Source organism: Hemicordylus capensis, chromosome 7, assembly GCF_027244095.1.
Source record: "Hemicordylus capensis ecotype Gifberg chromosome 7, rHemCap1.1.pri, whole genome shotgun sequence".
Taxonomy (NCBI): domain Eukaryota; kingdom Metazoa; phylum Chordata; class Lepidosauria; order Squamata; family Cordylidae; genus Hemicordylus; species Hemicordylus capensis.
Window position 1 is genome coordinate 697127 of NC_069663.1, and position 123459 is coordinate 820585.

The 123459-nt window shown below is 48.6% G+C and overlaps 1 protein-coding gene, 1 long non-coding RNA gene and 1 other non-coding gene across 3 annotated transcripts; 1 reads left to right on the forward strand and 2 right to left on the reverse strand.

Annotated features, from left to right (window-relative positions):
• Positions 1–12823: 12823 nt before the first annotated feature.
• LOC128332774 (uncharacterized) lies at positions 12824–79440 on the reverse strand. Its single transcript, XM_053267494.1, has 14 exons — positions 79360–79440; positions 76769–76842; positions 75211–75274; positions 74141–74229; positions 71958–72021; positions 71000–71085; positions 70605–70677; positions 69561–69646; positions 69134–69212; positions 15202–15293; positions 14610–14679; positions 14140–14309; positions 13654–13771; positions 12824–12838 (listed from the first exon to the last, which is right to left on the reverse strand). Exons 1-14 carry the CDS (start codon positions 79381–79383, stop codon positions 12824–12826), a joined length of 1104 nt encoding a protein of 367 aa, XP_053123469.1. The 5' UTR covers positions 79384–79440.
• Positions 44481–44551, reverse strand: TRNAA-AGC (transfer RNA alanine (anticodon AGC)). The gene has a single exon. It is a non-coding gene; the product is annotated as a tRNA-Ala (tRNA).
• An 8477-nt stretch (positions 79441–87917) lies between the features above and the next one.
• Positions 87918–88805, forward strand: LOC128332713 (uncharacterized). The gene is made up of 3 exons (XR_008310729.1): positions 87918–88017; positions 88296–88521; positions 88766–88805. It is a non-coding gene; the product is annotated as an uncharacterized LOC128332713 (long non-coding RNA).
• The last annotated feature ends 34654 nt before the right edge of the window (positions 88806–123459 follow it).

Sequence of the window (123459 nt, forward strand, 5' to 3'; positions counted from 1 at the left end):
GTCTTGGTGATGTCTGATTTTCCACTTATATTGTGTAAATATTGACCATGCAGGGGCTTATTTCTCCATTTTTCTGCTCGGTTCTTGACTTGTTCTTTCTTGTAGGCCTGTTTTGTTTCATTGGTGTTGAATAGTTGTGCGTTCTTGACCATTTGAAGTACATCTTCTTCACTGTCCCTTATATATTCTTCAAGGTCTCTTTTCTCCTCCTCTACTGTTTGATGGACTTGCAGCATTCCTCTTCCACTTGAGCTGCGAGGGAGGTAGAGCCTATCTACATCACTGTGGGGGTGCAGAGCACGATTGATGGTCATGATTTTCCTGGTCTTACGATCTAGCGTCTCTAGCTCTGCCTGGGTCCAGTCTATCATTCCTGCAGTGTATCTAATAACAGGTATAACCCAGGTGTTTATGGCTTGTATGATGTTCCCGCCATTGAGTTTGGACCTGAGGATTTTTCTGACTCTCCTGATGTATTCACTTCCCATTTTTCTTTTAACTTCAACGTGTGCGATGTTATCAGCCTGGAGAATGCCCAAGTATTTGTAAGGTTCTTTCTCTTCCAGCTTCTTGATCTTGCTTCTATTGGGCAGTTCTATTCCTTCTGTTTTTCTTATTTTCCCTCTGTTCATTATTAATGCAGCACACTTGTCTAGTCCAAACTCCATTGCTATATCGCTACTGAATATACGGACAGTGTTTAGCAGTGATTCGATTTCTGACTGGGACTTTCCATACAGCTTCAGATCGTCCATGTACAGCAGATGGTTGATTTGACTGGATGTTTTAGATGTTTGGTATCTGAGGCTTGTTTTGTTTAGTATTTGTGAAAGTGGGGTCATGGCGATTACAAACAATAGAGGGGATAGTGAGTCCCCTTGGAAAATGCCTCTTCTAATGCTAACCTGTCCAAGTGCCTCACCATTGATTGTTAACTGTGTACTCCACATGCTCATTGCTTTTTAAATAAATATCTGAATGTTTTTGCTGACACCAGTTGTTTCTAAACATTTTAGTATCCATGTGTGAGGCAATGAATCGAAGGCTTTCTTGTAGTCAATCCATGCAACACTTAGATAGGTTTTTCTTCTCTTGCAGTTTTCTAAAATCATTTTGTTAATCAGCAGCTGGTCTTTTGTGCTTCTGGTGTTCGGGCAATTTCCTTTCTGTTCAACTGGAAGCTGTTTGTTAGTTAATAAGTGTTGCATCACTTCATCTGCTATTATTCCAGTTAATAATTTGAACATGGTTGGCAGGCAGGTTATCGGTCTATAATTACTTGGAACTGCACCTTTTGCTGGGTCTTTCATGATGAGATGAGTTTTCCCAGTTGTTAGCCATTGTTCAATATCACCTCCTTGCAAAATGTGATTGAACTGTTTTGATAGTTGTTTATGAAGGCTTGTTAGGTGTTTAAGCCTGAAGCCATGCAGTTCATCGTCGCCTGGCGCAGTCCAATTTTTAATTTTCTTTGCTCTTTCACTGATTAATTCTGGTGTTATTATTAGATCTTGCATTTGTTGGTTACATTTTTGACTTCTTTCATCCAGCCTGCTTTTTTATTATAATCTATTGGATTGTCCCATAATTTCCGCCAGAATTGCACTGTTTCTTCTTTATTTGGCGTTTCTACGTTTCTTGCAGTTTCTCCTTCTATGCTTTGGTAGAAACGTCTCTGATTCGACTGGAATTGGAGATTCTGCCTGTGTTGTGTAATTCTGGCTTCATATCTGCTAATCTTCTTTGATACTGCTGTTATTTGCTGCTTTATTATTTCCAGGACTTCTCTCATTTTCCTTGAATCTAGGTGGTATTTTTGGATCAGATACTGTTTGGTGTTTTCTTTCTTCAGCTTCTTGTCTGTCATATCTTTCAATTTACTAGCATCTGATCTAAGCCTGGAGATTTTATTTTCTAATCAAATCTTCCATTTAGGTGATGTACTGCTTTCTTTTTTGACAGGTCCACTGATCTTCTATCCGAGCTCTTGTGTTGTTATTGTTGCTGCACTGTACATGAGTTGGTTTGTTTCTTGCAAATTCTTGGTTGTTATTTCTGCAAGTGCAGCATTGACATCTTTTAATGCCTGAGCAAGTTGTTTTTTGGCAACTGTTTTTAGAGCGGGAAGTCGAACCCTGGTGGTTGTTTGCTTCATGTGCTCAGTTATTTTTTGCTTTAGTTCTTCTTGCTTTTCTGTTAAACGGCATTTGGGTTTTTGAGGTGAAGGCAAAGGGGAGGTAGCCTGGTTTTGATTTTGAAACAGTTCAGCAACGGTGGTATCCTCTATTTCCAACACCTCCTCCATCTGCGCCTGAGCAACTGCTTCAGTTGGTGGTAATTCTTCTTCCATATCTTGAGCCTGTGTTGCTCTTTGCAGTTCTTCCAGCTCAACTCCTGTGAATACTTTATTTCTTATTCTGAATCTTCTCTGGTCTGCTAGCCTTTGTTCTGTTATTTCTGTATCTGGATGCTTCTCTTTCCAAATTTGGTACATTCTTTTTAAATAACCTCTTCAAGTTGGACTAGACTTGTAATAGCAGATCATTATTTCCTTGTCGGCATTTTTTGTATATTTTTTTCGGTTAAGCGACGTTTCTTCCAGTAGCTTTGCTGTCTCCAGCCCTGGTTGCTCAACTGAAGATCCTGTGTCCTGTAGCCCACTTGCCACCAGATGTCCAGGGACTATAGCACCTGGCGCGGTCCTTGTTGACCCGGGCGACGACCAATCCGGTATAAATTTATTAAAATTACGTCTCGCCATATTGTTGACGGGAGAGGCACTCTTTGTCTGGCTCCTCTGGTGAGACCTGTCTTGTAATAATAATAATAATAAATAATAATGATGATGATGATGATGATGACGATTAACATTTATACCCTTCTCTTCCTCCAAGGAGCCCAAAGCAGTGTACTACATACTTAAGTTTCTCTTCGCAACAACCCTGTGAAGTAAGTTAGGCTGAGGGAGAAGCGACTGTCCCAGAGTCACCCAGCTAGTCTCCTGGCTGAATGGGGATTTGAACTCAAGTCTCCCCGGTCCTAGTCCAGCACTCTAACCACTACACCACGCTGGCTCTTCCGATAGCCTTTGAAGTACCCCTAGGGGTACTAGTACCCCCTCTTGGGAACCCCAATCTATCTCAATATTGTCTGTTCTGTCTGGCAGTGGCACTCCAGAGTTTCAGGCAAGAGCTTTCCCCAGCTCTCCCTGTAGATGCCAGGGATTGAACCTGGGACCTTCAGCATCTTTAAGCAGATACTCTACCACTGAAATACAGCCCCATCCCTAACACAGTCCAAGGGACAATAAAATGCTCCTTTAGGGAATAATGTTTGAAAACTGCATGCAGAAGGTTCCACATTCCCTCCCTGGCAGCATCTCCAAGACAGGACAAGATTTTTTTTTATTTTTAGGACAAGATTTTAAGACAAGATTTTTTATTTTATTTTTTAGGACAAGATTTTTTTATTGAACCAACAAACTACCAAAGCATACGAAACCCTTGCCTGTAACCTTGGAAAAGCTGCTGCCAGTCTGTGTAGACAATACTGAGCTAGATGGACCAAGGGCCTGACTCAATATAGAGCAGCTTCCGATGTTCCTAAGTTCCTATATTCACAGTGAAGTCCTAAGTGTTTTGAAACGGAGGGGGGAAATGTTTAAAACTGAAAACCTGGACATTTTTGATGAAACTGTGAGTCTGGATTTGCTTAAAATGGCAAGAGGGTGGTGGACATTAGGAAGGCAGGAAGGCAGTCTAAATAAATATCATAGGATTTGTCTTACACATAGTCTTACACAATGCTTGCTTGTGGTAAAACTTGTTTTTGTTTTTTAAAAAGCATGTGGTTTCTGCATAGAATAAATGTGTGGTTTTTTCCCCTGGGGAAGAGCATGAGCAATACCCTGCTAACTAGGCAAAGAGGCACCTTTTAACGTGGTGATTCTCTTTATTTAGCAGTGGGAGAGTAAATGGCCCTCTCCATCCCCAGCACAGCATCCCTCCAGTGACTTTTGCTGGTGTCTATCTTATGTTTCTTTTTAGATTGTGAGCCCTTCGGGGACAGGGATCCATCTTATTTAGTTATTTATTATTCCTCTGTGTAAACCACCCTGAGCCATTTTTGGAAGGGTGGTATAAAAATCAAATGAATGAATGAATGAATGAAATCTTACCTGCAATCTGAAGAGGGGGAGGCGGCCCACAATACCGAAAATGATGCTAATACACCAAACTGTCCACGTGGGAAGTTTCAGGGCAGAGAGCGTCCAAGTTAGGTGCGTTCTTAAATTCTTCTTAAATTTGGATTCCCAGAAGTTGTTTGAGAAGGAGACCTGGTCTTGCGGTACTAAGCATCATCATCATCATCATCATCATCATCATCATCATCATCATCATCATTTATTCAACTAGCACTTGGCAGAGTTGTAATAAAGGCCTTGGGAAAGATATTTAGATGCCATGACGTGTCTATACCTACAGAGATTAGAATAGTTTGGACAATTGTTTTCCCCGTGACACTCTGTGGATGCAAAAGCTGGATTTTTAAGAAGCAAGATAGAAAAAGTATTGACACTTTTGAACTTTTGTGCTGGAGAAGACTTTTGAGGATACCATGGACAGCCAGGAAAATAAACAAATGGATCACAGAACAAACCAATCCAGAATTTTCACTCAAGGCAGAAATGACCAGGCTCAAACTATCATACTTTGGACACATTATGCGAAAACCCAGCTCCCTTGAGAAGTCCATAATGCTGGGGAAAGCTGAAGGCAAGAGAAGAAAATGGCCAGCAGCAAGGTGGATGGACCTGATCACGACAGCAATGGATGCACCACTGAGAGACCTTAAAGGCCAAGTTGAAGACAGATCATCCTGGAGAGAATCTATCTATGTGGTCGCTAAGAGTCGACACAGACTTGACAGCACTTAATCAATCAATCAATCAATCAATCAATCAATCAATCAATCAGGGAGAGAGAGGGGGATATGTCTCCATCATCTCTCTAGGAGGAAACAAAGAAGATTGACTCAACACAGGAGGTACCTGAGGAGTCAAAGCAGGGTTCATAGAGTAGAGGCAAGCAGAGACTGGTGAGGAGACCCTGACTAGCTCCCTCTGATCCCAATGCCCCTAGTTGCCATTAGGTTAGTTGTTGCAAAAGGTCGATGCACTGGAACTCCATCTCCAACACGTATAGACAATAGTGAGCTAAGCAGACCAATGGTCCGGCTTGGTATAAGACAGCTTCCTATGTTCCTATGTACAACTCCCATGGAATCACAGGATCATAGAATGTCAGAGCTGGAAGGTACCTTAGAGTTCTTCATTCCCCTACTCCGTGCAGGAAACTGCTACAGCAGCTCGGACAGATGCCTGTCCAGCCTCTGTTTGAAAACCTCCAGCAAAGGAAAGCCTACCACTGCATGAGGGAGACTGCTTCGCTGTCGAACAGCTCTTACAATTATTTATTTGTTTATTGATTGATTTGATTTGATTTGATTTGATTTTTATACCGCCCTTCCGAAATGGCTCAGGGCGGTTTACAATTAAAACAGAAAACATTAAAAACAATTAAAACAGAGATACAAATATAATTACCAATTTAAAACAACTTTAAAAACAATTAAACTATCAAAACAATTAAAACCCTGAAAACCAGGTTAACATTAAAACAATTAAAAGCTGATTAAAATCCCTGAAAGGCCAGGCAAAACAGATGGGTTTTAAGGGCTCTCTTGAAGGTCAGCAAAGAATCAAGATTACCAATTTCTGCTGGGAGTGTATTCCACAGTCCAGGAGCAGCTACAGAGAAGGCCCGCCTCTGAGTCGTCACCAAACGAACCGGTGACAACTGGAGACGGACCTCCCCAGATGACCTTAACGTGCCGGGCGGATCATGTAAAAGAAGGCGCTCTCTAAGATATCTTGGACCCAAGCCGTTCAGGGCTTTCAAGGTAATAACCAGCACTTTGTATTTTGCCCGGAAACATATTGGCAGCCAATGTAACTGTTTCAAAACAGGCATCATATGGTCTCTCCGGGTTGCCCCAGAGACCAATCTGGCAGCCGCATTCTGAACTAACTGAAGTTTCCGGACTACATACAAAGGCAGAATGAAGAAATTCTTCCTAATGCCTAGCCTAAATCTGCTTCCTTGCCATTTCAACCCATGGATTGTAGTAGCCAAGCCCTCAGGAGCAACAGAGAACCAGTCTGTTCCTTCTTCTATAAGGCCATGGTGGCCAGGGATGTTGTAGTTCAGTATCATCTGGAGACCCAAATATGAGGACCCCTGACCTTAGAATGATGAGTTAGTGTTCTAGCATACAGTCGAGATGTGCAACGAAACCAGACCACACCCTTGTGCAGCAACTATAATGTGCCAAGGGAAGGCAGGTAGTTTGCGTAAGAGAAAACACACTCAGAATTGATCATTTCTACAGTCCTTTTTAGTGCTTCACAATGGATATAACATTGCTCCTCTTCCGTTTCTGTTGTGAAATGTCATGATGCATCTCTTGAACTCCTCCCTCCTCCTTCCATGATCTTCTGGGTATTTGAAGACCATCCTTCCAGGCCTTCACAACTCTGGTCCTGCCCCCAGTAGAAACATAGGAAGTTGCCTTATACCAAGTTAGACCCTGGGTCCGCCTGGCTCAGAGCTTTCTGGCACAATATTGTCTATTCTGACTGGAAGCAGCTCTCCAAGGTCACAGGCAGCTTTTCTCTGTTGCCCCCGAGGATTGGATTAGAAATTGGATTAGAAATTCCATGGGTTGAAATTGCAAGGAAGGAGATTTAGGAGACAACAGGGATCAAACCTGGGACCTTCTGCGAGCAAAGCAGATGCAATTCCAGCTCCGTGATTTCCAGCTCTCTGCTCTTAATTGATCATGGTGGGGGTGGGGGCCAGTTTTCTCATGCATCTGCTTCCCTCTTCACTGTTCTAGCTATGTTTCTCAGGAAGACGGTTCCCAGAAGCAGTTTAACCCAGGCTGCTCATCTGCAGCGCAGGCATCCCTATGGCTCACGGTGCTGCTGGCCCGCCTAACCCCACTTTGAAGCCCGGCCTTTAGACAAAGTTTAGGGTTCGAGCGTGCCCTTTACCCTGGCACTGGGATCAGATGGGTGCTCGGGCTGCTTGTTGCCTGAGTGCACACAGAGATGGGTGCCTAGAGCGCCCGTCTCAGAGGAGAGGAGAGCTGGTCTTGTGGTAGCAAGCGTGACTTGTCCCCTTAGCTGAGCAGTGTCTGCCTTGGTTTCATTTGAATGGGAGATTAGATGTGTGAGCACTATAAGAGATTCCCCATCAGGGGATGGAGCCGCTCTGGGAAGAGCATCGAGGTTCCAGGTTCCCCCCCTGGCAGCATCTCCAAGATAGGACTGAGAGAGATTCCTGCCTGCAACCTTGGAGAAGCTGCTGCCAGTCTGTGTAGGCAATACTGAGCTAGATGGACCAATGGTCTGACTGGCAGCTTCATATGTTCCTATCCCCCAATGCACCATGCTCGACACACTATGCATTGTGGGATATCCAAAGGTTGGGATGTGTCATCCCAGCCTCCAAAGATCCACACTGCTGGGAGCAGTGAGGATCATGTGAGCGCATGGTAGTATACCTGAAAAAAAGCAGAAGAATCATCTGGGGGGAAGATGAGTTGGACTCTGCCTACCCCACTGCCCGCCCTCCGCATCCCAGGACTATCATGTGAATAGCCTCAGGGTCTTACTCCGAGTCAGCTCTAATTCCAGCTTTAGCGCCAACTTTAAACTCTTCCTCCAGCTTGCACTAACTTTCTGCTGCAGGTGAGCCTCCTTTTATTCTCTTCCCCCCCTCCAATTTTCCAAAACTAACCGATTTAAAATTGACTGCATGTTATGCTTTAAAAGAAAATTATTACAAAATGATGTATAGATGGTATCTGACACCCAAAAAATTGGCATTAATGTATAAAAATGTATCAAACAAATGTTGGAAGTGTGGACAGTCTGAAGGCACTTTTTTTCCTATGTGGTGGAGCTGTGGGAAGGCTAAAGCATATTGGGAGATGACATATAATGAGTTAAAGAAAATATTTAAAATGACATTTCCTAAGAGGCCAGAATCCTTCCTGCTGGGAATAATAGAAGGTGCAATTTCTACAAGTAATTCAACACTTTTTATGTACGCTTCGGCGGCGGCTAGAATTATATATGCACAGAAATGGAAGAGTAATGAAGTGCCTTCAAAAGAAGATTGGCTGATAAAATTTTTGGAATATGCGGAGATGGCAAAACTTAGAACATTAATAAGAGAACAAAATTTGGAAAGCTTCAAAGAAGGTTGGAAACCATTCTTGTTGTATCTAAAGAACTATTTTTCTATTATGGACTTTACAGTAGGGTTCGAAATTTAGTAAAAAAACCTGCAGGTTGGGTAGATTAGCTGTGTTTGTAAGGATTTAAATTTATGTTTTGAACTATTATTATAGCAAGGGTAAACTTTATAGCTGATGATTCACGAAGAGATGTGTGCGGGAAGTCCACTTTGTCTATTCGTAATCAATGACATATTAATATTGTTAAAAATAATAAAAATTGAATTTGAAAAAAAAAACCCAAACCAACCAATCAAAATAAATGCGAGCTCCCCGCATTAAAAAAAAAAACCAAACCAATCCAATCCAACCCTCTCCTCCCTCCGAAAACCAAACAGCAGGACTCTTTCCCCAACCAGACCAAACTGTCAAACGGGAGCTGTGAACTCTTGATCCCTGCCAGCTTCTTATTACAGAGCACAGGAAGGAAGCAAATACGCATTCAAAACAGAAATGTGAAGAGCACAAGAGGAGGTCAAGGCCTTGTTCCTCCACAAATGGCATTTCATACTTGGCAGGACTTTTTAATCACTGGAATGGAATCACATTTCATATTTGGCTGTATTGGAGGCAGTCAGTGTTGGTTTTTAAGCTTGAAGTGATGTGCATGGTCCGGAGCAGTTGTGGTAGCAAGCATGACTTGTCCCCTTAGCTAAGCAGGGTCTGCCTTGGTTTCATTTGAATTGAATTTTGGCCTTGGTTTGTAAGCTTGCCAGGCCTTGCCAAGGCTGTGCTTTCCGGGCACTCGATTGGAAGGTGCAGCTTGCTCCCAGGATCCTGTGCTCAGCAAACCTCATTGGCGGCAAACCTCAAGTGGGCTCCTCTGGAGTGATCCAAGCCAATTGTCTGAGTGAGTGCTTCCAAGCAAGAGGCATTTGCATGGACCTGTAGCAGTGTAGCAGTGTCTCCCTCAGCCAAGAGGTGAGCTTGGGAGTCTGTGGGCACAAACGCTCCAAGGGAGACGAGAAGAAAAGAAGATCTCAGAAAGGACTGGCTGTTAACAAAGTGGCAACTTTATTAATATACTTAAATAGGTTACAAGTCGTCACTTAACTTTCTAACTAAAGGAAACAAAACAGGACAGAATGGAGTAGGCAAAAAAACTTTCCATCTCGGCCAATCTGTTGGTAAGCCAAAAATTCCTACTCGGCCCCCAACAGGACGACCAGCAAAGCCCATTCTGCCCCTGGGAGGGAGAAGGAGGGAGGGAGGGAAGAAGGGAAGGGAGGAAGCCCAGGGTCACACAGAAGAAGGGAATGGCAGGGCAAACAAAATTGGGGGGAGTCCCAGCCAGCCCCCAACCCCACCCCACCCCCGCTCCTTGCAGGCACGTTCACTTGGTCTCCTCTTCTGGGGCGGATCGACTCCTCCAGCCACCCAGCAACAGCACAAGCCTGCAAGAAGCACAAAGCAGCGTCAGTGGGGTTGCCCTGCTCCTCCTCCCTTTCCACTCCGGCAGCCCAGCAAGCGGGGATCGGGCAGTGGGGTGGGGGTTGATGGGGGGGCAAGCCAGAGAATTCGGGCTCCCCACTGTGCAGCCACAGCATGGAGCAGGAGGGAGAGGAGGATTCTCTGGCCTGCCACCGGGCAGCACCAGGGGGCGCTACTGGGGCTGCAGGGGGGCCCCAGAGTCTCCCAGGCTCCTCTGCTGCTGCACCGGTTTGGGAGGAAGGAGGAGGGAGCGGAGGGGGGAGTGAGGCGTGGCTGCGGGAGTGGAGGGGGGGAGGAGCACACCCTCGGCAGGGGAGGGGGCGGATGCCTGGATGGGGCTTCCCCTGCCAGGGGAAGCCAGGCCGCTGGGGAAGGGGAGAAAGGTGGAAGGAGGAGGGGGCGCTCCTTGGCCAGCTGGTGGGAATGGAGGGAGGCGGTGACCTTGCCCTCCTGCTGGGGCCACACAGCCTCCCCGGACCCAAGGGAAGCCCAAGAATGGTTCCAAAGGGCCACTTGGGGGCAGGGTGGTCCTGTAGCCTCCTCCCACAGCCTGCCAGCAGAAGCAAGGGGAGGGGCTTCTGCACCCCAGAGGCGGGGCTTCCTTGGGCCAGGGGAGTGGAGCCTGCTTCCCCCTCACTCCTCAGACAGAACTGCACTTCCCTGCTGGATGTCTTCTTGTGGACAGATCTTGTGTCCACGCGGTTGGAGGAGGTCTTCTGGGAGGCCCCTGCGCTGCACGGTCTTTCCTGAACCTCCCTTCAGCTGCTGATCTTCAAGGGGAGAGCACGGGGCTGTTGTTCCTGGAAAGAGAGAAGGACATTGGTTCAGAGATGGGGGGTCTTCTCACACTCTCCCCCATGACACCACCAAGCAACAGAGACTCCTGGCAGAATATCCGTGTCCTCATTTCCCAGAGGGAAGAGATATCTTTCCTCTTTCCCTTGGGCTATTTGTACAACCAGCCACAAGGGCCGAAGTTGGCATTCCAACACGAGGGAGGGTTGCCCAGATTCCTGCCCACCCTTCCTGCAGCCCCAGCCCCCTCCCTAACCATCGGGGCCCCTTCAAGTGAAGCCCTGCCTTGGTCTGCTCACCAGTTGGTCAGGTGGAGAGATCACCGTACTCTGGCGGGTGTCTCTTCTTCTTACAGCCTGCCCACAAGCGCCGAACGGCAGCCCGCAGCCCATGCCGGGAGTGGAGGGAAAAGGCCTTCTTCACGATCTTCTCTGTCTTGCAGGCAACTCTCCCGACCTCGGGGTCATGGTCGCCAAGCAAGCTCTCCAGCGCTGGAGGGATGAAGGAGAAGGTTCAGAAATGGCATGAAGAGATCACCCCACCCTTGGCCAAGCCCCACCATTTCCACACCAAGAGGGCGCAAGTCCTGACTCTTTCTCCCCTGCACTCTGGGAAACCCTACTGCTGAGCATCCCTGAGGATGCAAGCGGGACCTTCCATTTGAGGGGACAGGTGGCCCATTCCAGCTCTGTGGTCCCTAAATCTAGGCCTCTCCCCTCACAGAAACTTCCCCTTCCCACCCAGAAACCGGCACTTACCAGCATGGAAGGTCTCTATCTTCCCTTCAGTGAGGATGCTGCCCTTTTTGTGGACCAGGTGACCTAAAAATAAGGGTGGAAGGAAATGGGACCACAGTTCAGGACCCTGCGCATGGACAGCCCACTTCCGATCATTCAGGAGAGGAAGTCCTCCCCTCTCTGCTCCCTCTGGGACTGACAATTTGAGCCATTCCTCCAGGGACTCTTACGTCACCTTGGAAGGAAATTAAGCCAAGAGACCTCGCTAACGCTCACTGGGCCAGTCCTCCTGGGGAGGGAACAGCTCCTGCCCCTCCACACCCTTCTGGCAGTGCCTTCCAAGAGAATGAACCTTTGCCCACCAAGACGACCCACTAAGGGAGACCCAAAAGTCTTGTTTTGCTTACCGATCAGCAGGGCAGCCGTTCTCCTCACTGAAGGCTGCTCGCTGCGGAAGAAGCCCAGGATCTTGGTGGCCTCCATCTCCACGGCGATCTCTGTGCCGAGCTGCCGAATCTGGGATCAAGAGCAAAGACAAATCCCGAGTGAGCAAAGCATCGCCCAAAGGTCCTTGAGCCATTTGAGCCGAGGGATGGACAGGGAGGGGCTGCCCTTACCAGACGCTTGGCGATCTTGTGGAGCAGCTCCTGCAGGCTGTAAGAATCCCGCGCCAGCAGCTTGCCCTCCAGGTGCCATAGGAGGGCTTCCGCCAGGAGGCTCAGATTGTCCTTCGCAGCCTGCCAAAAGAAAGACCGGAATGGGAGTGAAAAAGGCTGCCAAGGGATTCCAAGAAACCTCTTAGGGGGCTTCAAGGAGTAGGGCCTGGATAGGCCAAACCACAGCGGGACAGCTCGTGAATTCACCACCCTGTGAGGCTAACTCTGGGGCCTGCCTCTGGGTGGCTGGACTTGTGGAAGCCTAAACACCTTTGTAGGGGTGGCAGGAAGAAGTGGGCCCTCACCTGTGCTACCTCCAGGTCTTCATCCTCCACATGCATCAGCACCGCGATGAGGGTCGTGATGTTCTCCTCTGTACCCTTGTGGTGGTGGTGGCGGTGCTGCAGGAGATCCAGGTGGGTCCTCATGGCTGCCCTTCGGATCTTAGCCTCCTCCTACAAAGAAGAACAGGGCTTGTTATTAGGGAGGAATTCCTCACCTCCATAATTGATGAAGAGCTTGCATGGGTCTCTAGGGGGTGTCTGGTTTCCCTTCTCCAACCCAGTCGGAACCTGCAGGTTGGCCGGCCCTCATAGAGCCGGGGCGGAGGGCTGGCGTGCAAGTACTCACGTGGTGGAAGAGAGGGCGGCACAGGGCAGCCAGGACAGCATTCACCGTGGCCTGGTGTTCAGATGGACAGTGCTTCAGCCGCTCAATGAAGGCCAGGACCCCCAAAGTGGCTTCCAGACTGGAGGTCCTGAGCTCTCCCAGGATCCCGGCACTAAAATCCTGGGGTTTCTTGGCCTAGGGTGGGAAAAGGTGGCTCCTTGAAAACACATGCTAGTCCACCCGCTGCTAAACGCACCACAGAGCTGTCCGTGTTTGATGCTGCTTGGCCACCATCCACTGCCTTGGGGAGGAGATGACTCAAGCCATCCCAGAGGCACAAAGAGCGGGGAGAATGCGGCATTGGAGCACGTGGTTAATCAGGCTCCTACTGAGAGATGCTTTCCTGTGCCTTCCCTTAAGGATTTCTCCTTCGTCCTGTGGCAAGGGTTCCCCAGACTGAATCCACCCAACTGGAGAAATCTCCCGATCACACCTCGGGATGCCTAGTAGCACCAGCCTCAGGAAGGGCTCCCCAAAGAGAGGAGTCTCCATGCCTAGGGATGCTCCATGCCCAGGGATGTCACTCACCGCCTTCAGGGTGCCATAAATTTGGAGAAGTCCCCTTTCGCTCAGGTAGCGGATGTTCTGGCTGGGGTGGACTAGCCACGCTACCAGGAGCGTCCAGGTCTTCTCTAACGCAGCAAAGTCTTGGTCTTTCAGGAGCAGCTAAAAGAGGGAAAGGAGGAAAACATCCATCAGCCTCTGGGGCCAGACCCTCCTCTCAGGGAAGCCCACCCTGAGGAACACGCTGCTCACCTCCACAAAGAAGGCCACCTCTGCGAGGGAATGCTCTTCTGGATCTTTGTCCAGGCTGAAGAGGGAAGCCAGGTATGCCTTCAGCCTGGCCACTGTGGAGGACCGTGTCTGGAGGAGAGCCCTGCAAAACACCAAAAGACCCTGCTGAGTCCTGGGCCGAAGGCCCAGAAAGAGCAGACCTGACCCAAACCACACCAGCCCCCAGGCCTCCTGAGAGATCTCCTATTCACTCCTACTTACCTCACCAAGAGGGCCACACCCTGGAGGCAGCTCTGCGTAGAGCACAGGGATTGCCAGCAGGTCTTCTCCTGGGTCACCTGTGCCACCCTCTCCAGCAGGGTCCGGACAATCTGCGCGGTCTCCCTGCAGAGAAGAGAAGGTTGCTGTCACCAAAGTGTGTGTCTCCTTGCGGGGTGGTGTAGTGTCAAGGGTGGATGGACTGTGTTGGACCATGGGAGGGAGACCACAGGGGTGAAGTGACTTTCCCCACAGCTGGTTTTTTAACACTGCAGACGCATTTTAAGGCTCTCTGCAGAGCCAAGAGGGCTGCAAATTCTGGGATCTCCCCTGTGGAGCTGAGGGAAGGGACCACCGTGCCAGAGTCACCCCAACAGGCCAGAAATGCTCCTCACCCATCAGAGTGGGACATGGGAGAAATGACCCTAGCCTGTCCTCCCAGAGTTCTGGAAGGAGGACTTGCTGGCCCCGCTTTCCCCACCGCCATGACTTACTCAGGAGGCAGGTCTTGGCTGTCTCGGTTCCCGACTCCCTCGGTGGTGTTCTGCAGGCCGGTGAGGATCTTGTTGACCAGGCCCACCAGGAGTTCGGGGAACCTCTCCTCCACCTCACTGGCATACTCCACACACCGGACGACGTCCCCGATCTTCTTTGTTGCTCTCCCCTGCGAAGAAGAGGAGGGTCAGGCCTCAGCACTCAGTCCGAGGGACGGTTATGGGTCAGGAGAATCCCCAGGGCCGGGCCAGTGCCATGGGTGTCTGCACCCACATGTTGGCCTGAAGGGTGCTGCCTCTGGCTCAGGGTGCATGAGGTCAACTGGAAGGGAAAGACATCCACAAGGGGAAAGGGCAAGTCCCCACCTCCCGTCTGAACAGTGACTGCCATCCAAGCCGCCATCCTGTGTAGTGCAAGAAAGGTGGGGCAGAGGGGTGGAGTCAAGTCACCCTTGGTTTGCACCCCTTACCTCTCCCAGATGGACCGAGGAGAACCAATCTGGGGCCAGCTGTCCTCTTCTTTCCTCTTCGCCGATGTTCCTGAGAGAGGAGAGGAGAGAGAAAAGCTTCTCAAAGAACTGTCCTGTTGGAGATGGCAGCCAGCTGAAGAAGAACACGGGCACCCAAAGAGATGCTAAGCAAAGATCTCGCCTCCCTTGGGAGGTGGCTGGCAGGGGAACTTCATCAGGCCAGAGATCTCCCAAGTCCAGCCTTTCGTTCCCCACTGAGAAGCCCTGGGAAGTGTTCAAAGGGGGCATCGAGACAGGAGCCCTCCCCTGCTCCTTCTCCCCAACACCCGCTCATGCCAACAGCATGGGGGTCTCAGAGCTCCCTCTGCTAACAGCCAGCAATAGACTTGCTGGTGTCTGTCTTGCACCTGCTGCCAATCGGCCTCCTTGGGTGAACTTCCCCTCCAGATTTCTCAGGGAGCAGGTAGGAGGAAACATCCCTCTATGGGGCTCAGACATGGGGAGCTGCCCCTGTCCCCTGCAGCCATCTGCTGGCTACGCTAAAAGCCCCCCAGCTCCCTACTGGCTCCTCAGCTGAGACGAGGGTACCTACCTGGCCGAACTGGGGGTCAGCGGAGAGTCCCACACCTCATCCTCGATGCTGCTGATGTCATGCATCGTGTCGTCCTCGTCCGTCGAAGAGCACTGGGGAGGAGAGAGAAGAGAAACGGGAGTGTTCCGGGGCTTGCATTGACCTTGCGAGGCTTCTGAGAGGAACCAAGCCCAAGGGACGGTTGGGAAGATATCCTGCTCTAAAATAAGACCTGCCTCTTGGTAGAAAAGGCATTTGGCATCTCAGCCCAGAAGAGCCTTTCACCACATTTTTGCCCCCTTTCCAATGCCTCAGATGCATTTCCTCCCATCCCACCAATCACAATCCCTCCCATCCTGCAGTATCTAGAACTAGAACCATTCCATGTTCTGTCTCCTGCTGGGGAACAGGGCACACACACACACACACACACACACACACACACACACAACCTAGAACCCGTTCACATGAAAAAATGGATGATGAAATGGATCAGTTCTGACCTCCGCGGAGGACGAGTCTTCCACTGTGTAGGTGTTCTTCATCATCTTCTTGATGAGCCACTTCTTTGGCTTCTGGACTCTGAGATGAGAAAGGAGAGACATGGCATAAGAACAGCAATGCATGCCCTGTGGATCAATTGAAAGACACGTGTAGCCCAGAACCCAACAGTGGACAGCCAGATGCCTATTTAGTTGTTTGTGAACCACTTGAGACCTGGTTACATGTGGCATTAAAGTGTGTTTATTCAGAGAGAGAGAGAGAGAGAGAGAGAGAGAGAGAGAGAGAGAGAGAGAGAGAGAGAGAGATCTCGAGATTCGGAGGTTCCTTGGCTGTCATGGGTAATAGTCTTCAACTGGCTTCTCCTCCATGAACATGTCTAATCAACCAAGGCTCCCAGGGAAGGTGATCCGCCTCTATGATCCCTGGAGTGGCCCTTCAGCTGAGAAAGGTACCTGGGGGAACTGGTGGCATAGTCCTCTTCCGACCCCTCTTCCTCCACGCTGGCATGTGGAGTCTCGGCCCCCGGGAAGGAAGAACTCTGTGAAGGAGAGAAGGGGGAGAAATGGTTGCTCTGGCCCTCGCATTGAGCTTCCTAGGCTTCAGCAGGGAAAAGGCCAGCCTGGCACCTTCCAGCGGTCATCACCGGGTGAGCTGAACGCAGGAAGTGGGCCGGAAGGGGATCGTCCCGTTCTGGACACAACTCTTCCCACTTTCCTGATTTTCAACTTTCTTAAAAACCACTTTGGAGCCCAGGCATGTTGGCTGGAGGCGGGCGGGAGAGATGGCAAAAGAGCTCCTCTCTCGTGCCCGCCTTCCTCGCAATGAAGTCGGTCGGGCTGATTTCAGGCCTTCGCGCACTCATGCAAATGGCAGAGGGGAAAGGCATCAACTCCCCCCACCCCAAGACATGCTGCGCTCCCTCACTCAGCTGGGGCCCCGATGGCTCTGGTGACTGGAAAAGACCACTTCCAGTCCACTTCATGCTTTCAGTCGGCTCCATAGTCGCCTCCATACTAAAGGCACGTGCAAAAACATGCCAAAACTGGGTCTCCTTTCCTCTTTCTTTCCCATTTCTTTCTCCTTTTTCATTTAGTTCATTTCTCATTGGTTTGGTTGAGTTTGCTTATTGTTTTGTATTTTTATTCTTTCTTCATTTATTTGTCACTGTTTTTCAATGCTTGCCATTAAAGCAACAGGATGCTCCACCTTTAACTGTGAGATCTCGACCAGAAGTCAAGGCCATAGCCACCATCTCCTTGCGGCCATCTTCTTTAATCCTATCACCCCCACCGTGCCACCATTGTGATGCAGTGTTGTTAAGGGCATGGCTGTCCCTTTACCATAGCTTTAAGCAAACAACTGTCAGAAGATGGCCGCCCACCCGGCAGCATCAAAAACTGGGGCCATTCCACATGCTCTCTACTCCTGGGCAACACGGGGGACCCACACGCCCAACCCACAGTTCTTCCAAGGGAGTTACTGGATGTTGAGGCTTCCTGACCTCTCCAAGGGATGGCTCTTGGTCAGCGGCGGTGTTTTGGAGCCTCCTCAACACGGTGCTTGGCCTCTGGACGCTAAGAAAAGAAAGAAAGAAGACACATGAGATCAGAACACGAGTGCTTAGAAAGAGCTCTGCTTGATGAGATGAATGAGGCATGCAGCCCAACACCCTGTTTCCAGGAGTGGACAGCCAGATGCCTGAAGGAAGCCCACGGGCTGGGCATGGAGACACCTTTCTCCATGGAAATAACCCTCCATGCTGCTCGGAGCTTCTCTCCACCCTTGGCTTCTTGCTAAACTAACCACCTCCCCCCCAAAAAACTTGCATGGGCTCCTAAGGAAGGTCCTCTACTTCCATGAGCCATGGAGCTGCCCCTCCAGGTGAGAAAAGAGTACCTCGGGGAACTGACAAAGCTCTCCACGTCCAGCTCCTGATCCCTAGTGTTGACATCTGGGATCTTGGCCTCTTGGATGTCAGGACTCTGCAAATGAGACAAAGGTTTCCAATGTGTGTACTCACTCTGATCTTCCTAGGGCCTAGGATTCGTAGCGAGTTTTTCCCCTGACATTTTCTTTGAGTTCATTTTTATTTCTTTAAATTATTTTGATTTTTTTTTAAAGACAAAAAAACCTTATTAAAAAGCAACCATGTGTTCTAATTCTAACTGGTTGGGAGTGCCAGGGCACAGCCACCACATGCTTGTGGCCATTTGGTTTCATCCTATGTCCAACAATGAACCTCCATTGTGATATGATCTACTGTGTCATTTCTTGTCATTTTTTCTGCATTCCTTTCATGGGGAATGGAAACAAAGAGGAACGGGACCCACTGGCATCAATAGTTTGGCCCAGAGAGTCTTCTTGATCCCACCCCTTCATGTCCTCTTCTCTCCTCTCCGCAGGAAACAGGGTTAGCTCAGCCTTTTCAAAGGGAGAGACAAGGTGGGCCCCTGAGTCCGGAGTGAGGGCCATCCCTCCTGCTGTGGGCTGTTTTTACCTGAGGGGACCATGATTGTCTCTACAGAAATGCCTCTTCAGTCAAGAGACCTGGAGGATCTCTGCCAGGAAGACCCTCTCCTCTCCTGACCCGTCTCAGGGTCTTGGGAGCCGTTTGATGCCTCCAATCCAAAGCACACAAACCCAGAAAGGTGGCCATTGGAAGGAGAGGCAGAGGGTTGCAGAATCCTTCCCTAGCCACGACGTTCCCACGCTAATCCTCTGGCCAACATGCAGCAGCTGGATTTCCTCCCCTTTCAGGATCTGACCCCGCTCTGCCTCCTGATGGTGGAGATGCAATCTCCCCTCACCCCTCAACCAGCCCATCCACAGAAGCGACTGGAATCGTTTCCTCACCTCACAAGACCATTCGGTGTCCACGGTCTGGAGAAACCATCCATCCTCCTCAACCGTGAAGACACTGCAGGAAGAAATACAATGGCCTGAGTACCTCGGAAGAGCCTTGCTGGATCAGACCAAAGATGCATCTGGCCCAGCACTCTGCTTCCAATAGGGGACAGCCATCCGGCAGGCCTCCAGGAAGCTATCCTCTGTGCCCTTCAAGCTAGCGGACATCACCACCACATCTTGGAAGAGTGAATGCTTCTACGCAGGGGCGTAACTACCATGAGGCCGGGGGAGGCCGTCGCCTCGGGGCCCCACTGCCTTGAGGGGCCCCCCAGAGACACCTCCCATGACTCCCCATTGCCCCCTGCCCAGCCCCAAGACCCTTCAGCCACTTGCCCTGTTTGCCCTCCCTCCTGCTGGTCCTCCTGGTCGGCCATCCAAGCAGCAGGCAAGCTGCTTTTCTCCCGGGCGCCTCTCAGCTGATCGGCGGCTGGGCGGGGCTTCCAGGGAGGCCTCCGTGTAGGCCTCCGTGAAGCCTGAATTCGAGTAGGCTGGCCAGCCCCAGGAAGAAGGCTGGCAGTCAGAGTGGCCACTCCAGTTCTCTGCAGCAGACCCTCTTCTTCCCAGGCCAGACAGCTCAGCCGTGGCCAGGTAGAATGTGGATTCCTTTTGGTGGTCACACCCCGCCCCCCGCCCCCTATATCCAGGTAGGGATCTGCTTGCCATAGGGCTTGGATGGGGGGTGGGGAGACTGAGAAGTCTCTGAATATTTCATGGAAGACTGATGGGAAAATTTGCTGGCTTAAAAAAACCCTCTAAAAAGTCCTAGAAGTGGCTTGTTTCATGGCAGGAAATTACAAAAACTTCTGGAACAAATTTATTTATGTATTAATTAATTAATTAATTAATTAATTAATTAATTAATTAATACACTTCTGTTCAAGTTGTTTTGCAACCCAAGTCTGAGTGAGAACAGACATGAGTGAGAACTGTGACGCATGTGTTGTGCTTTTATATTTTCCCCCCTTAGGGTCAATCTGGCCAACATGTGAATGCAGCACCTCCATTCCAGAGGAGATGTGTGTTAAAGGGCTTTCAAAGCCTCTTGTGAAAAACCTCCTGGAATCAAACTGGACTGAATTTGTTCAGAATTCTGAGAAAACAAACATAGGCTCACCCTGCATGGTTGAAAGTCTCCTTTGCTAATCTGCAGCAAGGGGCCCATCTTAATAATTAGTGTTTCTAGTGTGTTCTAGGCATTAAAAGTAGCACAAAGATATAGTATTCAATGTATATCACTATATATTGTGAAGTGTGTGTTTATTCAATGAAATGTATTTCTTGGCAGCATACATATTTTGAAATATCAGACTTAAATCCTTGGAAGCCTGGGGTGTGTGGAAGCCCTGGACTTGGGGGGGGGGCATTTTAAAATCTCTTCTCAGGGCCCACTCCAACCTTGCTACGCCCCTGAGCGCATTTGGCTCCGTTCTTAGAGCTCTACTTCGAAAACGGAGCACAATGCAGAGAGCTTCACGATTGAAAAGGGAGCTGCATCTGCTGTCCACAGAGCCACCACTGGGTATTACTTGCTGGCAGACTGGAAGTCACTTAGATGAACTTCAAGCTCAAATCCTTGGTTTTGCAAATACACCACATGAAAAAGGAATTTTTGACTTGGAAATAGTTGTGCCTGAAAGGTATCCATTTGAGCCTCCAAAGATGCACTTCCTGACTCCTTTTAAAAATGGTTTTACTCCCATATAATTCTTCTCTTCTCATTTGCTCAATTTTGTACATCTGTTTTTTGTATGTTTTGAATGAGGACAGAAATGTGAGAATAAAAGCCCCCTGCTTACGGGGCAAAGAGGCACCTTTTTCTCTTTGTAAACTGCCCTGGGACATTTTTGGAAGGGTGGTATAGAAATTGAATTATTATTATTATTATTATTATTATTATTATTATTATTATTATTAAAAAATTTCTCGGCGGGGGGGCCCATTTAAGAATCTCGTCTCAGGGCCCACTCCAACCTAGTTACGCCCCTGCTTCTCCACAATGTATGAAGACGTCGTTTTTGTCTGCCCTGCACCTCTTGCCAGTCAGCGGCACTGGATCCATCCCAGATCCAGGCTGGCAGGGGGACAGAAAACCTTCCCTACACAAAAGTTCAAGAAGAAACTCTACCTCCTCGGGGAACTGATGGCATGTGCGTCTTCCAGGATCTCGTTCCCAGTGTTGACCGTCTGAATCCTGGAGCCATCCGAGAATGACTTCTGTGGATGAGAATGGAGAGAGGAATGGGTGCTCTGGTGCCCACTTGACCTTTCCAGGGCAGTTGGGGTCCAAACGTCAACCCTCCTTCAAGAGGTCCTTCTTAACAGAGGAGCTTAAAGCAGGAGGTGGCTCCTTAGCACCTCAAAACCGTGTCTACCAACGTGTAACTGGGCTCAGAGAGGAAACCAAACCCAAAAATCTACTGAACCTCAGAAACCAGCTTTCCGCTTATTCCTGGGCAGTCGGGTGAGATCATGGGTATTACACAACATTTGGAGTGGCAGGATCCCGAAGAAGAGTCAGGCCTCCTGCTACATGGGACACTATGGTTTCTTTAATGGTACCTTTAATTAAGGAAAGCCTAGCTAAGTTCTTCTCTTTGCTGGGCAGAGCTATTGGCCACTTGATGCTGCAGACCCGTGTTTTGAGGCCCTTTTCAATGACACCAGAAAGGGGGCCATGAGGAGCCAAGAAGTGGCAGTGGGGGAAGAATGCACCATCTACCCCAAAGAAGACTTTCCCACTCTAGTTCCCCTCCAGACTGCTCCCTTCCTGGACGTGTTTTCTGCTTGGTAGTCCAGAACAAAATCAAAGTCTAGAACCCTGGGGGAGGGAGTGATTTGGGGCAGGAGAACGGAATGAAGAAGCGAGGTTGGAAGATAGGTAGACACACCCCTCTTCCCTCTCAGCACTTCCCATCCCAAAAGTTCCCATGATGCTTCCTCCATAGCGAGGGTCTCCAACCTTTGCCTGAGTCATTTATAGTTGAGCCCGGATTGTCACTCATCCCACCCACCCAATTCACTGCTACTACCACTGCAAAGATCGATGCATATGGCTTTTCCAGACAAGTTCTCAAAGCATCCCTTCAACTTGCTAAGACAGGATCTCTACCACACGCCCTCTATTCTAGCTCGAAATGGGGTCTCTCCCACCCCCTCCCAGCCCTGACATGTACAGACTGGGTTTTCATCTCTTACCAGTGACCATTTGCTCGTTTTGGCTACGGAGCACTCTTCTAAAATCTCCTGTGGCTGGAAGTCACTGAGAGGGAAAAAGGACAAAAGACACAAGTGAATGAGTGAGTGAGTGAGTGTGTCAAAGGAACCCAGAGTAGCCAGTTTCCAGCAGTGGGCAGGGGTGAAGGCAAGAACCCTCCAAGCTCCTTGCAACATAAAGGTTACTTTCTTTATTTTATTTTATTTTATTTTTTTATTTATATACCCTCCCCGCTCTCCACAACAAAAAGGGCTTTCTTTCTTTCTTTCTTTCTTTCTTTCTTTCTTTCTTTCTTTCTTTCTTTCTTTCTTTCTTTCTTTCTTTCTTTCCTGATTCATTCATTCATTGGATTTATATATATTTATATACTGCCTAATTTAAAAACCTCTAAAACAGCTCAGCTCCCTTGGTTGGGGTTTGGAGAGCGGCTACTGGTCAGAGTAGAGCAATGGTCTGACTCAGCATCACCTGTTCCGAGGGGCTGCCACGACCCCCTCCTCTGCCCCCCAGAGGGGCTTCCACTGCTCCCCATCCCAGTTGCTCCCTTTGCCCTGCAACCACTCAAGGAGGCACCAGCAGATCCAGCCCTGAAGGAGCAGCCAGCCACACCCTGGCTCCGGTCTCCCTCTGGGTGGCTGCAGGGCTCACTTGCAATCCAGGGCCTGAGAAATAGTGGGCCAGGCACACCAGCCCATGGAGCCCCACAGCCCTTCAGTCCTCAGAGAGCAGACTAGGGGACCGATCCCCCCCACCCCACCCATCCTCATTTGAAACCATAGGGAGCAAAATGTGCACGAGAACCCTCCCTGGCCTCCTGTGCCTGAACCCCTGGATCCTCTCCCAGAACCCAGCCAGCTCAGACGGATCGGCTCTTCTCCTTTGGAACTCCCTTTGCCTGCCCCTGCTCTCATTCCTTTCTGTCTTTCCCACATTCCAATAGTCAGAACTTAGACTGGGTGCCCCTTGCAAACTGGGACATCTTGCGGGGTTGGGCTTATTAATGTTGGGGGGTCATGACTTCTATGGCAGAGTATTCAGGAGCTAATTTTCTCCCATTACAGCAGAAGTCAACAGGGTCTCCGGGGCAACAGCTTGTCCATGATAAGCAGGGAGATTCACACAAGGTTAAACTAATCTGCTTTATTCAGAAGAAGATGCTGAGAGGAAAAGACCTCTATCTGACTTCTGGCTACGTGTTGGTCAGAGAGAGACCTGTCGTGGTCATCAGGGTTACTGGTGCCAAAGGCCGATGGCATCTGGAGCTGGATCTCCAACAATGAAACCCTGGCAGGGGCCATGTTTCTTGAGAGGATCCCAAGTGGTCCTGAAATCCAAGGTGCCATAAATCAAGAATGGGCCCAGATAACCCAGGAGGAGCAGGAGGACGTACCTGAGAGGAGCCACAGGAGTTGCCTCATCAAGGCTGCCCACGCCGCGGAGTGAGGGGCATCCTTCTCCCATGTCCTGTCAAGGAGAGAGGAGAGCAGGAGTGAGGATGGGCTGGGCCAGTTCACACCCACCGGGGTCATTCCTAAGCAGCCAGTGGGGACTCCCACCCTAGATTTCTCATCAAACCGCTTTGAGAACTTTGGTGTTCTTTCCCCACATTGGACCTCTTTGGGGCAGGGTGGCGAACCCTCCCTCTAAACCCCCTGCCGGAGGCCATGTTCAGCGCTCCCACATGGCCCCAAATGGACAAAATTTGGCGTGAGCCGCAGGGGAGACAGGTTGCTCTCCCCCTGCTAAATATCAGAGGATGACCACTTTGAAGGGGTCTCTTGGCTCTGTTAGCTGAACTCCCTGGGCCCCGTGGTTGGCATGGGGCACCACCAGCAGGCAGGGTTGCCAACTCTCTCACTAATCCTGCTCCTGTGACTTCAGCAGAAGGCTGGCATGCAGATATCAAGCTGGTGATGCATTTCCCATCTCTTTGGGCTAAGCTGGTCAAGCTTTTGCTCAGAGCAGAGGAGCCAGGCCACAGCAAGAGGGGGCAATTCCCATCTTCCATAGAACCTGCGACTCCCCCTTGGCAGAAATGGCCCTTTCGGACCTCCCTCCATCCCCCTCCTCAACATTTCATTTCTTTTACCCAAGAATGACCAGTGTTGTTTTCTTCACTCCCTCATATGGCCATCCTGCCCCTCTGAAGGGGGAAGCTGCAGGGAGCTCAGAGAGACCAGGAACCCCTTCCCTTCCTCTGTGCAGGTGGCTCCACTCTGCAGTTCCTCACTGGGTGAGGTCCTGGAGGAGGGAGGGGGCTGATGGGGCTCTGACCAATCAATGGGGGGCTGCTACTCCATGAAGACCCCGTGAAGATGGTCTGGGCCAGTCCCTTCCTGCCCTACAAGGTCAGCCCAGAGGGGCCAGGACAGTCTCACTTCTTAAATGTCTCCACCTTGACCCAAATCCAACCCCTGGGTGTCTCCCCACCCCCACCTCCTTCATCGAGAGGGGGCAATTCCCATCCTCCACATAAGTGCCACTTGGCAGATCTTGCCATTTCTATCTTTCCTCCATCCTCCTCCACAACATTTCATTTCTTTTATATCCTACTTTTAGTTTAAAAATATCAAAGAGGCTTACAAGCAATAAAACTTGTATTATTTCATTCTAAGCTACTGAGGAAGAAGCCTTTCAAAACAAGGTCATCATCACCATCAATCCAAAGAGGGAGGGAGGGAGGGATCTAGGGAGGGAGAGCGCCTCTCTGCAGGGGTGTTGCTGGAGACTTAAAATGTTCCCGAGCCTGACCTCTTTTATTTATTTATTTATTTATTTATTTATTTATTTATTTATTTATTTATTTATTTCATTTATATACCGCCCTTCCGAAATGGCTCAGGGCGGTTTACAATTAAAACAGAAAACATTAAAAACAATTAAAACAGAGATACAAATATAAATACCAATTTAAAACTACTTAAAAAACAATTAAACTATCAAAACAATTAAAACCCTGAAAACCAGGTATTAAAACAATTAAAACTGAGTAAAAACCCTGAAAGGCCAGGCTCTCTTGAAGGACAGTAAAGAATCAAGATTACGAATTTCCGCTGGGAGTGCATTCCACAGTCCAGGAGCAGCTACAGAGAAGGCCCGCCTTTGAGTCGTCACCAAACGAACCGGTGACAACTGGAGATGGACCTCCCCAGATGACCTTAATGTGCGGTGGGGATCATATAAAAGAAGGTGCTCTCTAAAAGATCTTGGATCCAAGCCGTTCAGAGCTTTAAAGGTAATAACCAGAACTTTGTATTTTGCCCGGAAAAAAATTGGCAGCCAGTGTAACTGTTTTAAAATAGGCTTTTGAGCATCCAATCCAGGCATCTCCAGCTCCCAAGAATGACGAATATTTTTTTTAAAGCCACCTAATGGCTAAGCAGGGAAGCAACTTGCCTAGAGAGCAAGAGGCTATTGGTTCGAATCCCTTCTGGTGTGTTTCCCAAACAATGGTAAACTGCTATATCGTGCAGCAGCAATCAAGGAAGGTGCTGAAAGGCCTCATCTCAGAGTGCACAGGAGATGGCAATGGTCAACCCCTCCTGTATTCTAGCAAAGATAACTCTGTGGGCACCAGGAGTCGACACTGACCAACAGCACAATCTTTCCTCTCCTTTAATATGGCCATCCTGCCCCACTGAAGGGGGAAGCTGCAGAGATCTCGGAGAGGCCAGGAGCTCCTTCCCTTCCTCTGTGCAGGTGGCTCCACTCTGCACTTCCTCGCTGGATGAGGTCCTGGAGGAGGGAGGGGGCTGACGGAGCTCTGACCCATCGATGGGGGGCTGCTGCTCCATAAAGACCCTGTGAAGATGGGCTGGGCCAGTCCCTTCCTGCCCACCAGGGTCAGCCCAAAGGGGCTAGGACAGTCTCACTTCCTAAATGTCTCCACCTTGACCCAAATCCAACCCCTGGGGGTCTCCCCCCACCCCCTTCAACAAGAGGGGGCAATTCCCATCCTCCACAGAACCTGCAACTCCCACTGGGCAGAATTCGCCATTTCTATCCTCCTTCCTCCCCCCCCCCACATTCCATTAAATTGATATCTTCCTTTTAATTTAAAAATAATGAAGTGGCTAACAAACAATAGAACTCATATAATCCCATGCAAAGCTACAGAGGAAGAAGCCTTCCAAAAAATGGAGGTCATCACCATCTATCCAAAGAGGAAGAGAGAGGGGGAGCCTCGCTGCAGGGGTGTTGCTGGATGCTGAAAGTGCTCCCGAGTTTGGGCTCTTTTCACCATCCATTCCAGTCATGTTCAAATACCAAGAATGACCAGTGTTATTTTCTTCAAGTCCCTCATATGGCCATCCTGCCCCTCTGAAGGGGGAAGCTGCAGGGAGCACGGAGAGGCCAGGAACTCTTTCCCCTGTTCTGTGCGGGTGGCTCCACTTTGTGCTTTCTCGCTGGAAGAGGTCCCGGAGGAGGGAGGGGGCTGGCGGAGCTCTGAGCCATCCATGGGGGGGCTGGTGCTCCATGAAGACCTTGTGAAGGTGCGCTGGGCCAGTTCATTCACGCCCACCTTGGTCAGCCCAAAGGGGCCAGAACAGTGTTGCTTCCTAAATGTCTCCACCGGGAACCAAATCCAACCCCTCTGGGTCTCACCTGCCCCCACCAAACACTGAACCTATTTGGGGCAGGACGGTGGACACTCACTCTGGACTCCTTGCCCGAGGCCATTTTCTGCACTCCCTCACGGCCAAAATGGGACGGAAATTGGCCGTGAGCAGCAGGAGAGGCCAGAAAGTCTTCCTTTCAACGGTCGAGTCCAGAGAGGCAACAGTGGAACCTCCAGCCCCATCAGGATCCGTTGCGACCGGTAAACACACCCAGCCGGGGACTCCCCCCTCCAGCAACCGCCATGTTTGAATGTACACAAGGATGGTGGAACTCCCAGGCCCAGTGGTGGGCACGAGGCACCAGTAGGCTGGGTTGCCAACTCTTTACCTGCTCCTGCTCCTGTGACTTCAGCAGACGCCTGACATGCAGATCGTAAGCTGGTGAAGCAGTTTCCCATTTCTTTAGGATAGGAATGGCTTCACCTGCTCAATCTGCTCAAGCTTTTGCTCAAAGCAGAGGAGCCAGGCTACATCAAGAGGGGGCAATTCTCATCCTCCACATAAATGCCATTTGGCAGATCCTGCCATTTCTATCTTCCCTCCATCCCCCCCCCCCACCTCAACATTTCATTTCTTTTAGCCAAGAAAGACCAGTGTTGTTTTCTTCACTCCCTAATATGGCCATCCTGCCCCTCTGAAGGGGGGAACTGCAGAGAGCTCAGAGAGGCCAGGAACCCCTTCCCTTCCACTGTGCAGGTGGCTCCACTCTGCACGTTCCTCGCTGGATGAGGTCCTGGAGGAGGGAGGGGGCTGATGGAGCTCTGAGCCATCCATGGAGGGCTGCTGCTCCATGAGGACCCCGTGAAGCTGCACTGGGCCACTCCCTTCCTGCCCTACAAGGTCAGCCCAGAGGGGCCAGGACAGTGTCGCTTCCTAAATGTCTCCACCTGGACCCAAATCCAACCCCTGGGGGTCTCCCCCGCCCAAAAAACATTGAAACCATTTGGGGCAGGGCGGTGGACACTCACTCTGGACTCCTTGCCTGAGGCCATGTTCTGCGCTCCCTTCACGATCCAAATTGGATGGAAATTTGCTGTTAGCAGCAGGAGAGGCCAGAAAGTCTTCCTGCCAACGGTCGAGTCCAGAGAGACTGAAGGCAGCAGCGGAACCTCCAGCTCCATCAGGATCCGTCGCGACCGGTAAACACTCCCGGCTGGGGACCCCCCTCCCAGCAACCGCCATGTTTGAATGTACACAAGGATGGCGGAACTCCCATGCCCAATGCTGGGCACGAGGCACAAGGAGGCAGGGTTGCCAACTCTCTACCTGCTCCTGCTCTTATGCTTTTAGAAGAAAGCTGGCATATAGAAATTAAACCAATGAAGATTTCCCCATCTCTTCATTTCCATTGCAGCAAAAGCTTCATCTGCTTAATTTTGGACTGTCAAGCTCTTTTTCAAGGCACAGGAGCCAGGCTAGCAAAAAGGTTGGCAACCCTGCAGGATAAAGACTGAAGTCCATCCCTGATCACACATGGAGGGAGACAACAGTGTTGTGAATTCGGTTCGTCCCTGGGTCCGCCTTTTAGCCAATCAAACAGACACAGTGGGAATCTCTTTTGAGGCGTTTATTGCTACTGCAGATTAGCAGTGGGCTTTGGCTCTGCACTGAATACAAATTGGTTATAGGTGCATCTTACATTTATACAAACAATCTGAATGATGCTGACACCCTAGACATAGTATATATGGCAATAAAATGGTGGGCTAAGTATCTAGTACGCATGCGAATGATTCATTGTTCATCTGGTGATTACTCCTTATTTGGTTACATCCTATTTTCTTAATTGTCGGCAAAGAACAGTGAGAATCCTGTGAGAACCAAGTTTCCTTAGATACAATTTAGTGGAGAGAGATAACGACGTTGATCATGAGAGGCGTGATGGGCCTGAGCTGGGCTGGGGTTACTTTAAGTCAGACTGAGGTTTTCTAAGTAAAATGGAGTTACTTTGGTTTTCTAAAACACATCAATTCCCCCCGAAACACTGGATCATCCTGAATCTTCAGGATATATGGGCTTGTAAAGGTACAGCTGTATGTATGGGTCTTACATTATGGCAAGGTTGAAAGGTTCTCATAAACATTTGGATTCAAGCTAGAATGCATTATAAGCAGCAACATGTGATTATCAATAAAAGGAAAATACATACTATAATTAGAATTATCTTCTTTGCCCATAAATCAATAGGCTCTCCATATTAGTTAAATGAAAGTCCTAACTGTTTGGAAATATTAATAATAGCTCTTTCTAACACATAAACTCCTAATCTTGGAAATATAGTTCTGTGTTTTGTGTAGCTAAAGGATTTGGGACATATAGGTGCTGAATGGGCTGTACATATGGCAATAAAACTAGATACATAGCATATAATATCCTAGAGCTACAAACATAATTAGTATAATTCTGATTTGTTATAGATAAAAAGTTTTACACATAGCAGCAAGGTTTACATATAGAGATCATATAACTTATAGCAAGCAACATTGTTTTTATCCCAATTAAAGTATCAATAACAGTCTTGCATTGTGGAACCAGGTGCTTCTAGTGATTAATGGATTATCAGCTTGTGGAAAGCGATAGCAATGACAAGTCATGAACAATCACTTTGCTTAAATACAAGTGTCTACAAACTTAGCAGGTAAATCTTGGGCTAGCACATAGGGACCAGTAACTTGGGGATAGGTGCAGACTTGCAGGTAAATGCTCTGGGAAATGACCGGAGAGCAAGCATGTGAGGTCCATGTCCTTATAGCACAGGAGATAGCATGGTTTTCAACATAATGATAGCACATAGTCACTACAAGAAAGTAATATAAGAAAGTGGTCTAATCATCAACTCCCACCCCCCTTAGTGTCCTCTAGAGTCTGTCATGGCCAAAAAGGAAGCCATGGAGAGCTTTAGAATTAAAATTTTAAAAACCCTATGAGTCCTTGGTAAAAAAAAAATTTTAGTCTTTCAGTTGAGAACCAAATGCTCTTGTACAACGTTGCAGGATTTTGGCTATCCTGGATGTTCTCTGATCCGTGTTGTTTTGGCTTGTTTGGCTAGTGTCCATAGACAAGCTCGAATGTTCAAGTGTTTGGGAGCCTTGACTCCCCCCCTTGTGGGCAATCTGAAATAGTGTCTTTGGCAGAATTTGAAATAGTGTCTTTGGCAAGGTATCTTACCCAGGTAGGATGGTTCCAGGGCTTTACAGCTTGGGGAGATGCTGTTGCATGTATGACTCCAGAGAAAAGTGACAGTCTTCAGGCAGTTGTTGTCTATCCCTCTCCTATAGCACTTAGGAGCAGGAAGATGAACTTTGCATTAGGCCTTCTTCTTCAAACACAGGACAGGGTAGCAGATGGACGTTCTGTCACCATTGGGTTGGATTGGAAGTGCAGATAGGGACTGCCCTCGGGTAGCTGCTGCTGCTGCTGGTTAGTTTTCCTGGGTCAGTGTTGATGTCCTCTGGAGACTCCCTTGGGATCACGTTCTGGCGCTGGATCCAGGTATTCCTTCAATCTGGGGAGGACCAATCCTTCTTGGAAAGACAATTCAAGGCACTGTTGGTTGCAAACCTGTTTACTTGAGAGAAAGACAGGCAAGTGAGTTGCCAATTCCCTCCCCCCATGTAGGGACAGCGTCCTGATACTAAGTCTCTGGGTGCCAACCATCAACACAAAAGGAAAAGTCAAGTTTTTCAAGGCAAATAATACAAAGGATGGATAAAACCCGAGGCTATTTTCAATTTGGTCTTTTGGCATTTTTTCTTTTGTTCCTATGTTCATGGAGCCGCTCTGGGAAGAGCATCTGAAGGTTCCAAGTTCCCTCCTTGGCTTCCCCAAGATAGGGCTGAGAGAGATTCCTGTCTGCAGCCCTGGAGAAGCCGCTGCCAGCCTGTAAAGACAATACTGAGCTAGATAGATCAGTGGTCTGACTCAGTATATGGCAGATTCCTAGGTTCCTATGTTCAAATGATCTGGCTGCTCACAGTTACAGTGGCAATTTTCTGCACAAGGAAACACCGTCCCCATGATGGCCAGCACTTCTGTGATCAGCAGTATGTATGACCCCCTGAATATAAATATTTGTAGTAGTTGTAGCAGCAGCAGCAGCAGTATAGTATATAAATGTGATAAAATAAATAAATAAATATGTAATATTTATATTAAACATATGAAAATAACAAAATATGAAATATGAGAAAGAAAGAAAGAAAGAAAGAAAGAAAGAAAGAAAGAAAGAAAGAAAGAAAGAAAGAAAGAAAGAAAGAAAGAAAGAAAGAAAGAATTAGTTTGTGAGGAGATACAGTGATGAGGAAGCCACTTAACTGTGCAGCAGAGAAATGACTTGATTATCAAGCCAGAGGTTGGCGGTTCAAATCCCCGCAGGTATGTTTTCCCAATATAGGAAGATGCTGAAAGGCATCATCTCATGCTTCAGAGGAGGCAATGGTCAACCCCTCCTGTATTCTACCCAAGACAACCACAGGGCTCTGTGGTCACCGGGTGTCAAAACCGACTTCACGGCACACTTTGCCTTTACAGTGATGAGGACAAGTTTCCAGAGGATAGAAAGCAGGGGTGTGAGAGCTGGCTGGGTTCAAGCCGGCTTGGCTTGACAGGTCCAGGGTCAAACTTGGCTGGTCTTGTGTGTTCAAATGGGCACAAAACGGGCGGGATGGGTCCACTCAAATCCAGTTCAAATTTGAACCAAGCCTGCATAACTCATTTTGTGTACATCCCTAGTAGAAAGTTTGAAAACAACAGTTTATGGAGAGGAAAGGCATAGACAGGAGATGATTCAGCACTTTAATCAGATTCCCTCCTCCTAGTTCTTACGTGACTGTGTGAGAGTGAGACCTGCATGTAGAGAGACTGATCTGCCACTGCCATGTCTAGTTTGGCTCCCAGTCAGTCCATTGGTCCAGCTAGCCCAGAACTCCCTGCTCTGACTGGCAGTGGCTCTCCAAGATCCCAGAGCATGGGGCTGTAGCTCAGTGCTACAGTATCTGCTTTGCATGCAGAAGGTCCCAAGTTCTGTCCCTGGCAGCATCTCCAGAGAGAGCTGAGAAAGACTCCTGCCTGCAACCTTGAAGAGCCGCTGCCAGTCATTGTATTTAGATGGACCAGTGGTCTCACCTGGTGTAAGGCAGCTTCCTATGTTCCCAGTCCACTAGGCGGTCACCATGCATCTCATCATGTAGCATCTAGGGCAGTGGTTCCCCAACCAGGGTTCCTCCAGATGTTGCTGAACTACAACTCCCACCACCCCCCAGCCACAATAAATTGTAGCTGGGAATGTCCACTGGTCTAGGGAAGGTACTAAAACAAATGACAGGGAATGCCCACTGAAACGCACTGGTTCCCTCCAAATGGCCATGGGAATGCATGGGATTTCCGAATGGCCGTTGGGAACCACTGCATTCCAGAGGGCATTCCCTGTCATTTGTTTTAGGATGCCCTGACAGTAGCTCACCATAGGACTTGCACACTGACGGTCCCAGGTTCAATCCCTGGCAACAGCTTCCTGTTGGAGTTCCAGTACAACGACCTTCTGCACTGACTATACTAATGACCATTAGGGGAATTGGGAGTAGAGGTAGCTAGTGAGGGTCTCCTTACCTGTCCCTGCTTGCCTCTACTCTATGGCCCCTGCCTTGACTCCTCAGGTACTTCCTGTGCTGCATCAGCACCCTTCCTTTCCTCCTAGAGAGAAGATGCAAACATCTCTCCCTCCCTCCCTCCCTCTTCATTACGTGGCTGATAGATAGGATAGGTCTTTCCTATCTCAAAAGTACCTAACCAATAAACCCATTTAGTTTGGATTGCATGACAATCTCCATGTGTATTCTTAAGGTAACTGCAACAGCGAAACTCTGCCCTACTCTGGAGTAACTGGAGTGGGCAGCTTCCTCGTGGTGCTTTGCTAAATAATTAGAAACTCTTAACACTCCCAGCATGGCTGGGAAAGGATCGTGCCTGAATCCTGGGAGAGCCACTGCCGGTGGAGTGAGCCAGAGACCTTCTCCACGCAAAGCCTGTGCTCGTCCGCTGAGCAAAGGGCTTGCTGACTCGCTGGATCAGGATGCGGCTCAGAGGCAGGTGAGGACGCTGAGGTGGACATGAGTCAGTCAAAGGCCGGGGCTGGGTCCAAAGGTAACAGCCGCTTCCTCGAGTGACCCAGAAAGCCAGCTGAGTGCAAGAGAGCAAGAATTCGTCATGTGAGGTCATGGCAGTGATGAAACCAAGCACAGAGCAAGATTAAGGAGGGTGTGGGGCCTGAGCTAATCCATCAGCCAGGCCCACCCATTTTGGCCATCAGCCTGGCTCTGTGGTTGCCAGGAGTCAACTCTGACTTGACGAGGGCGCAACCAAAGATTTGCTACCCCAGGGACAAGGGTAAGGGGGCTTGGTGGGGAGGAAAGCTTCATTCCGTTTTTTACCTTTAAAAAATATTGCTGTGCAGAGGCAGAGGCTCCGTCCACCTCCTAAACCATCACAGGAGGTGAGGTCGGGCACTGGAGGATGGCGGGGAGAGAGCTCTATATTCAAGCCCCCTTGCAAATGACACAGAGTGGGTGATGAAATTGCTGGTCTTGTAGGAGGAGAGCTGGTCTGGTGGTAGCAAGCATGACGTGTCCCCTGAGCTAAGCAGGGTCTGCCCTGGTTGCATATGAATGGGAGACTCGAAGTGTGAGCACTGGAAGAGATTCCCCTCAGGGGATGGAGCTGCTCTGGGAAGAGCATCTAGGTTCCAAGTTCCCTCTCTGGCTTCTTCAAGATAGGGCTGAGAAAGATTCCTGCCTGCAACCTTGGAGAAGCCACTGCCAGTCTGTGAAGACAATACTGAGATAGATGGACCAGTAGTCTGACTCAGTAGAAGGCAACTTTCTATGTTTCTGTGTTCAGTGTTTCTCTTCCATAGGATCCTATGGGGTTTGGGTTGTACCCTTGTACTTGTACCCTTAGCTAAGCAGGAGTGTGAGCATTGTAAGATATTCCCCTCAGAGGATAGAGCCGCTCTGGGAAGAGTATCTAGGTTCCAAGTTCCCTCCCTGGCAGCATCTCCAAGATAGGGCTGAGAGAGATTTCTGCCTGCAACCTTGGAGAAGCTGCTGCCAATCTCCTGTGATAGTTTAGGAGGCGGGTGAAGCCTCTGCTGCTACACAGCATCATTTTTAAAGGTTGGGGGGGGGGGGAGAGAATTAAGTTCCCCTCCAAGATGCTTCTCCCCAAGATTTGGTGCCATAGGCAGTTGGCCTATACTGCCTATGCGGTAACCCACCATTGGGCACAACTTTACTTCACCATCTCAGGGGACAAATGCTCCTAGTGATCCCCCTGAGATGAAGAATGGGTGATGGTATTGCTGCACTGACAGCTTTCTCTGTCTCAGCATCACCCTGCTTCTTTATCCCTACCCCCAAACCCTCAGGGTAAAATTGCACTCATTTCTGCACGGAGCAAAGGGTCAAGGTAACAATGAACAACGTGTTGTCCTCTCTCCATGGAGTGGACTTTGGAGGACAGTCCTGCCCATTTCCATTTCCATTCCTCTAAGAACATTGAAGAAATTTTGAATGAGCTTTTGTGTTTTTAAAAAACTTCTAAAAACTTTCAGAACTCCATTGCAAATGTGGCCACAGCAGGCTCAATGGTCAGGACAATCAAAGCATGAGCACATACTGGTGGAGAGCTGGTCTTGTGGTAGCAATCATGATTTGTCCCCTTTGCTAAGCAGGGTCTATCCTGGTTTTCATTTGGATGGGAGACTACATGTGAGCATTGTAGGATTTGGGGGCCGCTCTGGGAAGAGCATCTGCATGCTTGCATGCAAAAGGTTCCAAGTTCCCTCTGTAGCTTCTCCAAGACAGGACTGAGAGAGACTCCTGCCTGCAATCTTGGGGAAGCCACTGCCAATCTGGGTAGACAATACTGAGCTAGATGGACCAATGATCTGACTCGGTAGAAAGCAGCTTCCTATGTCCCTATGAAAGCTAAAGTCATGCAATGCTATTACCTATTTTCCTTCTCTAGACCTTGTCCAAAATCTCAATGAGCATTCGCCCCCGCCCCTAGATATTCAGTGGGCAAACATGGTCCTCCAGCTGCTATTGAACTACAACTCCCATCATTCCCAGCCACAATGTATTGTAGCTGGTGGAGCTGGGAGTTGTAGTTCAACAACAGCTGGAGGACCGAGTCTGCTTAGCCCAATCCCAGACGGTACCAATCACCCCAGCCAGCTCATGTACTAATACAGGAGATTGGTGATCATCAGAACTCTCAATGGTTTATTTTTATTTTTATTTTTAAGCAGCTCTGAGAGCTCCAATTTTGATCAAAAGGCAGCATTGGGTGTTGTGCATTCTGCTGTCCCACTCTTTTGAACCAGGAGGTGGTGCTCTTAGATCCAGCTTTCTTGTGTAGGGTTAGGCAGTGGCCGTAGCCAGGGTGCTTTCCAGATTAGGCCCTGCAATGGGGTCACATCGTATCGCAGAAGTTGGTTGCCACACTTCCTGTGTTGTGATACCACCGTCCCTACGTGGACAGCAGGGTGCCATTCACATTTCCAATGCCTTGTTTCAAATTTAATCACTATGCTATAGTGCTATGGAGTTGCATATCCAGTGTTAAAAAGTTGCTGTTTTTTCGGGTTGTTAGTTTCCGTGAGCCTGCTCCCCCTGCTGTTTACATTTTGAATGCGACTTGCCTGAACGGAGGCATTTTGCTGCTGTTGAGCAGCTAGCCTGGAAAGCGCCCAGGAGTGCCTTTGGGTTGCCAGCTGCAGCCTTTCTTGGAAAAAGAAGATCCAACCACAATTGTTAGATATGATTGAATTGTGTAGTGACTCTGTAGATAGGTTTCACTCTAATGGGGTATGTTGAATCTGCCAAACTGTTGTATCTGCTATCTTTACTTGGTATGTTTGTTGCTCCAGGAAAATGCTTTGTTAAGAGCTCTGTGTCTGCCTGGAGTTGTGAATACTACACAATGAGGTGATTCACACAATCAAAAACTGTGTCCTACCCAGGCTTAGGAGCTGTGTGTGCTCCCAATTTTCGGTTGTGTGGAAGCAGGGGAAGAGGAAAACTTGGGTAGCTATTCCTCCAACCTTGATTCCACACAATCACTTCTATCCAGGTTTTCCCTGCTACTTTGCTTCCACACAACCGAAAACTGGGAGCACACACAGAGCTCCCAAAACGGGGTAGAACACAGTTTTTGATTGTGTAAATGACCTCAAGATCTTGCAACCATGAGGCAGGTCTCACGATCAGTGAGACCCACTTTGTCCAGTGTAGCAGGGAGAGCAGGCTAAGCCCGCTCTCCCCACAGATGAGCAGGGCGGCAGCCCTGGGCAGCCGGATCGGCCGCCCACATGACTGCCAGCTCTGTGATGGAGCCGGGGGGACACGACTGGGATGATTGGGGGCCGTGCGGCCGCTGGAAGCTCCAGTATGCCCTGTGCGGGCATGCAGGGCATACTGGAGAGACCCCCGAGCCGGGAGGCTGCTTTTGAGCCTCCCGGTTGGGGGTCTCCTCATGAGTAGCCATGGTGCGGAGCTGCACCCTGGCTACTCATGATTTTAAAAACCGGGTTTGCGGAGCGCTGGCTACTTAAGCCGGCTAACCGGCTAACCGCTTGTAAGCCACCAGGCTCGCCTGCGAGCTCGGTGGTTTACACGAGCAGCAAAAATCGGGCTAGGCTCTCCTCGCCCGATTTTTACTGCTCGTGGAAATAGCCCCCATCTTGTTTTATAGCTGCTCCCCTCATAAATACAAAGTCACCGTATGTTTGTTTAACTAAGCCTTTATTCCAGAAACAACTCCATTTTCGCTTCTCCTTCCTTCCCCTTTTCTTTCTCACCTCTTTTCTTTTTCACTCTCTACAGCATCTCCACTGGGACAAACGTCTGATCAACAAAAACACAATGGACTGCTAGATAGAATGTAACAAGCTTCTTCTGCCCTGGTCACAATCCTGCTAGACAACTGCAATGTATTCTACATGAGGTTACCTGCAACGGCTGCAATCAGATTGGTGTCCTGCATTTTTAAATTAAGATGCCAAAATATCCATGGCTGTATTAGCACACAATGAAATGCGCTCATTACAGTTGATATGAGTTCTGATATAAAAGCACTGCATTTTTCAATTAAGATGCCAAAATATCCATGGCTGTATTAGCACACAATGAAATGCGCTCATTACAGTTGATATGAGTTCTGATCAAACTGGTTTTATGCCACATAGGCACGTGAGGGAGTCGGTCAGAAGAGTACTTAAGGAAGTATGCCGTTGTAATTCCTTTAGCCCTATTCACTGGATGTAAGCAAACCTCTTCATACATTAGAATAAATTACTCAAATAAACAGTCTCATTGCAATTGATGGGACAGGTTTACTTGTGGGGCAGGTTTACAGAGAAAGTCTCCTTCCTGCAACCTTGGAGAAGCCACTGCCAGTCTGTGTGGACAGTACTGAGCTAGATGGACCAATGTTCTGATAGGCAGCTTCCTACCTTCCTAATTTCAATGGGAGTATCCAGTGCTAATTTTCTGGAGCCTGTCAGTCAGGCTGAGGGGAGGGATTTTCATTCATTCATTCATTCATTCATCTATCTCTATGTAAACCGCTTTGGAAACTTCAGTTGCAAAACAGTATATAAGTATCCGTTGTATTGTATTGTATTGAATAAGCTGAGCTCCAGCTCATAGCCAGCCAGTCAGGAGCAGAGGAGAAGGGTCTTCACCCTCCTCCTTCCCCTTCTGCAGCAGACACATCGCTGAGGATGTGTTGGGTTCAAGCCGACGATCCTCAGATGGGGATCAATAGTGCAGTTGCACCATAGGGGGGCAGGAGGGCTGTGAGTACCCCACCTTCAAGTGCCACTGGGATTCTAGTACCCTCGTTGGGAAGGAACCCCTGCTAGGGATGTGCACGGAACCGGGCAGGGGTGGTTCGAAGGCAGGGGGTGCACCTTTAAGGGTGGAGGAGGGTGCACTTACCCCTCCCTCCGCTTTCCCCCCCACCAGCGGTCCATTTTTTAAAAAGTGCATCGGGGTGGCAGCATACCTCTCCACTGCCCCATTGCCCCCTTTACCGGAAGTAACCAGAATGATCCAACATGCCTGTGCATGCCAGGCATGAGCGCGTGCACATGCATGCCCGATGCACGCCCGTGCCCAACGCATGCAGGTGCATCGGATACTTCCGGTTACTTCTGGTAAAGGGGGCAACCGGGTGGCAGGAAGGTACGCTGCCAGCCCGATGGACTTTTTAAAAATGGAATGCCGGTGGGGGGAAAGTGGAGGGAGGGGTAAGTGCACCCTCCCTTGCCCTTGAAGATGCACCCCCCCCCGCCAGCGAACCGGCGAACCACTCGCAGTTCGAACCGGTTCGGAGGCTCGTAAAGGGCCTCCGAACCAGTTCCGTGCACATCCCTAACCCTTGCTCTGTTCTGACCTTCAGATGAGTGAAGGTGAGACTGAAGGCAAAATCAGACCACGGTGATCCCACTCCTTTCCTGCTCATGGAAACAATGTGTGGAAGGGATTAATCAGTTCAGTTCAGTTTCATTTATTATAATCACTGATCAGATCTACACATTTCAATCCAAACCCAAATAAAAAGAAGAACCTTAGGAGTAAATATTGGTACATAGACTGTGTAAACACCATTACATAAAAATAAAACAAAACAGAATGAAATGAAACAAACTAAAAAACCTAAATTAACCATTTCTAGCACACCATGTGCAGAACTTAATCCCAGCCATACACAAAATGGACACCTGATACGAGACATCATCGGTGTGTTTATCAGAGTGAAGTATATAAAACTCAACAGAATTGTTTGGGTATCAAGAAACAAGAGGAGTAAAATATCAAAAATGTAAATTGCAGTAAAAAGAACAACAGGGGGGGAGAAATGCTACACGTTTACAATGCTGCCTTGAGGTACGTTTCACGAGCAGTTTCTCAGAAAGCACAGTTTTACTGCCAGCGCATAACACAAGTCAGAACTTGCCTGGGAGACTTCAGAGAGGAGCATTGACCAATCAGCAATGCAGGAAATGTAGTTGATGCTTAATCCAACCTGGGACTTTTACACACAGCAGGCTTTACCACGGGTTTACGGGGAGACTTTACTGCGAACTCGAAGTTTTCCAAAAAACCTGCCGCAAATAGTGGGGTTTATAAAACCCTGGATATAAATTGGGCTACACTCTAATGTGCAGTGAAAAACCTGAATTGTGTGTGAACTGCTCCCTGATAACTCACAGGGACTTCGGGGTAAATCTAGCCGATATATGAATGCATCCCCTCTATTCCAGAGGAGATGCAAGTTAGAGGGCTTCAAAAGCCCCGTGTGAAAAGCTTCCTGGTGACTCAAAGCCCAATCATGGCCCTGTCTAGTTTCAGGGGAGGAACATGAATAGAGGCCTTGGATGATTCATAAAAAGGTCATACAATGAAAATGCTAGAAGGGATCCAGTGAGAATCAGCCAGGCCTGGCTCTCTCCTGAGACAGAGTAAGTCCATTTGGGGCAGCAGCAGTAGTGGCCTTTCCTAACAAGCCAGGGGGCACCAAAGGAGACAGCTCGGGTCGTTCTTCTCTCTCTCCTCCCCCACCCGGGATCTGTGCTACTGCAGGCTGGTCAACCACGCATCTCTACCTGATGAATGGCCAGCCTGCAGGCAGCTGCCTCCTTTGGTGCCCCCTCTGGGCGCTTTCCAGATTAGCCCCGGCAACAGGGTCACAACGTACCTGCGAAGTGTACTTCCACACTTCCTGTGTTGCGACACCGCAGTCCCTACGCTGTCAGTAGGGTGCCGCTCACATTTCTGATGCCTTATTCTGGATTTTATCACTGTAATTTAATGCAATAACGTTGTATGTCCTTTGCAAAAAAAAAGTAGCTGTAATTTTTCCATTTTAAGAGGGTCACAATTCTGTTTCGGCATTGTAAGTGGTGTGGTGAGGATGGTTACATCTGCGTGGATGGTGATTTATCAATATAAATCTCCTTTCCGTTTTAGAAATTTATTTCTTTTCTTTTTTTCGATGGGGTTGTGAAGAACTTTACACCTTGATTTTTTTCTTCAAGCGGTCTGCAAAAGAAAGCCAACGTTCTGGCAAGGCTGGAAATGTGCTCCCTACAGCAGCAGAAACGTGGAGACCGCTGGGGGCTGCCCTCCTCCTGCTTGGCCGTCCCATTGTTCCTGAAGGCAGCAGCCACAATAAGAAGGTTTGTGCACAGAAGTCCCCCCCCACACACACTGTGAGCTTGCAAGCAAGTTCTGTGGCACAGCCTTCCCCGCCCCCCCTCCCCGAGTGCATTTGCATCCCTTTTTCTCGCCCGTTTTTGCGCACAGTTCTAATAAAGCTAATAACAATAATAATGCTGGGGGGGGGGGCCTCTTGCTTTACATGTGCCACAGCCAGAGAGAGAGAGAGAGAGGAAACGACGCATCCTTGGGGGCGAAGTTGAACCATGTGTGTGCTTGAACGTGTGAGTGTGTGCACGTGCGTCTCTCTTTCAGAAAGCAAAAAGGAGATGCAAACTCCTCAACAGCGGATTGCAACTCTGCAGCTGCCAGTGCAGTTTCTTTTGGGGTGGGTGGGTTGCAGCACACAGTATGAACGGTTCCACCGGGGGGGGGGGGGGCATTGTTCCATGGACTATGCAACAAACAGCTTACACCCTTTCTTTACATTTCCAATGCGATCGTGCCAAGCCGAAGCATTTCACACCACCCCAACCACTGTAGAGCGTGTAATCTGGAAAGCACCCTGGTTCATTCGGACAAGCCACTACTGGACAGCAGAGAGTGACTGGCCCAAACTCACCCTGTGCCATGGACCAGGACCTATTGCCACACCAGGTTGGGCCAGGGAGGGAGAGCTCTGAGGACAAGGTTCCTGGTTTCCAGGAGATACCTGCACAACCTGGGCGCTTTCCAGGTTAGCCGCTCAACAGTGGCACAATGCTTCCCTTCAGGCAAATCCCATTCAAAAGGTAAATAGCAAAGCACCCAGCAGGGGGAGCAGTCTCATGCAAACGAACAACCCAAAAAACCAGCAACTTTTTTACGCTGGATATATAACATCACAGCACTAAATCGCATCGATTCAATTCTAAACAAGGCATTGGAAATGTGAACGGCACCCTGCTGTCAGCGTAGGGACTGCGGTGTCGCAACACAGGAAGTGGGGAAGCACACTTCATAGATACGCCGTGTCCCCATTGCAGGGTATAATCTGGAAAGCGCCCTGGCCCCAAAGCTACCCTCGAGGAACCTTCTGTATCCCCAGCCATATCTGGACCTATTGCTGAGAGTTCTGAGGATGAGGAAACTGAAGCGTCACCTTGCTCTGAGGACACCTCATTGCCCCTTTACTACAGTTCGGAGGAGGACGTTGACCCTCCTCCAGAGACTGATCCGTAGGAGTCTGCGATTAAGAAATAGGGCTCGGCCCTTTAACTAGCCATTGGGGCTATTCTCACAATCGGCAAGAATCAGGCTAGGAAAGCCTAGCCCAATTTTTCCCGATCGTAAGAACCACCGGCCTCGGCTGCGAGCCTGGTGGTTCTCCAGCGGGTAACCCGCTTTGGTGGCCCTCCTCTTAGCCCGGGTTAGCGGAGTGAGTGCTCTGCAAACCTGGGCTATCTGGCCGTGAGTAGCCGCAGCGCTGCTCCACGCTGTGGCTACTCACGAGGAGACCCCCAGAGGGGAGGCGAAAAGCCTCCTCCCGGCTCCGGGGTTCTCACCAGCATGCCCTGTGCGCTCACGCAGGGCATGCTGGAGCTTGCAGGGAGCGATCAGTCCCTGCTCCCCCCAGCCCCCACCAGCTCCATCACGGAGCCGGCAATTGTGTGGGTGGCCGATCCGGCCGCCCAGGGCTGCTGCCCCGATCGTCTGTGGGGAGAGTGGGCTTAGCCCGCTCTCCCCGCAGTATAATCTAAAACGGGTCTCACTGATCATGAGACCCGCCTCATTGTCTCCGGGATTGTGGGTGGAGTCTAGGCTTATACCCAGCAGCAGGGCTATATAAGAGCTCAGTTTGCAGTATGAGTTGCTGAAGCAACCTGGTTGTACTTTGCTTGTCTTGACTCCAGGAGATTTATCAGACTTTACCGTGACTTAACTTTGGGAGGATGTGAGTGTGCATTCACATGTTGGCCAGATTACCCCTAAGTCCATGAAATATTTCAGAGAACACTTCACACATGATTCGGGTTTCCCCCTCAATATTGGAACCTAGCCAGATTTTTTAATCTGGGGTTAAAAAATAATAATTTCTTTTTGCGTTGGAGTATCGGTTATGCCCTGAACTCACAGTAAAGCCTCGTGGTAAAGCCACGGAAAAGCCTGCTGTCTGAAAAGCCTCCTGGTTCCTGATCCTCAGCTCCCCTGACTATGCCCTCTGCTTGCTCCTAAGAAGTGCTGTGTATTGACGACAGGCCTTTGACCTCCTGCTCTGTTGACTGTGCTATACGTCTCCTCCTGAACTACAGGACCTGTGGTTCTTCTGAACTACAGAACCTCGCCCTGTGCAGAACACGATCCATGTCTGAAGATCAACCTAGACAAGATGATGTACATTTTCCACAACAGAGCAAGTAGCAGCCGTTTCCATTGGGAAGATGGCATGGAGGGGTCAGTCAAGCTTCTTTTCCAGTGTTGGTGATCTGAATTCCTCTACAGCTGATTTCTTTAAATATGTAGAGACACCAGCCCTATTCAGTCATTATAAAAATGGTTAGAGATTGTAACTGGGGGGCGGGGGCAGAAGTGGGGTGTTCTGGATCAATCTGAGTGAGTAGCTTTATTACGATCATAGATCAGACATAAATACAACATATTATACAGCACTCAGATAAGAAATCTGCCATACAATACACCAACAAAGTAAACGTTTTATGGTAAGCTCTAAAGGGTAGAAATTAAATGTTGGCAGATCGTAACAGCGTCTGCACAGAATTTAGCAACCTTTTGTGTGATAGAAGATTTCTTGTCTGGAAGGAGAAGTGTGACGTAAAATTCATCCGTTCGGTGACTAATAAAAAGGCAGTAATAAGACTACGTCGACTGACATTATAAAAGGAACAAATAGCAGCACGTGGTGGACAGATTTAATTTCACCCGAACCACAAGGACAGATCTGACTGGCCTGGGGAGTTTTCAGAAATTTCCCATTTAAAACTGCCAATGGTAAGGCATCATCTCTTGCTCTGAAGAACTCTCTCTGGTGGCTGGGTAGAGAGAGTAACAACAAATCACTGGCTGGTTCCTGGCTGTGATTGCCAAGACGCCCTCTTGTGGTCTGCAGGATGATACCCAGGTCATTTTGATGCTCAGTGTCCAAGATCCTCTGTTTGAGAATCTTCTTGGCCTGATTCTATCCTAATAGTGACAGATATTTCTTTAGAATTCTTTAGAATTTAGATGCCAAGTGATGAGAGTTTTGCTAGCAGTGCTTGTATCCAGGAAGACTGAAACCTGGCGGCCAGTACAAGGGGAATCAGCCCCCAAGGGGAAAGTTGATCTTGAGACAGTAGTTGAAAATTGAAACTCATGCTTGGGATTCCACCCTTTGAAAACCCATTTCTACCTTACTGCAGCATTAGAAATACATCTGGGAGCCCAGAATACAGCCCTTATAAACTTAGATTGGACAATCTGCAGTGTTCTGTAGTTGGAATAGTGGCCCAGTTGTTCACCCTACAGACATTGAGCCAGTGGTTTGGCAATGAACAGCTTTAGTGCGGCAGAAATAACTTCTCCTTTGGAGCAGAAAAATATCAGAATGGCTGATGTACCTGTTGGGCAGTGTAATCCACATGGGCCTTCCATGACCCTGTGGCATGAAAAACCACACCCAAATATTTAAAACTGTTAACCTGTTCAATCCGATGGCCCTTGATTGACCAATTAAAATTCTTAGGCTTCTTGGCAAGGACCATCACCTTAGATTTCTGAAAATTAATAACCAGGTGGTTATCCTTACAGTAATTGGCCAGGAGCTTAAGAGCCCTCCTAAGATCTACTGGGGTTTGAGAGATAATAGCATCAGCATCCGCTTACAGCAAAATTGGGATTTTTACCCCCGCGATGTCTGGCAGATGTAACCCTGGATCTGAGAGATTTTTGGCTAAGGTGTTTATATGCAGGTTAAACAGAGAGGGTGTCAACCTGCACCCTTGTTTGACTCCTTTGCTGGAAGTTATTGGGTGTGAAAGTGAGCCTCGGGTTTACCTCTCACCCTGACGTTGGTGTTCTCATAAAGCTTTTGAATGAGAAGAAGTAATTGCCTGTCAATGTTCATATCCCTGAGTTTTCGCCACAACCTTGGCCTCGAAATTGTATCTAGCGCTGATTTGAAATCTACAAAGGCTACATACAAAGAGCACTTGGGCTTACTGCTATACTGGATGGCTTTAAGAGGGGTTTGGATAACTTCATGGAAGAGAGGTCTATCAACGGCTACTAGCTGGATGGCTATACTATAGGCCACCTCCAGCCTCAGAGGCAGGATGCCTCTGAATACCAGTTGCAGTGGAGTAACAGCAGGAGGGAGGGCATGTCCTCAACTGCTGCCTGTAGGCTTCCAGCGGCATCTGATGGGCCACTGTGTGAATCAGGATGCTGGACTAGATGGGCCTTGGTCCTGATCCTGCAGGGCTGTTCTTATGTTCTCAATAAGATGGCGTAGCACTAAGGAATGATCCATAGTTGAGCGCCCCATTCTAAAACCAGCCTGTTCATCCCCCAAGATGTCTTCTTGGTGGCACCACTGTGGCAAACCCGCCTAAGTAGCCACCCTTTAAAACAAGGTTAAGGGAGCGAGTGTTCCCTTAACCCTGTTTTTTAAATCGTCTGGCAGCTGCTGATGCTTCCAGCTGCAGATGCCAGACTGCGGGGAGCCCGGAGAGGCCTCATCCCCTAAGAAGCTGCTGTCTACTGAGTCAGACTATTGCCCGCCCCAGCTCAATATTGTCTACACTGCTTGGCAGCATCTCTCCAGGGTTTCATGTTGGGGTCTTTCCCAACCCTGCCTGGAGATGCTGCCAGGGATTGAACCAGGACCTCCTGCATGCTAAGCAGATGCTCTACCACTAAGCTACAGCAGCACCATTTCCAAGGAAGTTGCCTTCTACCAAATCAGGCCATTGGCCCATCTAGCTCAACACTGGCCGGCAGCAGTTCTCCAGGGTTTCAGGCAGAAGTCTTTCCCAGCGTTACCTGAAGATGCCGTGGGTTGAACCTGGGACCTTCTGCATGTAAATCCAATGCTCTACCGCTGAGCTACAGCAATTGCCCCAACAATCTGCTCCCTGAGATGACTACGTCACCTTGCTTCATGGTAGGACCGCCCCGTCCAAGCCACTAAGCCACACAGACTCTCCAATATTTTCAGCAGCGTGGTGAGTGACCCTTTGGATTTCTATACACTCCTGGCTTGATTCTTTAAAAGGGATTCATGGTCCCAAGTTCCAATTGCAGGATTCAGGCTGGTTCATCTTGATGTACCCCCCGTGCTCGCTTACATACATACATACATACTGGCAAGAACTAAGAGGACGCCCAGCAGCAAGGTGGATGGACTCGATTACGCAGAGGCATAGCAAGGTTGGAGTGGGCCCAGAGACAAGATTTTTAAATGCCCCCCACTCACTGAAGCTCAGCTCATGAAGTAAAGAAATCTTAAATGAAGCTGAACAGTGGTAACAAAAAGCATCTCTCTCTCTCTCTCTCTCTCTCCCTCTCTCCTATGTGCCACTATAGAACATCATCCTAAATTATATTTTAAAAGGTTTTGTAAATTGTGGATGATGCACCCCGCCCCCCTGCTGCTGGCACAAAACAGCTACAATACAGGAGAAGGAGGAGAGCTGGTTTTGTGGTAGCAAGCACAAATTGTTCCCTCTGATAAGCAGGGTCCACCCTGGTTTGCATTTGGAAGGAAGAGTACATGTAGTCTCTCCCAGACTACATGTGATCGGGCTGGGAAAGACTCCTGCCTGCAACCTTGGAGAAGCTGCTGCCAGTCTGTGTAGGCAATACTGACCTAGAGGGACCAAGGGTCTGACTCGGTAGAAGGCAGCTTCCTCTGTTCCTATCTCCCAGCCTTATGTTGTCTAGATGAGAGCATTGCGACAGTTTTAACCCCACCACAAAGTCTTAGCAAAGACACACAGCAAAGCCACCACAGGAGAAGAGGCTGGCCTTATTTCTTAGCAGACCTAGTTTATGCACGAGGCAGAGAGAAGCAGATGTGCGGGCGACTTCCTTGCCCTGGCTTGCAAAGAGTCTTCAGTTCTTGCAGCCAGAAGGAAACTGCAAGTCGAGAGGATGAGACAGAGCCGAGGCTGCCCACAGTAGCAGGGGATGTGGCAAGGAGGGTTTCCAGCAAGCCTGTTCCAGGAGAAGATGGGACATTTCTGCTGAGGAGTGGCTGAACTTTGGCCAGTCACAGGGTGATGGTAGACTGACTTTGGACTAGACTGGTAGACTGACTTTGGTAGACTGACTTTGGCCAGTCACAGGGTGATGGTAGCCCTAGCAGAGCCAATAAGGATGAGAAACCCGTTCCCCAGTGCCCAGTTCCTCAAGGAGGGCAGAAACCCCTGCAGCAGAAAGGAGAGCAGCTAGAAAGCAACCGGAGTCTGGCATTCCATCCAAAAAGGAGGAGAGAGGCTTGATGATTTGCTATTCAAAAGCTTTTCCAGCTTCCCTGGGGGAAAAAGGTATCTTCATCATGAAAGCCCCATATTGATCTACCTTTATTTGCACACATTATTTATGCTGAAATTTTGCCTTGCCAGGTGGAAAGGCGTTCATACAGATTCATCGTGTTGCTCTTGCCTGCCTCTTTTCTTCCTTCCCTCCTTCCCTCTGCTGTTTTTCTCTGCTAAAAATCGAGATTGCATGCTCCCTGGGACAGGGACCTGTCATTTGGCTCTGTGTAAATCCATCAATGGTACTTTATCAGTTGTTTGATTGTTCAGAGAGCGCTTCAGCTGTGTACTTCACACCATGATTGCAAAGTAATGCATGAAGCAGTGTTTAACATGTTGTTGGGAGTGTGTGTGTGTGTGTGTGTGTGAGAGAGAGAGAGAGAGAGAGAGAGAGAGAGAGAGGTGGTGCAACTGTGGGGAGTCCAGCCAGATTTAATTATGGAACAGAGAGGTGATAAAGCAGGTCAAGCCTTTCTGGAAGTCCTGTTGGAGACGGAACCATAGCTTAGCACAGAGAACATAGCTACCTTTTGAGGGGAAGGAGGTGTGAAGGATCCAGAGGTTTGAGAGAGAGCATCTGCTTTGTATGCAGACAGTCCAAAGTTCCATCCCTGGCAGCATCTCCAGGTAGGGCTGGGAGAGACTCTTGCCTGCAACCTCAAAGAGCCACCGCCAGTCAGTGTTGACAGTACTGAGCTAGATGGACCAAGGGTCTGACTCAGGATAAAGCAGCTTTCTATGTTCCATGGTCTGCCCCTAGGTGCATGGGGCATTCTGCCCCAAAGCATGCCTTTTATACTACTACTACTACTACTAGCAGTAGTAGTAGTAGTAGTAATAGTAATAATGTGCTCCAGGACAGAGCTTTTACAATTAAAACAGTTTCTTGGCTCACATTAAATCCTTTACCCTGTGTAGGACACTCTCTTCTGCATCCCCTATGCCCCTTCCTCTCACAAAACCAAAAACCAGACGCGCACTCTTGCAATGTCCTTCTGCGTGGCGCTTTCCAAACTAGCTGCTCATCAGCAGCAAAACGCCTCCGTTCAGGCAAGTTGCATTTGGAATGTAAACAGCAGGGGGAGCAGTCTCGCGGAAACAAACCACCCAAAAAAGCAGCAACCGTTTGACACCATATATACAATGTCCTAGCTCTATATCGCAGCAATTAAATTAGCAACAAGGCATTGGAAATGTGAACGGCACCCTACTGTCCACGGAGGGATAGCAAGAGTGGCTATCTGGCTGGCTGGCTAGTTGTCTGGCTAGTTGTCTGGCAGCTGGATTTTTAATTTTAAGCCTCCTAGCCGCAGTGGAAGAGAAAGTACTTAGGGGTCCAACAAATACTGCAAAAGAGAGGAATATTAAATGCAATTTGCTTGTATTTCAAGACCGAATGCAACTTCTGGCTTGTGTTGGGTTTGTCTCCTCAAAAGACAGCTCTGCATACCGTGCATCACAATGGTCTCCTCAGTGTGGATAGCAGTGGTCAGGTTCGTTGCTGGCCCTGTTCCTAGTCTACACAGTCTAAGCAATCGGGTTGGGTTTTGTTGTTGTTGTTTTGCTCTTCTGCTTTGGTTTTTCCTGCTGTTACATAAGAACACAGGAAGCCGTCTTTGACTGAGTCAGACCTTTGGTCCACCTAGTTTACTATTGTCTACACTGACTGGCAGCAGCTCTCCAAGGTTTCAGGCAGGAGTCTCCCCCAGCTCTACCCCGAGATGCTGCCAAGGATTAAACCTAGGATCTTCAGCATGCCAAGCGGATGTCCTGCCACTGAGCTAAATCCCCATCCTCCTAGGATTTCTTACAGCTGACAGTGCTCACATCAGGGGTGTAGGTATGATGGATGGTTCAAAGGACCCAGCCCCCCCCAGCTCCTGAAGGCCCCCCAGCTCCACCCCTCCCTCTTTTCTTCATTCTTCCCCTCATTCCAAGGCACCGTCAGAGAGAGGGCCAACCACGGGCCCACCTCCTTAGCTACGCCCCAGGCTCACATGTCGTCACCCATCCAAATGCAAACCAAGATGGACCCTGCTTAGCAAAGGGGATGACTCACGCCCTGTGACGTGAAATGTGTCCCGGGTTCCAAACAGTTGACCTTCAAACAAACTTTAGGAAGACAATACAGCCTGTCGGTGAGTTAGGGACTTCCTGTAGTTACTTGTCTTAACAGAATAGTCAACAGAGAGTCGACATGTAATTCCCCCTTCCGCCAGTTCCCTTTCTCTAGGCCAACTTCTGCCTTCCCACCACCCTGAAAGAAGCGAAGGCTCAACAATAAATCAGGAGCAGCTCGTCCTAATGAGTCAGGGGGACACCCAAGGAGGCGGCTCAGGTTTCTCCTCTCTCTCCCACCCTGCCTGCTGCCTGTAGGCTGGACATCCATCAGGTAGAGTGATGTGGTTAGGAAATGCTTGGAAATGCTGGAACACAACGTGGACACCAGCAGCAGCCGTCAGGAGGGGTGCCGTGCTGGGGTTGGATAGGGCCAGTTGCTCTGTCCAGGAGAGACGCCGGACCCATCCGTTGGGGCCAGCATCTTTAAGAAACTGCGAGGCACGCCTGCTCAGAGGAGATCATCGCAAGCCCGTGACGTTTAGGCTTGCAACGATCTCTAAACTGCACGGGCGCGTCTGGCAGTTTCTTAAAGATGCTGGCCCCAACAGATGGGTCCAGCATCTCTCTTGGCTGCCGCCGGAGGAGGGGGGAGGGAGGACTGCTCCACTCCCCCCCCCAGCCACAAGTATTTTTTTAAGCGGAGCTTTGGAGGGGCGGCCCCCCCAATGAGATTGGGGGGCCTCATACAGGGCGGGGGGAGGGGTGTCTCATGGCTGGGTGGTCCAGGCACCTGAATTACTTTGGTGCACCCCTGGGAGGGGCTGCTGAGCTCTTGGAGGCATAAAAAGGAGGGAGGTGCACCAGAGGGCTGGCAGACCGCCTCTAGGCGGCCACCAAAGCTGGCCACCAAAGGGGGCCAGCTTTTGGTGCCGGGCCTTCTGGGTGGGACTGAGGTCTGGGAGAAGGTTATATTAGGGTGAGGCTGGAGGTCTGGGCTAGAGTCTGCAGGAGGCTTTACACACAGGGCTTCTACCCCGAATCTCCTTCAGTAGAGAGTGAGGTCATTCACACAATCGAAAACTGTGTTCTACCTGGGTTTGGGAACTATGTGTACTTCCAGTTTTTGATTGTGTGGAAGCAAGGTTAGAGGAAAACCTGGGTAGCTTTTTCTCCTACCTTGCTTCCACACAATCACTTCTACCCAGGTTTTCCTCTAACCTTGCTTCCACACAATCAAAAACTGGGAGTACACACAGTTCCCAAACCTGGGTAGAACACAGTTTTCGATTGTGTGAATGACCTCAGTGTGTACATTCACTCACTGGAGCAGTTCCAAGGACCCACGGAGCCTAGCCTTGCTCCTCTGCAATGCCAGGTCAGTTCAGAAGAAGACCGAAATCATCCACGACTTGATCATGGCTGAGGCAGGGAGCTGACCTGGCTTGTATAAGTCTATGACTGAGACTTGGTTAGGGGAGGAAAGTGGTCCAGTTTGGGCCCAGCTCAGGGGCGTAACTACAATTAGGCAAGGGGAGGCAGCTGCCTGGGGGCCCCCACGCCTCGAGGGCCCCCCGAGGCAAGTCACATGTGAAGTGAGTGTGTGTGTGTGTATCAGCGAGGGGCCTGTTTTTAAAATTTTGTCTCTGGGCCCACTCCAGCCTTGTTACACCCCTGGCCCAGATTCTCCAATCAGATTACTCTGATGGGGAGCAGGTATGGGGAAGTGGGTGTGATGGGGTGGGTTGGGGTGGGGTGGGGTGGCTGTGGTCCATAAGAATACCATCTCCCTTACCAGACCCTCTGTGAGACAGGTGACTTATACCAAGTGTATATTTTTGAGCCTGGGAACTAGGGATAAACTGTTGGTGTACCGTCCACCCCGCTGCCCAATAGACTCCTTAACTGAGCTGATGGAACCAGTCACAGAGTTGGTGTTGGAGTCTCCCAGACTTTTGATGTTAGGCGACATCAGTATCCACTTTGGGGCTGGCTTGTCTGGTGCAGCTTGGGAGTTCATAGAGGCCATGAAATCGATGGGCCTATCGCAATTAATTTCAGGACCAACTCATGGTGCCGGAAACACACTCAATTTGGTCTTCTGTTGGGCTCCATCGTCAGGAGATCCTGTGGTTTCCCCATTGTTATGGACGGACCACTGCCTGCTTCACAGACACAACCCACCCCTGCAGGGGTGGTGGACCTATTAGGATGGCCCACCCGAGAAGGCTGCTGGATCCAGTAGGATTCCAAAAAAGCCTTGGAGGGTTTTAATGTTGGTGCTGCCAGTGAGTCTGTCGAGGCCCTGGTGGGAACCTGGAATATGGAACTCACCAGGGCAAGAGACACGATTGCTCCTAAGCATCCCTTCCAACCTGCTTCAAAAATGGCCCCTTGGTATACAGAGGAGTTGCGGGGGCTGAAGCATCAGAGTAGGTGTGACTGGAACACAAGTGGAGGAAAACCTGGCTCAAATTTGACAGGTCACAGCACTGGATCCATTTGAAGGTTTATGTGGCATGCGGCAAAAAACCAATGTTGGTCTGCATGAATTGTGCCTGCAAATTTGCGTTCAGCAGAGCTATCCCGGGTTGTGAAGAGTTTAATTTCTGCTCTTTCTGTTTGGAATCAGTCCCCGGAGAATTTGTTCTGCTGTAAAGCTTTTAATGGGTTTTTCTGCGGATAAAATCTCCTGTATTCTGGGCTGACTTGGACTCCACTATTTCTGCAAGGGTTATGAAGGGGGTGTTCAGCAATCCCTCTTGCAGTATTATGTTGGATCAGTTTCAATCTGTGATTTCTGAGGATGTGGACGAGCTGCTTCGGGCGGTGCGTCCTACCACCTGTTAGCAATAGCAATAGAAATAGCACTTACATTTATATACCGCTCTATAGCCGAAAATCTCTAAGCAGTTTACAATGATTTAGCATATTCCCCCCAACATTCTGGGTACTCATTTTACCGACCTCAGAAGGATGGAAGGCTGAGTCAACCTTGAGCCCCTGGTCAGGATCGAACTTGGAACCTTCTGGTTACAGGGCGGCAGTTTTACCACTGAGCCACCAGGGGCTGTTCTCTGGATCCTTGCCCGACTAACAGGAGGAGAGCTAGTCTTGTGGTAGCAAGCATGACTTGTCCCCTTAGCTAAGCAGGGTCCACCCTGGTTGCATATGAATGGGAGACTAGAAGTGTGAGCACTGTAAGATATTCCCCATAGGAGATGGGGCTGCTCTGGGAAGAGCATCTAGGTTCCAAGTTCCTTCCCTGGCATCTCCAAGATAGGGCTGAGAGATTCCTGACTACAACCTTGGAGATGCCGCTGCCAGTCTGTGTAGACAGTACTGAGCTGGATGGGCCAATGGTCTGACTCATTATATGGCAGCTTCCTGTGTTCCTACAACTTGGCTGCTTCTATCTAGCAAGGAGATTGTTGGAGGTGTCCTCGTTAATATCATTCATGCATCGCTGAGGGGGTACCCCCTGTTTGAAGGAGGGGCAATAGATAGACCACTTCTTAAGAAACCTTCCCTGGATCCCTTAGCGATGGCTAGTTACAGGCCAGTCTCCAATCTCCCATGGTTGGGCAAGGTGACTGAGAGAGTGGTGGCCTACCAACTCCAGACAGTTTTGGAGAAAACGGATTATCTAGACCCATTTCAAACTGGCTTTAGAGCTGGCTATGGAGTTGAGAGGGCTCCATTCTGTCACCAATGCTTTTTAATATCGACATGAAACCGCTGGGTGAGATCATCAGATTTGGTGCAGGGTGTTATCAGGATGCTTGTCATCTATTTCTCCTTGTCATCACCACCACCACCACCATCATCAGGAAATGGCATTCATTCCCTAAATGCCTGCCTACAGGCAGTAATGGGGGGAGGTGCTCATTGTAGGCACTCAGAATCTGAAGGATGAGTTAGATCTTCCTGTCCTGGGTGAGGGTTACACTCCCCCAAAAGGAACAGGTATGCAGCTTGGGAGTACCCTTGGACCCAAGCCTCACCCTGGTATCTCAGGTGGAGGCTATGGCCAGGAGTGCCTTCCAACAGCTTGGGTTGATTCACCAGCTGCGTCCATTCCTTGAAGAGAACAATCTCAAAACAGTGGTGCATCAGCTGGTAACCTCCAGGCTTGACTATTGCAATGCGCTCTACGTGGGGCTGCCTTTGTACGCAGTTTGGAAACTTAAGTTAGTTCAAAAACCAGCAGCCAATCTCTCAAAAACCATTGCTTCTCTCCAACCATCAATTTTCTGCTAAACAAGCCTCAAGCTAAACCTGCCTGCCTCTGGACCTAAGAGGGAGGGAGAGAGAAAGAGCATCCGAAGGCTGCCTGTTTGCTTAAGGAATCAAGTGGCCAGCTGGATCTTCGACTTTGAAAGCTCTTTGATGGCAAGAGGGAAGACTTCCTGGATACAATTGGGACAGATGGGTGCTGACCCCCCCCAACGCCCCCCCACGCTCCCAGCAAACGTGATGGTTGTTGGTCCCTACATTAAACAGCATTCTGTGCAATGCCCGCTCCATTTGTGAGAGCCCTCTTTGACATTTCTTTCCCTGTCTCCAAGGAAGTAGCTTCGATAGCCTATAGAAGACCAGCTAAATGACCCACCCCCCCAACACACACACAGCTCTGGCGCTTGGGGGAGACTATCTGCGTAGATGGATGGACAGACAGACAGACAGACAGATAGATAGATAGATAGATAGATAGATAGATAGATAGATAGATAGATAGATAGATAGATAGATAGAACAAGGCTGCATAATCAACCAGAAACAAATCTGGAACTTCACCATTAGTTCCCTGAGATCATAGTTCTGGCAGTGAACTATGTAACTATATAAATTTAGTTATATTTGTAACTATATATAGTTATAGATATAAATATAACTATATAGTAATAGATATAAATATAACTTTATAAATATTCACCATATTCATATTATTATTTATTTGATTTATATACCGCCCTTCCAAAATGGCTCAGGGCGGTTAGGGGATGTGATACATATTGGCGATGTGAGTGTGAGTGCACTATATATTGTGAAATGTGTCAATCAACCAACCAACCAATCAATCAGCGAGGGGCCCATTGTAAATCCTTGTATCTGGGCCCACTCCAACCTTGTTATGCTCCTGCTTTTGCAGTGGCCACTTTGACGGAGCTGCTCCATTCCTTCCCATCCTGCCACCTGCGTTCTCACCAGAGTAGCTGCTTTCACTCCGTAGAAGGGAAAATATTATTATTATTATTATTTCTTGTTTACACAGTCAGACAGGTGTTATTGACTGGTTTGTTTTATCCAGACATCGAGTCCTTCCCAAGGACCAGGGATGCCAGAATTTTACTGTTAATCGTTATAGATATCGTCACAGAATATAGGCTGTTCCCATTAAAGCTACTTTTTGTAATTGGCTGATGGTGAATTCTGTGGCCCCTATGGTGTTGAGGTGCTCTTCAAGGTCTTTTGGAACTGCACCCAGGGCGCCAATTACCTCTGGGATTATTTTGGTCTTTTTCTGCCACAGCCTTTCAATTTCAGTTTGTAGATCTTTGTATTTTATTATTTTTTCTATTTCTTTTTCTTCTATTCTGCTATCCCCTGGTATTGCTATGTCGATTATTTTCACTTGTTTTTCTTTCTTCTCGACTACAGTGATATGTATTGTGTATTGTGTGGCAGATGTTTGTCTGTTTGTAGTCGGAAGTCCCATAATATTTTTACATCTTCATTTTCTTCAACTTTTTCAATTTGATGGTCCCACCAATCTTTGGCTACAGGTAGCTTGTATTTTTTGCAGATGTTCCAGTGTATCATCCCTGCTACCTTGTCATGCCTTTGTTTGTAGTCAGTCTGTGCGATCTTCTTACAACAGCTGATCAGGTGGTCCACTGTTTCATCTGCTTCTTTACAAAAGCGGTACTTGCTGTTTGTTGTGGATTTTTCGACTTTTGCTCATTGCATTTGTTCTTAGTGCCTGTTCTTGTGCAGCCAGTATTAAACCCTCTGTTTCTTTCTTCACGTTGCCATTCTTAAGCCATTGCCAGGTCTTGGTGATGTCTGATTTTCCACTTATATTGTGTAAATATTGACCATGCAGGGGCTTATTTCTCCATTTTTCTGCTCGGTTCTTGACTTGTTCTTTCTTGTAGGCCTGTTTTGTTTCATTGGTGTTGAACAGTTGTGCGTTCTTGACCATTTGAAGTGCATCTTCTTCACTGTCCCTTATATATTCTTCAAGGTCTCTTTTCTCCTCCTCTACTGTTTGATGGACTTGCAGCATTCCTCTTCCACCTGAGCTGCGAGGGAGGTAGAGCCTATCTACATCACTGTGGGGGTGCAGAGCACGATTGATGGTCATGATTTTCCTGGTCTTACGATCTAGCGTCTCTAGCTCTGCCTGGGTCCAGTCTATCATTCCTGCAGTGTATCTCATAACAGGTATAGCCCAGGTGTTTATGGCTTGTATGATGTTCCCGCCATTGAGTTTGGACTTGAGGATTTTTCTGACTCTCCTGATGTATTCACTTCCCCTTTTTCTTTTAACTTCAGTGTGTGCGATGTTATCAGCCTGGAGAATGCCCAAGTATTTGTAAGGTTCTTTCTCTTCCAGGTTCTTGATCTTGCTTCTATTGGGCAGTTCTATTCCTTCTGTTTTTCTTATTTTCCCTCTGTTCATTATTAATGCAGCACACTTGTCTAGTCCAAACTCCATTGCTATATCGCTACTGAATATACGGACAGTGTTTAGCAGTGATTTGATTTCTGACTGGGACTTTCCATACAGCTTCAGATCGTCCATGTACAGCAGATGGTTGATTTTACTGGATGTTTTAGATGTTTGGTATCTGAGGCTTGTTTTGTTTAGTATTTGTGAAAGTGGGTCATGGCGATTACAAACAATAGAGGGGATAGTGAGTCCCCTTGGAAAATGCCTCTTCTAACGCTAACCTGTCCAAGTGTCTCGCCGTTGATTGTTAACTGTGTACTCCACATGCTCATTGCTTTTTAAATAAATATCTGAATGTTTTGGCTGACACCAGTTGTTTCTAAACATTTTAGTATCCATGTGTGAGGCAATGAATCGAAGGCTTTCTTGTAGTCAATCCATGCAACACTTAGATTGGTTTTTCTTCTCTTGCAGTTTTCTAAAATCATTTTGTTAATCAGCAGCTGGTCTTTTGTGCTTCTGGTGTTCGGGCAATTTCCTTTCTGTTCAACTGGAAGCTGTTTGTTAGTTAATAAGTATTGCATCACTTCATCTGCTATTATTACAGTTAATAATGTGAACATGGTTGGCAGGCAGGTTATCGGTCTATAATTACTTGGAACTGCACCTTTTGCTGGGTCTTTCATGATGAGATGAGTTTTCCCAGTTGTTAGCCATTGTTCAATATCACCTCCTTGCAAAATGTGATTGAACTGTTTTGATAGTTGTTTATGAAGGCTTGTTAGGTGTTTAAGCCAGAAGCCATGCAGTTCATCGTCGCCTGGCGCAGTCCAATTTTTAATTTTCTTTGCTCTTTCACTGATTAATTCTGGTGTTATTATTAGATCTTGCATTTGTTGGTTACATTTTTTGACTTCTTTCATCCAGCCTGCTTTTTTATTATAATCTATTGGATTGTCCCATAATTTCCGCCAGAATTGCACTGTTTCTTCTTTATTTGGCGTTTCTACGTTTCTTGCAGTTTCTCCTTCTATGCTTTGGTAAAAACGTCTCTGACTCGACTGGAATTGGAGATTCTGCCTGTGTTGTGTAATTCTGGCTTCATATCTGCTAATCTTCTTTGACACTGCTGTTATTTGCTGCTTTATTATTTCCAGGACTTCTCTCATTTTCCTTGAATCTAGGTGGTATTTTTGGATCAGATACTGTTTGGTGTTTTCATTCTTCAGCTTCTTGTCTGGCATATCTTTCAATTTACTAGCATCTGATCTAAGCCTGGAGATTTTATTTTCTAATCAAATCTTCCATTTAGGTGATGTACTGCTTTCTTTTTTGACAGGTCCACTGATCTTCTATCCGAGCTCTTGTGTTGTTGTTGTTGCTGCACTGCACATGAGTTGGTTTATTTCTTGCAAATTATTGGTTGTTATTTCTGCAAGTGCAGCAGTGACATCTTTTAATGCCTGAGCAAGTTGTTTTTTGGCAACTGTTTTTAGAGCGGGAAGTCGAACCCTTGTGGTTGTTTGCTTCATGTGCTCAGTTATTTTTTGCTTTAGTTCTTGTTGCTTTCCTGTAAAACGGCATTTGGGTTATTGAGGTGAAGGCAAAGGGGAGGTTGCCCGGTTTTGATTTTGAAATACTTCAGCAACGGTGGTATCCTCTATTTCCAACACCTCCTCCATCTGCGCCTGAGCAACTGCTTCAGTTGGTGGTAATTCTTCTTCCATATCTTGAGCCTGTGTTGCTCTTTGCAGTTCTTCCAGCTCAACTTCTGTGAATACTTTATTTCTTATTATGAATCTTCTCTGGTCTGCAAGCCTTTGTTCTGTTATTTCTGTATCTGGATGCTTCTCTTTCCAAATGTGGTACATTCTTTTTAAATAACCTCTTCTAGTTGGACTAGACTTGTAATAGCAGATCATTATTTCCTTCTTGGCATTTTTTGTATATTTTTTTTCGGTTAAGCGACGTTTCTTCCAGTAGCTTTGCTGTCTCCAGCCCTGGTTGCTCAACTGAAGATCCTGAGTCCTGTAGCCCACTTGCCTCCAGATGTCCAGGGACTATAGCACCTGGCGCGGTACTTGTTGACCTGGGCGAAGACCAATCCGGTATAGATTTATTAAAGTTACGTCTCACCATATTGTTGATGGGAGAGGCACTCTTTGTCTGGATCCTCTGGTGAGACCTGTCTTGTAATAATAATAAATATTATTATTATTATTATTATTATTATTATTATTATTATTATTATTAACATTTATATCCTGCTCTTCCTCCAAGGAGCCCAACGCAGTGTACTACATACTTAAGTTTCTCTTCACAACAAACCTTTGAAGTAGGTTAGGCTGAGGGAGAAGCGACTGGCCCAGAGTCACCCAGCTAGTATCATGGCTGAATGGGGATTTGAACTCGAGTCTCCCTGGTCCTAGTCCAGCACTCTAACCACTACACCACGCTGGCTCTTCCAATAGCCTTTGAAGTACCCCTAGGGGTACTTGTACCCCCTGTTGGGAACCCCAATCTATCTCAATATTGTCTATTCTGTCTGGCAGTGGCACTCCAGAGTTTCAGGCAAGAGTTCTCCCCAGCTCTCCCTGTAGATGCCAGGGATTGTACCTGGGACCTTCAGCATCTTTAAGCAGATACTCTACCACTGAAATACAGCCCCATCCCTAACGCAGTCCAAGGGACAATAAAATGCTCCTTTAGGGAATAATGTTTGAAAACTGCATGCAGAAGGTTCCATATTCCCTCCCTGGCAGCATTTCCAAGACAGGACAAGATTATTATATTTTTTTTATAGGACAAAATTTTAGGGCTGAGAGAAACCCTTGCCTGTAACCTTGGAAAAGCTGCTGCCAGTCTGTGTAGACAATACTGAGCTAGATGGACCAAGGGCCTGACTCAATATAGAGCAGCTTCCGATGTTCCAAAGTTCCTATATTCACAGTGAAGTCCTAAGTGTTTTGAAACGGAGTGGGGAAATGTTTAAAACTTTAAACCTGGACATTTTTGATGAAACTGTGAGTCTGGATTTGCTTAAAATGGCAAGAGGGTGGTGGACAGTAGGAAGGCAGAAAGGCAGTCTAAATAAATATCATATGATTTGTCTTACACATAGTCTTACACAATGCTTGCTTGTGGTAAAACTTGTTTTTGTTTTTTAAAAAGCATGTGGTTTCTGCATAGAATAAATGTGTGGTTTTTTTCCCTGGGGAAGAGCATGAGCAATACCCTGCTAACTAGGCAAAGAGGCACCTTTTAATGTGGTGATTCTCTTTATTTAGCAGGGGGAGAGTAACTGGCCCTCTCCATCCCCAGCACAGTACCTCTAGTGACTTTTGCTGGTGTCTATCTTATGTTTCTTTTTAGATTGTGAGCCCTTCGGGGACAGGGATCCATCTTATTTAGTTATTTATTATTCCTCTGTGTAAACTGCCCTGAGCCATTTTTGGAAGGGTGGTATAAAAATCAAATGAATGAATGAATGAATGAATGAATGAATGAAATCTTACCTGCAATCTGAAGAGGGGGAGGCGGCCCACAATACCGAAAATGATGCTAATACACCAAACTGTCCACGTGGGAAGTTTCAGGGCAGAGAGCGTCCAAGTTAGGCGCGTTCTTAAATTCTTCTTAAATTTGGATTCCCAGAAGTTGTTTGAGAAGGAGACCTGGTCTTGCGGTACTAAGCATCATCATCATCATCATCATCATCATCATCATCATCATCATTTATTCAACTAGCACTTTGCAGAGTCGTAATGAAGGCCTTGGGAAAGATATTTAGATGCCATGACGTGTCTATACCTACAGAGATTAGAATAGTTTGGACAATTGTTTTCCCCGTGACACTCTGTGGATGCAAAAGCTGGATTTTTAAGAAGCAAGATAGAAAAAGTATTGACACTTTTGAACTTTGGTGCTGGAGAAGACTTTTGAGGATACCATCGACAGCCAGGAAAACAAACAAATGGATCACAGAACAAACCAATCCAGAATTTTCACTCAAGGCACAAATGACCAGGCTCAAACTATCATACTTTGGACACATTATGCGAAAACCCAGCTCCCTTGAGAAGTCCATAATGCTGGGGAAAGCTGAAGGCAAGAGAAGAAAATGGCCAGCAGCAAGGTGGATGGACTTGATCACGACAGCAATGGATGCACCACTGAGAGACCTTAAAGGCCAAGTTGAAGACAGATCATCCTGGAGAGAATCTATCTATGTGGTCGCTAAGAGTCGACACTGACTTGACAGCACTTAATCAATCAATCAATCAATCAATCAATCAATCAGGGAGAGAGAGGGGGATATGTCTCCATCATCTCTCTAGGAGGAAAGAAAGAACGTTGACTCACCACAGGAGGTACCTGAGGAGTCAAAGCAGGGTTCATAGAGTAGAGGCAAGCAGGGACAGGTGAGGAGACCCTGACTAGCTCCCTCTGATCCCAATGCCCCTAGTTGCCATTAGGTTAGTTGGTGCAAAAGGTCGATGCACTGGAACTCCATCTCCAACACGTATAGACAATAGTGAGCTAAGCAGACCAAGGGCTTGGTATAAGACAGCTTCCTATGTTCCTATGTACAACTCCCATAGAATCACAGGATCATAGAATGTCAGAGTTGGAAGGTACCTTAGAGTTCTTCAGTCCCCTACTCCGTGCAGGAAACTGCTACAGCAGCTCTGACAGATGCCTGTCCAGCCTCTGTTTGAAAACCTCCAGCAAAGGAAAGCCTACCACTGCATGAGGGAGACTGCTTCGCTGTTGAACAGCTCTTACAATTAAGAAATTCTTCCTAATGCCTAGCCTAAATCTGCTTCCTTGCCATTTCAACCCATGGATTCTAGTAGCCCCGCCCTCAGGAGCAACAGAGAACCAGTCTGTCCTTCTTCTATAAGGCCATGGTGGCCAGGGATGTTGTAGTTCAGTATCATCTGGAGACCCAAATATGAGGACCCCTGACCTTAGAATGATGAGTTAGTGTTCTAGCATACAGTCGAGATGTGCAACGAAACCAGACCACACCCTTGTGCAGCAACTATAATGTGCCAAGGGAAGGCAAGTAGTTTGCGTAAGAGAAAACACACTCAGAATTGATCATTTCTACAGTCCTTTTTAGTGCTTCACAATGGATATCACATTGCTCCTCTTCCGTTTCTGTTGTGAAATGTCATGATGCATCTCTTGAACTCCTCCCTCCTCCTTCCATGATCTTCTGGGTATTTGAAGACCATCTTTCCAGGCCTTCACAACTCTGGTCCTGCCCCCAGTAGAAACATAGGAAGTTGCCTTATACCAAGTCAGACCCTGGGTCCGCCTGGCTCAGAGCTTTCTGGCACAATATTGTCTATTCTGACTGGAAGCAGCTCTCCAAGGTCACAGGCAGCTTTTCTCTGTTGCCCCCGAGGACTGGATTAGAAATTGGATTAAAAATTCCATGGGGTGAAATTGCAAGGAAGCAGATTTAGGAGACGACAGGGATCAAACCTGGGACCTTCTGCGAGCAAAGCAGATGCAATTCCAGCTCCGTGATTTCCAGCTCTCTGCTCTTAACTGATCGGGGTGGGGGTGGGGGCCTGTTTTCTCCTGCGTCTGCTTCCCTCTTCACTGTTCTAGCTATGTTTCTCAGGAAGACGGTTCCCAGAAGCAGTTTAACCCAGGCTGCTCGTCTGCAGCGCAGGCATCCCTATGGATCACAGTGCTGCTGGCCCGCCTAACCCCACTTTGAAGCCTGGCCTTTAGACAAAGTTTAGGGTGCGAGCGTGCCCTTTACCCTGGCACTGGGATCAGATGGGTGCTCAGGCTGCTTGTTGCCTGAGTGCACACAGAGATGGGTGCCTAGAGCGCCCGTCTCAGAGGAGAGGAGAGCTGGTCTTGTGGTAGCAAGCGTGTCTTCCCCCCTTAGCTGAGCAGTGTCTGCCTTGGTTTCATTTGAATGGGAGATTAGACGTGTGAGCACTGTAAGAGATTCCCCATCAGGGGATGGAGCCGCTCTGGGAAGAGCATCGAGGTTCCAGGTTCCCCCCCTGGCAGCATCTCCAAGATAGGACTGAGAGAGATTCCTGCCTGCAACCTTGGAGAAGCTGCTGCCAGTCTGTGTAGGCAATACTGAGCTAGATGGACCAATGGTCTGACTGGCAGCTTCATATGTTCCTATCCCCCAATGCACCACGCTCGGCACACTATGCATTGTGGGATATCCAAAGGTTGGGATGTGTCATCCCAGCCTCCAAAGATCCACACTGCTGGGAGCAGTGAGGATCATGTGAGCGCATGGTAGTATACCTGAAGAAAAGCAGAAGAATCATCTGGGGGGAAGATGAGTTGGACTCTGCCTACCCCACTGCCCGCCCTCCGCATCCCAGGACTATCATGTGAATAGCCTCAGGGTCTTACTCCTAGTCAGCTCTAATTCCAGCTTTAGCGCCAACTTTAAACTCTTCCTCCAGCTTTCACTAACTTTCTGCTGCAGGCGAGCCTCCTTTTAATTCTCTTCCCCCCCTCCAATTTTCCGAAACTAACCGATTTAAAATTGACTGCATGTTATGCTTTAAAAGAAAATTATTACAAAATAATGTATAGATGGTATCTGACACCCCAAAAATTGGCATTAATGTATAAAAATGTATCAAACAAATGTTGGAAGTGTGGACAGTCTGAAGGCACTTTTTTTCCTATGTGGTGGAGCTGTGGGAAGGCTAAAGCATATTGGGAGATGATATATAATGAGTTAAAGAAAATATTTAAAATGACATTTCCTAAGAGGCCAGAATCCTTCCTGCTGGGAATAATAGAAGGTGCAATTTCTACAACTAACTCAACGCTTTTTATGTACGCTTCGACGGTGGCTAGAATGATATATGCACAGAAATTGAAGAGTAATGAAGTGCCTTCAAAAGAAGATTGGCTGATAAAATTTTTGGAATATGCGGAGATGGCAAAACTTACAACACTAATAAGAGACCAAAATTTGGAATGCTTCAAAGAAGGTTGGAAACCATTCTTGTAGTATCTAAAGAACTATTTTTCTACTATGGACTTTACAGTAGGGTTCGAAATTTAGTAAAAAAAACCTGCAGGTTGGGTAGATTAGCTGTGTTTGTAAGGATTTAAATTTATGTTTTGAACTATTATTATAGCAAGGGTAAACTTTATAGCTGATGATTCACGAAGAGATGTGTGCAGGAAGTCCACTTTTGTCTATTTGTAATCAATGACATATTAATATTGTTAAAAATAATAAAAATTGAATTTGAAAAAAAAACCAAACCAACCAATCAAAATAAATGCTAGCTCCCCCAATTTAAAAAAAAAACCAATCCAATCCAATCCAAACCTCTCCTCCCTCCAAAAACCAAACAGCAGGACTCTTTCCCCAACCAGACCACACTGTCAAAGGGGAGCTGTGACCGCTTGATCCCTGCCAGCTTCTTATTACAGAGCACAGGAAGGAAGCAAATACGCATTCAAAACAGAAATGTGAAGAGCACAAGAGGAGGTCAAGGCCTTGTTCCTGCACAAATGGCATTTCATACTTGGCAGGACTTTTTAATCACTGGAATGGAATCACATTTCATATTTGGCTGTATTGGAGGGAGTCAATGTTGGTTTGTAAGCTTGCCAGGCCTTGCCAAGGCTGTGCTTTCCGGGCACTCGATTGGAAGGTGCAGCTTGCTCCCAGGATCCTGTGCTCAGCAAACCTCATTGGCGGCAAACCTCAAGTGGGCTCCTCTGGAGTGATCCAAGGAAATTGTCTGAGTGAGTGCTTCCAAGCAAGAGGCATTTGCATGGACCTGTAGCAGTGTAGCAGCGTCTCCCTCAGCCAAGAGGTGAGCTTGGGAGTCTGTGGGCACAAATGCTCCAAGGGAGACGAGAAGAAAAGAGGAACTCAGAAACGATGGGATGGTTTTTAACAAAAGGGGCAACTTTATTCATATACTTAATTAGGATACAAGTCATCACTTAACTTTCTAACTAAAGGAAACAAAACAGGACAGAATGGAGTAGGCAAAAAAACTTTCCATCTCGGCCAATCTGTTGGAAAGCCAAAAATTCCTACTCGGCCCCCAACAGGGCGACCAGCAAAGCCCATTCTGTCCCTGGGAGGGAGGGGGAGGGAGGAAGGGAAGGAGGGAAGGGAGGAAGCCCAGGGTCACACAGAAGAAGGGAATGGCAGGGCAAACAAAATTGGGGGGAGTCCCAGCCAGCCCCCAACCCCACCCCACCCCCGCTCCTTGCAGGCACGTTCACTTGGTCTCCTCTTCTGGGGCGGATCGACTCCTCCAGCCTCCCAGCAGCAGCACAAGCCTGCAAGAAGCACAAAGCAGCGTCAGTGGGGTTGCCCTGCTCCTCCTCCCTTTCCACTCCGGCAGCCCAGCAAGTGGGGATTGGGCAGGGGACTGGGGGTTGAGGGGGGGGGCAAGCCAGAGAATTCTGCTTGACCTCGGGCTCCCCACTGTGCAGCCACAGCATGGAGCAGGAGGGAGAGGAGGATTCTCTGGCCTGCCACCGGGCAGCACCAGGGGGCGCTACTGGGGACGCAGGGGGCCCCCAGAGTCTCCCAGGCTCCTCTGCTGCTGCACCGGTTTGGGAGGAAGGAGGAGGGAGCGGAGGGGGGAGTGAGGCGTGGCTGCGGGATTGGAGGGGGGGAGGAGCACACCCTCGGCAGGGGAGGGGGCGGATGCCTGGATGGGGCTTCCCCTGCCAGGGGAAGCCAGGCCGCTGGGGAAGGGGAGAAAGGTGGAAGGAGGAGGGGGTGCTCCCTGGCCAGCTGGTGGGAATGGAGGGAGGCGGTGACCTTGCCCTCCTGCTGGGGCCACACAGCCTCCCCGGACCCAAGGGAAGCCCAAGACTGGTTCCAAAGGGCCACTTGGGGGCAGGGTGGTCCTGTAGCCTCCTCCCACAGCCTGCCAGCAGAAGCAAGGGGAGGGGCTTCCGCACCCCAGAGGCGGGGCTTCCTTGGGCCAGGGGAGTGGAGCCTGCTTCCCCCTCACTCCTCAGACAGAACTGCACTTCCCTGCTGGATGTCTTCTTGTGGACAGATCTTGTGTCCACGCGGTTGGAGGAGGTCTTCTGGGAGGCCCCTGCGCTGCACGGTCTTTCCTGAACCTCCCTTCAGCTGCTGATCTTCAAGGGGAGAGCACGGGGCTGTTGTTCCTGGAAAGAGAGAAGGACATTGGTTCAGAGATGGGGGGTCTTCTCACACTCTCCCCCATGACACCACCAAGCACCAGGGACTCCTGGCAGAATATCCGTGTCCTCATTTCCCAGAGGGAAGAGAGAGATTTCCTCTTTCCCTTGGGCTACTGGTACAACCAGCCACATGGGCCGAAGTTGGCATTCCAACACGAGGGAGGGTTGCCCAGATTCCTGCCCACCCTTCCTGCAGCCCCAGCCCCCTCTCTAACCATCGGGGCCCCTTCAAGTGAAGCCCTGTCTTGGTCTACTCACCAGTCGGTCAGGTGGAGAGATCACCGTACTCTGGCGGGTGTCTCTTCTTCTTACAGCCCGCCCACAAGCGCCGAACGGCAGCCCGCAGCCCGTGCCGGGAGTGGAGGGAAAAGGCCTTCTTCACGATCTTCTCTGTCTTGCAGGCAACTCTCCCGACCTCGGGGTCATGGTCGCCAAGCAAGCTCTCCAGCGCTGGAGGGATGAAGGAGAAGGTTCAGAAATGGCATGAAGAGATCACCCCACCCTTGGCCAAGCCCCACCATTTCCACACCAAGAGGGCGCAAGTCCTGACTCTTTCTCCCCTGCACTCTGGGAAACCCTACTGCTGAGCATCCCTGAGGATGCAAGCAGGACCTTCCATTTGAGGGGACAGGTGGCCCATTCCAGCTGTGTGGTCCCTAAATCTAGGCCTCTCCCCTCACAGAAACCTCCCCTTCCCACCCAGAAACCGGCACTTACCAGCATGGAAGGTCTCTATGTTCCCTTCAGTGAGGATGCTGCCCTTTTTGTGGACCAGGTGACCTAAAAACAAGGGTGGAAGGAAATGGGACCACAGTTCAGGACCCTGCGCATGGACAGCCCACTTCCCATCATTCAGGAGAGGAAGTCCTCCCCTCTCTGCTCCCTCTGGGACTGACAGATTGAGCCATTCCTCCAGGGACTCTTACGTCACCTTGGAAGGAAATTAAACCAAGAGACCTCGCTAACGCTCACTAGGCCAGTCCTCCTGGGGAGGGAACAGCTCCTGCCCCTCCACACCCTTCTGGCTGTGCCTTCCAAGAGAATGAACCTTTGCCCACCAAGACGACCCACTAAGGGAGACCCCAAAGTCTTGTTTCGCTTACCGATCAGCAGGGCAGCCGTTCTCCTCACTGAAGGCTGCTCGCTGCGGAAGAAGCCCAGGATCTTGGTGGCCTCCATCTCCACGGCGATCTCTGTGCCGAGCTGCCGAATCTGGGATCAAGAGCAAAGACAAATCCCGAGTGAGCAAAGCATCGCCCAAAGGTCCTTGAGCCATTTGAGCCGAGGGATGGACAGGGAGGGGCTGCCCTTACCAGACGCTTGGCGATCTTGTGGAGCAGCTCCTGCAGGCTGTAAGTGTCCCGCGCCAGCAGCTTGCCCTCCAGGTGCCATAGGAGGGCTTCCGCCAGGAGGCTCAGATTGTCCTTCGCAGCCTGCCAAAAGAAAGACCGGAATGGGAGTGAAAAAGGCTGCCAAGGGATTCCAAGAAACCTCTTAGGGGGCTTCAAGGAGTAGGGCCTGGATGGGCCAAACCACAGCAGGACAGCTCATGGATTTACCACCCCATGAGGCTAACTCTGGGGCCTGCCACTGGGTGGCTGGACTTGGGGAAGCCTAAACACCTTTGTAGGGGTGGCAGGAAGAAGGGGGCCCTCACCTGTGCTACCTCCAGGTCTTCATCCTCCACATGCATCAGCACCGCGATGAGGGTCGTGATGTTCTCCTCTGTACCCTTGTGGTGGTGGTGGCGGTGCTGCAAGAGATCCAGGTGGGTCCTCATGGCTGCCCTTCGGATCTTAGCCTCCTCCTACAAAGAAGAACAGGGCTTGTTATTAGGGAGGAATTCCTCACCTCCATAATTGATGAAGAGCTTGCATGGGTCTCTAGGGGGTGTCTGGTTTCCCTTCTCCAACCCAGTCAGAACCTGCAGGTTGGCCGGCCCTCATAGAGCCAGGGCGGAGGGCTGGCGTGCAAGTACTCACGTGGTGGAAGAGAGGGCGGCACAGGGCAGCCAGGACAGCATTCACCGTGGCCTGGTGTTCTGATGGACAGTGCCTCAGCCGCTCCATGAAGGCCAGGACCCCCAAAGTGGCTTCCAGACTGGAGGTCCTGAGCCCTCCCAGGATCCCGGCACTAAAATCCTGGAGTTTCTTCGCCTAGGGAGGGAAAAGGTGGATCCTTGAAAACACATGCTAGTCCACCCACTGCTAAACGGACCACAGAGCTGTCCGTGTTTGATGCTGCTTGGCCACCATCCACTGCCTTGGGGAGGAGATGACTCAAGCCATCCCAGAGGCACAAAGAGCGGGGAGAATGCGGCATTGGAGCACGTGGGGAATCAGGCTCCTACTGAGAGATGCATTCCTGTGCCTTCCCTTAAGGATTTCTCCTTCGTCCTGTGGCAAGGGTTCCCCAGACTGAATGCACCCAACTGGAGAAATCTCCCGATCACACCTGGGGATGCCTAGGAACACCAGCCTCAGGAAGGGCTCCCCAAAGAGAGGAGTCTCCATGCCTAGGGATGCTCCATGCCCAGGGATGTCACTCACCGCCTTCAGGGTGCCATAAATTTGGAGAAGTCCCCTTTCGCTCAGGTAGCGGATGTTCTGGCTGGGGTGGACTAGCCACGCTACCAGGAGCGTCCAGGTCTTCTCTAAGGCAGCAAAGTCTTGGTCTTTCAGGAGCAGCTAAAAGAGGGAAAGGAGGAAAACATCCATCAGCCTCTGGGGCCAGACCCTCCTCTCAGAGAAGCCCACCCTGAGGAAGACGCTGCTCACCTCCACAAAGAAGGCCACCTCTGCGAGGGAATGCTCTTCTGGATCTTTGTCCAGGCTGAAGAGGGAAGCCAGGTATGCCTTCAGCCTGGCCACTGTGGAGGACCGTGTCTGGAGGAGAGCCCTGCAAAACACCAAAAGACCCTGCTGAGTCCTGGGCCGAAGGCCCAGAAAGAGCAAACCCGACCCAAACCACACCAGCCCCCAGGCCTCCGGAGAGATCTCCTATTCACTCCTACTTACCTCACCAAGAGGGCCACACCCTGGAGGCAGCTCTGCGTAGAGCACAGGGATTCCCAGCAGGTCTTCTCCGGGGTCACCTGTGCCACCCTCTCCAGCAGGGTCCGGACAATCTGTGTGGTCTCCCTGCAGAGAAGAGAAGGTTGCTGTCACCAAAGTGTGTGTCTCCTTGCGGGGTGGTCTAGTGTCAAGGGTGGATGGACTGTGTTGGACCATGGGAGGGAGACCACAGGGGTGAAGTGACTTTCCCCACAGCTGGTTTTTTAACACTGCAGACGCATTTTAAGGCTCTCTGCAGAGCCAAGAGGGCTGCAAATTCTGGGATCTCCCCTGTGGAGCTGAGGTAAGGGACCACCGTGCCAGAGTCACCCCAACAGGCCAGAAATGCTCCTCACCCATCAGAGTGGGACATGGGAGAAATGACCCTAGCCTGTCCTCCCAGAGTTCTGGAAGGAGGACTTGCTGGCCCCGCTTTCCCCACCGCCATGACTTACTCAGGAGGCAGGTCTTGGCTGTCTCGGTTCCCGACTCCCTCGGTGGTGTTCTGCAGGCCGGTGAGGATCTTGTTGACCAGGCCCACCAGGAGTTCGGGGAACCTCTCCTCCACCTCACTGGCATACTCCACACACCGGACGACGTCCCCGATCTTCTTTGTTGCTCTCCCCTGCGAAGAAGAGGAGGGTCAGGCCTCAGCACACAGTCCGAGGGACGGTTATGGGTCAGGAGAATCCCCAGGGCCAGGCCAGTGCCATGGGTGTCTGCACCCACATGTTGGCCTGAAGGGTGCTGCCTCTGGCTCAGGGTGCATGAGGTCAACTGGAAGGGAAAGACATCCACAAGGGGAAAGGGCAAGTCCCCACCTCCCGTGTGAACAGTGACTGCCATCCAAGCCGCCATCCTGTGTAGTGCAAGAAAGGTGGGGCAGAGGGGTGGAGTCAAGTCACCCTTGGTTTGCACCCCTTACCTCTCCCAGATGGACCGAGGAGAACCAATCTGGGGCCAGCTGTCCTCTTCTTTCCTCTTCGCCGATGTTCCTGAGAGAGGAGAGGAGAGAGAAAAGCTTCTCAAAGAACTGTCCTGTTGGAGATGGCAGCCAGCTGAAGAAGAACACGGGCACCCAAAGAGATGCTAAGCAAAGATCTCGCCTCCCTTGGGAGGTGGCTGGCAGGGGAACTTCATCAGGCCAGAGATCTCTCAAGTCCAGCCTTTCGTTCCCCACTGAGAAGCCCTGGGAAGTGTTCAAAGGGGGCATCGAGACAGGAGCCCGCCCCTGCTCCTTCTCCCCAACACCCGCTCATGCCAACAGCATGGGGGTCTCAGAGCTCCCTCTGCTAACAGCCAGCAATAGACTTGCTGGTGCCTGTCTTGCACCTGCTGCCAATCGGCCTCCTTGGGTGAACTCCCCCTCCAGATTTCTCAGGGAGCAGGTAGGAGGAAACATCCCTCTATGGGGCTCAGACATGGGGAGCTGCCCCTGTCCCCTGCAGCCATCTGCTCGCTACGCTAAAAGACCCCCAGCTCCCTACTGGCTCCTCAGCTGAGACGAGGGTACCTACCTGGTCGAAATGGGGGTCAGCGGAGAGTCCCACACCTCATCCTCGATGCTGCTGATGTCATGCATCGTGTCATCCTCATCCATCGAGGAGCACTGGGGAGGAGAGAGAAGAGAAACGGGAGTGTTCCGGGGCTTGCATTGACCTTGCGAGGCTTCTGAGAGGAACCAAGCCCAAGGGACGGTTGGGAAGACATCCTGCTCTAAAATAAGACCTGCCTCTTGGTAGAAAAGGCATTTGGCATCTCAGCCCAGAAGAGCCTTTCACCACATTTTTGCCCCCTTTCCAATGCCTCAGATGCATTTCCTCCCATCCCACCAATCACAATCCCTCCCATCCTGCAGCATCTAGAACTAGAACCATTCCATGTTCTGTCTCCTGCTGGGGAACAGGGCACACACACACACACACACACACACACAACCTAGAACCCGTTCACATGAAAAAATGGATGATGAAATGGATCAGTTCTGACCTCCGCGGAGGACGAGTCTTCCACCGTGTAGGTGTTCTTCATCATCTTCTTGATGAGCCACTTCTTTGGCTTCTGGACTCTGAGATGAGAAAGGAGAGACATGGCATAAGAACAGGAATGCATGCCCTGTGGATCAATTGAAAGACACGTGTAGCCCAGAACCCAACAGTGGACAGCCAGATGCCTATTTAGTTGTTTGTGAACCACTTGAGACCTGGTTACATGTGGCATTAAAGTGTGTTTATTCAGAGAGAGAGAGAGAGAGAGAGAGAGAGAGAGATCTCGAGATTCGGAGGTTCCTTGGCTGTCATGGGTAATAGTCTTCAACTGGCTTCTCCTCCATGAACATGTCTAATCAACCAAGGCTTCCAGGGAAGGTGATTCACCTCTATGATCCCTGGAGCGGCCCTTCAGCTGAGAAAGGTACCTGGGGGAACTGGTGGCATAGTCCTCTTCCGACCCCTCTTCCTCCAAGCTGGCATGTGGAGTCTCGGCCCCCGGGAAGGAAGAACTCTGTGAAGGAGAGAAGGGGGAGAAATGGTTGCTCTGGCCCTCGCATTGAGCTTCCTAGGCTTCAGCAGGGAAAAGGCCAGCCTGGCACCTTCCAGCGGTCATCACCGGGTGAGCTGAACGCAGGAAGTGGGCCGGAAGGGGATCGTCCCGTTCTGGGCACAACTCTTCCCGCTTTCCTGATTTTCAACTTTCTTAAAAACCACTTTGGAGCCCAGGCATGCTGGCTGGAGGCAGGTGGGAGAGATGGCAAAAGAGCTCCTCTCTCGTGCCGCCTTCCTCGCAATGAGGTCGGTCGGGCTGATTTCAGGCCTTCGCGCACGCATGCAAATGGCAGAGGGGAAAGGAATCAACCGCCCCCCCCCCCAGACATGTTGCGCTCCCCCACTCAGCTGGGGCCCCGATGGCTCTGGTGACTGGAAAAGACCACTTCCAGTCCACTTTATGCTTTCAGTCGGCTCCTTAGTGAGGACACTAAAGGCACGTGCAAAAACATGCCAAAACTGGGTCTCCTTTCCTCTTTCTTTCCCATTTCTTTCCCCTTTTTCATTTAGTTCATTTCTCATTGGTTTGGTTGAGTTTGCTTATTGTTTTGTATTTTTATTCATTCTTCATTTATTTGTCACTGTTTTTCAATGGTTGCCATTAAAGCAACATGATGCTCCACCTTTAACTGTGAGATCTTGACCAGAAGTCAAGGCCATAGCCACCATCTCCTTGCGGCCATCTTCTTTAATCCTATCACCCCCACCGTGCCACCATTGTGATGCAGTGTTGTTAAGGGCATGGCTGTCCCTTTACCATAGCTTTAAGCAAACAACTGTCAGAAGATGGCCGCCCACCCGGCAGCATCAAAACTGGGGCCATTCCACATGCTCTCTACTCCTGGGCAACACGGGGGACCCACACGCCCAACCCACAGTTCTTCCAAGGGAGTTACTGGATGTTGAGGATTCCTGACCTCTCCAAGGGATGGCTCTTGGTCAGCGGCGGTGTTTTGCAGCCTCCTCAACACGGTGCTTGGCCTCTGGACGCTAAGAAAAGAAAGAAAGAAGACACATGAGATCAGAACACGAGTGCTTAGAAAGAGCTCTGCTTGATGAGATGAATGAGGCATGCAGCCCAACACCCTGTTTCCAGGAGTGGACAGCCAGATGCCTGAAGGAAGCCCACGGGCTGGGCATGGAGACACCTGTCTCCATGGAATCAACCCTCCATGCTGCTCGGAGCTTCTCTCCACCCTTGGCTTCTTGCTAAACTAACCACCTCCCCCCCAAAAAACTTGCATGGGCTCCTAAGGAAGGTCCTCTACTTCCATGAGCCATGGAGCTGCCCCTCCAGGTGAGAAAAGAGTACCTCGGGGAACTGACAAAGCTCTCCACGTCCAGCTCCTGATCCCTAGTGTTGTCTTCTGGGATCTTGGCCTCTTGGATGTCAGGACTCTGCAAATGAGACAAAGGTTTCCAATGTGTGTACTCACTCTGATCTTCCTAGGGCCTAGGATTCGTAGCGAGTTTTTCCCCTGACATTTTCTTTGAGTTCATTTTTATTTCTTTAAAGTATTTTGATTTTTTTTTAAAAGACAAAAAAACCTTATTAAAAAGCAACCATGTGTTCTAATTCTAACTGGTTGGGAGTGCCAGGGCACAGCCACCACATGCTTGTGGCCATTTGGTTTCATCCTATGTCCAACAATGAACCTCCATTGTGATATGATCTACTGTGTCATTTCTTGTCATTTCTTCTGCATTCCTTTCATGTGGAATGGAAACAAAGAGGAACGGGACCCACTGGCATCAATAGTTTGGCCCAGAGAGTCTTCTTGATCCCACCCCTTCATGTCCTCTTCTCTCCTCTCCGCAGGAAACAGGGTTAGCTCAGCCTTTCCAAAGAGAGAGACAAGGTGGGCCCCTGAGTCCGGAGTGAGGGCCATCCCTCCTGCTGTGGGCTGTTTTTACCTGAGGGGACCAGGATTGTCTCTACAGAAATGCCTCTTCAGTCAAGAGACCTGGAGGATCTCTGCCAGGAAGACCCTCTCCTCTCCTGACCCGTCTCAGGGTCTTGGGAGCCGTTTGATGCCTCAAATCCAAAGCACACCAACCCAGAAAGGTGGCCATTGGAAGGAGAGGCAGAGGGTTGCAGAATCCTTCCCTAGCCACGACGTTCCCACTGTAATCCTCTGGCCAACATGCAGCAGCTGGATTTCCTCCCCTTTCAGGATCTGACCCCGCTCTGTCTCCTGACGGTGGAGATGCAATCTCCCCTCACCCCTCCACCAGCCCATCCACAAAAGCGACTGGAATCGTTTCCTGACCTCACAAGACCATTCGGTGTCCACGGTCTGGAGAAACCATCCATCCTCCTCAACCGTGAAGACACTGCAGGAAGAAATACAATGGCCTGAGTACCTCGGAAGAGCCTTGCTGGATCAGACCAAAGATGCATCTGTCCCAGCACTCTGCTTCCAATAGGGGACAGCCATCCGGCAGGCCTCCAGGAAGCTATCCTCTGTGCCCTTCAAGCTAGCGGACATCACCACCACATCTTGGAAGAGTGAATGCTTCTACGCAGGGGCGTAACTACCATGAGGCCGGGGGAGGCCGTCGCCTCGGGGCCCCACTGCCTTGAGGGGCCCCCCAGAGACACCTCCCATGACTCCCCATTGCCCCCGGACCAGCCCCAAGACCCTTCAGCCACTTGCCCTGTTTGCCCTCCCTCCTGCTGGTCCTCCTGGTCGGCCATCCAAGCAGCAGGCAAGCTGCTTTTCTCCCGGGCGCCTCTCAGCTGATCGGCGGCTGGGCGGGGCTTCCAGGGAGGCCTCCGTGTAGGCCTCCGTGAAGCCTGAATTCGAGTAGGCTGGCCAGCCCCAGGAAGAAGGCTGGCAGTCAGAGTGGCCACTCCAGTTCTCTGCAGCAGACCCTCTTCTTCCCAGGCCAGACAGCTCAGCCGTGGCCAGGTAGAATGTGGATTCCTTTTGGTGGTCACACCCCGCCCCCCGCCCCCTATATCCAGGTAGGGATCTGCTTGCCATAGGGCTTGGATGGGGGGTGGGGAGACTGAGAAGTCTCTGAATATTTCATGGAAGACTGATTGGAAAATTTACTATCTTAAAAAAACCTCTAAAAAGTCCTAGAAGTGGCTTGTTTCATGGCAGGAAATTACAAAAACTTCTGGAACAAATTTATTTATGTATTCATTCATTCATTCATTCATAAATACACTTCTGTTCAAGTTGTTTTGCAACCCAGGTCTGAGTGAGAACTGAGACATGAGTGAGAACTGTGACGCATGTGTTGTGCTTTTATCTTTTCCCCCCTTAGGGTCAATCTGGCCCACATGTGAATGCAGCACCTCCATTCCAGAGGAGATGTGTGTTAAAGGGCTTTCAAAGCCTCTTGTGAAAAACCTCCTGGAATCAAACTGGACTGAATTTGTTCAGAATTCTGAGAAAACAAGCATAGGCTCACCCTGCATGGTTGAAAGTCTCCTTTGCTAATCTGCAGCAAGGGGCCCATCTTAATAATTAGTGTTTCTAGTGTGTTCTAGGCATTAAAAGTAGCACAAAGATATAGTATTCAATGTATATCACTATATATTGTGAAGTGTGTGTGTATTCAGTGAAATGTATTTCTTGGCAGCATACATATTTTGAAATATCAGACTTAAATCCTTGGAAGCCTGGGGTGTGTGGAAGCCCTGGACTTTGGGGGGGGGGGGCATTTTGAAATCTCTTCTCAGGGCCCACTCCAACCTTGCTACGCCCCTGAGTGCATTTGGCTCCGTTCTTAGAGCTCTACTTCGAAAACGGAGCACAATGAAGAGAGCTTCATGATTGAAAAGGGAGCTGCATCTGCTGTCCACAGAGCCACCACCGGGTATTACTTGCTGGCAGACTGGAAGTCGCTTAGATGAACTTCAAGCTCAAATCCTTGGTTTTGCAAATACACCACATGAAAAAGGAATTTTTGACTTGGAAATAGTTGTGCCTGAAAGGTATCCATTTGAGCCTCCAAAGATGCGCTTCCTGACTCCTTTTAAAAAAGGTTTTACTCCCATATAATTCTTCTCTTCTCATTTGCTCAATTTTGTACATCTGTTTTTTGTATGTTTTGAATGAGGACAGAAATGTGAGAATAAAAGCCCCCTGCTTACGGGGCAAAGAGGCACCTTTTTCTCTTTGTAAACTGCCCCGAGGCATTTTTGGAAGGGCGGTATAGAAATCGAATTATTATTATTATTATTATTATTATTATTATTATTATTATTATTATTATTATTATTATTATTATTAAAAATCTCGGCGGGGGGCCCATTTAAGAATCTTGTCTCGGGGCCCACTCCAACCTAGTTACGCCCCTGCTTCTACACAATGTATGAAGACATCGTTTTTGTCTGCCCTGCACCTCTTGCCGGTCAGCGGCACTGGATCTATCCCAGATCCAGGCTGGCAGGGGGCAGAAAACCTTCCCTACACAAAAGTTCAAGAAGAAACTCTACCTCCTCGGGGAACTGATGGCATGTGCGTCTTCCAGGATCTCATTCCCAGTGTTGACGGTCTGAATCCTGGAGCCATCCGAGAATGACTTCTGTGGATGAGAATGGAGAGAGGAATGGGTGCTCTGGTGCCCACTTGACCTTTCCAGGGCAGTTGGGGTCCAAACGTCAACCCTCCTTCAAGAGGTCCTTCTTAACAGAGGAGCTTAAAGCAGGAGGTGGCTCCTTAGCACCTCAAAACCGTGTCTACCAACGTGTAACTGGGCTCAGAGAGGAAACCAAACCCAAGAATCTACGGAACCTCAGAAACCAGCTTTCCGCTTATTCCTGGGCAGTCGGGTGAGATCATGGCTATTACACAACATTTGGAGTGGCAGGATCCTGAAGAAGAGTCAGGCCTCCTGCTACATGGGACACTGTGGTTTCTTGAATGGTGCCTTTAATTAAGGAAAGCCTAGCTAAGTTCTTCTCTTTGCTGGGCAGAGCTATTGGCCACTTGATGCTGCAGACCCGTGTTTTGAGGCCCTTTTCAATGACACCAGAAAGGGGGCCATGAGGAGCCAAGAAGTGGCAGTGGGGGAAGAATGCACCATCTACCCCAAAGAAGACTTTCCCACTCTAGTTCCCCTCCAGACTGCTCCCTTCCTGGACGTGTTTTCTGCTTGGTAGTCCAGAACAAAATCAAAGTCTAGAACCCTGGGGGAGGGAGTGTTTTGGGGCAGGAGAGCGGAATGAAGAAGCGAGGTTGGAAGATAGGTAGACACACCCCTCTTCCCTCTCAGCACTTCCCATCCCAAAAGTTCCCATGATGCTTCCTCCATAGCGAGGGTCTCCAACCTTTGCCTGAGTCACTTGTAGTTGAGCCTGGATTGTCACTCATCCCACCCACCCAATTCACTGCTACTACCACTGCAAATATCAAGGCATATGGCTTTTCCAGACAAGTTCTCAAAGCATCCCTTCAACCTGCTAAGACTGGATCTCTACCACACGCCCTCTATTCTTGCTCGAAATGGGGTCTATCCCACCCCCTCCCAGCCCTGACATGTACAGACTGGGTTTTCATCTCTTACCAGTGACCATTTGCTCGTTTTGGCCACGGAGCACTCTTCATATATCTCCTGTGGCTGGAAGTCACTGAGAGGGAAAAAGGACAAAAGACACAAGTTAATGAGTGAGTGAGTGAGTGAGTGTGTCAAAGGAACCCAGAGTAGCCAGTTTCCAGCAGTGGGCAGGGGTGAAGGTAAGAACCCTCCAAGCTCCTTGCAACATAAGGGTTACTTTCTTTCTTTATTTTATTTTATTTTATTTTATTTTATTTTATTTTATTTTATTTTATTTTATTATTTATATACCCTCCCCACTCTCCACAACATAAAGGGCTTTCTTTCTTTCTTTCTTTCTTTCTTTCTTTCTTTCTTTCTTTCTTTCTTTCTTTCCTGATTCATTCATTCATTCATTCATTCATTCATTGGATTTATATATATTTATATACTGCCTAATTTAAAAACCTCTAAAACAGCTCAGCTCCCTTGGTTGGGGTTTGGAGAGCGGCTACTTGTCAGAGTAGAGCAATGGTCTGACTCAGCATCACCTGTTCCGAGGGGCTGCCACGGCCCCCTCCTCTGCCCCCCAGAGGGGCTTCCACTGCTCCCCATCCCAGTTGCTCCCTTTGCCCTGCAACCACTCAAGGAGGCACCAGCAGATCCAGCCCTGAAGGAGCAGCCAGCCACACCCTGGCTCCAGTCTCCTTCTCCCGCTCTGGGTGGCTGCAGGCCTCACCTGGAATCCAGGGCCTGAGAAATAGTGGGCCAGGCCCACCAGCCCATGGAGCCCCACAGCGCCTCAGTCCTCAGAGAGCAGACTAGGGGACCGATCCCCCCACCCCACCCATCCTCATTTGAAACCCTAGGGAGCAAAATGTGCACGAGAACCCTCCCTGGCCTCCTGTGCCTGAACCCCTGGATCCTCTCCCAGAACCCAGGTAGCTCAGACGGATCGGCTCTTCTCCTTTGGAACTCCCTTTGCCTGCCCCTGCTCTCATTCCTTTCTGTCCCACATTCCAATAGGCAGAACTTAGACTGGGTGCCCCTTGCAAACTGGGACCTCTTGGGGGTTTGGGCTTTAATGTTGGGGGTCATGACTTCTATGGCAGAGTATTCAGGAGCTAATTCACTCCAATTACAGCAGAAGTCAACAGGGTCTCCGGGGCAACAGCTTGTCCATGATAAGCAGGGAGATTCACACAAGGTTAAACTAATCTGCTTTATTCAGAAGAAGATGCTGAGAGGAAAAGACCTCTATCTGACTTCTGGCTACGTGTTGGTCAGAGAGAGACCTGTCGTGGTCATCAGGGTTACTGGTGCCAAAGGCCGATGGCATCTGGAGCTGGATCTCCAACAATGAAACCCTGGCAGGGGCCATGTTTCTTGAAAGGATCACAAGTGGTCTTGAAATCCAAGGTGCCATAAATCAAGAATGGTCCCAGATAACCCAGGAGGAGCAGGAGGACGTACCTGAGAGGAGCCACAGGAGTTGCCTCATCAAGGCTGCCCACGCCATAAATCAAGGCTGCCCATGCCATAAATCAAGAATGGGCCCAGATAACTCAGGAGGAGCAGGAGGACGTACCTGAGAGGAGCCACAGGAGTTGCCTCATCAAGGCTGCCCACGCCGCGGAGTGAGGGGCATCCTTCTCCCATGTCCTGTCAAGGAGAGAGGAGAGCAGGAGTGAGGATGGGCTGGGCCAGTTCACACCCACCGGGGTCATTCCTAAGCAGCCAGTGGGGACTCCCACCCTAGATTTCTCATCAAACCGCTTTGAGAACTTTGGTGGTCTTTCCCCCACATTGGACCTCTTTGGAGCAGGGTGGTGAACCCTCCCTCTAAACCCCCTGCCGGAGGCCATGTTCAGCGCTCCCACATGGCCCCAAATGGACCAAATTTGGCATGAGCCGCAGGGGAGACAGGTTGCTCTCCCCCTGCTAAATATCAGAGTATGACCACTTTGAAGGGGTCTCTTGGCTCAGTTAGCTGAACTCCCTGGGCCCCGTGGTTGGCATGGCTGGTCAAGCTTTTGCTCAGAGCAGAGGAGCCTGGCCACATCAAGAGGCAGCAATTCCCATCTTCCACAGAACCTGCACCTCCCCCTTGGCAGAAATGGCCCTTTCGGTCCTCCCTCCATCCCCCTCCTCAACATTTCATTTCTTTTACCGAAGAATGACCAGTGTTGTTTTCTTTACTCCCTCATATGGCCATCCTGCCACTCTGAAGGGGGAAGCTGCAGGGATCTCGGAGAGACCAGAAACCCCTTCCCTTCCTCTGTGCAGGTGGCTCCACTCTGCAGTTCCTCGCTGGATGAGGTCCTGGAGTAGGGAGGGGGCTGATGGGGCTCTGACCCATCGATGGGGGGCTGCTACTCCATGAAGACCCCGTGAAGATGGTCTGGGCCAGTCCCTTCCTGCCCTACAAGGTCAGCCCAGAGGGGCCAGGACAGTCTCACTTCCTAAATGCCTCCACCTTGACCCAAATCCAACCCCTGGGGGTCTCCCCACCCCCAACCCCTTCATCGAGAGGGGGCAATTCCCGTCCAACACATAAGTGCCACTTGGCAGATCTTGCCATTTCTATCTTTCCTCCATCCTCCTCCACAACATTTCATTTCTTTTCTATCCTACTTTTAGTTTAAAAATATCAAAGAGGCTTACAAGCAATAAAACTTGTATTATTTCATTCTAAGCTACTGAGGAAGAAGCCTTTCAAAACAAGGTCATCATCACCATCAATCCAGGGAGGGAGGGAGGGAGAGCGCCTCTCTGCAGGGGTGTTGCTGGATGCTGAAAGTGCTCCCGAGTTTGGGCTCTTTTCACCATCCATTCCAGTCATGCTCAAATACCAAGAATGACCAGTGTTATTTTCTTCAAGTCCCTCATATGGCCATCCTGCCCCTCTGAAGGGGGAAGCTGCAGGGAGCACGGAGAGGCCAGGAACTCTTTCCCCTGTTCTGTGCGGGTGGCTCCACTTTGTGCTTTCTCGCTGGAAGAGGTCCTGGAGGAGGGAGGGGGCTGGCGGAGCTCTGAGCCATCCATGGGGGGGCTGGTGCTCTATGAAGACCTTGTGAAGGTGCGCTGGGCCAGTTCATTCACGCCCACCTTGGTCAGCCCAAAGGGGCCAGGACAGTGTTGCTTCCTAAATGTCTCCACCTGGACCCAAATCCAACCCCTCTGGGTCTCACCTGCCCCCACCAAACACTGAACCTATTTGGGGCAGGGCGGTGGACACTCACTCTGGACTCCTTGCCCGAGGCCATTTTCTGCACTCCCTCACGGCCAAAATTGGACAGAAATTGGCCGTGAGCAGCAGGAGAGGCCAGAAAGTCTTCCTATCAACGGTCGAGTCCAGAGAGTTTGAAGGCAACAGTGGAACCTCCAGCCCCATCAGCATCCGTTGCGACCGGTAAACACACCCAGCCGGGGACTCCCCCCTCCAGCAACCGCCATGTTTGAATGTACACAAGGATGGTGGAACTCCCAGGCCCAGTGGTGGGCACGAGGCACCAGTAGGCTGGGTTGCCAACTCTTTACCTGCTCCTGCTCCTGTGACTTCAGCAGACGCCTGACATGCAGATCTTAAGCTGGTGAAGCAGTTTCCCATTTCTTTGGGCTAGGAATGGCTTCACCTGCTCAATCTGCTCAAGCTTTTGCTCAAAGCAGAGGAGCCAGGCTACCTCAAGAGGGGGCAATTCTCATCCTCCACATAAGTGCCACTTGGCAGATCCTGCCATTTCTATCTTCCCTCCATCCCCCCCCCCACCTCAACATTTCATTTCTTTTACCAAAGAAAGACCAGTGTTGTTTTCTTCACTCCCTAATATGGCCATCCTGCCCCTCTGAAGGGGGGAACTGCAGAGAGCTCAGAGAGGCCAGGAACCCTTTCCTTTCCTCTGTGCAGGTGGCTCCACTCTGCACATTCCTCGCTGGATGAGGTCCTGGAGGAGGGAGGGGGCTGATGGAGCTCTGAGCCATCCATGGAGGGCTGCTGCTCCATGAGGACCCCGTGAAGCTGCACTGGGCCACTCCCTTCCTGCCCTACAAGGTCAGCCCAGAGGGGCCAGGACAGTGTCGCTTCCTAAATGTCTCCACCTGGACCCAAATCCAACCCCTGGGGGTCTCCCCCGCCAAAAAAACATTGAAACTACTTGGGGCAGGGTGGTGGACACTCACTCTGGACTCCTTGCCTGAGGCCATGTTCTGCGCTACCTCACGGCCAAACTGGGACAGAAATTTGCTGTTAGAAGCAGGAGAGGCCAGAAAGTCTTCCTGCCAACGGTCGAGTCCAGAGAGACTGAAGACAGCAGCGGAACCTCCAGCCCCATCAGGATCCGTCACGACCGGTAAACACTCCCGGCTTGGACCCCCCCCCCCAGCAACCGCCATGTTTGAATGTACACAAGGATGGCGGAACTCCCATGCCCAATGCTGGCCACGAGGCACCAGCAAGCAGAGTTGCCAACTCTCTACCTGCTCCTGCTCTTATGCTTTTAGAGGAAACCTGGCATATAGAAATTAAACTGATGAAGATTTCCCCATCTCTTCATTTCCATTGCAGCAAAAGCTTCATCTGCTTAATTTTGGACTGTCAAGCTCTTTTTCAAGGCACAGGAGCCAGGCTAGCAAAGAGGTTGGCAACCCTGCAGGATCCAGACTGAAGTCCATCCCTGATCACAATGGAAGGGGACAACAATGATGTGAATTTGGTTCGTCCCTGGGTCTGCCTTTTAGCCAATCAAACAGACACAGTGGGAATCTCTTTTGAGGCGTTTATTGCTACTGCAGATTAGCAAGGTATCCAGTGGGCTTTGGCTCTGCACTGAATACAAATTGGTTATAGGTGCATCTTACATTTATACAAACAATCTGAATGATGCTGACACCCTAGACATAGTATACGTGGCAATAAAATGGTGGGCTAAGTATCTAGTACGCATGCGAATGATTCATTCTTCATCTGGTGATTACTCCTTACTCTTCTGGATATATGGGCTTGTAAAGGTACAGCTGTATGTATGGGTCTTACATTATGGCAAGGTTGAAAGGTTCTCATAAACATTTGGATTCAAGCTAGAATGCATTATAAGCAGCAACATGTGATTATCAATAAAAGGAAAATACATACTATAATTAGAATTATCTTCATTGCCCATAAATCAATAGGCTCTCCATATGAGTTAAATGAAAGTCCTAACTGTTTGGAAATATTAATAATAGCTCTTTCTAACACATCAACTCCTAATCTTGGAAATATAGTTCTGTGTTTTGTGTAGCTAAAGGATTTGGGACATAAAGGTGCTGAAGGGGCTGTACATATGGCAATAAAACTAGATACATTGCATATAATATCCTAGAGCTACAAACATAATTAGTATAATTCTGATTTGATATAGATAAAAAGTTTTACACATAGCAGCAAGGTTTACATATAAAGATCATACAACTTATAGCAAGCAACATTGTTTTAACCCATCTTTATCCCAAATAAGGTATCAATAACAGTCTTGCATTGTGGAACCAGGTGCTTCTAGTGATTAATGGATTATCAGCTTGTGGAAAGCGATAGCAATGACAAGTCACGTACAATCACATTGCTTAAATACAAGTGTCTATAAAATTAGCAGGTCAAGCTTGGGCTAGCTTAATGTCTTAGAGCACAAACTTGGGGATAGGTGCAGACTTGCAGGTAAATGCTCTGGGAAATGACTGGAGAGCAAGCATGTGAGGTCCATGTCCTTACAGCACAGGAGATAGCATGGTTTTCAACATAATGATAGCACATAGTCACTACAAGAAAGTAATCTAAGAAAGTGGTGTAAATCATCAACTCCCACCACTCTTAGTGTCCTCTAGAGTCTGTCATGGCCAAAAAGGAAGCCATGGAGAGCTTTAGAATTAAAATTAAAAAAAACCCTAAGAGTCCTTGGTAAAAAAAATATTTTAGTCCTTCAGTTGAGAACCAAATGCTCTTGTACAACGTTGCAGGATTTTGGCTATCCTGGATGTTCTCTGATCCGTGTTGTTTTGGCTTGTTTGGCTAGTGTCCATAGACAAGCTCGAATGTTCATGTGTTTGGGAGCCTTGACTCCCCCCCTTGTGGGCAATCTGAAATAGTCTCTTTGGCAGAATTTGAAATAGTGTCTTTGGCAAGGTATCTTACCCAGGTAGGATGGTTCCAGGGCTTTACAGCTTGGGGAGATGCTGTTGCATGTATGACTCCAGAGAAAAGTGGCAGTCTTCAGGCATTTGTTGTCTATCCCTCTCCTATAGCACTTAGGAGCAGGAAGATGAACTGTGCATTAGGCCTTCTTCTTCAAACACAGGACAGGGTAGCAGATGGACGTTCTGTCACCATTGGGTTGGATTGGAAATGCAGATAGGGACTGCCCTCGGGTAGCTGCTGCTGCTGCTGCTGGTTAGTTTTCCTGGGTCAGTGTTGATGTCCCTTGGGATCACGTTCTGGCGCTGGATCCAGGTATTCCTTCATTCTGGGGAGGACCAATCCTTCTTGGAAAGACAATTCAAGGCACTGTTGGTTGCAAACCTGTTTACTTGAGAGAAAGACAGGCAAGTGAGTTGCCAATTCCCTCCCCCCATGTAGGGACAGCTTCCTGAGACTAAGTCTCTGGGTGCCAACCATCAACACAAAAGGAAAAGTCAAGTTTTCAAGGCAAATAATACAAAGGATGGATAAAACCTGAGGCTATTTTCAATTTGGTCTTTTGGCATTTTTTCTTTTGTTCCTATGTTCATGGAGCTGCTCTGGGAAGAGCATCTGAAGGTTCCAAGTTCCCTCCTTGGCTTCGCCAAGATAGGGCTGAGAGAGATTCCTGTCTGCAGCCCTGGAGAAGCCGCTGCCAGCCTGTAAAGACAATACTGAGCTAGGTAGATCAGTGGTCTGACTCAGTATATGGCAGATTCCTAGGTTCCTAGGTTCAAATGATCTGGCTGCTCACAGTTACAGTGGCAATTTTCTGCATAAGGAAACACCGTCCCCATGATGGCCAGCACTTCTGTGATCAGCAATATGTATGACCCTCTGAATATAAATATTTGTAGTAGTTGTAGTAGCAGCAGCAGCAGTATAGTATATAAATGTGCTTAAATAAATAAATAAATATGTATGTAATATTTCTATTAAACATATGAAAATTACAAAATATGAAATATGAGATAGAAAGAAAGAAAGAAAGAAAGAAAGAAAGAAAGAAAGAAAGAAAGAAAGAAAGAAAGAAAGAAAGAATTAGTTTGTGAGGAGATACAGTGATGAGGAAGCCACTTAATTGTGCAGCAGAGAAATGACTTGATTATCAAGCCAGAGGTTGGTGGTTCAAATCCCCGCAGGTATGTTTTCCCAATATAGGAAGATGCTTAAAGGCATCATCTCATGCTTCAGAGGAGGCAATGGTCAACCCCTCCTGTATTCTACCCAAGACATGTTTGTTTTTAGATTGTGAGCCCTTTGGGGACAGGGATCCATCTTATTTATTTGTTATTTCTCTGTGTAAAGCTGGACTTGGAAGAAGCAAGATAGAAAAAGTATTGACGCTGCTGGAGAAGACTTTGCTGCTGGAGAAGACTTTTGAAGATACCATGGACAGCCAGGAAAACAAACAAATGGATTATAGAACAAATCAATCCAAAATTTTCACTCAAGGCAGAAATGACCAGGCTTAAACTTTCATACTTGGGACCCAGCTCCCTTGAGAAGTCTATAATGCTGGGAAAAGTTGAAGGACAGAGAAAACGAGGAGGACCAGCAGCAAAGTGGATGGACTCAATTACGGCTGCAATGAACGCAGCCCTGAGAGACGTTAAAGGCCAGTTTGAAGACAGATCATCTTGGAGAGAATCCTCTATGTGGTCACTAAGAGTCGACACCAACTTGACGGTACTTAGTCAATCAATCAAGAGAAAAATGACATTGAGGACAGATTATGGGGAGGTAAGTCATAGACAGGAGGTGATTCAGCACTTGAATCAGATTCCCTCCTCCTAGTTCTTACGTGACTGTGTGAGAGTGAGAGCTGCATGTAGAGAGACTGCTCTGCCACTGCCATGTCTAGTTTGGCTCCCAGTCAGACCATTGGTCCAGCTAGCCTAGAACTCCGTGCTCTGACAGGAAGCAGCTCTCCAAGATCCCAGGGGATGGGGCCGTAGCTCAGTGCTAGAGTATATGCAGAAGGTCCCAAGTTGTGTCCCTGGCAGCATCTCCAGAGAGAGCTGAGAAAGACTCCTGCCTGCAACCTTGAAATGTTTTAGCTGGACTTCACTGAGCAGAATGATTAACTGCACTTCACTGAGCAGGTGTGAATGGGTAGAAGGCCAAAGTCTGTCATTCTCCTGGGACAATTAATTACCTGGGATTATCAGCAGGTAGCCATGCCCATGACATTTCTGGCTGATTCCGGCAGTTAAAGGCATGGGGAAAGGGAAGAACAAAGACTCATAAAGTCCCCATTCCTCCTGGTCACCTTGACGCTCTAGATTCTTTTTAACAAATACATGTCTGTGGATTTCAGCCTTTCGCCTTCCACCAAAGTCTAGGAAATGTTTTTTAAAAGAACACATTACATCATGAACACATTACAACCAAATCCAGTCCAGCTACATCCATGCAGTTTCCAGGCCTCCCGGCTTTGTGATGTTTACCTCCTGGCAACTTTGAGCCGTGTTACTTCCTTAATTCGTTCTCTTGTGGCCGTTTCGAGGAACTGTGGGCGTCACTGGCCATCTAATTGCACTAACATTTCTCCCGGGGGAGGAACAGCGGAACAGGTGCTGGAGGCGAATGGTTTGGTCGAAACCAGACTCAGCTGGAAATCTTGGCATTTCCCTGGGCCTCTTTTGGCCTTGGGGGACTATTGATGGCTCTGCTGATATGCAAACGTCCGTCTACAGTTCCAGAAGTGAAACACGGCAGGGGGAGAGAGGAAAGTAGATCTGGTGGAGAACATGAAGAGATGTGCGTACTCCCGTCAGTGACGGAGACCCTGTTGCTGGCTGTACCGGTGACTGAGTACTCCCATTGAAATGAACAGAACAAGTCAACTTGTCCCATTCATTTCCATAAGACTGCTTAGAGTCAGCCGCAGAGGGAGGCCAGCGGTGACCCAGGTGCTGCCCCCACCGTGGCCCCCTCCAGCCAAACCCCCTGCGTCTGATGTCAGATGCAGGCGTGTAGTTTTGCTCCCCAACAGGCCCACGTGGCCCTGTTTAGGAGCTCAGTTGGCCAGCGCTGCGTTCACCTTTAAAAGTCAGGGGGAGCTGCTCTGGCCGCACTGCAAAGGTAGTGCTGGCCAATTTCGCTCCCAAACGGGGCCACAGGGCCCCATTTGGGAGCAAAATCACACACACCCCTGTATCAGACAACTTAATCTGGATTTAAGCCAGTCAGTGACTGGAGTAGCCCATCTCATAGCTGCTGCACTTAATTGTGTGTGTGTGTGTATACACATATATACACAAAAACACAAATTTAAGTGGTACAGAGACTATTGCAGTCACTGGTTCACATCCACACTAAGTTACTCATAAGCAGCCTGATTGAAATTCATGGGACAAGAGCAATTTTCTGAAGCCTGTCGCTTAGGCTGAGGAGGAGGGATACGCTGAGCTTCAGCACATAGCCAGCCAATCAGCAGCGGAGGGGGAGGGTCTTCACGCTGCTCCCTCCCCTTCTGCAGCAGACACAGCACTGAGGACACCTCAGCTTCAAGCCGGCAATCCTGAGATGGGGAACAAAGAGCACAGCTGCAGTGTGGGGGCAGGAGGGCTCTGAGCCCCCCCTCGATATTATTTATTTATTTATTTATTTATTTACATAGACAGGTGTTATTGACTGGTTTGTTTTATCCAGACATCGAGTCCTTCCCAAGGTCCTGGGATGGCTGAATTTTATTGTCAGTTGTTATAGATATCGTCGCAGAATATAGGCTGTTCCCAGGAAAGCTGCTTTTTGTAACTGGCTGGTGGTCATTTCTGTGGCCCCTATGGTGTTGAGGTGCTCTTCAAGGTCTTTTGGAATTGCACTTAGGAAGCCAATTACCTCTGGGATTATTTGGGTCTTTTTCTGCCACAGCCTTTCAATTTCAATTTGTAGATCTTTGTATTTGGTGATTGTTTCTATTTCTTTTTCTTCTATTCTGCTATCCCCTCTTATTGCTATGTCAGTTATTCTGACTTGTTTTTCTTTCTTCTCGACTACAGTTATATCTGTTGTATTGTGTGGCAGATGTTTGTCTGTTTGTATTCGGAAGTCCCATAATATTTTTGCATCTTCATTTTCTTCAACTTTTTCAATTTGATGGTCCCACCAATGTTTGGCTACAGGTAGCTTGTATTTTTTGCAGATGTTCCAGTGTATCATCCCTGCTACCTTGTCATGCCTTTGATTGTAGTCAGTCTGTGCAATCTTTTTACAAAAACAACAACAACTATTATTATTATTATTATTATTTTTTGCATTTATATCCCGCTCTTCATCCAAGGAGCCCAAAGCAGTGTACTACATACACAAGTTTCTCTTCACAACATCCTTGTGAAGTAGGTTAGGCTGAGAGAGAAGCGACTGGCCCAGAGTCACCCAGCTAGTATCATGGCTGAAGGGGGATTTGAACTCGAGTCTCCCTGGTCCTAGTCCAGCACTCTAACCACTACACCACGCTGGCTCTTCTGATAGCCTTCGAAGTACCCCTAGGGGTACTTGTACCCCCTGTTAGGAACCCCAATCTATCTCAATATTGTCTGTTCTGTCTGGCAGTGGCACTCCAGAGTTTCAGGCAAGAGTTTTCCCCAGCTCTCCCTGTAGATGCCAGGGATTGAACCTGGGACCTTCAGCATCTTTAAGCAGATACTCTACCACTGAAATACAGCCCCATCCCTAACACAGTCCAAGGGACAATAAAATGCTCCTTTAGGGAATAATGTTTGAAAACTACATGCAGAAGGTTCCACATTCCCTCCCTGGCAGCATCTCCAAGACAGGACAAGATTATTATTATTATTTTTTTAGGACAAGATTTTAGGGCTGAGAGAAACCCTTGCCTGAAACCTTGGAAAAGCTGCTGCCAGTCTGTGTAGACAATACTGAGCTAGATGGACCAAGGGCCTGACTCAATATAGAGCAGCTTCCGATGTTCCTAAGTTCCTATATTCACAGTGAAGTCCTAAGTGTTTTGAAACGGAGGGGGGAAATGTTTAAAACTGAACACCTGGACATTTTTGATGAAACTGTGAGTCTGGATTTGCTTAAAATGGCAAGAGGGTGGTGGACAGTAGGAAGGCAGGAAGGCAGTCTAAATAAATATCATATGATTTGTCTTACACATAGTCTTACACAATGCTTGCTTGTGGTAAAACTTGTTTTTGTTTTTAAAAAAGCATGTGGTTTCTGCATAGAATAATCATGTCTGAGCTTTTCTCCCCCCCCCAGAACGAGAACATTGAGGCGCTCCAGAGGATGATCAGGGCTTTGCTGGAGGAGGCCCCCTCTGTCTGGAACTTAATCAGCATCTTGAAGGTAAGAGCAATGAAAGCCCCATTCAGACAGTTGGTAGTACATGTGTGCAGGTGTCTGAACATTGGTACGTGATTCTGTGTGCATGACTGTAGTTGCTTCATTTTAAAAGTGAACCTGGGCACGGGCTCCTCACAGGCCTGGTCCAGCTAGGAAGTGTCATGCAATGCCTGAAAACAGGACTGCCTAATGGTTACATGGTTTCCATTCACCCCTGAGCTCGTTCATGGTTCTTCTCTGCAACTTTGCCAGCTCTAACATAATCTGGCTGAGCTGGGCTGACCAGAACTGCACCCCATATGTCAAAGGTCTCTGCCCCAAAGCATTGGGGCAGCTGTCTCCACCCAATTCCTCAGCCAGAAGGAGGACGGTGCACCACCTTGAAGCCTATTGGGCTACCTGTATTGCTGCCCCTCCTTCTGTTCTGCACTCTTTCCTTGCCCCATTGGCCCCCTCTCCTGCCAATGTTTGCTTAAGGGTCGCATTCTTACCTTCTCCCTGCTAGGTTGTGAAGTGTCTGCCTTTGCTATAGGCAGATCTTTAAATCCTCCCCCACCAGTGACTCTAGCAAGGGTAAGCCACCCAGAGGGAGGTTCTGGTGACTAACCAATCATATTGAACCCACTCCAGCGCCACCTCCAACTCCCTCAAGGGGCACCCCAGCTGTCTCCGGAGTCACCATCGGTGATGAGGTGCCCCAGGCTCCTGGGGAATGGTTGGGACTGGGGCTGACTCTTTGGGGAAGCTGAGTCAGCTGGTGCTTGGGAGCCCGGAAGCCAGCCTGAATTGCAACAAAGGGAATTCCCGTTGGTTAATTCCTCATGGGAAATCAAGTCCTGAATCTTCCCTCCCTTCCCATTCTTCTTCCCTTCCAGGTCTGACAACTGTCCTGGAGGAAGTGGACAGAGCTGAGGTAGGGAACCATTGAGTAGTGGGCCTTCCTCCACAGAGCTCAAGACATCTGTGTGAGAGGCATTTCTTCCATCCGGGATCTGGGAGCACCCACTTTCTGCTCGGATCCTTTTCTCAGTTCTGCAGTCTCCCTGAGAAGCAGAAGTTGCAGTATATTCCATGGATCGAATGGTGTCCCCAGAAAGGACTTGAGAGCAGCCCACCAAGTAAGGGTGCCCGCTCCATTTCCAGGAAGGCACAAAGAGTCCTTCCATTACTAACAGTTCAGTGCTTCTAATTTTCAGGTCATCTTCAGCTGGATCCAGTTTTTGTCCGCCATAATTGAGGATGTTAAAGACGTCAGGTCGCTGGGTGGTCAACTCCTGTCCTATGATGAGGCTGAGGCCGTGGAAGCCGTACTGGTGAGTGAGATGCGGCAGAGAATGAAAGGGAATGCCCTAGTGTGGGCTCAGTCCAAAGTGTGTGTTTTGGGGGTGGAGCTATCCCAAGGAAGTTGGGGCAGCTGTCTCGACCCAATTCCTCAGCCAGAAGGAGGACGGTGCACCACCTGGAAGCCTATTGGGCTACCTGTATTGCTGCCCTCCTTCTGTTCTGCACTCCTTCACTGCCCCATTGGCCCCCTCTCCTGCCAATGTCTGCTTAAGGGTCGCTTTCTCACTTTCTCCCTGCTCTCTTCTAGGCTGCGAAGAGTCTGCCGTTGCTGCAGGCGGCTGTTTAAGACCTTCCCCACCAGTGACTCCGCCAAGGGCAAGCCCCCCAGAGGGAGGTTCTTTAAACGGAAACACCACGTTGAGCCTACTCCAGCACCACCTCCAACTCCCACAGGGGGCTCCCCGGCAGTATCCAGAGTCACCATCGATGAGGAGGTGCCCCAGGTTGGGACTGGGGCTGACTCTTTGGGGAAGGTGAGAGAGCTCGTGCTTGGGAACCTGGCAGACTTGTGGGTCCGAATGAAAAGGCCTTTGGTGAGCAGTCGCTTCCCTTTGGGAGATGCTAATCTCTCATTATTCATATAGGCTGGCTGACTTGGGCTGTAACCTAGAACTGGTAGCCCGCCTTAATTGCAAGAAAGGAAATCCCCGTTTTTAAATTCCAAATGGGAATCAAACTCCTTAAACCCACCCACCCCCGACTCTTCTTCCCTTCCAGATCTGACAAGTGGAGTGGAGAAAATGGAAAGAGCTGAGGTAGGGATCCATTCAGAAAAGGGCCTTCCTCCCTAGAGCCCAGGACATTTCTCTGAGAGGCATTTGCCCCATACGGGATCTGGAAGCACCCACTCTCTGCTCTGATCCCTTTCCCACTTCTGCATTCTCCCTGAGAGGCAGAAGCCGAATATTCCATGCAGGGGGTGGGGTCCCCAGAAAGGAACTGAGAGCAGCCCACCAAGTAAGGGTGCCCGCTAAATTTCCAGGAAGGCACGGAGAGTCCTTCCATCACTAACAGTTCAGTGCTTCTAATATTCAGGTCATCCTCTGCTGGGCTGAATTCTTGACGTCCGTTATTGACGGTATTAAGGATGCCAAGTCCTGTGAAAGTGAGATGCTGTCGTATGAAAAAGACAAGGCTGTGGACGCCGTACTGGAGAGTGAGATGTGGCAGAGAATGGAAGAGGATGACCAAGCGCAGGCTCAGTCAAAACCTGACTGCAAAAGTGTGTGTTTGAGGCTGGTGCTGTTCCAATGAAGTCCATGGGTACTGACCAACTCTCTTCCGCTCTTTGATCTCTGCCAGGAAATTATGGAGGACTGTCTGTGGCAGGACTCCCAAGTGGGCATGTCTCAAACTCTCAACCCCTCTCACAGGGGTAAAAATGGTTCTTGCAGGCAAAGACCTTGCAGCAAAACTGTGAGATCTGGAAGCCATGCTTGCCTTCTGCTTGGGGAACCCCAAGGCAAAAAGTGACCCATTAGACCCTCCTCCATTTGTTCAATATGTAGAAGTCCATCCTTACGTAAATCAATTAACATCAGAATATTACGTCTTTTCTCTTCTCTTCTCTTCTCTTCTCTTCTCTTCTCTTCTCTTCTCTTCTCTTCTCTTCAGATGGCCTTGTCTTCGAGGACTTCCATGAAAAGGAGGAGTTTGTCTGATCGCCCATTTGCTTCCTTTTCTTTTTAATGCTCCTAAAGCTAGGAGAATAGCTGCCTGGAAGTATTATATGTTTTTAAGAATACATATCATACCATATCATATCATATTACATGATTGATCTTAACAATGACTTTGAAATGGTTCTGTATTGTATTTTGTATTTCCTTCACCCCTCCCCCCTTTTCGATCTGTTATGATTTAATTTTTGGTTTGTTTTATCTTAATAAGTACAGTTTATTGTTCTTATTCTTATTTGCATTCTTATTCTTACTATTAGTGAAACTGCTATATATCTTGAATTTCTGCCCAGACATTTATGAAGCGACATAACAGCTGGGGGAAGCACCGTGCTTTGTAGAGGTGCACCAGGCAGAAATTCATCTGGGGCATCTGTAGGAAGTTGATTGGGGAAGCTGCAATTCTGGAATGTCTGCCTAGACACATCCCTCCCCAGCCCAATGTCCAGCTGAGAGATCAAGGCAAAGTGTGGCTGCATGGAGCCTCTTTGGAAAGCCATCATACGCTCCCAGACTGTACAAAGTCTTGACAGCTTCTATGGTGCGGAATTTAACATGGCCACCTTGGCTTGGAATTTCCGTGCTTTTTAGAGTAGAACTGGAAATGGAAAGCATCTCAACTCTCATCTGAAAGAAGAGGTTTTTGGATGACTGGAGAACATTGAAGCCCTATTGAGTTGCTATATCTAAACCTTTTCTGATCAGATCCGCTTAAAGTTAAAAGACGAGGCCACCTGAAAAGATGACACTACTTCCAAATGACAGTCAGGAGAGCGCTGAGGACTAATGTAGAGAACGAAGAAGGACCTCGTTTGGGGCCTTCTTATGTGGACCAGCTCAGTCTTTCTCCTATTCCAGCTGGACGACCACAAACATGATTAATCTCCCCAAAGGGAAGAACTTTCACAGCTCTTCCTTTTTAATGAAACTCTGACCTTCAGCATCATTGATCTCAACTAGAAATTAAAATGTCTTACTCCCTGAAGCGTATCACACCATCCATAGATGGCAGAAGTAAGATTAAAGTAGCAATCCTAAACATAGCTGCTTGGAAGTAAATCCCTTTGAAATCAATAGGGCTTACGTTGAGTAAGCATACTTCAGTTCAGGGCTGTAAGATCCGAAACATTCCAATTCACAGACTAGCCCAGTGGAGCAGAACTTCTCAATGATTCTATTGACAGGCTTTTGATCTTGCTTGATTTTGGGCTGTGTTGCGTGGAATCCGATGGAATCATTTGGAAGTCTTGTATATTATTGCATAAGTCTATATACACTGACGTAATGAGGAGGTTTGGAGAGAAGAGGTTGCAGAGGAGCTCTGTACTGACAGCAGTGCTGGATGATAGTCTTGACAGAGCCCCTGGTGGCACAGTGGTAAAACTGCCGCCCTGTAACCAGAAGGTTGCAAGTTAGATCCTGACCAGGGGCTCAAGGTTGACTCAGCCTTCCATCCTTACGAGGTCGGTAAAATGAGTACCCAGAATGTTGGGGGCAATATGCTAAAATCATTGTAAACCGCTTAGAGAGCTCCGGCTATAGAGCGGTATATAAATGTAAGTGCTATTGCTATTGCTATTTTATTGTACACACCATTTTCTTTGTGGGATTAATCTGCACATAACTGGGTGAGTCATGATAGCTGCTGTTTCACCAGTGGGCAGGCAGGATCACAGTGTGACTTGCTCAAGACCACCTATGAGTTTGTGGCTGAGCACAGATGTCAGCCGGGGTCCAGATCAAGACTGCTGTCCCACCCCACCCCACCCCCATTACATTTATACCCCACTCTTCCTCCCTGAGGGTAGAGTTCTCCATGTTATCCTTGCAACAGCCTTCTGAGGTAGGCTAGGCGGAGAATAGTGACTGGCCCACGGCCACCCAGTGTGTTTCATGGCTGAAAGAGAATCTGAACCCAGGAGAGGTGGCTCAGTCATGCATTATGAGAGGCTGTCTCCACAGGAGCACCAATGGCCATAGGGATGGATTTGGGGCTTGATCCTGCTCTCAGTTTACAATCCTGCTGGAGGCTCAGCACTTGATTAGACAAGAGGACATCTGGAATTTGGTGATGCGAGCACCAAGCCCTCTTTCTTTCATGCCGAGACATTGAACAGCTGGCACCAGACCTTTATGACCAATTCAGGTTTTCTGTTAGGCGACTCCAGAACAGCATTCAATCCGTGATTGGCACTAGCTTCTCCCTTGTGCTTCTTTTTAGATTGCGAGCTCTTTGGGGGGACAGGGGGCCACTTTCTTCTCCTTTTTGTATGTAAACCACTTTGAGAACAGTTGCGTTGAAACATGAGATATAAATAAGATAAGTAGTTGTTTGCTTCGGTATTCCATTTCTCAACATCCTTCCTTCACAGAGGGGGAAAGTGCCAGTTGGACTTCCAAGGAGACCCTGACCTGGATGAAGCTGGCTCACTTTTGAACAATATCGTGGCTTGAGTTGCCCTCCGAACAACTTGAGTTGCCCCCCGTAACGTCACGGGCTTGCGACGATCTCTAAACTGCACAGGCGTGCAGTTCATTTGCTTCAAGCCACCATCCCTCCCCCCTCGCTGCCACCCCTCAGCCACCATTAGAGTCTTTGGTTTGGTTTTTTAATGGAACTTTGGTGGGGTGGGCCCCCCAAAGGAAGTTTTGGGGAGCCTCGCATGGGGGTGGGGGCTCGTGGCTGGGCGGTCCGGATGCCCAAATTACCTTGGTGTGTCCCTAGAAGGATCTGCTCTGCTGCTAACACCAGACATGGATCTCCTGACCAATGACCCGTTTAACCACTGCCACCAAGTAGACTTGTGTGTTCTAGACTGAATCTACCGCAATGGCCTTCCAACCTTCCGTTGCAAAAGCAAACTTCTTTCAAGGTAGTAAAGCCTATAGGCGTGGGGTGGAGTCCACAGAAGCTAGAATTTTCCTTTCGCTATTACAAGAAATCTGACTTTGTGATTAGTTCACTTCAAGGTTGTTTCACACGTTCAGTACAAAACAAAAACAACAACAGTAACTAACAGAGCAAAAGGAACAGACAAAATGTGATCAAAAACGCATCCAAGATAGATACGTAGATCTATGTCTTAACATGTGGTTATGAAATGTCTTGGTTTGATGTCCGGTCACAACATAGCTATGCATCTTATTGATCTTATTAGCAAAGCGCCAAAAGGAAGCTACCCACACCAGTTACGGAGTAGAGTGCAGAGTTGAGTTGTTGCCATTATGTGAAGAAGACACATGGAGATTGTTGTACAATCTAAACGAAAAAGATGTATTGGTGAAGTACATTTAGAGAGGAAAAACCTAGTCCTATCTATCAGCTACATTATGAATAGGAAGGGAGAGAGAGATGTTTCCATCTACTCTCTCAGAGGAAAGGAAGAGGAGTGACTCTTGACTGGGAATAGCTGAGGAGTCGAGGCAGGGGCCATAGAGGAGAGGCAAGCAGGGACAGGTAAGGAGGCCCTCACTAACTACCTCCACGCCCAATACCCCAAGTGGTCATTAGGAGAGCTGGTGCAAAAGGTCGATGCACTGGAACTCCATCTCCAACTCTAAGAGTAGTAGCTTCTTTACAGTAAGTGCAATTTCTGACCTAATTCCAAAGGAGCATGGAAGTCTCTTGTGCAGAGTTCTCTCTCTCTCTCTCTCTCTCTCTCTCTCTCTCTCTCTCTCTCTCTCTCTCTCTCTCTCTCTCTCTCCATCATAGTTTCATGGTCAGCATCAAAACTTCCATATGATCTAGAAAGCTGGGTTTTGGAACATGTTCATGACCATCTAACTAGCCTGGGACAAGTTTACCCTGTAGCAGAGGCCTGTACAGAGCAAGCCAGGCTGCACATGGGATATCTCAAGCTCTTTGATGTGGCTTGTCATGCACAGAAATCATGCTTGATGTGGAAGAGGGGAGTGGACTTCAATGTTCTAATTAAAGAGCTGCATCTGAGCTGGCACAATACAAGTGCCTGTTGCTATTCTCTTAGAATGAGCCAGCCCTATTGGTATCCCAGGTATATTTTGGTGTACTTAAGCTTTGCCCATATATGGCAACGCTTTTCTGCAAGCAAATCAGAGTGTGAAAAGTCAGACCAGATATTGGTGGTCACCAGGGAGCTGCTGCTGAAAACGGCCTCCAAGGATCTGATCTCCATCTTGTTGCTAACACTTAGAAGCATTGTGTACATGTGACAATTGAACTGGGATTCTCCATGTCTCCTTCGAATGGGCTTGTGGAGATTGACAATGTGGTTGCTGCATTGTAATTTCACTGAGTACACATGCGCAAACCCAGTGAAGGTCATTCACTTCAAGGAGGCTGTTGTTGGGCTTTGTGATTATTTAGCAAAGCACCAAGGAAGCTACCAGGCACTGGAGAAGATCCTTTATCTTCTGCTTCTGGTGGAGAAGGAATGCCCCTTCTGGTTGTGGTACAGATTCTTCGGGTTCACGGTCTGGCTCTTGCATCGTGAGACATCTTGCCTCTTTCACCTGGATCTCTGGCACAAGTTCTGGCACATCATCCCTAGTTGGCCCTTGTCTCTCATCAAAAGACACCACATTGCAGATCCTGACCTCTCCATTTGTAGGATCAAGGGTTCTCTATCCCTTTTGGCCATGCGGATATCTAACCAAGACTCCCAGTTCACAGTTGCGATTGAGTTGGGTTCTCCTGGCCTTTGGGACGTATGCATAAGCTTTCTATCCAAACATTTTGACATGCTTTAGAGAGGGCTTGTGCCCAAGCCATCGTTCAGATGGTGTCTTGTCTATTGCTTTGGCTGGCAATCTGAGTGGCAAGGACTTAGGAACACATGGGAAGCTGCCATCTCCTGAGTCAGACCATAGGTCCATCTAGCTCAGTATTGTCTGCACAGACTGGCAGCGGCTTCTCCAAGGTTGGGAGAAGGTTGGGGTCCACCCTGGTTGCATATGAATGGGAGGCTAGCACTGTAAGAGATTCCCCTTAGGGGATGGAACCGCTCTGGGAAGAGCAGAAGGTTCCAAGTCCCCTCCCTGGCTTCTCCAAGATAGGACTGAGAGAGATTCCTGCCTGCAACCTTGGAGAAGTCGCTGCCAGTCTGTGTAGACAATACTGAGCTAGATGGACCAATGTTCTGACTCAGGAGATGGCAGCTTCCTATGTTTCTATGACATCAGAATGTATTAGCTCCAAAGGACACTGTGACTCTGTCTGTGCAGAAAAGCTGGCTCTCACCCCTTGATTCAGTAAGCAACACTGACCCCTTGTGGCAGCTTCTCTGCATGACTCCACTTTAAAGTCCTTCCGAATGCCATTTCCCCCAAGCTCATTTATCACATGGATTTGCCTATGTGCTAGTCTTTTCGGCCATATGGTCGAACAGTTCTTGTCTTTGCATGAGGCTGCAAGCCTGGCCTGTTCAGTTACACAGTCCAGTTGAAAAAGCACATCTTTATGCATATAGGCTATATATATTATGCATCAGGAAATCATCCTTCTTAGCTGATGTAGCAAACGTTGTCCTGCAAAGTCACTTTGCAACTTTGATTGACTCCATCTCCCACAGAGGTCAAGTTACTCTCCATATCAGGGACTAAGAGGGCATCTTGGATCAAAATCTTTTCCATTTCCCCATCCAATTGCTTACTAGACAGTTCAGCAGTTCCTCTCCTGGATGAATAACTATTTTTCCCATCAGCAAACCAAACAGCAACTTTGTCATTTTTGTCTAAATCTATCAACAGTTGAGGGGAATTCAGGATGTTTGGGGTAGCACCTGAATCAATAACAAAACGATTCCTCTCATTCCTGGTTGCTACAATGAAAGACTTCTCTCTCTCTCTCTCTCTCTCTCTTTCTCTCTCTCTCTCTCTCTCTCTCTCTCTCTCTCTCTCTCTCTCTCTCTCTCTCTCTGTTTCCCGTTCTTTCAATCCAACCTGCTGTTTGCTTCTCTGTCTGTGAGAAACGGGTATCCTCCTTTCTATTGTGTACACAGACTGTCAGTCATCTCTGGAGCTATGCTGACCAGAAACAGACTTCCCCAAGTCTTCAAAGGTCATCAGGCAATGGCTGTGCTGTTAACCATAATATCAGTTGTCAGCTCTACAGCCCTATGAAAGCAATGTAGCTGCAGCTTATAGCAGCGAGCAATGTTGGTATCCAAGCAGTTGTGGAAAGCTAAACAACACTTGAGATTGACCCTCATGGTTGCCCACTCGCCCTTTTTAGGACAGGGAACTCCCTCTACTTGTCAACCTGATGAGCTGGTGAGGACTCAGCCGTTAAGAGTTCAGAAAACTTTTGCTCTCCACCGGAAAGAGACATCCCACTTCTCAGAGAAGTTGAAGGTCACCCCTTCAAACCTGCACATACACTTCACTCAAGCCATTTCCAGACTTCTCTTCCTTGGGTGTGCACCCAAACGGACCAACTCCAGCATCCATGAACTCATTCTTCTACCTGTATATTGGACCCTCCAGGTATGACTGATGCATTGCCTCCAAGCAGGTTTTGAAGTATGACTCCAGAGGCAGCATGGAGAAGACAAGCGGCTGCCTCTCTGTGGTTGACTGCTGCACTATTACGTCAGTAGCCTCCTCCCTCCTTCACTTCCACTGGGTCTCCTCCTCTCCAAGCATGGGAAGGAGAGCCCTGCTGTTCCCCAAACAAGAGGGTCCAGAGGGAAGCCAGGCAGCTGTTCAGAGCTTCCTTCCACTTGGGGCATCAGCTCTTGGCTTTGAGACTCAGAGGGAGGGAGGGAGAATCCTGCTGCTGCCTCTTCCGCCACCCTCCGCTGAATAATGCCAAAGTCAGCGATGAAGAGGCAGAGTGGAGAAGGCTAAGCAGCCACCGACCTGCTCCACGCTGCCTCCTGGCAGGCAAGTGACAGCATCGCCACACTCTGGAAAGAGCAGAGAGCAGTGGCCAGAGGGCAGAGCCAGCAAAGTGATGTGTGTCCCCTCAGGTGAGAATCAGTGTCAGGATTGCGCTGAAGGAATGAGTCCTCGTGTCGTGCTGAAACAAGAGCACATCCCAGCAACCAAGGTGGCTCTCGGGATGAATGGCAGTGGGCGGAGGTGGAGGGGTCTGCTCTGAGGGGCCTGTGGTGGTTTTGCTTTCAACATGGTGGGGAAGAGAGTCCTCTGATTTCTCAGATCAACAGACATATGAACAGGAAGGGTGAGGTTTGGAAGAACTTCTACTACTACTACTACTACTACTACTACTACTACTACTATTGATATACCGCTTTTTGACACAAGTTTCCAAAGCAGTTTAAGTGGAGTAAGAATCAAGGAATAAAGATGGCTCCCTGCCCCCAAAGGCTCACAATCTACCGAGAAACCTAAGACTGACACCAGCAACCGCCACTGGAGGGTTACTGGGCAGGGGGTGGGTAGGGCCAACTGCTCCCCCGTGCGGCCTCTGTTCAATAAAGAGAATCAGCCCTTTGAAAAGGTGCCTCTTTGCCCGCTTGGCAGGGGATGCCTCCAAGTCCTGAAGCAACCACTAGAGGCAAGAGGACCAATGGCCATTGCTGAGGCTCATGACACATCCTCTTTTATGACACCTCCGGGGCTCAGCTGCTCTTTGTGGGTGAGTTAGACGAGGAGGGAGGAGGCGAGGTGGAGAGGAGTTGGAGAGATAGCGAGGAAAGAGTGTATTAGAGAGTCCGTTTCTGTTTCTGTTTCTGTTGATCCATCTATTTATTCATCTATTTGTTTATTTATCCATTTATTGATTTCTCTATTTATCCATTTATTTATCCATTCAGTGTTACAGTTAGTGTTACTGTTTGTTATTTTGTTGCTTGTTGTTTGTTTGGTGGTGGTTTTGGGAGGGATCTAGGAGGGGAGGGAGGGACAGTCAGCTTTTAGTAAGAGGAGGGATAGTTATTCAGGGAGGAAGAGTTAGACAGGGAGGGAAATGGGGGAGAAGATGAGGAAAGGCTTCTTTGCACGGTTAGTAGGATTGCATAACAGCTTTGCCTTGCTCCCTCTGTTCCCGGACAGGTCTGACTAGAGACCCATTCTCACCTTCTCCCTGCTCTCTTCTAGGTTGCGAAGAGTCTGCAGATGCTGCAGAAAGTTCTTTAAGACCTCCCCCAGCAGTGACTCCGAAAAGGGCAAGCCCCCCAGAGGGAGGTTCTGGCCACGAAGCAAGCAGGTTGAGCCGACTCCAGCGCCACCTCCAACTCCCTCAGGGGGCACCCCGGCAGTCTCGGGAGTCACCATCGGTGAGGAGGTGCCCCAGGCTCCTGGCGAATGGTTGGGACTGGGGCTGACTCTTTGGGGAGTGTGGGACAGCTGGTGCTTGGGAGCCCGGGAGCCAGCCTGAATGCCAACAAAGGGAATTCACCTTGCTTAATTCCTCATGGGGATTCAAGTCCTGAATCCCCCCTCCCTTCCCATTCTTCTTCCCTTCCAGGTTTGACAACTATCCAGGAGGAAGTGGACAGAGCTGAGGTAGGGAACCATTGAGGAGAGCGCCTTCCTCCACAGAGCTCAGGACATTCCTGTGAGAGGCATTTCTTCCATCCGGGATCTGGGAGCACCCACTCTATGCTCGGGTCCTTTTACCAGTTCTGCACTCTCCCTGAGAAGCAATAGCTGCAGAATATTCCATGGAGAGGGTGGTGTCCCCAGAAAGGACTTGAGAGCAGCCCACCAAGTAAGGGTGCCCGCTCCATTTCCAGGAAGGCACGGAGAGTCCTTCCATCACTAACAGTTCAGTGCTTCTAATTTTCAGGTCATCTTCAGCTGGACCCAGTTCCTGTCCGCAGTAATAGAAGACGTCAAAGACATCAGGTCGCAGGGTGGTCAGCTTCTGACCGATGATAAGGATGAGGCTGTGGAAGCTGTACTGGTGAGTGAGATGTGGCATAGAATGGAAGGGAATGCCCAAGCGAGGGCTCAGTCCAAAGTGTGTGTTTGGGGATGGAGCTATAGCAAGGAAGTCCGTGGGTAGTGACCACCTCTCTTCTGCTCTTTGATCTCTGCCAGGAAATTATGGAGGATGTCAAAAAGCATCCGGACCCTGGGTTCCTGCTGCGGTTAAGCCTGGACGCCGTCACGGAACTCACGTATGCTTATAGCCCACGGGGATTAAATAGGAGGGGGCTGTGTCAGGAAAGGGCAGTGGCAAACCAGGCCAGATCTGTAACTGGATCTCCCCTTTCCCAAAAGATGGCCATTAATGTGAAGGTTTTTCTTTTAGAAAGAAATCTTCTTAAGTACTATGGCCTTTTGCGAACCAGGGCCTCCCCAGACGGGGACTGGTCATTTTTGGAAAAAAGAAGGGAACCATCACAGACCTGTCGTCGTTTTTGACGCTTGCTGGGTTGCCATGTTACTCTTCTCTAGAGGAGCTTCCATTGGCTGGATCACCAGCCCTCCTCACACTACGAAATCTCATCTTTCTCCCTCCAGCAAAATGAAGCCACCTATGCCCTTCAATCTCAAGGCAGCAGTCCTCAACGTGGCGGTGTCCGGGCTGAACCAAGTGGACCCAGGGACCCAGGTAAATTCTTCTTGGGCTTTTTTCTCTTGCGAAGAAAACGTGATAGCACTGTCAGTACCAGTGATTTTTCAATGTTGTATTCTCAAGACCGGTTGTGTCTCCTACTCATGACTGATCTTCTCTTTCCCCCCTCGAAGGAGAACATGGCATCCTTTAAGAAGATGCTCAGGGGGCTGCTGGAGGAGGCCCCCTCTGTCTACAGCACCATTGGCATCTTGAAGGTAAGCGCAATGAAAGCCCTATTGGGACGTTAGGTAGTAGATGCGTGCAGGTGTCTGAACGCTGGTACGTGCGTGACTGTAGTTGCATTTCTTTTCAAAGTGAACCTGGGCACGGGCCCCTCACAGGCCTGGTACAGAGAGGGAGTGTCAAGCAGTGCCTCTATTCAACAGCATGTATGAATTGCAGTCCCTGTGTCCAGATCTGCCCCTGTGCACTCTCCACTCGTGGTCCGAGTGTGCAACATAAGGTGTGAATGGGGCTTCTATCTTCATCCTCTCCCACATCCGAACGTGGTCTGACAGAAAGAGGCAGCAGACCCCATCCACTTGGTGTATTCAAGATACATCTAGGTCACTTCCTTATTAGAAGACAACTGGCTGAGAAGACAGAGAAAACCATCACTCTCATAAGCAACTTTCAGAAATATTGATCAACTTTAGAATTGACTTCTAGAATTCTGAATGACAATTCAGAAATATGTCAACTTTATTGCGGGGGGGGATGTTTATATGGAATTTGATCCTCCTTCGACTCCTTTGGGACGCAACCAAGGGATGTTCCTGTAGTGGAACAAATTCCTTCCGGGCTTAGCTCTCAGTAGCATGGCAAGGGATGATTTAGGCCAGTGCGATGACTCTGAGCTGCTGTTTCAACCCACAGGAGCTCCACAGGTATATTGAATCAGAGGAGCCCCGGCTGCAGGCTCTGGGCCGAGAAGCCTACGTCTACGTCCTGCAGCATGTGGCCAGACTGCCCAATGTGGAAGTAAGTACCCTGCTGTGGACATGGCTTGGCTCTGCTTCAGCATCCTCTGGGACCCCTTGTCAGCTTCCAGGTTCAGAAGAAGACCTCCCATTGGTCCCTGGTCACACGGGGGCAGCCTGGCAGCACACTTGCTGGAGAGGGGCTGTTTCCACTGCGGCTCACCGAGGAAGAGGAGGAACAGGACAGAGCTGTCACCCGCCCCCACCCCATGTCTCTTCTGGCTGCCCAGTGCCCAGAAGAGCCACACTCCATCTTTGGGAATCCTCAACTTTGTTCCCAACTGGATCATCTTCAGTTCTTCACTGCTTTGGATATGGTGTCACACTGACATGAAAAAAACATGTCCGTCTTTATTTCTACAGCTGACCACACACAAGGCTCTCTTGCGCATTGAAGATGACTTGACTCATCATTTGATTCAAAGCACCATCAAAGGTAATGCCAATTTCCAGGGAAGTGGGGAGGGCAGAACTGTCTCCTTGGAATCCCAGAATGGGCCTGGGTGACAAAGGTCATCATTCGTCCAAGGAGCCCCAGTTTTGCTCTGACCTCTCTGTGGCAGGCCTCCCGAGTGGGCATGTTTCAAACTCCCAACCCCTCTCACATGGGCAAACACGGTTCTTCTTGGGAAAGTCCTTGCAGCTAAAGTGCGAGGTCTGGAAGCCATGCTTGTCTTCCGCTTTGGCAATCCCAGTGCAAAAAGTGACCCATTAGAACTGTGGTCTCTACTCTATGACCCCTGATCTGACTCTTCCGCACTTCCTGTGCTGATGAGTCTCAATCCTTCCTTTCCCGATCAATCAGGGCGGCTGGAAGGAAGGGCACGGCCCGCTCCCCACCCGTTCAATGTGTTGAAAGTTGCTCTTTATGGAAGGAGCGGAGGCAGCAGTGCCCGGGCTGATGCCTTGCCTGCACAAGCTCCAAGCGATGTGCTTGCATGATGGCCAGTTTGAAGAACTACTCCGAGAGAGAGAAAATAAGATTCCAGGATCAGAGTTCCAGTATCGATTGATTGATTTTATTGAACGTATTTATGTACCACCCGAAACGTATGTCTCTGGGAGGTTTACAATAAACAGTACACATGAAAGAAAAAGAAAACATGAAAATCGTTTATTGTCCTTGCTTGGTGTCAAAATGTGAAAGACACCCATTTTTGTATGATACTGAAAACAAAATCCCGCAATTAATACATCCTTTCTTGGCTCTGTTGGGCAAAATGAAGAAAGCATCTCAAAAGGGAAAACCTCTTCTGGCCCTGACTTCCTGATGGGGGAAAGAAGGGCTGGATAAGGGGCGCTTCTTGGCCATGCTGGTGATGGACTTCCTGGCCCCTGCTCAGCGGTCGCTGCAGCGGTGCTGGCGAGAGGGAAGACAGGGAATGTGGTGGCACTCACGGCAGGAATCAGCTGGACCTGCTCGGCTGCTGGACAGTGGAGCGCCACAGGATAGATCCAGCCCACGGACCCTGAGTTGGACATCCCTGTTCGAGGTTGTTGTGTCTTATAGACAGGTCAGTAGAGTTGAATGACGTCTTCCCTTTCATCTATGGGCCAGCTCCCATTGGGCTGTACATTGGGTAGTGAGGTCTTGCAGTCTCATGCCTTCACAGGTATCTTGCATGGTTGGCTTCGATGTACTGGAGGGCTTCACACGGTACACGTACCCTGAGTTGTATGAACTCGGTCCAACAGAGTGTGGATTTGGAAAACAGGGACCTATGTAACATAAAGGGGAGGAGGGTTAATGCAATGCAGTTTTTAAAAAAGCCTTGCCATGAACTGGAGCACAACTTCTTATGATGCTGTTATTTGGAAGAACTGCATGCAGACAGCACTGTGTGTGCTGTCAGCCTCAATTCTGTGTGTGCACCGACAGCCTAAATTCTGCCACAGGCAAGGTTGAGTTCTGCGATGGGATAACTGGTGCAAATTAAACCACTTCCCATTATTTCTCTCACTTTGAACAAAACTATTGTGCTTCTGTTGACTATAGGAATGGAAAGGGAAGGGTACACAGCCATGAAGTTGTGGCCTCTGGACACTGGAAATCAACAACAACAACAACAACAACAAATATTTCTATACCACTTTCAACAAATGTTTCCAAAGAGGTTTACATAGAGAAATCATATATAAATGAGATGGATCCCTGTCCCCAAAGGGCTGACAATCTAAAAAGAAACCTAAGAGTCACTGGAGGTGCTGTGCTGGGGGTGGATAGGGCCAGTTACTCTCCCCCTGCTAAATGAAGAGAATCACCATGTTAAAAAGGTGCCTCTTTGCCCCGTTAGCAGGGTCCTTCAGCATTCAAGGTCCAGGGGTCCTTCAACAGTATCAACATCCTCTTAAGAACCATTTGCGTACCTTTCTAAAATCACAGTGCCTAGACATTGGCTTTTTGTTTCAAAGAGGGACAGAAAGCTGAGACTCAAGAAGCTGAATTCTGTAAGCGGATTCTGAAGACATTTTGGCACTTAAAAATGCTGAAAATGGTCCCAATAACTACACAGCTCTGAACAAGATTCTTCTGCCATCCATCCTCTTGCAGTCAAAGCTCCACATGATTGACCCTTCCAAGAGAATTAACACCTCTTTGGGAATATCCTTTTTTGTATGTATGAGGGCAAGTTGGGTTCCAGCATTTTTCAAAAATGGTAGGGCATGCTATTCAGTTTAGCCCTCCCTTTCTTGGCTCCAGGTGCTGAAAGAGCTTCAGGTACTCCGAGGGAGACAGAGGCCTGGGATCTCCAATTGGATCGGAAGGTGTGGAACCCCATGCGATGTCCAGAGCTGTTTCAGCATCTTCCTCTGAGGCGGATTCTTCAGTTCAGGAATTTGGTGGTAGAGGGTCAAGGTCCGGCTGCTTAGGTGGTTGAGTTCTTTGATCTCTTGACTGAGACCAAGACCGGCAGTGCTGAGGAGAATGTGATCGGGACCGAGCGTCTGGATGGTCCAATCTCCCCGGATATTGGTTTCGATGTGGAGCCCAAGAGCAAGGGTGAAGATAGCGTCCTCTATCACCAATGCCAGATCTGTCGTCGAAGAAGTTAGTGGAACGATCGGGCATGATCAGATGGAGAGTAGTCTCAGTGTCGAGGTTCTCAGTAGCAATATGCCAAATCCTATGGGATAGTGTTTTGGAGAGTACAGATGGTGAGGGGATTCCCTGTGGCCCGGAGAGCGTTGGTATCACGTAGGGTCTCTTCTAGATCATTGGTATCGTGCAGGAGACTCTTTTCAGTCCGGAGGTGGCCGGTCTTGAGAAGATCAGCTAGTGTTGATGGTATCATGCTCCATATGTGCTTTGTCGATGTCACCTTCAGGATCGGAGGGTGATCTTGGTGTGACTTCTCTGGGGTCTCCCTTGTTGGGAGTGGAGCGGTCTCTCGAGTCTATGTTGGGATGGTAATGATCCCTGTCTTGGCCTGGAAGTCACTGTGCAGACTTAAGGTTTGTAGATACCCAAGTCAGCTTTTTTGGAATCAGAGCTGATGACCGAGACTTTTTTGTGGACTTTAGGCAGTAGAGATATCAGGGTGGGAGTGACGAGCTTCACGGGCCACACTCTATTGGCAGCACAGTGTAGTGTGTGCATTGGCTGAGGAATCTTTTCATTCGTAGTTGGTGAAAAATGCTGAGAATAGAAAGAAATATAGAAACACTTGATTTAGTTAGGATGCACATTCCAAAGTCCTGGGGAACCCTAGAAAAGGCTCGGTTTTGGGTCAGCACCAGCTGAACCAGTGGCAACTGCAACCAAACCTCCCCAGATGATCTGAATAGGCAGCTGCAGGGTTCATGAAGAAGGTAGCATTTCCTTTAATATCTTGGGCCCAAGCCCCAGAGACCAGCCTGGCTGCTGTATTCTACATACATTCAGCATACTACAGACAAAAACTGCCCAAAGTACAGTGCATGGCACTAGTGCAGAATGTCACTAGCATATGCGCCACTGTTTCCAGCTGGTCTATCTCCAGGAATGGACGCAGCTGGCGTATCAGCCTAAGCTGATAGAAAGCCCTCCTGGCCACTGCCTCAACCTGAGAGACCAGGAAGAGGCTTGGGTCCAGAAGTACTCCCAGACTACATACGGGCTCTTTCTGGGAGAGTGTAACTCCATCCAAAACAGGCAGATCTAAGCCACTTCCTATGTCCCAACTTCCCAACATGCGTACCTTTGTCTTCCTTGGATTGAGCCTCAGTTTGTTCTCCCTCATCCGGCTCATCACGGACTCCAGGTAAGTCTTTCGGGAAGTTAGGCCATTACCTAATGAAGTTGAGATGGAGAAAGAGGTTTGGGTGTCAGTATATGGATAACACCCTGCTCCAAATCCCGGACGATTTCCCCGCACCGTTCCATGTAGATATTAAAAAGCATTGGAGATAGAATGGAGCCCTGTGCAACCCCATACAATAGCTCTCCTTTGGAAGAGCAACAATCTCCAAGCAACAGCATCTGGGACCTATATGAGAAGTAGGAGTGGAGTCACTGCAAAGTGGTGCCTCTCACTCCCTACCCCTCTCCCTACCCCTTCAGGCGCTCCAGGAGGTGCCATGATCCACTGATATCAAAAGGATCGGCTGAGACATCCACAAGGATCCACAGGCTCACACTCCCCCTGTCAATTCCCAATTGGAGATCACCCAACAGGCCAACCAAGTCCTTCTCAACCCCATAGCCCACCCGGAAGCCCTTTTGAAATGGGCCCAGATCATCTCCTTCTTCCAAGACTCCTGGAGCTGAGATGGCACTACCCTCTCAATCCCCTTGCCCTACCATGGGAGGTTGGAGACAGGCCTAGAATGGGATCCAATGCAGGTTTCTTCAACAGTGGTCTAATCATGGCCTTCCTGAGGCAAGGAGGCATCCTGCCCTTCCTCAGAGAAGCATTAATGATGCTTCCAAGACCTAATCCGATCACCTCCTTGCTAGATGGTATAAGCCATGTTGGGCAAGGATCAAGAAAACAGGTTGTCAAGTGAAGTCTCCCAAGCAGCTTGTCCACATCCTCCGTGCTCACAAATGGAAAATGATCCAATTTCACTGTGCAAGAGGAGCTGCCGGACACCTCCACAGTAGGCTCTGCACTACCTGTAGAGTCTGTTCCATTGGATGAAGAGAGTCTTTATCTGCAAACATCTCTTTAAAATGTCAAAGTGGGTAACTGATGGATCCAAATACTCATTCAAGGGAGGAGGGTCATGTACTAACCCTTTCACAACCCGAGACAACTCTGCTGAACGTGAGCTTGCAGAAGCAATGCGGGCAGAAAAGAACTGTTTCTTTGTGGCACGCATGTGATTGATGGATGGAATGCTGTCAACTCTTAGCGACCACATCATTTTGATAATGGAAAGTCAAAATGTTCATAATAAAAACGATTTTGCCATCCCATGAATTCTTTGCTTTGCATCAATATTGGGTTTCTGTATCATGTACCTTTTTCACATTAGAAGTAATATAGCTTCTCCTGCTAACTTGGCAAAGAGGTACCTTTAACTTGGTGATTCTCTTTATTTAGCGGGGGAGAGTAACTGGCCCTATCCACCCCCAGCACAGTATCTCCAGTGACAGTTGCTGGTGTCTGTCTTATGTTTCTTCTTAGATTGCGAGCCCTTTGGGGACAGGGATCCATCTTATTGATTTATTATTTCTCTGTTTAAACCTCCCTGAGCCATTTTTGGAAGGGCGGTATAGAAATAGAATAAATTATAAAAAATAAATACTTCCAAATTGGATCTATCTGGTTTCTAATGTCAGAAAACGAAATTAGAGCCAAAGAACATGTTTCCCATTTCAGGAGTAACCTGAAGGGTGTCTGTAAGGTGAGATTATTCCACTCAAATTCCCCAAACACACACTTTGGACTGAGCCCTCGCTTGGGCATTCCCTTCCATTCTATGCCACATCTCACTCACCAGTACGGCTTCCACAGCCTCATCCTTATCATAGGTCACCTGAAAATTAGAAGCACTGAACTGATAGTGATGGAAGGACTCTCCGTGCCTTCCTGGAAATGGAGCGGGCACCCTTACTTGGTGGGCTGCTCTCAAGTCCTTTCTGGGGACACCACCCGCTCCATGGAATATTCTGCAGCTGTTGCTTCTCAGGGAGAGTGCAGAACTGGGAAAAGGATCCGAGCAGAGAGTGGGTGCTCCCAGATCCCGGATGGAAGAAATGCCTCTCACAGGAATGTCCTGAGCTCTGTGGAGGAAGGTGCTCTCCTCAATGGTTCCCTAACTCAGCTCTGTCCACTTCCTCCTGGATAGTTGTCAAACCTGGAAGGGAAGAAGAATGGGAAGGGAGGGGGGATTCAGGACTTGAATTCCCATGAGGAATTAAGCAAGGTGAATTCCCTTTGTTGGCATTCAGGCTGGCTCCCGGGCTCCCAAGCACCAGCTGTCCCACACTCCCCAAAGAGTCAGCCCCAGTCCCAACCATTCGCCAGGAGCCTGGGGCACCTCCTCACCGATGGTGACTCCCGAGACTGCCGGGGTGCCCCCTGAGGGAGTTGGAGGTGGCGCTGGAGTCGGCTCAACCCGCTTGCTTCGTGGCCAGAACCTCCCTCTGGGGGGCTTGCCCTTTTCGGAGTCACTGCTGGGGGAGGTCTTAAAGAACTTTCTGCAGCATCTGCAGACTCTTCGCAACCTAGAAGAGAGCAGAGAGAAGGTGAGAATGGGTCTCTAGTCAGACCTGTCCGGGAACAGAGGGAGCAAGGCAAAGCTGTTATGCAATCCTACTAACCGTGCAAAGAAGCCTTTCCTCATCTTCTCCCCCATTTCCCTCCCTGTCTAACTATTCCCCCCTGAATAACTATCCCTCCTCTTACTAAAAGCTGACTGTCCCTCCCTCCCCCCCTAGATCCCTCCCCAAACCACCCCAAACAAACAACAAGCAACAAGCAACAAAATAACAAACACTAACACTAACTGTAACACTGAATAGATAAATAAATGGATAAATAGAGAAATCAATAAATGGATAAATAAACAAATAGATGAATAAATAGATGGATCAACAGAAACAGAAACAGAAACGGACTCTCTAATACACTCTTTCCTCGCTATCTCTCCAACTCCTCTCCACCTCGCCTCCTCCCTCCTCGTCTAACTCACCCACAAAGAGCAGCTGAGCCCCGGAGGTGTCATAAAAGAGGATGTGTCATGAGCCTCAGCAATGGCCATTGGTCCTCTTGCCTCTAGTGGTTGCTTCAGGACTTGGAGGCATCCCCTGCCAAGCGGGCAAAGAGGCACCTTTTCAAAGGGCTGATTCTCTTTATTGAACAGAGGCCGCACGGGGGAGCAGTTGGCCCTCCCCACCCCCTGCCCAGTAACCCTCCAGTGGCGGTTGCTGGTGTCAAACTTAGGTTTCTCGGTAGATTGTGAGCCTTTGGGGGCAGGGAGCCATCTTTATTCCTTGATTCTTACTCCACTTAAACTGCTTTGGAAACTTGTGTCAAAAAGCTTTATATCAATAGTAGTAGTAGTAGTAGTAGTAGTAGTAGTAGTAGTAGAAGTTCTTCCAAACCTCACCCTTCCTGTTCATATGTCTGTTGATCTGAGAAATCAGAGGACTCTCTTCCCCACCATGTTGAAAGCAAAACCACCACAGGCCCCTCAGAGCAGACCCCTCCACCTCCGCCCACTGCCATTCATCCCGAGAGCCACCTTGGTTGCTGGGATGTGCTCTTGTTTCAGCACGACACGAGGACTCATTCCTTCAGCGCAATCCTGACACTGATTCTCACCTGAGGGGACACACATCACTTTGCTGGCTCTGCCCTCTGGCCACTGCTCTCTGCTCTTTCCAGAGTGTGGCGATGCTGTCACTTGCCTGCCAGGAGGCAGCGTGGAGCAGGTCGGTGGCTGCTTAGCCTTCTCCACTCTGCCTCTTCATCGCTGACTTTGGCATTATTCAGCGGAGGGTGGCGGAAGAGGCAGCAGCAGGATTCTCCCTCCCTCCCTCTGAGTCTCAAAGCCAAGAGCTGATGCCCCAAGTGGAAGGAAGCTCTGAACAGCTGCCTGGCTTCCCTCTGGACCCTCTTGTTTGGGGAACAGCAGGGCTCTCCTTCCCATGCTTGGAGAGGAGGAGACCCAGTGGAAGTGAAGGAGGGAGGAGGCTACTGACGTAATAGTGCAGCAGTCAACCACAGAGAGGCAGCCGCTTGTCTTCTCCATGCTGCCTCTGGAGTCATACTTCAAAACCTGCTTGGAGGCAATGCATCAGTCATACCTGGAGGGTCCAATATTCAGGTAGAAGAATGAGTTCATGGATGCTGGAGTTGGTCCGTTTGGGTGCACACCCAAGGAAGAGAAGTCTGGAAATGGCTTGAGTGAAGTGTATGTGCAGGTTTGAAGGGGTGACCTTCAACTTCTCTGAGAAGTGGGATGTCTCTTTCCGGTGGAGAGCAAAAGTTTTCTGAACTCTTAACGGCTGAGTCCTCACCAGCTCATCAGGTTGACAAGTAGAGGGAGTTCCCTGTCCTAAAAAGGGCGAGTGGGCAACCATGAGGGTCAATCTCAAGTGTTGTTTAGCTTTCCACAACTGCTTGGATACCAACATTGCTCGCTGCTATAAGCTGCAGCTACATTGCTTTCATAGGGCTGTAGAGCTGACAACTGATATTATGGTTAACAGCACAGCCATTGCCTGATGACCTTTGAAGACTTGGGGAAGTCTGTTTCTGGTCAGCATAGCTCCAGAGATGACTGACAGTCTGTGTACACAATAGAAAGGAGGATACCCGTTTCTCACAGACAGAGAAGCAAACAGCAGGTTGGATTGAAAGAACGGGAAACAGAAAGAGAGAGAGAGAGAGAGAGAGAGAGAGAGAGAGAGAGAGAGAGAGAGTCTTTCATTGTAGCAACCAGGAATGAGAGGAATCGTTTTCTTATTGAGTCAGGCGCTACCCCAAACATCCTGAATTCCCCTCAACTGTTGATAGATTTAGACAAAAATGACAAAGTTGCTGTTTGGTTTGCTGATGGGAAAAATAGTTATTCATCCAGGAGAGGAACTGCTGAACTGTCTAGTAAGCAATTGGATGGGGAAATGGAAAAGATTTTGATCCAAGATGCCCTCTTAGTCCCTGATATGGAGAGTAACTTGACCTCTGTGGGAGATGGAGTCAATCAAAGTTGCAAAGTGACTTTGCAGGACAACGTTTGCTACATCAGCTAAGAAGGATGATTTCCTGATGCATAATATATATAGCCCATATGCATAAAGATGTGCTTTTTCAACTGGACTGTGTAACTGAACAGGCCAGGCTTGCAGCCTCATGCAAAGACAAGAACTGTTCGACCATATGGCCGAAAAGACTAGCACATAGGCAAATCCATGTGATAAATGAGCTTGGGGGAAATGGCATTCGGAAGGACTTTAAAGTGGAGTCATGCAGAGAAGCTGCCACAAGGGGTCAGTGTTGCTTACTGAATCAAGGGGTGAGAGCCAGCTTTTCTGCACAGACAGTCACAGTGTCCTTTGGAGCTAATACATTCTGATGTCATAGAAACACAGGAAGCTGCCATCTCCTGAGTCAGACCATTGGTCCATCTAGCTCAGTATTGTCTACACAGACTGGCAGCCACTTCTCCAAGGTTGCAGGCAGGAATCTCTCTCAGTCCTATCTTGGAGAAGCCAGGGAGGGGACTTGGAACCTTCTGCTCTTCCCAGAGCGGTTCCATCCCCTAAGGGGAATCTCTTACAGTGCTAGCCTCCCATTCATATGCAACCAGGGTGGACCCCAACCTTCTCCCAACCTTGGAGAAGCCGCTGCCAGTCTGTGCAGACAATACTGAGCTAGATGGACCTATGGTCTGACTCAGGAGATGGCAGCTTCCCATGTGTTCCTAAGTCCTTGCCACTCAGATTGCCAGCCAAAGCAATAGACAAGACACCATCTGAACGATGGCTTGGGCACAAACCCTCTCTAAAGCATGTCAAAATGTTTGGATAGAGAGCTTATGCATACGTCCCAAAGGCCAGGAGAACCAAACTCAATCGCAACTGTGAACTGGGAGTCTTGGTTAGATATCCACATGGCCAAAAGGGATAGAGAACCCTTGATCCTACAAATGGAGAGGTCAGGATCTGCAATGTGGTGTCTTTTGATGAGAGACAAGGGCCAACTAGGGATGATGTGCCAGAACTTGTGCCAGAGATCCAGGTGAAAGAGGCAAGATGTCTCACGATGCAAGAGCCAGACCGTGAACCCGAAGAATCTGTACCACAACCAGAAGGGGCATTCCTTCTCCACCAGAAGCAGAAGATGAAGGATCTTCTCCAATGCCTGGTAGCTTCCTTGGTGCTTTGCTAAATAATCACAAAGCCCAACAACAGCCTCCTTGAAGTGAATGACCTTCACTGGGTTTGCGCATGTGTACTCGGTGAAATTACAATGCAGCGACCACACTGTAAATCTCCACAAGCCCATTCGAAGGAGACATGGAGAATCCCAGTTCAATTGTCACATGTACACAATGCTTCTAAGTGTTAGCAACAAGATGGAGATCAGATCCTTGGAGGCCGTTTTCAGCAGCAGCTCCCTGGTGAGCACCAATATCTGGTCTGACTTTTCACACTCTGATTTGCTTGCAGAAAAGCTTTGCCATATATGGGCAAAGCTTAAGTACACCAAAATATACCTGGGATACCAATAGGGCTGGCTCATTCTAAGAGAATAGCAACAGGCACTTGTATTGTGCCAGCTCAGATGCAGCTCTTTGATTAGAACATTGAAGTCCACTCCCCTCTTCCACATCAAGCGTGATTTCTGTGCATGACAAGCCACATCAAAGAGCTTGAGATATCCCATGTGCAGCCTGGCTTGCTCTGTACAGGCCTCTGCTACAGGGTAAACTATGAGAGAGAGAGAGAGAGAGAGAGAGAGAGAGAGAGAGAGAGAGAGAGAGAGAGAGAGAGAGAGAGAGAACTCTGCACAACAGACTTCCATGCTCCTTTGGAATTAGGTCAGAAATTGCACTTACTGTAAAGAAGCTACTACTCTTAGAGTTGGAGATGGAGTTCCAGTGCATCGACCTTTTGCACCAGCTCTCCTAATGACCACTTGGGGTATTGGGCGTAGAGGTAGTTAGTGAGGGTCTCCTTACCTGTCCCTGCTTGCCTCTCCTCTATGGCCCCTGCCTCGACTCCTCAGCTATTCCCAGTCAAGAGTCAGTCCTCTTCCTTTCCTCTGAGAGAGTAGATGGAAACATCTCTCCCTCCCTTCCTATTCATTATGTAGCTGATAGATAGGACTAGGTTTTTCCTCTCTAAATGTACTTCACCAATACATCTTTTTCGTTTAGATTGTACAACAATCTCCATGTGTCTTCTTCACATAATGGCAACAACTCAACTCTGCACTCTACTCCGTAACTGGTGTGGGTAGCTTCCTTTTGGCGCTTTGCTAATAAGATCAATAAGATGCATAGCTATGTTGTGACCGGACATCAAACCAAGACATTTCATAACCACATGTTAAGACAGAGATCAACGTATCTATCTTGGATGCGTTTTTGATCACATTTTGTCTGTTCCTTTTGCTCTGTTAGTTACTGTTGTTGTTGTTGTTTTGTACTGAACGTGTGAAACAACCTTGAAGTGAACTAATCACAAAGTCAGATTTCTTGTAATAGCAAAAGGAAAATTCTAGCTTCTGTGGACTCCACCCCACACCTATAGGCTTTACTACCTTGAAAGAAGTTTGCTTTTGCAACGGAAGGTTGGAAGGCCATTGTGGTAGATTCAGTCTAGAACACACAAGTCTACTTGGTGGCAGTAGTTAAACGGGTCATTGGTCAGGAGATCCATGTCTGGTGTTAGCAGCAGAGCAGATCCTTCTAGGGATACACCAAGGTAATTTGGGCATCCGGACCGCCCAGCCATGAGCCACCACCCCCATGCGAGGCTCCCCAAAACTTCCTTTGGGGGGCCCACCCCACCAAAGTTCCATTAAAAAACCAAACCAGAGACTCTAATGGTGGCTGAGGGGTGGCAGCGAGGGGGGAGGGATGGTGGCTGAAGCAAATGAACTGCACGCCTGTGCAGTTTAGAGATCGTCGCAAGCCCGTGACATTACGGGGGGCAACTCAAGTTGTTCGGAGGGCAACTCAAGCCACGATATTGTTCAAAAGTGAGCCAGCTTCATCCAGGTCAGGGTCTCCTTGGAAGTCCAACTGGCACTTTCCCCCTCTGTGAAGGAAGGATGTTGAGAAATGGAATACCGAAGCAAACAACTACTTATCTTATTTATATCTCATGTTTCAACGCAACTGTTCTCAAAGTGGTTTACATACAAAAAGGAGAAGAAAGTGGCCCCCTGTCCCCCCAAAGAGCTCGCAATCTAAAAAGAAGCACAAGGGAGAAGCTAGTGCCAGTCACGGAAGGAATGCTGTTCTGGAGTCGCCTAACAGAAAACCTGAATTGGTCATAAAGGTCTGGTGCCAGCTGTTCAATGTCTCGGCATGAAAGAAAGAGGGCTTGGTGCTCGCATCACCAAATTCCAGATGTCCTCTTGTCTAATCAAGTGCTGAGCCTCCAGCAGGATTGTAAACTGAGAGCAGGATCAAGCCCCAAATCCATCCCTATGGCCATTGGTGCTCCTGTGGAGACAGCCTCTCATAATGCATGACTGAGCCACCTCTCCTGGGTTCAGATTCTCTTTCAGCCATGAAACACACTGGGTGGCCGTGGGCCAGTCACTATTCTCCGCCTGGCCTACCTCAGAAGGCTGTTGCAAGGATAACATGGAGAACTCTACCCTCAGGGAGGAAGAGTGGGGTATAAATGTAATGGGGGTGGGGTGGGGTGGGGCAGCAGTCTTGATCTGGACCCCGGCTGACATCTGTGCTCAGCCACAAACTCATAGGTGGTCTTGAGCAAGTCACACTGTGATCCTGCCTGCCCACTGGTGAAACAGCAGCTATCATGACTCACCCAGTTATGTGCAGATTAATCCCACAAAGAAAATGGTGTGTACAATAAAAGATGCTATGTCAAGACTATCATCCAGCACTGCTGTCAGTACAGAGCTCCTCTGCAACCTCTTCTCTCCAAACCTCCTCATTACGTCAGTGTATATAGACTTATGCAATAATATACAAGACTTCCAAATGATTCGATCGGATTCCACGCAACACAGCCCCAAATCAAGCCAGATCAAAAGCCTGTCAATAGAATCATTGAGAAGTTCTGCTCCACTGGGCTAGTCTGTGAATTGGAATGTTTCGGATCTTACAGCCCTGAACTGAAGTATGCTTACTCAACGTAAGCCCTATTGATTTCAAAGGGATTTACTTCCAAGCAGCTATGTTTAGGATTGCTACTTTAATCTTACTTCTGCCATCTATGGATGGTGTGATACGCTTCAGGGAGTAAGACATTTTAATTTCTAGTTGAGATCAATGATGCTGAAGGTAAGAGTTTCATTAAAAAGGAAGAGCTGTGAAAGTTCTTCCCTTTGGGGAGATTAATCATGTTTGTGGTTGTCCAGCTGGAATAGGAGAAAGACTGAGCTGGTCCACATAAGAAGGCCCCAAACTAGGTCCTTCTTCGTTCTCTACATTAGTCCTCAGCGCTCTCCTGACTGTCATTTGGAAGTAGTGTCATCTTTTCAGGTGGCCTCGTCTTTTAACTTTCAGCTGATCTGATCAGAAAAGGTTTAGATACAGCAACTCAATATGGCTTCAATGTTCTCCAGTCATCCAAAAACCTCTTCTTTCAGATGAGAGTTGAGATGCTTTCCATTTCCAGTTCTACTCTAAAAAGCACGGAAATTCCAAGCGAAGGTGGCCATGTTAAATTCCGCACCATAGAAGCTGTCAAGACTTTATACAGTCTGGGAGCGTATGGTGGCTTTCCAAAAGAGGCTCCATGCAGCCACACTTTGCCTTGATCTCTCAGCTGGACATTGGGCTGGGGAGGGATGTGTCTAGGCAGACATTCCAGAATTGCAGCTTCCCCAATCAACTTCCTACAGATGCCCCAGATGAATTTCTGCCTGGTGCACCTCTGCAAGGCACGGTGCTTCCCCCAGCTGTTATGTCACTTCATAAATGTCTGGGCAGAAATTCAAGATATATAGCAGTTTCACTAATAGTAAGAATAAGAATGCAAATAAGAATAAGAACAATAAACTGTACTTATTAAGATAAAACAAAGAAAAAATTAAATCATAACAGATTGAAAAGGGGGGAGGGGTGAAGGAAATACAAAATACAATACAGAACCATTTCAAAGTCATTGTTAAAATCAATCATGTAATATGATATGATATGGTATGATATGTATTCTTAAAAACATATAATACTTCCAGGCAGCTATTCTCCTAGCTTTAGGAGCATTAAAAAGAAAAGGAAGCAAATGGGCGATCAGACAAACTCCTCCTTTTCATGGAAGTCCTCGAAGACAAGGCCATCTGAAGAGAAGAGAAGAGAAGAGAAGAGAAGAGAAGAGAAGAGAAGAGAAGAGAAGAGAAGAGAAGAGACGTAATATTCTGATGTTAATTGATTTAGGTAAGGAGGGACTTCTACATATTGAACAAATGGAGGAGGGTCTAATGTGTTACTTTTTGCCTTGGGGTTCCCCAAGCAGAAGGCAAGCATGGCTTCCAGATCTCACAGTTTTGCTGCAAGGTCTTTGCCTGCAAGAACCATTTTTACCCCTGTGAGAGGGGTTGAGAGTTTGAGACGTGCCCACTTGGGAGTCCTGCCACAGACAGTCCTCCATAATTTCCTGGCAGAGATCAAAGAGCAGAAGAGAGTTGGTCAGTACCCATGGACTTCATTGGAATAGCACCAGCCTCAAACACACACTTTTGGCAGTCAGGTTTTGACTGAGCCTGCGCTTGGTCATCCTCTTCCATTCTCTGCCACATCTCACTCTCCAGTACGGCGTCCACAGCCTTGTCTTTTTCATACGACAGCATCTCACTTTCACAGGACTTGGCATCCTTAATACCGTCAATAACGGACGTCAAGAATTCAGCCCAGCAGAGGATGACCTGAATATTAGAAGCACTGAACTGTTAGTGATGGAAGGACTCTCCGTGCCTTCCTGGAAATTTAGCGGGCACCCTTACTTGGTGGGCTGCTCTCAGGTCCTTTCTGGGGACCCCACTCCCTCCATGGAATATTCGGCTTCTGCCTCTCAGGGAGAATGCAGAAGTGGGAAAGGGATCAGAGCAGAGAGTGGGTGCTTCCAGATCCCGTATGGGGCAAATGCCTCTCAGAGAAATGTCCTGGGCTCTAGGGAGGAAGGCCCTTTTCTGAATGGATCCCTACCTCAGCTCTTTCCATTTTCTCCACTCCACTTGTCAGATCTGGAAGGGAAGAAGAGTCGGGGGTGGGTGGGTTTAAGGAGTTTGATTCCCATTTGGAATTTAAAAACGGGGATTCCTTTTCTTGGAATTAAGGCGGGCTACCAGTTCTAGGTTACAGCCCAAGTCAGCCAGCCTATATGAATAATGAGAGATTAGCATCTCCCAAAGGGAAGCGACTGCTCACCAAAGGCCTTTTCATTCGGACCCACAAGTCTGCCAGGTTCCCAAGCACTAGCTCTCTCACCTTCCCCAAAGAATCAGCCCCAGTCCCAACCTGGGGCACCTCCTCATCGATGGTGACTCTGGATACTGCCGGCGAGCCCCCTGTGGGAGTTGGAGGTGGTGCTGGAGTAGGCTCAACGCGGTGTTTCCGTTTAAAGAACCTCCCTCTGGGGGGCTTGCCCTTGGCGGAGTCACTGGTGGGGGAGGTCTTAAACAGCCGCCTGCAGCAACGGCAGACTCTTCGCAGCCTAGAAGAGAGCAGGGAGAAAGTGAGAAAGCGACCCTTAAGCAGACATTGGCAGGAGAGGGGGCCAATGGGGCAGTGAAGGAGTGTAGAACAGAAGGAGGGCAGCAATACAGGTAGCCCAATAGGCTTCCAGGTGGTGCACCGTCCTCCTTCTGGCTGAGGAATTGGGTCGAGACAGCTGCCCCAATGCTTTGGGGCAGAGACCTTTGACATATGGGGTGCAGTTCTGGTCAGCCCCGCTCAGCCAGATTATGTTAGAGCTGGCAAAGTTGCAGAGAAGAACCATGAACGAGCTCAGGGGTGAATGGAAACCATGTAACCATTAGGCAGTCCTGTTTTCAGGCACTGCATGACACTTCCTAGCTGGACCAGGCCTGTGAGGGGCCCGTGCCCAGGTTCACTTTTAAAACGAAGCAAGTACAGTCATGCACACAGAATCACGTACCAATGTTCAGACACCTGCACACATGTACTACCAACTGTCTGAATGGGGCTTTCATTGCTCTTACCTTCAAGATGCTGATTAAGTTCCAGACAGAGGGGGCCTCCTCCAGCAAAGCCCTGATCATCCTCTGGAGCGCCTCAATGTTCTCGTTCTGGGGGGGGAGAAAAGCTCAGACATGATTATTCTATGCAGAAACCACATGCTTTTTTAAAAACAAAAACAAGTTTTACCACAAGCAAGCATTGTGTAAGACTATGTGTAAGACAAATCATATGATATTTATTTAGACTGCCTTCCTGCCTTCCTACTGTCCACCACCCTCTTGCCATTTTAAGCAAATCCAGACTCACAGTTTCATCAAAAATGTCCAGGTGTTCAGTTTTAAACATTTCCCCCCTCCGTTTCAAAACACTTAGGACTTCACTGTGAATATAGGAACTTAGGAACATCGGAAGCTGCTCTATATTGAGTCAGGCCCTTGGTCCATCTAGCTCAGTATTGTCTACACAGACTGGCAGCAGCTTTTCCAAGGTTTCAGGCAAGGGTTTCTCTCAGCCCTAAAATCTTGTCCTAAAAAAAATAATAATAATAATCTTGTCCTGTCTTGGAGATGCTGCCAGGGAGGGAATGTGGAACCTTCTGCATGCAGTTTTCAAACATGATTCCCTAAAGGAGCATTTTATTGTCCCTTGGACTGTGTTAGGGATGGGGCTGTATTTCAGTGGTAGAGTATCAGCTTAAAGATGCTGAAGGTCCCAGGTTCAGTCCCTGGCATCTACAGGGAGAGCTGGGGGAAACTCTTGCCTGAAACTCTGGAGTGCCACTGCCAGACAGAATAGACAATATTGAGATAGATTGGGGTTCCCAACAGGGGGTACAAGTACTATCAGGCTATCAGAAGAGCCAGCGTGGTGTAGTGGTTAGAGTGCTGGACTAGGACCAGGGAGACTCGAGTTCAAATCCCCATTCAGCCATGATACTAGCTGGGTGACTCTGGGCCAGTCGCTTCTCTCTCAGCCTAACCTACTTCACAGGGATGTTGTGAAGAGAAACTTGTGTATGTAGTACACTGCTTTGGGCTCCTTGGAGGAAGAGTGGGATATAAATGCAAATAATAATAATAATAATAATAATAATAATAATAATAATAATAATAATAATAATAGTTGTTGTTGTTGTTTTTGTAAAAAGATTGCACAGACTGACTACAAACAAAGGCATGACAAGGTAGCAGGGATGATACACTGGAACATCTGCAAAAAATACAAGCTACCTGTAGCCAAACATTGGTGGGACCATAAAATTGAAAAAGTTGAAGAAAATGAAGATGCAAAAATATTATGGGACTTCTGACTACAAACAGACAAACATCTGCCACACAATACAACAGATATAACTGTAGTCGAGAAGAAAGAAAAACAAGTCAAAATAATCGACATAGCCATACCAGGGGATAGCAGAATAGAAGAAAAAGAAATAGAAAAAATAATAAAATACAAAGATCTACAAACTGAAATTGAAAGGCTGTGGCAGAAAAAGACCAAAATAATCCCAGTAGTCATTGGCGCCCTGGTTGCAGCTCTAAAAGACTTTGAAGAGCACCTCAACACCATAGGGGCCACAGAAATCACCATCAGCCAATTACAAAAAGCAACTTTACTGGGAACAGCCTATATTCTGCGCCGATATCTATAACAACAGCAACAACATTGACAATAAAATTCAGCCATCGCAGGTCCTTGGGAAGGACTCGATGTCTGGATAAAACAAACCAGTCAATAACACCTGTCTATGTAAATAAATAAATCAATAAATAAATAATATCGAGGGGGGGCTCAGAACCCTCCTGCCCCCACACTGCAGCTGTGCTCTTTGTTCCCCTTCTCAGGATTGCCGGCTTGAAGCTGATGTGTCCTCAGTGCTGTGTCTGCTGCAGAAGGGGAGGGAGCAGCGTGAAGACCCTCCCCCTCCGCTGCTGATTGGCTGGCTATGTGCTGAAGCTCAGCCTATCCCTCCTCCTCAGCCTAAGCGACAGGCTTCAGAAAATTGCACTTGTCCCATGAATTTCAATCAGGCTGCTTATGAGTAACTTAGTGTGGATGTGAACCAGTGACTGTAATAGTCTCTGTACCACTTAAATTTGTGTTTTTGTGTATATATGTGTATACACACACACACAATTAAGTGCAGCAGCTATGAGATGGGCTACTCCAGTCACTGACTGGCTTAAATCCAGATTAAGTTGTCTGATACAGGGGTGTGTGTGATTTTGCTCCCAAATGGGGCCCTGTGGCCCCGTTTGGGAGTGAAATTGGCCAGCACTACCTTTGCAGTGCGGCCAGAGCAGCTCCCCCTGACTTTTGAAGGTGAACGCAGCGCTGGCCAACTGAGCTCCTAAACAGGGCCACGTGGGCCTGTTGGGGAGCAAAACTACACGCCTGCATCTGACATCAGACGCAGGGGGTTTGGCTGGAGGGGGCCACGGTGGGGGCAGCACCTGGGTCACCGCTGGCCTCCCTCTGCGGCTGACTCTAAGCAGTCTTATGGAAATGAATGGGACAAGTTGACTTGTTCTCTTCATTTCAATGGGAGTACTCAGTCACCGGTACAGCCAGCAACAGGGTCTCCGTCACTGACGGGAGTACGCACATCTCTTCATGTTCTCCACCAGATCTACTTTCCTCTCTCCCCCTGCCGTGTTTCACTTCTGGAACTGTAGACGGACGTTTGCATATCAGCAGAGCCATCAATAGTCCCCCAAGGCCAAAAGAGGCCCAGGGAAATGCCAAGATTTCCAGCTGAGTCTGGTTTCGACCAAACCATTCGCCTCCAGCACCTGTTCCACTGTTCCTCCCCCGGGAGAAATGTTAGTGCAATTAGATGGCCAGTGACGCCCACAGTTCCTCGAAACGGCCACAAGAGAACGAATTAAGGAAGTAACACGGCTCCAAGTTGCCAGGAGGTAAACATCACAAAGTCGGGAGGCCTGGAAACTGCATGGATGTAGCTGGACTGGATTTGGTTGTAATGTGTTCATGATGTAATGTGTTCTTTTAAAAAACATTTCCTAGACTTTGGTGGAAGGCGAAAGGCTGAAATCCACAGACATGTATTTGTTAAAAAGAATCTAGAGGGTCAAGGTGACCAGGAGGAATGGAGACTTTATGAGTCTTTGTTCTTCCCTTTCCCCATGCCTTTAACTGCCGGAATCAGCCAGAAATGTCATGGGCATGGCTACCTGCTGATAATCCCAGGTAATTAATTGTCCCAGGAGAATGACAGACTTTGGCCTTCTACCCATTCACACCTGCTCAGTGAAGTGCAGTTAATCATTCTGCTCAGTGAAATCCAGCTAAAACATTTCAAGGTTGCAGGCAGGAGTCTTTCTCAGCTCTCTCTGGAGATGCTGCCAGGGACAGAACTTGGGACCTTCTGCATATACTCTAGCACTGAGCTACGGCCCCATCCCCTGGGATCTTGGAGAGCTGCTGCCTGTCAGAGCAGGGAGTTCTGGGCTAGCTGGACCAATGGTCTGACTGGGAGCCAAACTAGACATGGCAGTGGCAGAGCAGTCTCTCTACATGCAGCTCTCACTCTCACACAGTCACGTAAGAACTAGGAGGAGGGAATCTGATTCAAGTGCTGAATCACCTCCTGTCTATGACTTACCTCCCCATAATCTGTCCTCAATGTCATTTTTCTCTTGATTGATTGACTAAGTACCGTCAAGTTGGTGTCGACTCTTAGCGACCACATAGATGGATTCTCTCCAAGATGATCTGTCTTCAACCTGGCCTTTAATGTCATTCAGTGGTGCGTTCATTGCAGCCGTAATTGAGTCCATCCACTTTGCTGCTGGTCCTCCTCGTTTTCTCTGTCCTTCAACTTTTCCCAGCATTATAGACTTCTCAAGGGAGCTGGGTCCCAAGTATGATAGTTGAAGCCTGGTCATTTCTGCCTTGAGTGAAAATTTTGGATTGATTTGTTCTATAATCCATTTGTTTGTTTTCCTGGCTGTCCATGGTATCTTCAAAAGTCTTCTCCAGCAGCAAAGTCTTCTCCAGCAGCGTCAATACTTTTTCTATCTTGCTTCTTCCAAGTCCAGCTTTACACAGAGAAATAACAAATAAATAAGATGGATCCCTGTCCCTAGAGGGCTCACAATCTAAAAAGAAACCTAAGATAGACACCAGCAACAGTCACTGGAGGTCCTGTGTTGGGGGTGGAGAGGGCCGCTGCACATCATGACATGTTTTTGAGATTATTTTGGTTTAGCTCAGTTGTTTTCAAACTTTCTACTAGGGATGTACACAAAAGGAGTTATGCAGGCTTGGTTCAAATTTGAACTGGATTTGAGTGGAACCATCCTGGCCATTTTGTGCCCATTTGAACACACAAGACCAGCCAAGTTTGACCCTGGACCTGTCAAGCCAAACCGGCTTGAACCCAGCTAGTTCTCACACCCCTGCTGTCTATCCTCTGGAAACTTGTCCTCATCACTGTAAAGGCAAAGTGTGCCATGAAGTCGGTTTTGACTCCCGGTGACCACAGAGCCCTGTGGTTGTCTTGGGTAGAATACAGGAAGGGTTGACCATTGCCTCCTCTGAAGCATGAGATGATGCCTTTCAGCATCTTCCTATATTGGGAAAGCATACCTGCGGGGATTTGAACCGCCAACCTCTGGCTTGATAATCAAGTCATTTCTCTGCTGCACAATTAAGTGGCTTCCTCATCACTGTATCTCCTCACAAACTAATTCTATCTATCTATCTATCTATCTATCTATCTATCTATCTATCTATCTCATATTTCATATTTTGTTATTTTCATATGTTTAATAGAAATATTACATACATATTTATTTATTTATTTAAGCACATTTATATACTATACTGCTGCTGCTGCTACTACAACTACTACAAATATTTATATTCAGGGGGTCATACATGCTGCTGATCACAGAAGTGCTGGCCATCATGGGGACGGTGTTTCCTTGTGCAGAAAATTGCCACTGTAACTGTGAGCAGCCAGATCATTTGAACCTAGGAACCTAGGAAGCTGCCATATACTGAGTCAGACCACTGATCTATCTAGCTCAGTATTGTCTTTACAGGCTGGCAGCGGCTTCTCCAGGGCTGCAGACAGGAATCTCTCTCAGCCCTATCTTGGGGAAGCCAAGGAGGGAACTTGGAACCTTCAGATGCTCTTCCCAGAGCGGCTCCATGAACATAGGAACAAAAGAAAAAATGCCCAAAGACCAAATTGAAAATAGCCTCAGGTTTTATCCATCCTTTGTATTATTTGCCTTGAAAACTTAACTTTTCCTTTGGTGCTGATGGATGGCACCCAGATGGTTGGCTGATGGTTGGCACCCAGACAGCGTCTCAGGACGCTGTCCCTACATGAGGGGGGAGGGAATTGGCAACTCACTTGCCTGTCTTTCTCTCAAGTAAACAGGTTTGCAACCAGCAGTGCCTTGAATTGTCTTTCCAAGAAGGATTGGTCCTCTCCAGAATGAAGGAATACCTGGATCCATCGCCAGAACGTGATCCCAAGGGAGTCTCCAGAGGACATCAACACTGACCCAGGAAAGCTAACCATCAGCAGCAGCAGCTACCCGGGGGCAGTCCCTATCTGCATTTCCAATCCAACCCAATGGTGACAGAACGTCCATCTGCTACCCTGTCCTGTGTTCGAAGAAGAGGGCCTAATGCAAAGTTCATCTTCCTGCTCCTAAGTGCTATAGGAGAGGGATAGACAACAAATGCCTGGAGACTGTCACTTTTCTCTGGAGTCATACATGCAACAGCATCTCCCCAAGCTGTAAAGCCCTGGAACCATCCTACCTGGGTAAGATACCTTGCCAAAGACACTATTTCAAATTCTGCCAAAGAGACTATTTCTGATTGCCCACGGGGGGGGGGGGGAATCAAGGCTCCCAAACACATGAACATTCGAGCTTGTCTATGGACACTATCCAAACAAGCCAAAACAACACGGATCAGAGAACATCCAGGATAGCCAAAATCCTGCAACGTTGTACAAGAGCATTTGGTTCTCAACTGAAGGACTAAAATATTTTTTTTACCAAGGACTCTTAGGGTTTTTTTAATTTTAATTCTAAAGCTCTCCATGGCTTCCTTTTTGGCCATGACAGACTCTAGAGGACACTAAGAGTGGTGGGAGTTGATGATTTACACCACTTTCTTAGATTACTTTCTTGTAGTGACTATGTGCTATCATTATGTTGAAAACCATGCTATCTCCTGTGCTGTAAGGACATGGACCTCACATGCTTGCTCTCCGGTCATTTCCTAGAGCATTTACCTGCAAGTCTGCACCTATCCCCAAGTTTGTGCTCTAAGACATTAAGCTAGCCCAAGCTTGACCTGCTAATTTTATAGACACTTGTATTTAAGCAATGTGATTGTACGTGACTTGTCATTGCTATCGCTTTCCACAAGCTGATAATCCATTAATCACTAGAAGCACCTGGTTCCACAATGCAAGACTGTTATTGATACCTTATTTGGGATAAAGATGGGTTAAAACAATGTTGCTTGCTATAAGTTGTATGATCTTTATATGTACACCTTGTTGCTATGTGTAAAACTTTTTATCTATATCAAATCAGAATTATACTAATTATGTTTGTAGCTCTAGGATATTATATGCAATGTATCTAGTTTTATTGCCATATGTACAGCCCATTCAGCACCTATATGTCCCAAATCCTTTAGCTACACAAAACACAGAACTATATTTCCAAGATTAAAAGTTTATGTGTTAGAAAGAGCTATTATTAATATTTCCAAACAGTTAGGACTTTCATTTAACTCATATGGAGAGCCTATTGATTTATGGGCAAAGAAGATAATTCTAATTATAGTATGTATTTCCCTTTTATTGATAATCACATGTTGCTGCTTATAATGCATTCTAGCTTGAATCCAAATGTTTATGAGAACCTTTCAACCTTGCCATAATGTAAGACCCATACATAC

Excerpts from the sequence above, each read along its gene's own strand:
- LOC128332774 (XM_053267494.1), bottom strand. The coding sequence starts at position 79,383 with ATGGCCTCAGGCAAGGAGTCCAGA. Across the intron at positions 76,843-79,359 it reads CCTCAGGCAAGGAGTCCAGA|GACATGGGAGAAGGATGCCC; the intron begins GTGAGTGTCCAC and ends TCTCCTTGACAG. Across the intron at positions 75,275-76,768 it reads ACTCCTGTGGCTCCTCTCAG|TGACTTCCAGCCACAGGAGA; the intron begins GTACGTCCTCCT and ends TTTCCCTCTCAG.